This window comes from Poromitra crassiceps (assembly GCF_964638095.1).
Source record: "Poromitra crassiceps genome assembly, chromosome: 28".
NCBI classification, from domain to species: Eukaryota; Metazoa; Chordata; class Actinopteri; order Beryciformes; family Melamphaidae; genus Poromitra; species Poromitra crassiceps.
In genome coordinates, this window is record NC_139651.1 from 19,649,887 (window position 1) to 19,790,103 (window position 140,217).

General features: G+C 43.7%; 2 protein-coding genes across 2 annotated transcripts; one reads left to right on the top strand and one right to left on the bottom strand.

Annotated features, from left to right (window-relative positions):
• Window positions 1–3,639: 3,639 nt before the first annotated feature.
• mybpc3 (myosin binding protein C3) lies at window positions 3,640–53,707 on the top strand (the record flags this gene model as incomplete). The annotated part of the gene is made up of 32 exons (XM_083662191.1): window positions 3,640–3,664; window positions 7,396–7,665; window positions 8,747–8,826; window positions 9,226–9,381; window positions 9,575–9,644; window positions 11,862–12,010; window positions 12,485–12,602; window positions 14,363–14,414; window positions 17,406–17,465; window positions 18,949–18,975; window positions 19,493–19,656; window positions 22,572–22,704; window positions 23,433–23,557; window positions 23,677–23,782; window positions 25,504–25,670; window positions 29,894–30,059; window positions 30,179–30,285; window positions 30,384–30,413; window positions 30,531–30,667; window positions 32,153–32,224; window positions 35,220–35,379; window positions 35,990–36,094; window positions 36,213–36,401; window positions 41,951–42,085; window positions 43,447–43,614; window positions 44,188–44,276; window positions 44,466–44,661; window positions 44,865–45,004; window positions 49,490–49,649; window positions 49,839–49,975; window positions 50,674–50,860; window positions 53,642–53,707. 32 exons carry the CDS (start codon window positions 3,640–3,642, stop codon window positions 53,698–53,700), a joined length of 3,939 nt encoding a protein of 1,312 aa, XP_083518317.1. The 3' UTR covers window positions 53,701–53,707.
• A 7,581-nt stretch (window positions 53,708–61,288) lies between these two features.
• On the bottom strand, window positions 61,289–120,210 carry lgr4 (leucine-rich repeat containing G protein-coupled receptor 4). The gene is made up of 18 exons (XM_083662320.1): window positions 119,506–120,210; window positions 106,838–106,909; window positions 97,067–97,138; window positions 94,117–94,188; window positions 88,512–88,727; window positions 85,271–85,342; window positions 78,442–78,510; window positions 75,682–75,753; window positions 75,333–75,404; window positions 74,956–75,024; window positions 74,164–74,235; window positions 66,184–66,249; window positions 65,508–65,579; window positions 65,297–65,368; window positions 64,948–65,073; window positions 63,747–63,844; window positions 63,342–63,395; window positions 61,289–63,159 (listed from the first exon to the last, which is right to left on the bottom strand). Exons 1-18 carry the CDS (start codon window positions 119,697–119,699, stop codon window positions 61,748–61,750), a joined length of 2,952 nt encoding a protein of 983 aa, XP_083518446.1. The 5' UTR covers window positions 119,700–120,210; the 3' UTR covers window positions 61,289–61,747.
• Between the last annotated feature and the right edge of the window lie 20,007 nt (window positions 120,211–140,217).

Here is a 140,217-nt window from a genome sequence, read left to right on the forward strand (position 1 = left end):
TGTACGCAATGTTCACCAGCACCACAACAAGTTGATTTTCAGAATCATTTAACCGACAGATAAACCTGTACATTACATTTCTCAAGACAGCTTGCAGTGTGTTCACTCCAGCACTCACAAACATCTCACTCGCACTAGTCCACCTGGGCCTTTTTAGCAGTATTCTCAGAGCATCATTATATGCCACTTGCAGTCTCTGAAGGCTGGCTTTTTTATAGTTCAACCACAGATGTGCAGTGTACAAAGGTGAACAATACGCTGTAAACAGAGTCAGCTTCACTCCATCAGTGCAACAACTAAATTTACGTGACAATACATTTGCTCGCACATACAACATACGACACTGACGATAAATGTCCTTGTCATCTGTCAGTTGGTCTGTGATCACGTGACCAAGATATTTCACTTCACTGCAGACATTCAGAACATTACCAGACAGTTTAAAGTCAGGAAAGGTCATACGTCTATCTTCCACGGTTCTGCAAATCATAATAGCACTTTTTGAATCGTTATATTTTACATCCTGTTGTTCCCCAAACACAGAGCACACATTAAGGAGCTGCTGCAGACCGGCTGAGCTCGGGCTAAAAATGACACAATCATCCGCGTACATAAGCTGGTTCATCACTGTACTGCCGACCATACAGCCAGTTTTACATAAGCTGACATACTGTTGTCCCATTTAACCTGCATGGTCTGTTGGGCATACCAATAGGACAGGATTCTAACTATATATTTAGGGACACCAGCTGCACTCAATTTTTTAAATAATTTCCCATGATTCACCCGATCAAATGCCTTAGACGCATCTAAAAAACACATAAAAACAGATGCATTTTTTTTCTCTTATAGTTACTCAGCAATTCCTTTAACACATATATGCACATATCTGTACCATGTCTCGGTTTAAACCCAAAATGATTATCCGTAGAAATAATCAATTATTCGATCCTCTCCAGGATAATTCGTTCAACCACTTTCGATAATATATTCGCAAGAGCGATATGTCTATAGTTATCTGAGCAACCCACTTTTCCTGCTTTATCCTTAACTCATTGAGTGCCAGCCACTTTTGGAGAACGGACGCTCCCAGTGCCAGAGTTTCAGAGCTTTTTTCAGTGATTTCTCGAGGCCCACAGAATATTGTGTGATATTACTATGTAAACAATGAACACGCAAAAAGAACGATGAGACTCTTTTCTATCATCAGCAAAAACAGGTTTATTGATATCATTTTCCGTTCTTTCGTTATCAGCCGGAGAAGATAGCTTGATTTAACAAAAAAGAGCAGTTTTTTTCTAGAAGCTGAGATAATGGCCCTTTTGTTAAATTAAACATTTCAAACACATCACTGACTCTGAAGCTAATTTTCTGATGTAGTCACACCTCAAAAATAATTTCCTTCAATAAAACAGTGAAGGCCAGGGAATTTTGTTTTGCAGAATAATATTTTTAGCTGCAACCAGCAGCGCTGGCCCCTGCGTGCGCTGCTGGTTGCAGCTTCTTGCTGGTCTTTGCTGCTGGTGGGCATCGGATATTCTGGCTTGCGTTTGCCAATCCTGTCCTGCTGCCTGGGTCTGTCTGGGTCAGTGTTGTGCGCTGCTCTGCGTGCCCCCCCCCCCCCCCCCCCCCCGCCCCGCCCCGCCCCGCCTCAACTGCACACTCCTCCTTATGGGAGGTGGCTCTCTGCTGAGTTTGCTCTGCACTGTGAAGGGTGCGCGACCATCTATGCGCGACATCCAGCTTTTTTACAGCGTTTCCGCGTGTGTTTGTCACCGGCTCCTATGCTTCCAGTTGAGAATAATAAACAACTCCACGGCTGATCATGCGAATGGGCTGTCGCAGCGGGCATGGAGGAGCTCAATTGTGGGAGCAGATTGGCTGCTGCAGGCGCATCTAACGTTAAAACGCTTCATGCATATCGATGCATACGGATGCGATGCGATTTCCGTTTCCCCAACGACTTATTCTCTGTTTTTCTCTGCCTTTCTGTTAACCTGGAGAGCACTGTCGCCACCTAAGGGTTCTGTAAAATAGGTTATAGACCTCCAATAGCTACAATAGTTGTACCAGAGATGTATCAGGGATTGATCCACGTCCCACCGTCAAAAAACGCAATTGACGACAATCGTCGTCTTTGGCACTCTACGTCAGTATTTGAATTGACGACAGCTGTCGTCATTGGCACTCAATGAGTTAACCACAGGAACCAGCAGCACAGTCATCATAGAGTCTGGAAGGAAGCCATGGAGTATGAGGGCAGTGAGGCAAAGGGCAAGAAGTGGAGCTAACCTTGGGCTTGCAAGTTTAAGATGTTCAGCGGAGACAGAATCCATACCTGTTGATTTATTAACTGATAGGTTTTTAATAGCTTGAAAAACCTCATGAGAAAACCCCATAAAACAATTCATCACAATTCTCACAAAATCTGATCCAAAGGTTCACAATGTAAAATGCAATGTACTGTCTAGGCTGGTAGAGGCTGCCAATCCTGTTGGTATCATTTGTGTGTGGTAATAAAACTATTTAAATTAACACTGTAATGATTTATTGATGTTAAAATGCTGCATGTAGCACCTTTAATTCATCTGGTTAAAATCATGTCCTGAATAACCTACATAAATATGGGACACAGAGGCTCCAACACACCAGTATTCAACCAACATGCAAACTGACAGTAGGGACAAAGGGATTGAGATCAACATCATCATTTTGGTACATCTCTTTTGGATGATTATATTACCGGTTGACCACACATAATTGTCATATATTACAAAATGTGAAGCCTGTTATAGTAGTTTTCCTTATCAAGTGAAACAGCCAATGAGATGCAAGGTGAAAAGTGAAAGTATAACTGGAGCACGACTGTGGAAGGATTCCTGGTAGGCTTAAATCCCGGGAGGAATATCTCTCTCTTCCTTGCCAACAACATAAAAGGAATACTCCGACCACCTATTCTGAATCACCACATGGCTGTTGGGTCCCTTATACATGCTTTTACTGGAATTCTGTTGCTAGGGAACCGTTTGGACCCAAACACATTATGACTCTCAGCTATTGTATTAGCAAACAGCACAGCAGAAACATTTTAGAATATTGATGTTGTCAAGTTGAAAGTGTCTTTTCCATTCCTTTCTTTCCAGACTGGGTGACAGCAGGGCTGCAGCTCAGAGACGCACTTCAAGTGGTTTCAGATTCTAAATTTAACCCCCCGCCTGCCATCACATCGGCCCTCTCCAGGCCTGTCAGTCTGCGGAGGTGTTGGGAGGAAGGATGGTTGACATATTGCTGCTGAGGTCAGGTTGCTGCTGAGATGAGATGAGATGGGGTGGGGACACGGGGAGTGTGTGTGTGTGTGTGTGTGTGTGTGTGTGTATGTGTGTGTGTTTGTGTGTGTGTGTGTGTGTGTGTAAGTGTATGTGTGTGTGTGTATGTGTGTGTGTGTGTGTGTGTGTGTGTGGGGGGGAGGGGGGGGGGGTATTGTTTGGACATGGTACCGGGCATAAAGAAGTAGGAGGAGGGGAGGGTCTGTGGATGAAAGGAGGGGAGGCTCCCCCACTATTAAAGGCAAAGGGCCGAGGAGGACAGGAGTCTGCAGGAGCAGTGAGTCACGCTGTGGAGCGGAAGAGATCGTTCAGGATGCCAGAGCCAACCAAAAAAGCAGGTAAGTCCGAGCTTGATCACAATCTGTGTGCTGGTTTTGAAATGTACACGAGTATAACTTCCCTCTAGCATTAATGAAACAGAACTCCTTACATTCTCTAAAAGCCCAAACTCTTGATATTAATAACAAAGTCCTGACCTTCATGACATTGTTTATTGTCTTCAGTATTGCAATCCACTTACAGTATACGTGTATGATCGGTTCTAGCCATGTAATGGTGTTCTAATAGAGAATCTATAGGGAAAAAAACAGCATTACCATATAGTGAGAAAACTTTCAACTTAACTTAAGCCAAAGTATCCAGGGCCACTTTAAACCAGACGTGTACGTTGTTGCCATATTGTTGCTTGTGTACAGAATACTCACATTTTCACCTTTTAGATTCCAGAAAATGGAAGGGTTGCTATGACAGTCATGTGACCAAAGTGTTTGGGTGTGCCTGTCTTTCTGTCAGGGCATAACAATTCTAACAATTTTACATACAGGTGAATTATTTCTGTAACTTCTGTCAATTAAATTTGAAATTTTTAAGCAACAGAGCTCGATAAGTAATTTCTACAGTAGCCATAGTTTGCGACCCACCCCATCACTTCCACCATCCATGGCATCTGAGCGCAGCTTCTGTAGGCTACTGAGCTGCTGTGATTGGCTGGTAGGCACGAGGCTGCACGACAGCAACACCTCTCACGTGTGCTCTTACAAGCAACGAAATGCCTTCATCAAGTAAGTTAATGGTCATTTTGGTCAACAGATGATTTTTGTAACATTATGTTTTTTGCCTCCCAACAAAAACAGTTCCTTCAGGATTCCACTACTTAAGTGTTGCTAAGCAACAGGTAAACTGTTTCCCAACTGCAAGCTAACGTTAGCTAAGCTAGCCACTTTTATCTTAGCTTCCCAATCTTCGGCCTCGGCCGTTCATAATCACAATTGGTCAAATATTTGCATTGTCGCTACTGGTGCGAATTAAGTTAGAGTTTTGTGTGGAGGTGTACTGGGGATATCTGGTGAGCATTTGTTTGTTGCACACGTGCTAACCAGCTAATGTTACTCGGCTAAGGTCAGATGATGTTGTGGTGATCCGCTTTTGAGAAGCAAAGAAAAGACAAATAAACGCTATGTGTGAACCTGAACGTCAAGGTTACGTAGAACACCTGTGAAGTGTGATAGATAGCCTACATACTGTTAGCGTCCCAATGGAATATGCTTCTTGTCCAATCGAATTGCTTGACCCGGAACAAACTGAAATAGAATTATCCTTCCTAAGTTCCAAGTGCTGTCCAGGGTTAGCAATAAACCGGGGTGCTTAATTTAAACCCTGTTTCGCGCGTGATTAATCGAGATGCTAAGGCGCTAATAAATCAGCTCAGGAACTCAATGAGGTCCAGGTGGGATGAAACTGACACTGCAACATTTCCAGCATCACAAAGCAAACATCACTCATTCTGCAGCACGCATCCCAAAAACGCCCGACAGGATTCCAACTTGACAAATGGCTTTTCTGTCGTTGTTTTTCTTCAATGGGAAAATGCATTGCTGTTAGTAGGGAGAGAGAGAGAGAGCGCTCCGTATCAGATTACAGAATGCACGCCAAATAGTCCACTTGTGCTGCTAAGACCTTTAGCTTTCAGGATTTGTCAATCAATAACAATATGATTTGCTTGAGCCTGTTTGATATGATCATCATGATACTTTGCTATCAACAAGATGTTTCTCTGTATAGGATTTTATTTTAAGTGTTTGCTTCACATCTAGCAATAAACACATGATTTGAAACAGGATTATGGTGTTATCAACCCAGTAAAAAAGAAAAACAAGTATGTCTTAAGAAATGATTATACTATATTATATATATATATATGTGTATATACACACACACACACACACACACACACACACACACACACACACACACACACACTACTACACTACTGTATGCTCTACAGGCAGGTTTTACAAAGTCATCAAATCAAATTAAATGATTTACTTTGCCGTTTTTATTTCGCTAATGGACAAAACAGTCTGGCCAGAAGAGCTCAGGTTGTGTTTAGTTCAGAGATTTTCTCTTATAGATGGAATTCTGTTGCTATAGGGAACAGTTTTGGACCCAGACATACTTCCTGACAGCTATTAGTATTAGCAAACACTGCAACAGGAAATCAACTTTGGTCCATTAAGAATATTTATGTTTTCATTTTATATTGGCTCAAATTGTGAGAGGGATTTGGATTATGAAAAGTCATTTTTACTTTCAATGCGGGAGAGAGAGAGGGATGCAGATGGGAAGGAAAAGGAATGGATGAGATGATTGCGATGAGGACAGTGGACGTAACAGAAGAGCACACAGACTGCAGGGATCTCATTCTTTCTGAGCCTCCATAGTCACAGAAATAGAGCTAAGCTAATCCCTCTACTATGATACCTGTCCTGCGTCGGCTGCAGCTGCAGCGTGCTCGTGCTGCTGCCCTCATGGGCAACACTTGCCTTCTATTTTTAGAGGCATCTTGCGTTACACGGAGGTTATTTCTTTAATGTGGTTTTGTAATGAAGAAGTTGAACTCTTTGGAACTCAAGCCATCTTCACACCTGACACTAACATGTGTCTTGTTGTATTTGAATTGTTCCTAAATACATGCATAGCTACAAGCATACATAGCATACAAATGCTATGTATGCTTGAGTCATTGCATTAGCCGGCATAGTGGGCATACATTAATTACGTAGGTTACATCTGGCATTATAACATGCATGTCCGGTGCCTATATTTTTAGGTCCCTTTGAAAGTGTTTGCGAATATTGCTAAGAGAACATTTGTTACTTTTCAAAACAGAAACATATATATATATATATATATATATATATATATATATATATATATATATATATATATATATATACAGTTCACAGTTATCTTAGACAACAGCATGTATGTTATAGGCAACCAGCCTCAGCAACAGCTGAGGAAAAGACAGTAGACGGTTGTTGATGTGTAAAACTGACTATTAATAGTTTGTCAGTCTGAGATGTATTGTCTTGCTGTCAGCTGCTGTCAATAGCCTGCTCGTAAATAGTCACCTACTTTACATGTGATTCCTAACTTAATCCATAGCCTACAAACATCTATTTCAATTGAGTGAGGATTGGTTGGTAAATAAAATGTCCGTGAGTGAGTGAGCGAGCTCTCTCTCTCTCTCTCTCTCTCTCTCTCTCTCTCTCTCTCTCTCTCTCTCTCTCTCTCTCTCTCTCTCTCTCTCTCTCTCTCTCTCTCTCTCTCTCTCTCTCTCTCTCTCTCTCTCTCACCATTGTTCTCTGCTCAGCTTCCAGTGGTCAACTATATGAATCACAGCATAGGGTTATTCAAGTCCTGCTGATTCAGACAAGACATAGTCAAGAGGATAACGATGAAATTACTCAGGATAAATCAGAAATATTCGAGTGTAGTGGACACAGCACTTTGAAGTTCTTTGTAGGTTTGAGCAAGTGTTGTCTGTGTTTCACGTCGTAAAAAAAAATATTTTAGATATTAAACAGTTAGCTTGAAGCTGTGCTCTCATTTGATGTTCTTGCAATGTTGTAAAATCCCTGTCAGTTAACAGTCAGCAGGTCAATGATACTGTAGGAGGCCTCTCTTTGCTTTCACCCCAGGATGACATGATCAACGGCAAAAACAAATCAAAGTGTCATTTCAAAGGAATGATTTCTTTGATTTGGACCCATCCCTCCCACTTCAGTTTCAGCATTTACCAAGAAGCCAAAGACGCAGGAAGCAGACGAGGGTTCCTCTGTGCTCTTTGAAGCAGAGACCGAGAAGCCTGACGCTAAAGTCAAATGGCAGTGCGACACAAAGGAGATTGTCGGCGGCAACAAATATGCCGTCACCGCCGCTGCAAAGAAGCACTCCCTCACCATCAAAGCCGTCACCATGGGAGATGCCAATGTCTACGCCGTGATTGCTGGGGGGTCGAAGGTCAAGTTCGAGCTGAAGGTTTTGCCAAAGCAAGGTGGGAGGCTTTGATGCTGCAGCCGTGCGTTAGAGGCTTCCACTCACTACGAGCTACGTAGCCAAAACACAGCACAAAGGAGCACGGAGCACTCAATGTAGAGACCCATTGAGGGAGTCAACACTGTACGGCACTGTATGCATTTGATGTATCTACACACTAGTGAACTCACGTCTGCACTGTCTGATGATGAGCACCATCACTCTGGAGCGGCTTTGTGTGATCTGTCCTTGTGACCACAGTTCACTATCACTGCACTAACACACAATCACAATCATATTGTCAGGTACTTATTTGTGAACAAACTGTATGTTAGCATGACTGTGTGATAAGTGCACAGAGCACTGATGTTAGCATGGCTGTGTGCTACGTGTTTCTTAGGCCATGTTCACATTACAGGCAAATCCGATTTGCTGATAAAGTCATTAATCATCATTATCTTGATTGGTTTCCCAAATCTGATTTAGGAGTGTGTCCGCACTGCCACAAATCTGATTCTCAAGTCGGATCTGTGTGTCCAGACCTAAACAGCCTATCTGCATGGGTTGCTATGGGAACGACGTGGGCGGCAGTAAATATGTACGGTGACGTGGTTTTCCTGCGCAGAAGCATTTGACGACGAGTTGTGAGTGACGTTCAAATCAGATTTGGTGGATCTGCGCGTCCGCACTCAAGTCACATCAGTCAAAAGCAGATTTGAAGCAGATTGGAAACTACCTCCATATGTGGTTTGGGACAAGTGACACAAATCAGACTTGGAGCGTCCAGACTCATAAACCCAATCTAGATAAAGTCATTAATAGGTCACTAAAGGTCACAAATCAGATTTGGCCTCCTAGTCTGAACATGGCCTTACACAACACTTGTGCTATTGAGCTGCCAATGTGGTGAGGTCGTGTGTTTTGAATTTGATAAGGCGGAAGAGACAGAACAGCACCACTGGTGGATGTAGTGCGCTACTACAGTACAAGTGACGGCCCACAGCTGTCTGTCTGTGGCTCGTGTCGCGCCGCGCTTCCTGCGTCTGTACGGCGACCTTGACCCTCACACTGACCTTGACCCTTGACCCTCACACTGGCAGTGCATTTCCTCATGAGGGACCGGCACTTGGCTGCGGCTCAGGACCGGCATGACAAGCAGCTGATAACACACGGAAAATTGGTCAGCCTCTTAAAGATGATAAGGCAGAAATATTTGGGTGATAGTCTAAACGTGTTTAAAAGAAACTCAAATGGTTCCAATGTCAGTGTCTACTCTGCATGCCTTCTTGGCCCACTACAAACATGGCCATCTTTGCAACTCATTTACAGTGAATCAAGTTGCTATTAAGTCCTAAAGTGATACTTCTTCAAAGCAAGTGAAAAATACATTCCAATCTTTTCCGAAGCAAATGGACTTTTTACAATAATATTTGTGAAAGTGGCCGTATCTTTTCATTTGCTTTGAAGAACTATACGCTACTTGACGTCTTGTTGAGAGATGTTTGCAGTGTGTGGACACCATCTTTGCCGTTGTACGTGTCTCACTTGTGCCTTGGTGTCTTTGTTATCTGTCATCCAGCAGAGTCAGCGACTCCAGCTGATGCTGCCCCTGCTGGTGGAACAGGGAACAGCGCTGTGCCAGTGGAACAAGGCCCTGCTGCCGCTCCACCTGCAGATGAACCCCAGACCGCTGCCCCAGCAGCAGCACAGGATGCTCCTCCAGCTCCTCCAGCTGGTGTGTGGCTCACACAGAACACATAGCATTCATTCCTTCATTCAAGCTCACACATGTACTATGGTTTAACAAGTCTGCTGTCCACGGTGTCAGAGCTCTATTGAATGAACATAGCCTGCTTTCTAACATGCTTCTGAATTTTAACTTCTATTCGATTCGATTCTATAAAGCTGTTGCAGTTCCAGGTGGACAGCCTGCAGACACCAGGCAGGACCTGACTGGCCTCTTCACAGAGAAACCGCAGACTGGAGAAGTCGTTGTGGGTGAGCAGCTCCAAATATACTGAATAAACAAACACATTTCTCTTGAAAAACACAAATAATCTATTCTATACCCTGCCTTGGATAATTCTGTTATTGGCCATTCACACCATATGCCGAAGCAACGCTCAACCTACGCTGAACCTACAAGTTTCATTTAACAGGCGAAGCCGTTCACAAAGGGTTAGCCTTTGTTCACACAGGACGCCTAACGTAAGCAGAGCTGAAGCTTGAGGCAGGCTCAAGCTGAGCTGATGCTTAACCATTCACACAAGAAGCCTTCTCTTTTCCTCTCAGCGCCTCCTCGGCGCGACTTGAACCCGCCCACAACTCCCATTGACTTCATGCCTGGCAGCTTCAAGCTTCACGCATCACGCTTGGAAAATAGGACTGAATCGGATCCTGAACGATCGCCTGAGCAAGGCTTGAGCGTGGCTTCAGCGTGACACGTGCGTGGGTGGTGTGAACGGCCTCGCCTGTTAAATGAAACTTGTGGGTTCAGCGTAGGTTGAGCTTAGGTTGAGCGTTGCTTCAGCGTATGGTGTGAACGGCCACTAAGACTAGCAGAATATCTGTGCAGTGTATCGGGCTGTGCGTTGCGCAGCATCGCAGGTTCTGCCATTAATCTGCCCTAATTACCTGTTGGTGGAATATGGGTGAAAATGTCGGGTACATTCGCCTCATCGAAATTGCAGTGTATTGTGGGTATTTTATGGTGGACTATATAGTGAATCAAAATAACAGCTGAGAATTCGGACACTAGTACCAAATGGCCAAGAACATATGTATATAGTCCACTATTTGTGTAATAGGGAGTGGTTTTGAACAGAGCTATAGTCAAGAGGAAGCAGGGTTTTACTGATCAAAGGAGACAGGTGTTTCCAGAAGCACTGGAGACTTTGAGGCAGGAACGGAGCAGCAGAGGAGGAGGCAGGCAGGCTGAAGACACGGCTGGGCGGTAGCCAGGTGTTGATGGCTAGTTATGAACCAGGGTCCAGGCAGTAGTAGGAAGGCAGGCGGGCTGGAGGCGCGGCTGGACTGTAGACAGGTGCTGTCTGCAGGAGGAGGAGGAGGAGGAGGAGGATAGGACGCAGTCAGGTGAGCAAAGCACACCGCAATGGTGTCCTGGAAGTCAGGCTTGTTAGAACTGGGCTTGAAAGTAACAAAATAACCTGACTTGTTCTAGAAATAACACAATACCAGGATACTTGCTTCTATGGACTGAGAGACATGCTAGTGGACAAGAGTTGCCCACTAGCAGTTTAACGATGTGACAATGGTTTCAGCTCCCAGCCATGTCTCCAGCTCCTCCCTGCCAATCAGCTCTGATTTAGAGAGTAGATCGGAGGGAAAGCAGCAGCCATGATCCTGATAACTGGTGGCTTTGTGATGTTGTTGTGATGAAATGCTGCAAACCAATGTCTCCACAGGGACAAATACAGTACTGCTCCACTCAGGTGTGCTCAATCAGTAGCTAACAAATTGAGCTCTCCATGGTGCTGAACCTGTGTTGACTTATTTTGGCCACTAATTCGCCATTGTTGCCCATTTAGTCGGCCCAAATGATCTAATTCACAAATCTGCTTCCATTAGGTTCCATTAGGGGTGCTCTTTACACTTCATGAAAGGTTCGGCGCGATCGCACATAAAATGGCAGAGCTGTGGCCGAACACAATTTCTGCACACTAACTAACTCACTCACTCACTCACTCACTCACAGAGACTTCACATTCTTGTTATAGGATTTAAGGAAAAAGATAAAAGTATTTGAAAAAGCTGTGTTTAGCTGTAGCTTTTATATTAGCTTTTACCTTTTTATCATTACATAATTTCATCAGCCTAATATTAAACACTGAGCCATCCAAGGTGGGAGGCACTGTGTGAGGAGGTTTTCAAAATTCTTTATCATGAGAAACATATAATATTTCCATATCTGTATATCAAAATGAAAAAATACTCAATTCTGTAGCTAATTCTATGATTGTCTCACCACATACAAATCACAAAATATAAAAAGTTGTTAAATTTGTATTTGTAAAAACAGCATAAAGCTACCAGAATATTATGACGAAAAACTAACAAAAATAACCCTAACAGGAAGAAAAGAGCACAAAGCAATTAATAATCTATGCAGAGATTAAATTAACAAACAAACAAACAAATAAATAAATAAATGTCACTATTCAAACATAATGGTATGTAATGTATTGTGCTGTGCAGGTGAAAACATCATATTTGTGGCTAAAGTTTGTGCTGAATCCCTGCTGAAGAAACCCACCGTCAAATGGATCAAAGGGAAGTGGATGGACTTGGGCAGCAAGTGTGGAAAGCACCTGCAGCTGAAGGAGACGTACGAGCGCAACACCAAGGTAAGACTAATGCACACAATACAGTGCCAAAGTCACGCCCTCTTCCGGGTTAGGCATACGAACCATGGGATTTCAACCACCATTTATTTTCCCATAGATATTTTGTAAAATGCTTATAAAAATATAGTCTATAAATAGTCAAAGCAATATAGCAATACTGTAATACAATATAGCAAGCGATTCAGCTCTATAATCAGGAGAGACAATATAATTTCACTCGGACCAATTCTAAAGAAAAAAGAAAGAAAAGAAGTGAAATGTTCTATTGTCTCTCGTGATTCCATATATCGCTAAATCGCTTGGTTTGACAAAGTAAAAGTATGTCTTTATAAGCATTTTAAGAAATGTTTATGGAAAAATAAATGGTGGATGAAATTCCTTGGTTCATATTCCTAACCCAGAAGTGGGCGTGACTTCTATATAAAACAGAGACAGATTCATATCTGTCTCATCTCTCTCCTCCTGCATTTACAGTGCTACACCTTTGAGATGCACGTGATCGCAGCCAAGGCTAACTTTGCTGGAGGGTACAGATGTGAGGTGTCATCCAAGGACAAGTTTGACAGCTGTAATTTTGAGTTGACTGTACATGGTGGGTTGGACTATTTTGTTTTGTCAGCTTATCCCCCCCCCCCCAATATTTTAATTTAGCCAATAATATGGTTCAGACTTTGTAGCTGTTTTTGAAGAATTCCTCAAATCAATGGCTACTGGTGGTCCTGTACATAGTCTCTCAAGCCAGAACGTCTCTTCTACATTCAGCGAATGCATCATATACAGTCTGTACTTCACTGGTCAGTGAGGAAGAGTCTAACCCTAACCCACAGAGCCTGGTCAGTGAGGAAGAGTCTAACCCTAACCCTAACCCACAGAGCCTGGTCAGTGAGGAAGAGTCTAACCCTAACCCACAGAGCCTGGTCAGTGAGGAAGAGTCTAACCCTAACCCACAGAGCCTGGTCAGTGAGGAAGAGTCTAACCCTAACCCACAGAGCCTGGTCAGTGAGGAAGAGTCTAACCCTAACCCTAACCCACAGAGCCTGGTCAGTGAGGAAGAGTCTAACCCTAACCCTAACCCACAGAGCCTGGTCAGTGAGGAAGAGTCTAACCCTAACCCACAGAGCCTGGTCAGTGAGGAAGAGTCTAACCCTAACCCACAGAGCCTGGTCAGTGAGGAAGAGTCTAACCCTAACCCACAGAGCCTGGTCAGTGAGGAAGAGTCTAACCCTAACCCTAACCCACAGAGCCTGGTCAGTGAGGAAGAGTCTAACCCTAACCCACAGAGCCTGGTCAGTGAGGAAGAGTCTAACCCTAACCCACAGAGCCTGGTCAGTGAGGAAGAGTCTAACCCTAACCCACAGAGCCTGCTCAAAGGAAGTTGGGGGGGCACTTCAGACCGGAAGAAGTTCAAACCGATGCAGGTGATTGGAGAAACACGAGCGGATGTTTAGGCGGGACATCCACTCATATTTCTCCAATCACCTGCCTTTAGGCGGGACACCCCTGGGTATAGACTGTCATGAAATGGGCCATTTTCACGCTGCCATTTTGGAGAAATTGATAGTCAAAGTCTCAATTCTGACCTTGAAAAAGGTGTTTTTTCCGACTTTCTAAGTACTATCATCGCCCATTATTTTCCCTGAGTTCCGTTTCCGCTTTGACCAAGTTTTCCCAGCTCGAAGTACAGACGTGTAGGCAGAAGCATTTGAAAATTGCGGGAGCCAACTCGTGTGTTTTAAAGCAGCTACGAGCAAGATTTTCTATTGTTATTAAACAGTCTAAATTTAATATCAATGCATCACATCTTACCTCTAATAGTAGACGAGACCAACGCAGAGTAGTCTCGCTTGAACCCCGAGTTAATCGGCCAGTGTTAGTCTGTCTGTGGCCAGGGAAGATCAGGAAGTGAAATGAAACTGTTTGCAGCAGCCACTTCGGCCGAAACCACAAAATAACTTCCAAAAAACCTGTTAGAATATAACGAGAGATGTTCGCGAGAGTATGCATGGCGTTCTCCTTGTTTATGGTATGTTGCTAGGCAGCGCGAACGGGGGAAGGCAGGCAGCTGCGTTTCACTTCCGGGTTTCACTTCCGGGTTTATCCGGTCCGCCGGTAGGCAGAGAGAGAGAGAGCCCCCTGGTGACGCGAGCTTAGACACAGACTTAATAATCATCAAGAGAGCAATCTCCGATTCACACGGCTTTGGTCTCAGCTACTATTATAGGTAAGATGTGATGCATCAATATTGTAATTATACTGTTTAATAACAATCGAAAATCTTGCTCGTAGCTGCTTTAAGAGACTATACTGTACATCTTTTTGTCATCAATGATTGATTCTTGTATTGCATTCCAGAGGCTCGCGCTGTTGAAGCAGGTTTCGACATAAGGGCAGCTTTTAGGCGCACGTAAGTTCTTTTTAATTTATTGAATCATCACATTTGGTTCATTCATGGTTTTATTGTTGCCTCATATCTTTACTAATATCCCACAGATATGAAAGTGGACCAACATGTTCCCACTTCATAAGGGCGCTGACCTATCCTTTGAACTTAGATATCAGAATCCTTGATCAATTTCTAACTAAATTCATTTTTTGTATATGCATTTAGGCCGGCTGTTACTATCATCTTTAATGGGATGTCAGGGGTACATACTGTACAGTTTAGTGTTACAGACCGTACAAAGTTTGTTTTAATTACTCTGCCCTAAATTTGTTATCTTGAGTACAGAAAACAATGTTCCCAAAGGGAATCCCACAAGGTTCCATTCAAGGCCCGTGCTATTTTGTAAGTGTGGAAGGTTCTATCTGAGTTAGTGGGCATCAAAAATCCCAGAAGACAAAACAGTGTACACACACACACACACACACACACACACACACACACACATATACCGTATATATATATATATATATATATATATATATAGACCTGAGACCACAAAGACACAAACAAAAAACGAACAAATAACAACTTTTAGTTGTTTTGATGCCACAATTGATCAGGTATATTGCAGCCATTGTCATCCTGTCATCTTACATATGCTTCTAATTTTTTATGATGTGTTTAGACATGAATCATATTGGATGATCAGGACATTAGCAGATTGAATAAGGAAGTAATATGGTTTGTTGCTTCTACATTGGAGTAATGATCGTGCTGTGTCAGGAGTAACTGTGGAAATGCTACTTATTAGGAGTGAAGCTGGTCAGAAGAGGAAAACCAGAAGAGAATCAACAAGGTAGAGAGGTGGTTTGTTGCAACAGTGGAAGCTCATATTCAAACTCTGTGGACTGGGATTGGAAAAGCAAAGAGAACTCAGGACAAGGATCAGAGGCCTTCTCTTTCCTGTCACCTGCTGCTTCTCTTCTTTTGAGTCCAACAGAACCAGTGTTTTTGGATCATGCAGCCTCCATCTGCTGGCTTTTGAGAAATCGACCACAGGAGAAAGATCAAGAGAGGACTAAATGTGTGCACTGCCAGTCAAAAGTTTGGACACATGCATCTGTCTTTCTTTATTTTATGTTACTCTTTTTCACATGTTAGAGAGCCAAAGTCATGCCCACTTCCGGTTTAGGCATACGCACCAAGAGATTTTATCCGCCATTCCTTTTTCCATAGACATCTATCTATCTATCTATCTATCTATCTATCTATCTATCTATCTATCTATCTATCTATCTATCTATCTATCTATCTAAAAGGGAGCAAATTACTCAATGTTTGTCTGTCTGTTTCAATTTTTGTCCCACTGATGATGTCATAGGCATTGTTACATCACTGATGATGTCATAGGCATTGTGAAATCATCAGTGATGTCATGAGAGCAATAGTGATGTCATCCGTGATGCGAAGTTGAACAATTGTGCGCATGCCAATAGAGCAGGCCAGGCCACGGAGCAGTCGAGCTGCGTGCGATGTCCATTGTCTGTTGCACTTACGTCGTCCCCGCCCCTTTAGTGTTTCTTTTTTGTAAAGCGTCTTTGAGTCCTAGAAAAGCGCTATATAAAACCCATGTTTATTATATATATATATATATATATATATATATATATATATATATATATATATACACAGTACATAATATATTTGGAATCACAAGAGACCATAGAACATTTCACTCAGACCAAAACTTACAAAGAAAACGTCTAAAATGAATGGAGGATTAAATCTCTTGGTGCGTATGTCTAAAATGGAAGTGGGCGTGACTTTGGCTCTCTATAGTAAAGACATAAAAATTCTGAAATAATTCAACTGGACTTAAAAATCTAAACTATGTTCTATTTTAGATACTTTAAACTTACAAGTATAGCGGCCCTTTGCCTTGATATAGGAAGGCAATAATTTGGAAAGAAATTCATACCTGTACATATCCATGAACTTCACTAGTCTAAGAAACAAATTTCATTGCATAAGCTCAAATCAAAAATGGTAATTAAAAACATAATACATTCAATCAGGTGTGTCCAAACTGACTGAGGCAGACTCAGAGACATCAGGTGTGTCCAAACTGACTGAGGCAGACTCAGAGACATTTGGAGATTGGATGAACTGCTCAGTAGCACCACCTCTCTCTGATCTGCTACTGGGTCTCAAAAGAGCAGAGCCAGCTGCACAAACAGCTACCCAGCAGAGTGAGCTTTGGCCCCGGTTTGAAGAGTGCAGGATGTGTTAAGACACGCGGGCTTCTCGCTGGTCTGGCCCTCCCATCCTTCTCCCACACGGAGGAAGTGCAGTCGTGTGCTGTAACTTTAGCACATAAACCAGAGACTCACCATCTAATCCTGCTCAGAGATCAGAGGCAGGAGGCAGACAAACACACGGCTAGATCTATGCCCTTGCTGCCTCCATCTTTCATCCTGTTGATCAGGAGGGGAGTAGACCAGGTGGTTTCTCTAACCTGGAGTGTTTTCTTTTGTTCTTGTTACTTTGGAGGATGGCACTGTTGCTCATGGCTGGAACATGGCAACCTCTGTCTCTCCAACAAGACGTCTCCCTCTGCATTCACTTCTTTCATCCACATATTCACCCATTTCATCTGGCTCCTTTTTACATCACGTTTATTTCTATCCACATTATTTGTGTTGAATCATTTTTTATTCTTGCTTCTCTCTTTGCATGTGAGAGCGACAAGAAACAAGAAAATGATTCAACAAATCATAGTTGACACTGTGATATTGCCAAAGCCTCGGAATATAGAATTGTATTATTCAAAACAAATTATGCATGTGGGGAAGGGGGGGGGGGGTGGATTAACATACGTCTATTCTTTTGACAATTATAGCAATGTTGATATACTCAGTGATGAGAAATATCCCAGTATACAAAAAATAATAACACTAATAATAACCCACGCTGTTGCTGATGTATTGTTGCTGGTTGGTGATGTTTCTACAGTAGCGTAGATGGAAAAGAGGACTCAGGAGAGCTAGACTTCAGTGGCTTGTTAAAGAAGAGGTAAGTCGTTGCAAAACACTTTCTATAGTCTGCAGACCTTGAGCAAACTGAAACAAAAACTATTTATTGGTAGGTTACCCTAAATGTGTTTTTCTCTCTCTCTCTCTCTCTCTCTCTCTCTCTCTCTCTCTCTCTCTCTCTCTCTCTCTCTCTCTCTCAGAGAGTAAGCTACTTCTACAGTTATGGATTGGAATGTTTCCCCTCTTAACCTGATAAGCCTGAACGTCACCTCACAGCACGTCATGACTTGGGGTGACATCCCTTGCATGTGAAAAAGGATGTGATTATATTGCACATTAGCATATCCAAACAAATCGAATATTTCTACAAATGCATCCATACAAGACCCACCGTCCCTCCATGTTGCAGCCACCATTCTGAAAATCTGCTCACCCCAGCTCACTTTTAACATAACACTGATCCCACTCCAGACTAATCCTGCAATGGACCGTATCACCCCTGTTGCCTCGAGGACCTTCCCCCCAGTTCCCCTCCCTCTGAACAGGTGTGCTGACCGACCAGAGGAGGCGCTAGTGCAGCAACCAGGACACAGACTATATCCTGCTTCCCACCCACAGACACGGCCAATTGTGCCTGTATCCACCCGCGTCCGCCCAACCAAGCCAGAGGCAACATGGGGCACGAACCTGTAACCTTTGTGTTGGTAGGAAGGGTATCTACCACTGCACTACCCGGGCACCTCCAATCCTTTGTTATAAATGCTTTTTTCTTTTTCTTTTCTTTTTTCAATTTTAACAAATATGAGCAAAAATGAACAAGCTCAGACACAGTAATGGAAATATCAACAGTTATCATAATGTGGTGCTACCATCCATATAAGGTGCTTATATACTTGTAAGAGATGTCGCGCATGGGGTCCCACGCAAGGCGTCCAACAGAAACCAGCCGGGCAAGTCACCCACCGCCCCTAACCTCGTCGAGGTAGGCTAGAAATGGCCCCCAAATAGTTAGAAACTTTTTAAGTGAGTTGGTTCTCAAGGATCTGAGCCTCTCCATCCTTATAACGGAGAGCATGTCCATCAACCACAGTTGGAAAGAAGGTGAAGAGGGGGACTTCCATTCTTTCAGAATTAGTTTTTTGGCATAAATGGTTTTCTCTGACACTTGAATCATTCACAGTCTTTGATACAAAGTCACCATGCCAACTTATCAAAATCACTTTTATACAGCACGCCCTATTATAAGAATGACCCCACACCCCATGTCATAACCCAACATAGCATAATGTACATTTGGTTGACTGACGTCATTGATATTTAAGCCTAATTTGTAACAAGGTTATGCAGTTTTACAGCCATTACGATACTAATTAAAATATTAATTGTGTTACAAAATTCTAATTTTTAATCTGATGATTGACGTATTGGTGTTGCTTCTGAGATGCTCTGGATTTGTGTAGTGTGTTTTAATCCGTCTGGTTTGTTTTACCATACTTGCCTCTTGGGTTCAACCTCTGAATGAGCAGCAGTTTTCTAAAATCCTCCACGCGGTAAGAAACTGCTGATGTTGTTGTGCTATCTGCATGTGCTGTGGAAGCCATTTGTTTCTACTGTGTGCAACTTTGAGTGACATCTGACCAGCTTTCAATTCATTAAATAAAGAAATGAGTAACACTTTTCAATAAACAGTTAAAAGTTGTAAAAAAAAAAAACATTTCATAATTATTGTTTGATGATTAAGTAAAAACACAATTATGATTAGGATGTTTTCGATAACGTATATTTTATATAGTAAGGCCTCAGATAATGTTCATTTAACCATATTACTAAGCACTCATTAGGAAATAAACTGATCAATTAGTAGTTATTTTGCCATTAAATAATAATTACTAATACATTTTCAATGATTAATTCACAGTTCATTCATCTGTTAGTGATTATTGTAAAGTGTTACCAAAATGTGTTCCTTGCAGTATAAATCGTAATGTCTCTACCAATGATCACATTGTAAAGTGTCTATTGAGCCAATAGTTAACTGACGTCCTCTTGGCTGGTTTACCTGATCAGAGCCTCACATATGAGCACAGAGCCGGAGGTGGATGTGTGGGACATTCTCCAGAAAGCCCCGGTTTCAGAATATGAGAAGATCGCCTTCCAGTATGGCATCACAGACCTGCGAGGCATGCTGAAAAGACTGAAGAAAATGAAGAAAGAGGAGAAGAAAAGTGAAGGTTGGTGCAGAATTCCTAACAGGATTCTAATAATTACAACAGCAACTAGAGACCATCTTGAGATGGGATCACACCAGCCAGACTTCAAACCAATGTGGTTCAGGGGCCCCTTCCCTGCTTCCAGCCCCTTGCTCAGACCACACCCATCTTCAAACTCGTGATTTCAACTAGGGATGGGGCCGATCCGATCCAATATCGGTATCAGTTGCCGATTTGGCACTAATTCACGAATCGGATCGGATTTTTTTTATTTTTTTATTTTTTATTTTTAATTCCAGCGCGGCCGTAATTTGCCCATGTATAATAGTATCCTTCTTTGCCTTGTATATTTTCTTAATTTTGTCTGCTTTTTGCAAGGTATATTTAAAAAAAAATCTTTAATTGGCCAAATCTTTGCCTATACTGCATATTCAAGAAAAATATTGGTATCGGCATAATATCGGTATCGGCAGATATCCAAATTCAGGTATCGGAATCGGATCGGAAGTGAAAAAAGTGGATCGGTGCATCCCTAATTTGAACTACACCTGTACAGTTTTGTGATTGGTTGTGATGCTATCACATCGACAACATTTGTCCACGGACATGCATATAAACACCTGACAAAGTAGTCAAAACTGCTTCTGTGGTAGTTCCTTCCTGCTACAATAGGTGTCTCCAGGAGCACATTTTCCCATGATGACACACACTTACACACACATGTTATAATAAGGTATAAGGTATAATATCAACTGATGATTGTACTCTGCTGTGTGAGGAGTAACTGTGGAAATGCTAACTTGTTAGGAGTGAATCTGCGAGGAAGAGAAGAAGACCAGCAACCATCAGGTAGAGAGAGAGGTGGTTTGTTGCAACAGTGGAAGCTCATATTCAAACTCTGGACTGGGATTGGAAAAGCAAAGAGAACTCAGGACAAGGATCAGAGGCCTTCTCTCTCCTGTCACCTGCTGCTTCTCTTCTTTTGAGTCCAACAGAACCAGTGTTTTTGGATCATGCAGCCTCCATCTGCTGGCTTTTGAGAAATCGACCAAGATCAAGAGAGGACTGATGTGCACTACCAGTCAAAAGTTTGGACACATGCATTTTCCTTTCGTTTTACTCTTTTCTACATGTTAGATTAATAGTAAAGACATAAAAAACTATGAAATAATACAAATGGACTTCAAAATCAAAACGATCTTATATTTAGATACTTAAAAGTAGCCGCTCTTAATATGTTGATGAACAAACACCCAATAAATAAATAAAATAAAATAAAACCCGTTGCCTTGATGGGAAGCCAAAGGCTTTGGAAAGAAATTCATAGCTGTAGCCTATATAGGCATGAACTTGAATATGTATTTGAAACACATTTCAAGTATTTAGATTTAAGCCAAAATCAAAATGGCTTAAAGATATTGAAAAACATACAGTACTGTATTACATTCACTCAGGTGTGTCCAAACTTTGACTGGCAATGTAGATTTTTAAAGAGCACTTAACATGTGGTAGCTAAACAGTAGGCTAGCTGTCATTTGGTTAACCTTTGACTGAGGCAAACTCAGATAGGCACTTGTATAATTTGGTCCAGTTGAATGAACTGCTCAGTAGCACGTTCGGCCGTCACCTCTCTGATCTACCACGAGGTCTCAAAACAGCAGAGCCAGCTGCACAAACAGCGACCCAACAGAGTGATGAAGAGTGCAGGATGTGCTAAGACACACACGGGCTTCTCGCTGGTCTGGCCCTCCCGTAGTTATATTTCTCACCAGCTCCGCCTAGTGGCTCCTATTGCCTATTACGTTCCTTGGGAGAGGAATGGCACACTGAATTCGCGTGCGCGTCAGCCGCTCTCATTCCATTTCTGCGCCATGATGACAACACAGCCTTGGATGGCTTCATCGTCCTTTAGCATGAGCCACCGATCTTCACGTCTTGTTCCAGTGTCTCAGTCATGACCATTGTCATTGTCATTGTCACTGAGCCTACCTCGCGGAGGCGTCGTCCATTATTTTCTGATAATGGACACCTCTGCGTGCATTAACCCTTCCTTGGTACACTATAGCATCCAATCTTGCTTGGCAGTAGTGTTGTCATAATGCTGTTGCCATGGCAGGGGTGTATTGTTTGGCGAGCCCCTAGGCAGGGGCTGGTGAGAAATATAACAAGGGTTACGTATTGTAACCCGAGTTAAATGATCACCAGTGGAGCCTAGTGGCCTGCACACCTGCCGTTCCAAGGTTGCTGACAGTGACCGGAATGAGAGCTGGGGCATCAGAGCTGCCTTTTTATGCGCTGGGCTGACGTACATGCAAATTCAGTGCGCCGTTCCTCTCCCAAGGTAACAGGCAATAGGAGCCACTGGGCTCCAATGGGGATCATATAACTAGTGTTACAATACGTAACCATCGCTCCTCCACATGGAGGAAGTAAAGTGCCTACATCTGTTGATCAGGAGTGGAGTAGACCAGGTGGTTTGTCTAACCTGGAGTGTGGATCAGGAGTGGAGTAGACCAGGTGGTTTCTCTAACCTGGAGTGTTTTGTTTTGTTCTTGTTTGGAGGATTGTCGTTGTTGCTCATGGCTCGAACATGGCAACCTCTGTCTCTCCAACAAGACATCTCCCTCTGCATTCATTTCTTTCATCCACATATTCACCCATTTCATCTGGCAGTCTTTTGATGTTTACATACATTTGTTATTATTATTTCTATCCACCTTATTTGTTTTGAACCATTTATTAAGCTTGCTCTCGCATCTGAGAGCTACAATAAGCAAGAAAATGATTAAATAAATCACATTTGACACCGTAATATTGCCAAAGCCTAGGAATAATAGAATTGTATTATTCAAAATCAATCATGCCTGTGGACAAAATTAACATACATCTTTTCTTTAGCAACTGATTATTGTACATCTCATTATTGTACAACGTAGCTTTCCTCAGAAAGCTGGATCCTGCCTACCAGGTGCAGAAGGGCCATAAGATTAAACTGGCCGTCGAGGTGGCCAATGCAGATGTTGAGGTGAAGTGGCTGAAGAACGGACAGCCAATTCAGCCGACTGGAAGGTTGGAATTTGGACAGAATCTGGCTCCTATTCACATAATTTCATAAAACATACCTGTAGCCTACAACATGGAGTCTTAAACAGATACAATTGCATCTCTTAATTGTGCTAATTCCATCTCTTCATTTCTCTTACTTTCCTTATCTCCTCTTCTATCCCTCAATATGCGGATGGACTCACGACCTCGTCATTTCATTACATTACTAGCAAGTAAGTTTCCTAATGAAGGTCAAATAAATAACAATAATAAAATGTTGTGTATAGAGTCTATACTATAGACCTGTGTATAGAGTCTATACTATAGACCTGTGTATAGAGTCTATACTATAGACCTGTGTATAGAGTCTATACTATAGACCTGTGTATAGAGTCTATACTATAGACCGTTTCAAGATGACAACATAAATATTCTAAAATGACTCTAGCTCATCTCCGATTGCAGTGTCTGATACAGAATACAATACCTGACAGGAAATAAACTAGGGCCCAAACTGTTGCCTAGCAACATAATTACCATCGATAAGCCCTTTCCCCCCATTGTATTTTCTGTAATTTTACCAACTTCATGTTTTCCCCGGTTCAAACCCTGAGAAGTAAGTTGTCTGAAAAACAACACATTTTATAAAGCTGCGAATATCACAATAAAAACATGACTTACAGAAGAAACAATCTAAAGATTTATGAAAGGGTTACAATTTCTGACAAGCACCCTGTTCTTTAATTGTCAAGGTACCTCTTTGAGAGTGTGGGCAACATGCGCTACCTCACCATCACCCACTGCTCGTTGTCAGATGACGCAGCTTATACCTGCCTAGTGGGAGACGAGAAGAGCACCACGGAGCTCTTTGTCCAAGGTGTGTATGACTCACAACATGTAGCTCACAGCAGCATCGACACACTGTAGATGAAGAAGAAGATCCACAGTGTTAATTGAATGAGTCACTCCTTCTGATCTGTGATCTGTTTTCTTCAGAGCCTCCTGTCTTGATCCTGAAGAATCTAGAGGACCAGATGGTCATGAAGGGGGAGCGGGTGGAGCTGGAGTGTGAGGTGTCAGAGGAAGGAGCCCATGTAAAATGGTTAGACATTTGACTTTAAACTCAATAATAATAATAATAATCAATAAAGCAAGCGCCTGCTAGTAGTTTAACTTTCACAAATCATGCTCCTGGATCATAGTTCCCAAAAATAAACCTCAAAATTGTAACATCAGCCCCAAAGTTTAGGGCCCAAGTGAACCTCCCTCCAGCCACATCTACCAACCCATGAGGTTATTGGAGGTTACGCACGGACAGGGTCTCACAAAAGAAGTGCTGAAGTTTAGCCATAGCTTTTTATTTCATGTATACACTCAGCTCAGTGGCCTTGTGGTTTGAGTGTGCGCCCTGAGACTGGGAGGTTGCGAGTTCGATCCCCGGCCGAGTCATACCAAAGACTATAGAAATGGGACCCGCTTGGCACTCAGCATCAAAGGGTTGGAATTGGGGGGTTAGATCACCATGTGATTCCCGAGCGCGGCGCTGCTGCTGCTCACCGCTCCCCCAGGGGATGGGTCAACAAATTTCGCACACTCAGGTGTGTGACAATCAGTGGGACTTTACTTTTACACTTGATATTAGTTAATGTTTTGATTTCATCACTGCAGACAATGCTCCAAGTTATACAATGTGTCACTAACACCAAATTGTGGTTTCAATTGAACACTTTTGGCACAATTCATACATTATATCAATTGAAAGCAGTTAGTGTTCCATAGTGCGCATTGCTCAGACACCCAGTAGATGGCATTTGAGCTCGTCATGGAAGACCCACATGGCGCCTCTGACTGACAGGCAGATGCCAACACCGTCTCTGTGGGGACATGTTGTATCACTCACTGCTCGCAGTTAATTATCACCCCAGTGAAAAGGTCACGTTGGCATTTTACTATGTCCCATGTGACCTTTATCTGAAGGAGAAAGTCATTGCAAATATATATCCGCGTATCAAATCATTTTCTTGGAATAGTAAAGCCAAAGATCTCTGTGACGACGACACGCTGAATTGTGGGGAATTACAGGAATGCAGTCGAGTAATTATGAGAAAGGGAAATTGAAGTCAGAAATACTGCGTGGCTGTCCCAATTAAAAAGCTAATAAAAATCAGTGCAATTGACAAATCTGTAGGGTATTTGTTAGAAAGGTTTTGAGGGGGATCAGGAAATGAACACCACCATGCTACAATGATCAGATTGTATTAAAGGAAGCATGTCCAATTCAATCTGGTGCATTTATTACACTGATGAATTCCAACATATGTGTGTGGTTTTCCTGTCACATACGCGCGCGCGCGCGCACACACATCACATCACGTCACGTCACGTCACGTCACGGCTATGCTCTCTGGTGCTCCAGCACTCCACAAACAATGGAACATTGAACTCTTTTAAGCAGTAGGATGGCTGCTGGTGATTAGTGCTGATTACCAAGTACCTGCAGGTGTAACTGAGGTGCAGGTGTGTGATTGAGGTGATGAGGTGAAGTGGGGTAAAGTTCAATGGGAATGTGGAGGATTATGGGAAATTGAGTCCAGGAAGTAACAGTCCAGAATGAACTCTTTTGTACAGTATTAATCCTGTCTACATCTATCTTGCTTTATTTTTAAGCTCTTCATAACTTTCTAAGATGTCTTAAAGATGTATGATGTGTTTTTAATATTTGCCAAATGATCACTAAGTAAGTACCAACCGGCACTGATCAGAGCGACCTAATAAGTTTAGTTGAGGTCATTTTGCTATATTGGTATTTGAATATCTGTGCAGGGAGAAAGATGGTGTGGAGCTGACAAGAGACGAATCCTTAAAGTATCGCTTCAAGAAAGACGGCTGCAAACATATCCTGATCATTAATGAGGCCACGAAGGACGACTCTGGCCACTACAAGGTTAAAACGAACGGGGGCGAGTCGATGGCTGAGCTCATGGTGCAGGGTAAGTCCCGTCGTAAAAGATAAGTCGCAGTATTTGGCTGCGTGTCTGTGAAGAAGCGAAACAATCCAAAACACATTCTCTTCTTGCCCCACCAACAGTCAGTGTGGCCTTGTCGCTATTGGTCACTGTTGGCCCGTTGCCTAGCCTTGGGATGTGGAGGCTCTGGCCGTTACACCACATCAGTCTGCCAAGGTTACCGAGCAGACACAAGTCCAAATACCCCAAATACCAGCTAAACTTAGAAGACATGGAGCATTTTTACCTGAAGGGCACCGGTCCACAGTGACCCTGTTTTCTCTTGTCTCTGTCTGCCCTTCTTTTTCTGTCTATTGTTTTGTTGTACTGTAGATTTACTGTTGTTTACAACAGATAAGACAAGACAAGACAAGACAAAACAAGACATTGTTAAATGCAACATTTTCACAACATTGAGTAACAATTTAATATCAATTATCGCTCAAATCTGACATATTCCAGAGGTGTGTCCCATGACAGAGGGAACAAAAGTTGATCTTAGTAATAGTTCCTCTTTTTATTATGCCTCTGCCGGCGGTAGCCAGGCCGGAGGCATTATGGATTCGGGTTGTCCGTCCGTCCGTTCGTACGACCGTATGTCCGTCCGATGTTCGTTAACACAATATCTCAGGAATGCCTTGACGGAATTTCATCAAATTTGCCTCAAACGTCGACTTGCACTCAAGAATGAACTGATTCAATTTTGCTGGTCAAAGGTCAAAGTTTAAGGTCACTGTGACCTCACGAACGCCATTTCTAAGTTCGATATCTCAGGAATGCCTTGACTGAATTTCTTCCAATTAGGCTCAAACGTTTTTTTTATTTTATTATTATTTTACCTTTATTTAACCAGGTTAGTCTCATTGAGATTGAAAATCTCTTTTTCAAGAGAGACCTGGCCAAGAAAGCAGCATAAAGTTACAGACACATTTTAACATAAACAATACAAACAAAACATCTAAAACATAAGAAAATACACATCCATTTACTCAGCAACAGGGTTGTATACAATTACAAGTTCATTATGGATCAAAACATTTGCAGACCTGGATTTCAGCTTCCTCCATATTTTTTACCCTGGTTTTAAAAAGACTCATAGGGACTATGAGCACCTGGAGGTTTAGTGAGCATAGGGACTATGAGCACCTGGAGGTTTAGTGAGCATAGGGACTAGCACCTGGAGGTTTAGTGAGCGTTATAGGGACTAACACCTGGAGGTTTAGTGAGCATAGGGACTAACACCTGGAGGTTTAGTGAGCATAGGGACTATGAGCACCTGGAGGTTTAGTGAGCATAGGGACTATGAGCACCTGGAGGTTTAGTGAGCATAGGGACTATGAGCACCTGGAGGTTTAGTGAGCATAGGGACTAGCACCTGGAGGTTTAGTGAGCATAGGGACTAGCACCTGGAGGTTTAGTGAGCATAGGGACTAGCACCTGGAGGTTTAGTGAGCATAGGGACTAACACCTGGAGGTTTAGTGAGCATAGGGACTAACACCTGGAGGTTTAGTGAGCATAGGGACTATGAGCACCTGGAGGTTTAGTGAGCATAGGGACTATGAGCACCTGGAGGTTTAGTGAGCATAGGGACTATGAGCACCTGGAGGTTTAGTGAGCATAGGGACTAGCACCTGGAGGTTTAGTGAGCATAGGGACTAGCACCTGGAGGTTTAGTGAGCATAGGGACTAGCACCTGGAGGTTTAGTGAGCATAGGGACTAGCACCTGGAGGTTTAGTGAGCATAGGGACTAGCACCTGGAGGTTTAGTGAGCATAGGGACTAGCACCTGGAGGTTTAGTGAGCATAGGGACTAGCACCTGGAGGTTTAGTGAGCATAGGGACTAGCACCTGGAGGTTTAGTGAGCATAGGGACTAGCACCTGGAGGTTTAGTGAGCATAGGGACTAGCACCTGGAGGTTTAGTGAGCATAGGGACTATGAGCACCTGGAGGTTTAGTGAGCATAGGGACTAGCACCTGGAGGTTTAGTGAGCATAGGGACTAGCACCTGGAGGTTTAGTGAGCATAGGGACTAGCACCTGGAGGTTTAGTGAGCATAGGGACTAGCACCTGGAGGTTTAGTGAGCATAGGGACTAGCACCTGGAGGTTTAGTGAGCATAGGGACTAGCACCTGGAGGTTTAGTGAGCATAGGGACTAGCACCTGGAGGTTTAGTGAGCATAGGGACTAGCACCTGGAGGTTTAGTGAGCATAGGGACTAGCACCTGGAGGTTTAGTGAGCATAGGGACTAGCACCTGGAGGTTTAGTGAGCGTTATAGGGACTAGCACCTGGAGGTTTAGTGAGCATAGGGACTAGCACCTGGAGGTTTAGTGAGCATAGGGACTAGCACCTGGAGGTTTAGTGAGCATAGGGACTAGCACCTGGAGGTTTAGTGAGCATAGGGACTAGCACCTGGAGGTTTAGTGAGCATAGGGACTAGCACCTGGAGGTTTAGTGAGCATAGGGACTAGCACCTGGAGGTTTAGTGAGCATAGGGTCTAGCACCTGGAGGTTTAGTGAGCATAGGGACTAGCACCTGGAGGTTTAGTGAGCATAGGGTCTAGCACCTGGAGGTTTAGTGAGCATAGGGTCTAGCACCTGGAGGTTTAGTGAGCATAGGGTCTAGCACCTGGAGGTTTAGTGACCATAGGGACTAGCACCTGGAGGTTTAGTGAGCATAGGGACTAGCACCTGGAGGTTTAGTGAGCGTTGGAGTTCATTCCAGGCCAGAGGGGCAGACACCTGGAAAGCTTTCTTGCCAAACTCAGTCTTGTCTTAGGTGCAGTCAGCAGGATGCAGTTTTGAGACCTAAGCTGATAAGAACTATTTTCTTGTATATTAATGCAGGAGCATAGATAAGATGGTAGTTGTCTCATGATGGCCTTATAAATGAAAATGAACCAATGAGACATCCTCCGTAACGTTAAGGAGGGCCAGCCTACGCTCATGTAGAAGGTACAGTGATGTGTCCGGGACTTCAAATTAGTCACAAACCTAAGTGCACCATGATATGCTGTGTCCGGCTTTCACAACGCTGTCGCAGGTGCAGACATATAAAGAATGTCACCATAATCTAATATTGGCTTGGACGCAAGGATGAACTGATTAGATTTTGGTCATCAAAGGTCAAAGGTCACGGTCACTGTGACCTCACGACCGCTCCTTTCATGCTCGTTAACGCGACATCTCAGGAACGTCTTGATGGAATTTCTTTGAATTTCAGTTCAAACTAGTCCCTACATGGACTGAGGAAAACATCTAAGAAACGTTCAGCTATTCTCACCCTCTTTGTGACTACCATGTTATCTCATGGTATTCACAATGTACTCATTATGGTACACACACACACACAAAGCACTTTCGATCATCATACATCCACCATCCAACTTTGGCTACAATTTGACTTTTATATATTCTCATGTCATTTAGTCCTGGCTAAATTTGAATATATAGTACACACTTGTATGTTTGTATATATTCATGTGCTCCATATGCCTGTGTATTGTACGTGTGCGTGCGTGCGTGTGTGTGTGTGTGTGTGTGTGTGTGTGTGTGTGTGTGCGTGTGCGTGCGTGCGAGCGTGTGCGTTGTGTGTAGACCACCATTTTAAACCTGACCATTCCTGATCTGAGCCTGGTTAAGTTTATCTGCTGCACTAATCAAACGCAGAGCCTGCCAAGAGTTCCCAGCTGCCGACGTGCAGCAGGTGATCAACACCTCGCTCCGCTGCAGAACCTCCATTATAATACCATTCAGCTCATGCCATTTCTTTGCCTCCCTCTGGCAGCGGGCTGACATAACACTCCTTTAACCTTTACTAGGAGTGAGAGAGGTGTGAGTCACCTCGTCCAGATATCGCTTTCTCTGCCGTAACTTTAATAACTCCCATGTACATTATTTCCCATGATTTAATAGCCTCAGCCTCCCACATCTGCTGTTGATATCCTCCGACTTTATTTTCTGCCACAAATCAAATTAACTATTCCCCCTGTATCTGTTGCTAAGATACAACACACAAAGGCTTCAGTCAAGATAATGAACACCTCTCGCTCTAACACATTATTACCATATTATCCTCGCACACAGTAGTTGCATCTTATTTCATCTTCTCATCACCTCCTGGAGAGCACGAGGCCTCCGCCATGCAGTATGAGAGAGCCTCGTTTGCATGAGGTGTATTTAAATCGGTGTTTTTGTGACGATGTAGAGAAGCAACTCGAGGTGTACCAGAACATCGCCGACCTCACGGTCAAGGCAAAGGACGAGGCGGTCTTCAAGTGTGAGGTGTCAGATGAGACCGTGAAGGGCAAATGGTACAGGAACGGAGTGGAAGTCTGTACTGGTGCCAGAACCCATATCTCACATGTTGGCAGGTGAGAATGGTATTATGTATGTGTCTCCTGAATGCCTGTGTAGATACACAGTAGGTACACTGTACTGTGTACTGTGTACTGTGTATGCCACATTTGAGTGACCATTTTGGATCTTTCAGGATCCACAAACTGACCATTGATGACGTCAAACCTGAGGATGAGGGAGACTACACTTTTGTGCCGGAGGGCCACGCTTTCAACCTTTCTGCCAAACTTAATTTCTTGGGTAATAATAATAATAATAATCATTTATAGTCCCAGAAGGTGATTTTTATTTGGATGAATGTCCTCACTTTTATTTTCTTCTTCTTCTCATTTTCCAAGAGGTGAAGATTGACTTTGTGCCACGTCAAGGTACAGGATACAACTCCAACTTTCCTTTTCCTTTATTGCATAATACTAAACCATATTATGAAGATTACAACAACTTCAATGCAAGCTTTTTTTTAACTCTTTATTTAATGTCCGAAGATCCTCCGAAGATCCACCTGGACTGTATGAGTCCACACGATTCCACCATCATTGTGGTGGCTGGCAACAAAGTGCGTCTGGACGTCCCAATCACTGGAGACCCTGCTCCCACCGTGGTGTGGACCAAAGGAGAGAAGGTAAAACCTGGTGGTATTCATCAGTTACACACCTATTGCCTTTCATCTGACATCTGTCCAGAGTACAGTAGGTAAGGCCTGTGGAGAAAATATAGATGCTTGCTGAGAAAACGAAAACGAAAAAAAAACATGTCATGACCTTTCTAATTCGAGGCTGTTTACATCCTTATATATAATATGTAATGCAAGGCAATATAATACAGGCTGAGTAGTGAGTACACTAAACTATTTTTGATTCAATATGAAAATAACCATAAAGTGTTGGGATTTCTCATTGCTAATAACATTGGCTGGAATAATAATAGTTGATTAATATAGCAGCACTTTTTCAAGAACTTAAAGTGCTTCACTTATCAACCACCTGGGTGATGCACAACAGCCAGTTTGCGCAAAGACCGCTCAGCACACATCAGCTACCTCAAAGAGGGATGATTAGGTGGCCATGGTGGAAGGAAGGCCTGAGTGAGAATTGATCCAGGGTACCGGGGTTACACTCCCCAGGGCACCGGGGTTACACTCCCCAGGGCACCAGGGTTACACTCCCCAGGGCACCGGGGTTACACTCCCCAGGGCACCAGGGTTACACTCCCCAGGGCTACACTCCCCACGGCACCTGGGTTACACTCCCCAGGGCTACACTCCCCACGGCACCTGGGTTACACTCCCCAGGGCACCAGGGTTACACTCCCCAGGGCACCAGGGTTACACTCCCCAGGGCTACACTCCCCAGGGCACCGGGGTTACACTCCCCAGGGCACCGGGAGTTACACTCCCCAGGGCTACACTCCCCAGGGCACCGGGGTTACACTCCGCAGGGCACCGGGGTTACACTCCCCAGGGCACCGGGGTTACACTCCCCAGGGCTACACTCCCCAGGGCACCGGGAGTTACACTCCCCAGGGCTACACTCCCCAGGGCACCGGGAGTTACACTCCCCAGGGCTACACTCCCCAGGGCACCGGGGTTACACTCCCCAGGGCACCGGGGTTACACTCCCCAGGGCACCGGGGTTACACTCCCCAGGGCACCGGTGGTTACACCCCTACTCTTGCGATAAGTGCCGATCGGATCTTTAATGACCACAGAGAGTCAGGACCTCGGTTTAACGTCTCATCCGAAGGACGGACAGAGTCCCTGTCTCTGCCCCGGGGCATTGGGGAAATTGAGACCAGAGGGAAGAGCACCTCCTACTGGTCCTCCAACACCACTTCCAGCACCAGGTGGTCTCCCATCCATGAACTAACCACAGCCAAACGTGCTTAGCTTCCCAGGCAAGCTAGCGATGTGATGCAGGAGCTTTAGTGCTGTATGCTTAGGTCTTTTCAATGGTCTGAGTATTGTGACTCTTCTCGCCCAGCTGAACAGGTAGGATGCCACTAACATGTGAATTGCCTTCAGGTGCCTGCTAGTGCGCTGCTCTTTTAGCTGAGGAGAAGCCTTCTCTGTTCTCTTCTTCTTCTGCTGCTTTGCTTTGCTCAACTGTAGGCTAGTTCTGTAAAGCCGGAGGGAAAACTGAAGGAACAGCCAGGAACCTCTTGGACGTTGAAGGATAAGGAAGTGAGTGTAGACCTCCTAAGTATATATAGTTATCACGGCCTTGTGCATGTCTACATCTCTTCTGTGTTTTGTGTGTCTGTCTGCAGCATCTAGAAATTCACCAACTGCCCACTGAATTCTGCAATTGCCTGCCTTTGTTTTCTTCTGTCCCTGTTTTTCAGGCATGATGGTCTTTGTCTTTCTGCATCCATCTGTCCATCTGTCCCATGTACTGGGAACATGTACTACATTACAGTACATGTTCCCATACAGTACATGTTCCCATACATGTCCCCATACAGTACATGTTCCCATACATGTTCCCATACAGTACATGTTCCCATACATGTTCCCATACAGTACATGTTCCCATACATGTTCCCATACATGTTCCCATACAGTACATGTTCCCATACAGTACATGTTCCCATACATGTTCCCATACATGTTCCCATACAGTACATGTTCCCATACAGTACATGTTCCCATACATGTTCCCATACATGTTCCCATACATGTTCCCATACATGTTCCCATACAGTACATGTTCCCATACAGTACATGTTCCCATACATGTTCCCATACATGTTCCCATACAGTACATGTTCCCATACAGTACATGTTCCCATACATGTTCCCATACATGTTCCCATACATGTTCCCATACATGTTCCCATACAGTACATGTTCCCATACATGTTCCCATACATGTTCCCATACATGTTCCCATACAGTACATGTTCCCATACATGTTCCCATACATGTTCCCATACAGTACATGTTCCCATACAGTACATGTTCCCATACATGTTCCCATACAGTACATGTTCCCATACAGTACATGTTCCCATACATGTTCCCATACATGTTCCCATACAGTACATGTTCCCATACATGTTCCCATACATGTTCCCATACATGTTCCCATACAGTACATGTTCCCATACATGTTCCCATACAGTACATGTTCCCATACAGTACATGTTCCCATACATGTTCCCATACATGTTCCCATACAGTACATGTTCCCATACATGTTCCCATACATGTTCCCATACAGTACATGTTCCCATACAGTACATGTTCCCATACATGTCCCCATACAGTACATGTCCCCATACATGTTCCCATACAGTACATGTTCCAATACAGTACATGTTCCCATACATGTTCCCATACATGTTCCCATACAGTACATGTTCCAATACAGTACATGTTCCCATACATGTTCCCATACATGTTCCCATACAGTACATGTTCCCATACAGTACATGTTCCCATACATGTTCCAATACAGTACATGTTCCCATACATGTTCCCATACATGTTCCAATACAGTACATGTTCCCATACATGTTCCAATACAGTACATGTTCCCATACATGTTCCCATACATGTTCCAATACAGTACATGTTCCCATACATGTTCCCATACATGTTCCCATACAGTACATGTTCCAATACAGTACATGTTCCCATACAGTACATGTTCCCATACATGTTCCCATACAGTACATGTTCCCATACATGTTCCAATACAGTACATGTTCCCATACATGTCCCCATACAGTACATGTTCCCATACATGTTCCCATACAGTACATGTTCCCATACATGTTCCCATACAGTACATGTTCCCATACATGTTCCAATACAGTACATGTTCCCATACATGTCCCCATACAGTACATGTTCCCATACATGTTCCCATACAGTACATGTTCCCATACAGTACATGTTCCAATACAGTACATGTTCCCATACAGTACATGTTCCCATACATGTTCTCATACAGTACATGTTCCCATACATGTTCTCATACAGTACATATTCCCATGGTAGAAAGCACGGAGCTATTAAGATACAATATTCCCATTGGTCGTCTGTTTTACATGACTGGAGAATGAAGAAGATGCAGCAGTATTAATGGAGGATAGATTGCAGACAGATGCATGAAAGGCAGCTTCTACATCCAAACACATCATGTGTGTTTTGCTTTGCTTTGCTGTGTCTTTATGGCCTCCATCTTTAAAATGACACACAGCACTCAGTGCAAGGTTGCTGCATGCGTCATCAGGTTCATGCCCATGAGGTAAGAGCATGCTCTGAATCTTCCTTTAGACACAAACATCTCATAGGAAACTCAGAGCTGGACAGTAAGTATGCCCTACTACACACTTTTGTGTAGTAACTGTATACTGTATATGCAGTGTCTGGATTACATCATTCCTGGATTATCTACTCAAATTGAACAATGAAAGTAACAATATGATTCACAATTTGCGTCTAATTATTGATGAATTTTAGAATGTTGAAATGAAACAGGCACACACAGTACACACACACAATGTACACAGTGTACATACACAGTACTAGCACAGCTTCCTTTTGTCTGAAAGAAACAAAATAAAGTAACGTGCAATTGACTAAAAAAAAAAAAAAGATACTGGTATTTTGTTTTTGTCGTATTTTGTTTGTCATTCTGAGGATTACTCTTTGAAGGGCAGTGCTGCATATCATGGAAAAGCTGTGTGAGATTATTTTAGTGGTCAATGACTGTCAACCATTATTATCATGTAAACAGACAAAACAGAGTGACTTCAAATGATAAGCAATCAGCATATGGACAGAAAAGGCACTTCAGGCCAAATGTTGGAAGTGGAAGTCATTGAAAACACTGTCCAGCACACTGCTCCACACTGCTCCTGCATCTGTCCAGCACTGCTCCTGCATCTGCATGGTGACATCTGGAGTTTGTCTTTTCAAAGGAACATGTGTGGTTGGCTTTGAAAAGCACGATCTGTTCAACTCAGAACGTTTGTGTTGGAAAGAGGAATGTTCTGCTGTGAATCTTCTGTGCAAATGTAGATACAAACTGACAGTGGCATGATGTGAATATGCACAACACAGTAAGTATTGTTCTCAATAGACGGTATGAGCAGCAAGAAGACTCATCTATTGATCTGTTGTGTTGCACTGTGGAGTGAACGTCTCACACCCCGTTCTGATGCTCTAGATGGTTACAGAGGGAGATGGTCGGGTCCACGTGGAGAGCAGCATGGGCCACTGTGTCTTCACCATCGAGGGGGCCGAGAGGCAGGACGAGGGGGTCTACTCTGTTGTGGTGCGCAACCCTGCTGGTGAAGATGCTGCCGATATCCAGGTGAAAGTCGTTGGTAAGATCGAGCTAGCTCATTCATTATATATATATATATATATATATATATATATATATATATATATATATATATATATATACGGTATACACATATACAGATCCTTTCCAAAAAATAATAATATCATGGAAATACCATGGATGACCGTGGGCTTCAGCAGATTGTCAAGCAAAGACGATTCAATAATTTGGCAGAGATTCAGAAGGAGTGGACTGAGGCTGGAGTCCGTCATAACTGAGAAGTAACTGCTGATTTTCTTCACACTATTCTAATTTCTTGACTGTTTTGAGGGGTTTCTGGAGCTGTAGGCCAAAATTAAGAAAAATGAAACAATAAAGGCTAGAAATATTTCACTTTGTGTGTAATGAATCTATAATCTATGAAAGTTTCACTTTTTGAAAGGAATTATGGGAAAAAACTAACTTTTCCATGATATTCAATTTTTTTGGAAAGGATCTGTATGTGTGTGTGTGTGTGTGTGTGTGTGTGTGTGTGTGTGTGTGTGTGTGTGTGTGTGTGTGTGTGTGTGTGTGTGTGTGGGACATCTCAACATGTCCAATTACCACAGAGAGAGAGATTTTCTGATCATATTGACAATGATTTCCACCAGACGTTCCAGATCCTCCCCAGTGTCCTAGGATCCTCAGTGTAGGAGAGGACTCCTGTATTGTCCAGTGGGATCCCCCACTGTTTGACGGCGGACAGCCAATCATTGGTAAAAATCATATTATTATACGTAGGTTTATTTGCTAAGATTACCAGGTAAAAATAGATTGCAACACTGGAGAATCATCAGCCAAAAGCACAGAAAGTGCTTCTGTTTCCCCTCTCAGGCTATGTGCTGGAGAGAAAGAAGACGCGGAGCTACAGGTGGATGAGACTGAACTTTGACCCTTACCCTGAGACGACCTTTGAAGCCAAGAAGATGATTGAGGGCGTGCCGTACGAGATGCGAGTCTATGCTGTCAACAGCATCGGCATGTCCCATCACAGTCCTGCCTCGCAACCTTTTATCCCAGTGGGTGAGTCTTTTCCACTGGCTTTAACCCATTGATACCTGATGCAGCATTTGTGTGTGTATCCCTTTAAGACCGCGGTTCCCGGTCTTAAAGGGATACACACACAAATGAGGGATATACACGCAAATGCTGCATCAGGTATCAATGCGTTAACTGACCCCCACCCTATTTGCTGTTTTCAATCAGTCAACCATTTTCTGTCAAGCAGATATTCAACACAATACGTTGTTGAATAATAATAATAGATAATAGAGATTCAGAATTCTTCAAAAGGTAACACTGAGGGACAACGATAAAAATATGTGATTGATGGCGAGTGGCTTGAGGGTGATGTGGTTGATATATTTGACGTCTGGTCACTCTGGGGTAGGGTCAGCTCCACTGGGTCAGTGTAGAGTTTCACTGGGGTGTGATCATGTCTGCACAGCCTGTTGTATTCCAGGATGTCTGCGGCTCTCCCCTCCTTATACATTGATTGAGTGTGTGTGTGCGTGTCTGTGTGTGCATCTTATGGGGGTTATCTTGTACAGTACATACACTATGGACTTGTTCTGGTGCATATATATATATATATATATATATATATATACAGTATATATATTTATTTATTCATTTATTTATTTATTTATGTATATAATATACATAAATAAATAACATATATAATATATATATAATATTATATATATATATATAATATTATATATATATATATATATATATATATATATATATATATATATATATATATATACAGTGTATATATATATTTATTTATTTATTTATGTATTTATTTATTTATTTATTTATTCATTTATTTATTTATTTATTTTTACAGCTACAGTAGGACATTTATGTATATGTGATAAGGTAGTTTACTGCTTGGTTTAAAAATGGGCTGTACATCCTGGGCTATATGAGAGCTAAAGCACAGACGCACTGTCAAATGAAGAGACAGTTGATTTAGCTACAGGAATTATCCACAGATCACCAAGTAAGGTCTGCTATGCACCACCTGTAACTAAAGCACAGCACATCCTGAGCAAGACAAATATGGATGGCTAGACATTACATTACATTACATTACATTACATTACATTACATTACATTATATTACATGGCTAGACAATATAAATGGATGTATTCAAAACAGCCCCTGTGACTCAGGAAGTCAGCTTTGCTTTTGTCTTTCACTGTTTCTCCCACTCGGATGTGAGAGTGTGTCCAGATGGCCCATCGCTAGTAAGACAGCTGATTAGGAAACTATCCATGGCATCCTCCTCTATAAATAATGGCCTGTAAGTGTGCAGCTCTGCTGGGAGCAGCTGCTTACAGGAACACACAGGGGCACACAGCCGCTACTGTGGAGGCTGCAGACAATAGAAGGAGACAGAGAGAGTGAAAGACAATGAGAGCATAGGGTAAAGCAAGGCATTTTGGCAGGACGTCTGGATAAGGTCAACCACCCAACTTCAACGTCAGCCTGCAGCAGGAACACTATACATCCAAATAAGAAGGAACGATGACAAAACCAATGCTCCCAAAGACCGCTGAGAAGAAGCCAGTGGCAGAAGAGATACCGGCAGACGCCGCCGCAGCTGTAGGGGAAGCCAAGGAGTCTGTGACAGAGGCAGAACCGGAACCAGGGGCCAGTGGGGAAGCAGCCCCCGCAGAGGCACCCGCCGCTGGGGAGGAGGGAGCCCCAGCTGAGGATGGGCCACCACCAGCTGAGGATGGGGCACCACCAGCTGAGGAGGGCGCTGTGCCCCCTGCGGAGCCCGTTCCCGAGCCCGAGCCAGAGCCAGAGCCAGAGCCGGAACCTGTTGGCAGTAGGCTTTATTGCTTTTAAGACCTAGGATTAACAAGTAGGATGGCTATGGCTTCAAATAGAAATGAGCATGAGTGCATTTTGTTGACATGGCATTAAGATAGGAGGGGGAGATTGACTGCATTCTCCTTGGTACTATATTAATTTTCTCCCTTTAATCCAAATTGTTTGCCTTTTCCCGTGGTGTACTACAATATGTTTCAGAGGGTTAAGTATAGTTTGTATTCACGTTTGCTAGTGCTCAGTCTTGTGAGATGATTTCTGTAAGTTGTTGCGTCGCTGAAACGATGCTCGTCATACAGTAGGAATACAACATGTTTTACACAATACTTAATTCATACATAATACTTTTTGAAAATCATAATGAAAAAATATTCTCCTTCTGTTGCTTTAACAATCTGAAAGAGACATTTGCTCTGCACCTTTTGTCTGTGCTCTGAGGTGCCCCGTGACTATCTACACACATGGAAACCCTTGACCGCCATTATTTGCTTATATGCGTAACCCATGACACAGAGCCATGGCCTGAAATGCTCAAGGCCACAGCTGAAATCCAAGACCTGATTTCAGGCTGTCATTGGTGATGTGTTGGAACAAACCAGGTACTCTACAGAACATACCTGGTGAAAAGCAGTACTTGGTGAAATATAATTGACCCAAGTATGGTGGTCTGAGTGGTCTCTCTTCTCATCTGGACCATCTTTGACTTGCACTAGTATATAAATGGAAGAGCAAGACCTGACCTTTGGTTTAACTAGGAGCAAAGTGGGACTCCAGGCTAACAAGTCTATGTGTGTCTAGTCAGTGGTGGCTGGGCCAGTGGGCCGTGCTGGTGCTATGGTGAATGGATTATGTTTTATTTTGCAAAATGCTATCAACACATTTTCCCTTGCTTTACTCATTTAAAGTCAAACAGGTCATCTGGTAACTCACTCACCACAGCTACAGATATTAGCTACATGCTACATGTCTGGTTATCGCAAATACAGTTAAAATGGATGAATGTGCTTGTTGGTGGAGTTCACGGCTCCAGATGTGCCCAAATTGCAAATTTGCCTCAGAATTCAAAATGAGCGCTACTTCCGGACTCATTCCTGCGGTGCTCTATGGTCCAGAGTCTGATGACATCACTGATGACATCACATTTGCTCCCATAGACAGAGTGACATCACTCAGCTCGAGCCAGAGAAACTCTGGTTGAGCTTGCGAAGCTAATCCTGCATTTGTTTATGGTCGGAGGTGGGAAATGGCAACTAACGCATTATCTCCGACTTACGTGCGTTTGAGCTTCAAGTCGCAAAACCATGATGGATGCTAATAGCATCAGCTATTAAACAGCGAACAGCTAATTACAACAGTCATGTTTAATTATATGGGTTTAATCAACTACTGTATTGGTATGCTGATTGTTCTGAAAGCATAAGCATGGTAATGGAACACCTAAATGGAATGGAGCCGTCATTAATGGTATTGGTTACATCTGCTATACTTCCTGCTTTACCACCTCAAAACGCTTGCTGTGAAAAGGGTCTATCAAACACATCTTAATATTATCCAGTACTAAATGTCTTGTTTCAGTGGTTCCATGTCATTTTGCAGGCTCAACACCAACAATGTCCAATCACACATAGCCTACTGTATATACAGGAAGTGACTCATTCTTGATGTGGCTGTTGTGGTAAATACCACATAAAGCACTGCGGATGCCGGTGACATGTCACAGTAAATTCACAATAAAATGTAAAAAAATACCTTTAATAGCTAATAGCTTTTCACATTCATTCAAGTGGCAGATTGTTCGGTGATGTTGAGAAAATATTAACACCACCCTCCTGGAATGTTGGTATTTTATTAGGATACAGCCAGCGCAAGCGAGACCAAGATACAACTGAAACCTTAAGATAATACAGAAGATTTCAGTTTTGTTATGGGTGACACCCATTGGCGATGGGTGGTAATTGCAGGTGAGATCCAAACAGTGTTATTATTATGTGACATTAGTCAGTTTGTTCGGCCATAGTAAACACCCGTAATGCTATATAGCAGAGACCGGAAAAAAGTAACTTGTTATCCTACAGTAACCTATCAGAGTGAGTCTATTGTGTTAGCTCCGCCCACCCTGTGAACCTACAGTAATCTGCAGAGTGAGTCTATTGTGTTAGCTCCGCCCACCCTGTGAACCTACAGTAACCTACAGAGTGAGTCTATTGTGTTAGCTCCGCCCACCCTGTGAACCTACAGTAACCTACAGAGTGAGTGTATTGTGTTAGCTCCGCCCACCCTGTGAACCTACAGTAACCTGCAGAGTGAGTCTATTGTGTTAGCTCCGCCCACCCTGTGAACCTACAGTAACCTACAGAGTGAGTCTATTGTGTTAGCTCCGCCCACCCTGTGAACCTACAGTAACCTACAGAGTGAGTGTATTGTGTTAGCTCCGCCCACCCTGTGAACCTACAGTAACCTACAGAGTGAGTCTGTTGTGTTAGCTCCGCCCACCCTGTGAACCTACAGTAACCTACAGAGTGAGTGTATTGTGTTAGCTCCGCCCACCCTGTGAACCTACAGTAACCTACGGAGTGAGTCTATTGTGTTAGCTCCGCCCACCCTGTGAACCTACAGTAACCTACAGAGTGAGTCTATTGTGTTAGCTCCGCCCACCCTGTGAACCTACAGTAACCTACAGAGTGAGTCTATTGTGTTAGCTCCGCCCACCCTGTGAACCTACAGTAACCTACAGAGTGAGTGTATTGTGTTAGCTCCACCCACCCTGTGAACCTACAGTAACCTACAGAGTGAGTCTATTGTGTTAGCTCCGCCCACCCTGTGAACCTACAGTAACCTACAGAGTGAGTCTATTGTGTTAGCTCCGCCCACCCTGTGAACCTACAGTAACCTACAGAGTGAGTGTATTGTGTTAGCTCCGCCCACCCTGTGAACCTACAGTAACCTACAGAGTGAGTCTATTGTGTTAGCTCCGCCCACCCTGTGAACCTACAGTAACCTACAGAGTGAGTCTGTTGTGTTAGCTCCGCCCACCCTGTGAACCTACAGTAACCTACAGAGTGAGTGTATTGTGTTAGCTCCGCCCACCCTGTGAACCTACAGTAACCTACAGAGTGAGTCTATTGTGTTAGCTCCGCCCACCCTGTGAACCTACAGTAACCTACAGAGTGAGTGTATTGTGTTAGCTCCGCCCACCCTGTGAACCTACAGTAACCTACAGAGTGAGTCTGTTGTGTTAGCTCCGCCCACCCTGTGAACCTACAGTAACCTACAGAGTGAGTGTATTGTGTTAGCTCCGCCCACCCTGTGAACCTACAGTAACCTACAGAGTGAGTCTATTGTGTTAGCTCCGCCCACCCTGTGTCGCCACAGACACCAAGTTTATAAATGCTGCAATACTGAAAATGCAAAGGCTTCCATCAATGGCCCATACGCCCAATCACAATTTGGTTAAGTCACTATCAGATAAATAGTGACTTAACAGACATTTATTTAGATGAAAATCATCCGTATGATCACTTTAAGTGAATATCATTCATATCAAATGAGTGCTGTTGCAGTACTTGGATGTGACTGCGATGGATAATTGATCCTATTTGTTGTTAGCTTTGTCAGTTTATAGTTTCCTGATTCATATCTTGCACGTATTTATCTATCATTCTACATGAATGCCTGTAATACACTCTATCTCCACTTGACTTGTCCTCCTCTGTGTCTCTCTCAGCACCGACCAGCGAGCCTCGTGGACTGTGCGTGGACGACATCAGCGACACGTCCATCTCGCTGAAGTGGAAGCCTCCTGAGAGGACCGGCAGCGCTGAGCTGGAGGGATATACTGTGGAGTACTGCAAGGAGGGCAGTAAGTGGCTGCTACTCCACCACAGGGTTTTAATGGGGACGCTCGGAGGCATATCTTATGTGAGGAAAATGTATTCTATAGCCTATAGGAGCAAAACAGTTATTCCAAATAGGAGTCATTTATCTCTCTGAATTTCCATTCTGACATTTCCTTTCATTTGATACAAATAAAACACTTGTATGCTGAATGATGGATTCTTACTTCTATAATAGTCCCTATTTATCCAAACAGCCCAGGGAAGGATTTCATTCAGAGCAGCAAAATCTAATGTTGTCAGATGGTAAAATCTTGCGAAATGCCTTGAAATAGCCAATCAAAGATTCTTCCAAATGTCATGTAAAATGCAAAGGTGAGCAGTTAACAACAAATAGTCACAACATGATCAGATCAAATGTAAGAGTTTCTTCTGATTGTTTCAAGTCAGTTCACAACAAGCTCCTGACTCAACACGCTCCACAGTACATGGCTATATAATACCATATTTAAATAGGCTATTATTAAGATTTTGTTACATTTCAGTACAATGTCAAAAGCACAACCAAGGTTTTTGCAACAGCAATGAGTGCAGGTAGCAAAAGGCGATTTTAGGAAATTCGCGTGACAAGATTACATACAAAGTCAATGCAAACGCGTGAGTAGATGTGATTTCACCCCGGGCATCGCGAATCGCGCAGATTTTCGCAGGGCGAATGACACCTCATCGCTCGTTCGCAAATTCAACTCGCTTTTTTTGCTGCCTTGGTGTGACTGTGAACGTACAGAGGCTACATACACACGTCCTCCTCACTGTCGTCCGCCGTCAGGTATCCCAGCCTCCTTGGAAGGCGATGAGTGGCGCACAACAGCGACAAGAGGAGGGGCCAAATTCAACTCCACCGATTAAAAGCGGTGCAAGAAAGCCAACCAAGCTGTAGCACCAAGCGACCAGCGACACGACTAAAAGCGTCTACATGCGATACACGCAGCTGGTGTGTACGTACCGTTAGCCTGGAGCTTCTTTTAGTGGGCTATTAACTGCTCTGCTAATACCTCAGGAGGACACTCATGGACATTAGCACAGTGATTATATGATTAGAACAACTTCCAGAGGGGCTAAATGTCTATTCATGACCCCTAACTGGAAACAGCGCTGCCGCCTGCTGGTTATATGTGAATTATGTTGTCATCATGATGTCATCAGTGTCTTACTGTCATTGTTCTTGTTTAGCAAACAAATCGATCAGCTCTAAGATATGAAATATCTGAAAATGAAACTGATTGAAGTTAAGAAGAAGATGAAGTTTTGAGGCAAACTTTGAAGTGAATTGAATTTGATTGGCCCCTCAATTTGATTGGCCCTCTGTGTAATGTTGTGACCACAGTGGATGAGTGGCTGCCGGCCATGGAGGGGATGACAGACCGGACGTCTGTGCACATCAGTGACCTGCTGACCGGAGACAAGCTGCTGTTCCGTGTGCGCGCGCACAACGTGGCCGGGGCGAGCACGCCGGCCCTGCTGCCACAGGCCGTCACCATCAGGGAGATCATGCGTGAGACTTTATGGATTTTGTCTTTTGTTTCTCTGTTCCTCTGATGTTCCTTGTGGATTATGGAGCTTTTCAATATGAATGTTCCATTCAGAGGAAACATGTCCTACATCTGGAGTAGCTAACTGTAAACCATCTGCGAACCTACACCTTGAAGCACTAAAGTGCCGTGATGAAGGGAACCCACGAGGGCCAAAATGAGAGACATGATGATAACCAATTGGCCTTTTTCACTTCCCACCCAATTCACCCATTTGTGTCTAAAAGGCAGGAAGTAACACAGGTGCAAGCAAAACATTGAGGGTTTCCAACTTCCAATCCATTTAGGTGATCCAGTGCCGGGGCCCTCGTTAATGTTTTTCCTCGCACCTGTGTGTTACTTCCTTCCTTTTAGACACAAATTGATTGAATTGGGTGGGAAGTGAAAAGGGCTAATAGTGTTACTGTATATAAGCAAACCCTTCACTTCCCAATGTTTAAACTCAGCCTATTTTGTTTCCACGTATTTAGCTTCCTGTCATTATTAACAGTAGCCTTTCTGTTTGTGTGTATCTGTGTTTTGTTTTTCTTGCACAGAGCGCCCTAAAATCTGGATCCCCAGAAATCTCCGCCAGACTCTGGTCAAGATAGTTGGGGAGACGGTCAATATTGTGATTCCATTCCAGGTGCAGTATACTTTGGGCTTAATCATTAGGCCCGCCAGAAGGTTTCCCAAGATCAGCACATGAACACACCAAGATACTAGACTTACTTTGAAGCATTGATGTGGAGAACAAGTATGAGAGGATGGAATGATAAGCAGGGGCACATAATAAGCACGATGTGTTAGTTTCATATGTTCCCTCCTGATGCAGGGGAAGCCCAGGCCTAAGGTCACCTGGAGTAAAGACGGGGAGCCACTCGACGCCACGCTGGCCAACACTCGGAGCGGCGAGACGGATACGATCCTGTTCATCCGCAGGACAGACAGGAGGCACTCTGGGAAGTACGAGCTTACAGTGCAGATTGAGAATGTGGAAGATACAGCAAGTGTCACAATACAGATTGTCGGTAAGGAGGACTATTAGGCTTGCAAGTAATTCTGAGAATAGCTGTATGTATTGCCTGTAATTAATCATTCATTACAAGCAATAGGTACATGCTAACCACACAATTATTGTGATTTCTTTTTAATGTAATAATTTGTTTAAGTTAGCAAAAAAGCATTTAGTGGTGATGGAGATTTTATGATAATTCATACGTGGTCTCTGTAGACCTCCCAGGTCCTCCTGAGAAACTGAAGATCCTGGAGGTCTGGGGCTTCAATGTGGCTCTAGAGTGGAAGCCTCCTAAAGACGATGGCAACTCTGAAATCATTGGTTACAACATTCAGAAAGCTGACAAGAAGACCATGGTGAGTCTATATATAGTACATAGACCATGGTGAGTCTATATATAGTACATATACCATGGTGAGTCTATATATAGTACATATACCAGGGTGAGCCCCAGTAACACAACTGACATATGTCATTGTAGTATAAAAAGAAGCCGAAAACAAGCATCTGATATTGGTAGCAGGCACCTTAAAAGCGCAGGATCTCATTTGCCACATTTGCGACTACAAGGAGGAAAACATTCATAATTGATGTTCAAATGACATCCAGAGGGCATCCAGAGGGCTACGGTCTCCATCCCATAATAGCTCCCAGTGACCAGGCCTTTTGTTTTACTAACAACTGAAGCACTGCTAAGCCCAGTAATGTATGTACACTATGTGAGAGGAGGAATGCTACATGGACGCAGAGGATATTCTTTTAGCCTCCCTGTGCCTTGTGACACATACTGTACTGTAATCAGCCAGTGTCTTGTGACACATACTGTACTGTAATCAGCCAGTGTCTTGTGACACATACTGTACTGTAATCAGCCAGTGCCTTGTGACACATACTGTACTGTAATCAGCCAGTGTCTTGTGACACATACTGTACTGTAATCAGCCAGTGTCTTGTGACACATACTGTACTGTAATCAGCCAGTGCCTTGTGACACATACTGTACTGTAATCAGCCAGTGTCTTGTGACACATACTGTACTGTAATCAGCCAGTGCCTTGTGACACATACTGTACTGTACTGTACTGTACTGTAATCAGCCAGTGTCTTGTGACACATACTGTACTGTAATCAGCCAGTGCCTTGTGACACATACTGTACTGTAATCAACCAGTGCCTTGTGACACATACTGTACTGTAATCAGCCAGTGCTGGGCACAGAGTCTCCTTTGTGGGCCAGGAGTGTTACATTATGGGCCTGTTCACCAGTGCTCCAACTGCCACCATCCACCACCTCTACAGTAGCTGCCAGGGACTGTGCTGGCCAAGATTGCCCTAATGTTAGCCGAATAACCCTGGACTAATGTCAGCCGAGTAGCCCTGGACTAATGTCAGCCGAATAACCCTGGACTAATGTCAGCCGAGTAGCCCTGGACTAATGTTAGCCGAATAACCCTGGACTAATGTCAGCCGAGTAGCCCTGGACTAATGTTAGCCGAGTAGCCCTGGACTAATGTTAGCCGAGTAGCCCTGGACTAATGTTAGCCGAGTAGCCCTGGAATAATGTCAGCCGAGTAGCCCTGGACTAATGTCAGCCGAGTAGCCCTGGACTAATGTCAGCCGAGTAGCCCTGGACTAATGTCAGCCGAGTAGCCCTGGACTAATGTTAGCCGAGTAGCCCTGGACTAATGTCAGCCGAGTAGCCCTGGACTAATGTCAGCCGAGTAGCCCTGGACTAATGTCAGCCGAGTAGCCCTGGACTAATGTCAGCCGAGTAGCCCTGGACTAATGTTAGCCGAGTAGCCCTGGACTAATGTTAGCCGAGTAGCCCTGGACTAATGTTAGCCGAGTAGCCCTGGACTAATGTTAGCCGAGTAGCCCTGGACTAATGTCAGCCGAGTAGCCCTGGACTAATGTCAGCCGAGTAGCCCTGGACTAATGTCAGCCGAGTAGCCCTGGACTAAGGTTAGCCGAGTAGCCCTGGACTAATGTTAGCCGAGTAGCCCTGGACTAATGTCAGCCGAGTAGCCCTGGACTAATGTCAGCCGAGTAGCCCTGGACTAATGTTAGCCGAGTAGCCCTGGACTAATGTTAGCCGAGTAGCCCTGGACTAATGTTAGCCGAGTAGCCCTGGACTAATTTTAGCCGAGTAGCCCTGGACTAATGTTAGCCGAGTAGCCCTGGACTAATGTTAGCTGAGTAGCCCTGGACTAATGTTAGCTGAGTAGCCCTGGACTAATGTTAGCCGAGTAGCCCTGGACTAATGTTAGCCGAGTAGCCCTGGACTAATGTTAGCCGAGTAGCCCTGGACTAATGTTAGCTGAGTAGCCCTGGACTAAGGTTAGCCGAGTAGCCCTGGACTAATGTTAGCCGAGTAGCCCTGGACTAATGTTAGCCGAGTAGCCCTGGACTAATGTCAGCCGAGTAGCCCTGGACTAATGTTAGCCGAGTAGCCCTGGACTAATGTTAGCCGAGTAGCCCTGGACTAATGTCAGCCGAGTAGCCCTGGACTAATGTTAGCCGAGTAGCCCTGGACTAATGTTAGCTGAGTAGCCCTGGCCTGATAAGGATTGTGCCTTCAGTCACGCAGGAACAATATTGTTCTGGACGGCACGGCTCTCATGCCGTTCGTGTTTCACTGTCGTCATTATTAGATTCAATTAATTTCTGGTGCATCTGATTATAGCAATAAGCCCGGGGATGTTTGATCATGTTACCAGTGATAATGCATCTGCTGGACGTCAGATATGCCCCTATGTCTAAATATAAGTGCTGGGCTCGTGCGTCATTGGCGCCAATTCATAAACTTTCAAGTACTTTTGAGTCCATACTCTTGTGCCAAACTAACCCAAACATATTTACTGCATATGTCTAAAATCTCTCATCTATTGCACAGTTTGTGTGAGAATGTAACCAGCAATGTTTCTTTCTGAACTGGTTCTGAACTGTTAAAGGGGCTATGTGCGACTTTTTTTGTCCACTAGATTTCGCCATTTCAAACCAAAACAAAGGGGTGTTACCCAAACAATCTTGACTCCTCCCCCCAGTGTGTGTGTGTGTGTGTGTGTGTGTGTGTGTGTGTGTGTGTGTGTGTGCGTGCGTGCGTATATAGCTATATATAGAAAGAGAGATAGATATAGATATATGCCCCCCTATATGGCGATAATTCCACTCATGTATGAATACAGGGGTGTGTGGATCACTGCACAAACCCGATTGTTGGGTACAAGTTGGGTAGCAGCATAATTACTAAAATAAATAAAACAGGCTATTGGTTGCATGGTCGAGGGTATTGATCCAATGAGGGGTTTTTATTGCAACAAACAGCTCATAGCTCAGCAGGATGAGTTGCTGTGTCAGTGTTGCTACCTGACAGGTGGACTATTGGTTTGATTCCCGATGGAGGAGATATATTACAGCACTGCCCTCTAATAAGTGTAATAAAAACTAAAAAAAGTTTGTTACGCCTATTTCCACTTTTACTCAAATACAAATAACTTTGCTGCCTCAAAAAATACAGAGTTCACTCTGTGTACATCCCAGGTTAGAAATCACAACCTCTCCCTCTAAAGGCAGCTGACATAAGCAGTGAACCACAATGGCATTGCCAGTAATGCTGTATTTCTCTCTGTATGACTGCATTTCTCTCTGACTTTTGAAGTGCCTGGCTATAGGTCAAAATCTGGAAAAGGCTACTGTATATTTTAGCTTTCAGTCAATTTAGAAATAGTTAAGTAGACTCGGTTATGGCAAGAGATTAATTTCTGGACTTCCAAACATCAATTAGACTCTATATCACCTTTCTAAATTGATTAAAAGCAACAATACAGTATAACAATTTCCTGGTTTCAGCTTCACTATTTATATAATTCATTCCACTGAAAGATGATAAAAGATAATATTGAATGATTGCGCAGCTCTAGCTTTAGGTAAGTAAAACAGCAGTTAGGTTTGGCAACAACAGCAACTTGGTTGCAGTTAGGGTCATTCAAATAAAAATAAAAACTTAAAAGAGCCACGCCTTTTTTGGAAAGATGACATAATGAGTATGAAAGACAATGAGTTTTGGCCTGTCAGATGTGACTGGGGAGGGCATTCCAGAGGGAGGGAGCGGCTGCAGGCAAGGCCCTGTCAGAGCCCCCCTGTCACAGCTTTAGCAGAGATACCTGTGATTCTTGTCAAAGTGGATATAAATTGTATGATCATATTCAGCCAGACAGTCAGATGGAGATTTAAAATGCTGAGCAATTTTTTTTTTTTTTACTACTGGGGGAACCTGGCCCCCCCCATTAAGTCTGCCCATGCTAGCTAATTTTTCTCTCTCGTTCTCACTCTCTGTCATGTCTCTCACCCAGAGGAGACCCACGTTGCATTCAGGTACAGTCAGTTAGATTCAGCTTGGGTGGTGGTGGTGGTGGTGGTTGCTTAAACCTGCGCTAAACCTCTGGTGTCACTCCACATTTACTCTTTAGGCTTTTTTTTAGGCAGAGAGACATAAAAAATACAGGCATCTGGCCAGACAGACCAAGCTGACAAAAGCAGACAGAAAAGGGCAGCTAGGAACAAGCTAAGCACATCAGACAATCCAGCAAGTCACTGCTGAACAGAGCTAATGAGAGATCAGGATCAGCTGGAGTGAAGTGTGGCTCCACAGGTGGGTGGTGATTGCCTAGATCACACACACACACACACACACACACACACACACACACACACACACACACACACACACACACACACACAGCACTGGCAATGTATGAACTGGGCCTGGTATGAACATAAGACATAAACAATATAAAGACAGTACATAGTAAACCTGAAAGTATGAAATAAATCCCATGCAGGAGTGGTACACGGTGTTAGAGCAGTACCGGAGGACCAACTGCGTTGTGTCGGACCTCATCATGGGCAACGAGTATGTCTTCCGCGTCTTTGCCATGAACCAGGTGGGCCTCAGCGAAGAGCCATGCGACACAAAAGACAGCGCCTTCATCCAGAAATCAGGTGGGCTTGGACTGCACATGCCATATATCACGGAGTACAATACAGTTATTATCATTTTATTTTATAATATACAATCCATATGCACATATACACTACATTACATTCAGAAAAGCCATGATTGAGCCATAATTAATAATCTGAGGAATGTGTTGCCAAAACAAACCCAAAATGAGCCTTCTCTGTCCTCAGCTATTGCATACAAGGCACCGAGCTACAAGGAGCACGACTTCTCAGAAGCGCCCAAGTTCACACACCCCCTAGTGAGCCGCTCTGTCATCGCAGGATACAACGCCACCCTCAGCTGCTCCGTCAGAGGCTGGCCCAAGGTCAGTCGCAATTACATTATAGTATGGAAAATACTGGGCTTCACCATTGTCATTTTTTGTGATTTTAGTTTTTAGTTTAGTTTAGTTTCTTTATTCGCACAGTAAAAAACAAGACAATAAAATATACACTGCAATGACAACTGTAGGCTACAATACAAAGGTATACTGTGCAGGGAGAGGTAAAAAAAAAAGCCCAGGGGGCTTGTGTGTGTGTGTGTGTGTGTGTGTGTGTGTGTGTGTGTGTGTGTGTGTGTGTGTGTGTGTGTGTGTGTGTGTGTGTGTGTGTGTGTGCGTGCGTGCGTGCGTGCGTGCGTGCGTGCGTGCGTGCGTGCGTGCGTGCGTGCGTGCGTGTGTGTGTGCGGGAGAGAGAGTGTAAAAGCTTGAGAGTACAGGTTAAAATACCAAACACTGATTACAGAAGATACATTATAATACAGGATTTTACAATGTAATTATCAAATGTTCCTTCAAACTTTTTTTGTAATTTTTTAGAGAAAACATATTTGCCAGATGGATGAAATTATTCCATAGTTGCATGATCTCTTATTTATACTTATAAACATTATGCTAATTTAGTTGATAGACTCCTCCTACCCTCGAACCCGCCCCACCAACAAGTACCAATCACCATCATCAATAAAAGTGCAGATTGGATGAAATAAAATCACCTGAAATGACACAATATCCTGCCCTGTTAGCCCAAAGTGACCTGGTACAGAAACAAGATGGACATCTCAGATGAAGCCAAGTACCGCATGTTCAGCAAGCAAGGCGTCCTGACGCTGGAGATCCGAAAGCCCTGCACTTTTGATGGAGGAGTGTACATGTGCAAAGCAGTCAACCCCTCTGGAGAAGACGTGGTGGAGTGTAAACTGGAGGTTCGCTGTAAGTACGACACAGGGAGAAGCACTGAAACGCATGCTGCCTCTGCTGCATGGACCCTGCACGTACACTCTTCCTGCCCAGGCCACAGTGATTCTTAACACATCGCTAAAGAAGGCTCTTAAGAAGCATCTTAACTGGAGCTGTCCACTATCTCGATGTGAGAGGTCCTCTGCGGCCCACTAGATGGCACTCTGAGCCCACCAGTGGGCCATGACCCAGTGGTTGAGAAACACTGTTGTAGAATAACCTAATCGTGGTCATGTTAAACAAGAACTTCTTCTATTAAACATTATTTATTTCAGACATGAACTGCAGTTCAAATTGCTTTATATTCACAGCATACCACAAAATTGCGAGAAACACTACAGAAAGGTGCTATATAAATCCAAAACATTCTTATTATAAAAGGAATCCATTCTGATTAGAGGAATATATAGCCTACGGTAAAACATTTAAAACACAAGTAACCATACATACAGGGGAGGTTTTCAAGTGTTCCCCAATTTTAAACACTAAAGGGTGCATGAAAGAAAGGAAAAAGGGAAAAACACAAGAGGAACAGTGGACACAAGTATCTCCTTTTGCCTGACGCGGCTGGATCTGCCAGTGTTTTGTCATTAAGAAGGTGTTAAGAATGCCCCAGACCCTTCTTACAAAACCTTCTTAACGAAAGATCATCTTAGCGCTAAGAAGCTTATGGGGAAACGCAGCCTTCTTAACGGAAGATCATTTTAGGCTAAGAAGCAATCGGGAAACGCATTGGCTTCGTTGGCTTCTTACGGGAGCCTTAAGAAGGGTCAAATAAGCTTCTTAGCGCTAAGAAGCTTTTGGGAAATGCATGCCTTTTGTTATGAAAGATCATCTTAGGCTAAGAAGCAATTGGGAAACGCGTGTGCTTCTTAAGGGGGCCTTAAGAAGGGTTAAAGAAGCTTCTTAGCGCTAAGAAGCTTTTGGGAAACCCAGCCAATAACACAAAGGCAAGCCACACTCAAATATGAAGGAATAAGAATTGATCTAGAAATGTTTCCAAGGTCAAAATATAATATATACTAATATATAATAAATATATATTATAAAATAAATATATAATAATACTTACTGTTACTCTGTGTGACATTCTAAAATCTATGACAAATTACAACTACAATGTAATGACCGTCTTTTGTAAGATTAAATGTTGTGCCCAAATATATTGCTTTGATTGAGTAGTTTCTTAGAAATGATTTGTCTTATTCTTTCAACCCCAGATTGCATCTTCATATTGAATACAAACCAGATTATTAGAGCTGGATGTCTTCATAAGAAAAGCACTTACCTTAGAAGCCATTGAGATATATGGATATTAATGCCATGTGTGTTTCCTTGTCTCTGTAACCTCCACCCATGGTAGGTTTAACAAGATACTTTATTTAGCAAATGGCATGCATGGAAAGTACTTTGGCGTATGACTCCATTGTAAGATGGCGCTCCTCTTGAGGCGAGAGGAGGGTTTCTGTATGAGCTAGGATTACACAGCTGTGTCCTGTCAACCTACCTCCACAAGCTGTGTTTGCTCAGACCCAACCCCACCTTACTCCACCCTGAGATCAATGTTTTGGATGGAGTTGTCAAATGATCTAGAGGATGCTTGGAACAAACTTGCTGTAGACCTTTAGTGGTTCCCAAAGCCTCACACTCACCTGTCACAGGCTGCAGTGATGAGCAGTAACAAATAAAATACAAATCAGGTTGTGTCTTTTGATTGTCAGAGGAGGCCTAGATAATGAACAGGAAAATCTGAAATAAACAGACATAAGTATAGTATAGTATAGTATAGTATAGTATAGTATAGTAGGGTGTTTATCGGAAAACTTGGCATTTTGCATTCTTGATGTTTGATTTTCAAAGTACTGTTTTAAAAGTATTTAAGCCCCTTTTTGGATTAAGTGGATCCTTACCTCTGAGGAAAATGTGCCGTGCCATCTCAGGCGATCTTATTTTTTTATTTTTTCACATATAAACAACATGCATATCTGTGTTTTGTCAACCCTGTTACCGACATAATTACTGTTTGAAAAGGTTTTAAATCCATATTTAGAACAAATCTGATATATTATGAAATATAAAGTCTCCCTTGTTACACTAAGTGTGTTTGTAAAGTGAGAATATTGAGGAGTTTACTTTTTCCCATGGATGCGTATGCCCATTTACATTTGGCACTTTCACAGCATCTTCTGTTTAAGAAAAAGTTATGTAAACAAACTAATAATACCCAAATTTCTTTGAGTGGATTACTGGTACTTTTTACTTAACACATAAAATTTGTTTATTTTACATGTGTCTTTTCATTTTTTAAATTATATTAGAATATTATACAAGTAACAGGGCTGACAACAGTTAGCATATTGGTTATACTGCCTGTTTAAGTTATAGTTATGGATGTAATAGGGTTAAGAGACATATCTGGGGAAGTAAATTATAAAATGTTGTATTGCTTATTTGTTGTTTATTCAGATATACAGAGGAATGTTGTTCCCGTTGTAACCCGTTTTAACTGTAACAAATGATTATATGCCTTCACTGATTATATTCATTTAACAGAATATGATCATATTAAAGAGATTAAATACTAATTAACAATTAGTATCCACACATTGTGAGACACTGCTGACTCTAATCAATATTCAGTTAGGATTGGTTTGTGATGTGAATTGAAAAGTAACACTATGGAATTTGTCAATATTTCAGTAGTCTATGATAAACACAACTACGAGTATTATAATCTATATTTCTGGCTTGCAGCTCAAATCATTAGGGAGAAGAAGAAGGGAGATGAAGAGAGAAGAGAATCTGTGATTTGAGCTCAACGGGACAAGAGAAGACATTGTGTTCATCGTCCTCTTTGTGTGTGCATCACTTCCTGCTTGTGAAATCATCTCATAAGTAGCATCCATGCTGTTCTAATTGTACGTGTAGAGCACTGGCTTATTTCATTGACTGTGGCTCATGCTTGATTTTGGCAATTTTGTTTTATTAGATGTGGAAATGTCTGTATTATTTATGAAATTAATTTATGGTTTGGCATCCTATTCCTCTCATTTCAATCACTATAAACCTGAGAATGATTAGAAACAACTGGATTAAATATTGTTTTCTTTTGTTGAGTGCAAAGCCAATTAAAAAGCAAATCGCTTTACAAAACAGCACTGTGAATGATTGCATCCAGTCATATTATTATTGCAGTCATATTATGATGATGTGCTAAGCTAAGTTGTAAGTGCACAGGGGAGAGCAGCAGTTGCATGCTAGCTAAAGCACACAGGGGCATACCAGCCATGCACTGACACTCAGGAGACATGTGGAGTGGAGCAAGGCCCTGTCAAGGGCCAGGCAGTAATGTACTAAAGCCCAGCTAAAGCCAGAGGTGTGAGGTATGTGCTTAACGTGCACCACAGAGGGATGAGGGGGAAGGCTTGGAATAGTCCGGATGTCCTTTTGCCACTGAGGACGCGTGTCAGGGAAGTGGAAACATGTGGTCTGTTTCATCTAGGGAAGGGGGGCTGCCGGAGGTAGGCTACAACCGTCTATTACCATCAGTCATTAACAGCATCTCTTTTGATTCCTTGAAAGTTAATATTTTCAGTTTCTAACCGCAACAGATCCAATTAAGCTCGTATGTGTCTTTTGACGAGGGTTTTTCTCTTCATCAAAATGCACTAATAAACAGGAAATCTAGTCTGCAGCTACAATAGACATCTGGAATGTCATGTCCGTTCCTGTTCCAGTATTTCATCCTGGAGGTTATTCCTCACTCATCAGCCAGTTTACAGCTCAGTGCACATGAGCAAAGAGAGCCAGCAGCCAAGGCCAACAACATGAGCAAAGTCAAGGGGGAGCAGCAGGTGAGACGAAACACCTGTGACTGAATGGCGATATATGAGCATTGAGACAGAAAGCGACACCAAAGGCAGTCTTGACACATGCAGACCTGCTTGAAAAGGCATATATAGTCCTAAGATATCACACCTGACTCTACTGTCAAGTTAAGTTAAGTTATCCTTTATTTATCCCCGTGGGGAAATTCATCCTCTGCATTTGAGCCATCCTCTACTAGGAACCTTCCTAGATCTAGGAGCAGTGGGCAGCCACAGTGCAGCGCCCGGGGACCAACTCCAGTTCTTTTGCCAGTGCCTTGCTCAGGGTCACTGACAGGAGTATCAACAATAACATAACATACATGTCTTTGATGGTGGGAGGAAACCCACACGAACACGGGGAGAACATGCAAACTCCACACAGAAAGGACCTGGGACGGACTGGGGTTCGAACCCGGGACCTTCTATAAATAAAGGGTGTGTGCATGTGTGACTTTATAGAAAATTATTTCAAAATGTTTTTATTCTGTGATTTACGTGTTTTTGAATGACTGTATTTTGTATTGGCTGTAAAATGGTGTTTGGAGCATTTTTCTATGAAAAAAAGCTTCTTCACTGCATCTTAAGGAATTTGCATTGCAGAACTGAAGGAAAATGCATCTTCACTGTGTTTTTATGCTGGAGATCGGGATTCAGTGTTATGTTTGCTCAATGGCACTTCAAAAGGGTGAAAACTTGTTGACATAGGGTTTTCCAGTTAAAGCAAGGACAGTCTTACCATGAGAACACTTTTAGTGCCACGCATAAATATTAACGTCGACGGGAGATTGATAAGGTTAATGCATGCTTTAATTTGCACAGGAACACTGTCCCCAAAAGCAGTCTGTGTATTGGTGGCAAGAAAGGTGTGATATATAGACGGTTTTCACCAGCTGCAACCCCACAGCACTTCCTTTTTCTCAGCTTCTTCTTCTGTGTTTTATGGCCGTTGGCATCCTTAAATGTTGCATTACCGCCACCTGAATTGTATCAGCTTCACAGTGCTAACTATTGACAGTGTCCACTTTCTCAGCTATTCAGGGGAAAACACTGACATAGCCTACTTCTATTTCTATTTTTTTTATTTTTGCTATGTAAACGTTTAAATGTTAAGATAGGCCTATGCGTGCAATAACGTACTGATAGTCAGCTTACTCTGTAACATAGCTTTTATTAGCCTCTCGGCATAACACCGGGACGCGATCTTTTTTTCCCATGATGGCGAAGGCATGACCCGCCCCTCCCTGCCTCTGAATTGGCTGACTGTACTCGGCTGCTATGTAAATAGTGTCCGCTGTTTATCTCCCTTTCTGCTGCAGCATGTTGAAGAAATAAATGTTCAGTTTGAACAACACCCATTCTGGTCATTATAGAGCAAGATGATCGCTTCCACTACCAGGGCCGCCCAAAGAGATGGCAGTGCCCCTGGAAGGGTCCAGCCACTATGCCCTTCCCTCCCCCGTACGCGCTTTACTCATCAACGCTGCAGCTTTCGGAGCTGACTAAAAAAAGTTTGTTAACAGATTATTATTTGGGTCTAAAGCCCTTGCCTGCTCCCGCTTTTTTTTGCCTTGCGATTTTGGCATCCTGAATTTTGTTTTGCTCCTGGCATTTTGCCATCACCGGTCTTGTTTTGTATCACCTGTCTGTGTTGTGTGTTACACCATAAATGGTCCCTCTAGCTGCTGCTGCCCCAAGCAAAATGGCCCACCCCAAGCCTGCCTTGTTGTTGTTCCTCTCCTCTCCCCTCCCCCTCTCCTCCCCTCCCCTCTCGCCCTCTCCTCTCCTCTCCTCTCCTCTCCTCTCCTCTCCTCTCCTCTCCTCTCCTCTCCTCTCCTCTCCTCTCCTCTCCTCTCCTCTCCTCTCCTCTCCCCTCTTCTCCTCTCCTTTTATACACGTTCTCAAACAGTGCAGGACAACGTGATTGGCTGGCTCAGATTTGAACAGATCTGAGCCAGCCAATCGCGTTAATGACGTTAATGACGTAATGTCCTGTGCCCCATGACCGGATGGACTTCCTCCCCCCGAGGCTAACGGCTAACATTCGCTAGTTAGCCAACCAACCAGCAGCTAACATTGGTGCCATGGCACGAGTCCGATACCTCACGAGTCCGACACCTCACGAGTCCGAAAAAAGAGGCTAACTTCCCCCAGACCCTAACCCAAAACCTAACCTCTCCCACCCCCACGCCTAAACCTAACCTCCCCCAGACCCTAACCCAAAACCTAACCTCTCCCACCCCCACGCCTAAACCTAACCTCCCCCAGACCCTAACCCAAAACCATGAGGTGTCGGACTCGTGAGGTATCGGACTCGTGAGGTATCGGACTAGGGGGCAGTCCCCACTTAACATTAGCTAGCTAGCTAGCTTACCGGAAGCAATATTTTTTTCGGATGATGGCGAAGGCATAACCCGCCCCTGGCCCTCTCTGCCTCTGATTAGTGCCAGCGTTATAAACCATAGATATGACTATATTAAAAACATAAACACACTGGCGTCTTTCATGCAGGCTAGCAAGCGTAACTGCTGTCTGTCTGAGTCTGACCCACTGAGTCTGACGGTCTGACCACAGACTGTAACAGAGATGTAATGCAGGATAGCCAAGCTAATGTGTTTGGATGGAAGTTTGACGCTAGGCCAATCAGAGGCAGAGAGGGGCGGGTTATGCCTTCGCCATCATCCAAAAAAATATCGCCTCCGGGACAACAACGCTTCCTACCCAGCGTGTGCACGTCTTTCCGACAGGGGTGGTTGTTATGGCAACTATCAACAACAACAACTACTACAAGACATAAAGACCGAATAGGCTACCTTGTTAATGTGTCTGTCGGAGACACGGCCTAACGTTAACATTTAATATGAGCCGAATATCAGCCTGCGCTCAGCTATGTATACAGGAAGTAAACCGGATATTCAGGTGGGTTGTGACGGTTGTTATTGTTGTCAAGTTAAAACTGTCTTGGAGAGATCTCACATGAAAACCTACAAATAAGATTGGTATTTGGACTGAAATGAAGTGAGATACTTTATATTCTGTATTGCAATGCAAAACACACACACACACAAGATAATTTCATAGTTTATAGTTTGGTGGAAAAAAATCACAGTATACAGTACATAAATTCCTCCCACAATTTGTACTTAACTAAAACAATGATGTACAACCAGATGTACAGTATCAACATAAAGCCAAGAATGCAAACAGAGTAATAATATAGGAAAACAAACTTTCTTTTGCAAAGCACTGCTGGTACCCGGTAGCCACTACAGGTGAGGAGTTAGCTTCCTTAGTTAGCATCCCATTCTCGATTATTTGTTTTCTTTTAAAATAATTTACACATACAAAAACTGACAACTACACTACTCTTTTTTTCTTTTCTTTTTTTTTTACATTTTCATCAGATGGGACTTCGAACATCTCAAACAATCAATGGACATTTGGTTGGTGCTATAAATTACACACCCAGTCAAAAGTGTGTGTACAAAATCCATCAAATGGCAATAGAAAATCTACCCAAAGAAATAAACAAAACAAAATGACAACACAACGCATTATAAGGATACAAGAATGCCTTGTTGATGGAAGAAAGTTTCCCTACATTGCTTAAATTCCTGAGCACACTCACATGATGCGCACATGTGGATACATGCTCTGAGGGTGTATCCACCTAATGTGTACAGTCATGCTCCAGCACACCAAACAGAGAGCCACCAGACATCAGTCAGAGAGCAACCCTAACCCTCCAACAGTCACACACCAGACATCAGTCAGAGAGCCACCAGACCTCAGTCAGAGAGCCACCAGACATCAGTCAGAGAGCCACCAGACCTCAGTCAGAGAGCCACCAGACATCAGTCATCACCAGACCTCAGTCAGAGAGCCACCAGACATCAGTCATCACCAGACCTCAGTCAGAGAGCCACCAGACATCAGTCATCACCAGACACCAGACCTCAGTCAGAGAGCCACCAGACATCAGTCATCACCAGACACCAGACCTCAGTCAGAGAGCCACCAGACATCAGTCAGAGAGCCACCAGACCTCAGTCAGAGAGCCACCAGACCTCAGTCATCACCAGACACCAAACATCAGTCAGAGAGCAGAGAGCAATCCTCCAACAGTCACACACCATCTCATTCAGCTCAATCCTTTGGGTCAAACATGATCTACGGTATATAAAAATATGATATATGTGTATATATATATATATATATATATATATATATATATATATATATATATATACAATTATATATATATACATAACTATATATACCTTTTTATATATATATATATAAAATATATTTATATATATATATAATATATATATATATATATACATACATATAATTCAAATATTATCAGACCCCTCCCTATACACTAAAACTGGACTATAAAGACCGAGTTGAAAATAACTTGTGAGTCACTCACTGACTTCTGGATTGCAAGGATACTGTAAGCACCAATATGTGCACCTTTCCTGCCATTTTCAATCTGGGTCTTATTTTCAATTGTGCCGATCAATTCCGTTCAAACTTTTGTCACTTACTGAGTTCTCCTCTGGAGTTCTACACACCTCTCAATTTGCAGGGAACAATGTTCTCGAATACAGCACAAGAAGAGACCAAAAGATACTCAATCGAGCCCAAAAAAGTACTCAAGACATGTCCCATTCCAATAGCACAAACTCACTGCAGCTACACGTCTTTAAATAGCTGTGACTGAACAAGCATCACACAGCATTTCAACTCGAAGTCTATTTGGTGCTTTTTGGCATTGCTCACCTCACATACATGTTTACTCTGCTGAATGCCAAGTCAACAGGATGACATTTTGTTGCTGCATCTGTGTTTAACACATTGGAGCGCCCATTTCCAAAATGACATTTGCAGATATTGCTTGCTTTTTGTTGGGTTCATTGTTATTACCAGTAATCGCAATATAACTGAAGATTTCGCATTTTATTACCTTGGACTACTGACATCAGTTTACCACTTGTGTTGAAAGAATTACGCAGTTCAAGAAACCAAGTGGGAGCCCACCAAAACCTCCAACATTCTACTTGTCATTACCACTAGGATGTTAACATTAAAGTTTTGTCCGCCCCCTCAGTCAGTAGTTCATATTTACAGTAAATGAAACAGGATGTGAAGTACTGTTAGCAAGTACATTCTACTTGCTAACGAGCTTATGCAGGCTAGAATCTATCTGACACAGCAGAATATGAACGTTTCAGGCCAGAGACTCGTAGGCAGGTCTCATTACAGTGTGTTATTGTGATGGAACAGGACATGATGTGGGAGTCTTTGAGTTTCCCTTGTACTCCTTGCAAACTCAGAGGTACATGGAGCTCTAAGTAACTGACCAACTGTTTTGATCTGAATCAATGAGCATGATGGTAAAGACGGTGACAATACGGCTCAGGTTGAAAATAAATTAAGACGAATGAAAATAATAAACTAACAGTGAACTCTTACAATACAATACAATGCAAGAAGTAATTTGTTAAGGATTGACCACAAGAGGTGCTGTTGTCTTGGTGAGTGCTTGGGTTCTGCATTCATCATTCAAAGGCCACCTTTCATATACCTGAAATTACCTTCACCCAGACATTCCTACTGCTCCAAACAATAAATTAGAACAACACACAAAAGCACCCAGCATAGTTGTTGCTAAAAAACAGTGATATCTGCTACTTTTATCACATTCGTAACTCACTTGAAGTGAAGAAGAGTTTCTTATAAAACAGCATGATAGCATCATCATGCTAGCATGATGATAGCATCATCATGCTAGCATGATGATAGCATCATCATGCTAGCAGGATGATAGCATCATCATGCTAGCATGATAGCATCATCATGCTAGCATGATGATAGCATCATGCTAGCATCATCATGCTAGCATGATGATAGCATCATGCTAGCATCATGATGATAGCATCATGCTAGCATCATCATGATAGCATCATCATGCTAGCATCATGATAGCATCATCATGCTAGCACCATGATAGCATCATGCTAGCATCATGCTAGCATGATGATAGCATCATCATGCTAGCATGATGATAGCATCATGCTAGCATCATGATATCATCATGCTAGCATCATGATAGCATCATCATGCTAGCATCATGATAGCATCATCATGATAGCATCATGATAGCATCATCACGCTCTCACAGAGTGAATTCAGGGCCATCGATTATGACCATGTGGATTCTGGTCACATTGGGAGGGCAGGTAGGGAAGAAGATGAAGTTATTGTTGAACATTAGAACATTTTTCCCCCTCCTTTAGTTGAAGACCACCAATCATTCTCCTGAAAGTTAGGTTACATTCACACAGAAAATTATAGAATGTTGATTACATTTGCTACATTTTCTTCTTTAAAAAAAAATCAATAAAATACAAAAAAATCAACAGTTAATCAACAGTTACTGTAGAGAAGCTAAAATTGACAAGTTGTATGACAATTCCAACAAAATGAAAAAGCTTATAAGTACAGGTCAAACAAAGATGTCACAAAGTCCTTTAGAACAGAAGTGACAGATGATTTGAGGCCTGCGACATGGAAAGCCAGAGGCAGGCACCGGTGGCAAGCTTTTCCTTTGTAACATCCTTTGTTAACCCGCTTGTGTCACATGACACACTCAGGTGTCACATGACGCACTCAGTTCACCAGCCTGTGTCACATGACGCGCTCTTTGTTAACCAGCTTGTGTCGTGACGCGCTCAGTTCCGCTCAGTTGCACCACCGGCAGGCAAAACCTGCGCTTACAAATAGTCTCCAAGTTCCCTTTAAGTGATTGGTTGAGTCTCTGTTTACACAGTAATTGTAATTACAAAAATAAGTGCTTCTTGAATAGTCTGTTAGCAGGGCCGTTGGCACATCTTGCTGTCTGATATAACAAAATGTATATTCTTGTAGCATCAGAATTCACATGACAGAGAGATCTGTGCAGGCAGATGTAGCTCTTGAGGGTTTCTCAGTCTTTGACGCGAGGTATGTTGTATGAGTAGTGTACCAGAGGGAGGCCTCGGCTCTGACAGAAGCAGGCTCTGCCGCAGGCCTGCACCTGGTCTGAGCTATCTGACACAAAGGAGTCTCCTTCGTCCGCGTACTCGGACTGAGCCGAGGGTGTGCCGCTGTCGGCCCAGTACCCGTCCGCACGCTGGCACACCGCCGCTCCGGCCAGCAGTGTGGGACAGCTGTGAGACTTCACCAAGTGTCTGCAGACTGTGGAGGATGAGGAGGGGGAGGAACAGGTCCTGGCATGCAGCGCTGCCTCGCACTGCTCGCATACGACCGTCTCTCCACACAGCTGTGAGTACACCCCGCAGTCAAAGCCCAGCTGCGTGGAGGAGCCTCCGTCCAGGACCGCCGACCCTCCTCCGCCGCCATCGTCTCCCTGACCTTCGGCACCGGCCTTGACCTCCCCGCTCGCAGCTCCGCGACCGCGCAGTCTCAGCCAGTCCTCCCTGAAGGCCGGGCTGAAGAACACGTAAAGGACCGGGTTTAGACAGGCAGGTAAGGGGAAGAAGATGAGGGTGACTGACTTGGCGATCTCTGGGCCACCGGCGGTGGAGCCTGAGCCGGTCAGGAGAGGGGCGAAGGAGAACGCTGCCACGGGGCAGAAGAAGATGCAATTGGTGAAGATGAGCCAAGCGACGTGCCGCAGAGCTCCGGTCTGCTCCGGGTCGGCCAGCTCCACCCTGCCCAGGTGGCAGTACAGCTGCGTGTACACGGCTGCGGTGAACAGGTACGCCAGCGCATTGAGCAGGACCAGAACGACTGTAATACTCAAAGCTGGACTCTCTCCACCAGCAAAGGGCAGGCAGAGAGGAGAGGCAGACTGCTCACTGGAACCTATGAGAGGCAGGCAGGCTGCAGCAGCAGCTAGGAGCCCGAGGAGTCCTGCCGCCAGGCCGAAGCGTCGATCTCCTCTCCAGCACCCCTGGTGGCTGCCGGCGCTCCTCCTGGGCGACACCATGACCTTCCCCAGAAGAGCCTGCACTGCCACGCTCCGCTCCACCGCTGCCAGCGCGAGTAACAAAACCGCCCACTCGGACGAGAAGACGGCCAGAGCTCCTGTGGTCTGGCAGCCAGCACCCATCTCCCACCACACGCCAAACTCAGCGAAGGAGCCCCAGGTGGCCACGTCGAGCACGGTCAGCACACCGACGTACAGGCCTGTGAGGAGGTTGGCCAGCGCCAGCAGGCCCATCAGCAGCCTGGCTGGTGAGAGGGATGGAGTGGAGGAGTGGGCCAGGCCTGGTGTGGGGCAGAAGGTGGCGACCAGCACCAGGCTGTTAAAGACCAGGGACACCAGGCAGATGAACCAGACTGTCAGACGAATCATCCAGTTGCCCAGGAGATGCTCACAAGGCTTGAATGCGCCTGAAGATGGAAACAGGTGTGGCTGGTTTTAATAATTAATACAGTAGGAGACATTTTGTGAGTCAACTTATCCATTCTAGGTCCGTTTATTTCACACTTCCTGAATATCCATTGGTAAAAGTAAACACCAAAATTGTTACACTAAATAAATAAATAAATAAATAATGTAAAAAGATGCTTACCTGGTGATGGAGAGCAATGCATAATCATTGAGATCCTTTCTACACCGTCCCCAGCTAAAATGAAAAATGATATATGTAAACTATGCACATTTTCAAAGGTCCAGCCCGACTGCATGTTGACATTCTCAACTGTCACTTTGTTCTCGTTTGAAACCACAGATTAAGGAGCAAGACTCTGTTCTCTTGCTTCTGGTAATGTTGTATGTTCACTTTTACAGACTGAACTGAGCCAAGGAATAAAGATACAAGATAAATACATACATAAATACAAGATCAAATCAATACATACATAAATAAATACAAGATCAAATCAATACATACATAAATACAAGATCAAATAAATAAATAAATGACAGACCAAAGCAGCATCATTCATGTATCCAGCTTTGACTGTAGCTTTCTCACCTGGAGATTGCTTCATGTTATTTTCCTCAGAAGAACTTATCATGGTGTCACATCCAAGAAATGCACAGCACTGGTAGGCATAGGGGACAGAGATGGACCTGCGAACAAACAATTATCATTCAGAAAAAGTATCCAGACTACTTGTTAATCAAATTTGCCTAATTTCAGTGTGTTATGACATTTGTACCATTTTGGACTCAAAATGATTGCGCTTCTATGCTGCAACATTCTGACAGTTTCACCTGGAGGGATTTCAAAACGTACCCCGACCGCAACGGTGGGGGCCCTGCGAACAGGTTAGCTAAAAGTTTAGCGCTGGCGACGCTAAACTTTTAGCTAACCTGTTCGCATCTATGTTGGCAATGGCATCCCAAGTACAGTATCATCATACTATTATGGGATGCCATGCGAACAGTTGTATTATGGGTAGGGATGCACGATATATCGGCAATCATATCGGTATCGGCCGATGTTGGTCATTTTTTAACATATCGGTCATATCGGTATCGGTCAGATGTTGCAATGTTAATATCGGTTATCATTATCAGCCAAATTCTTCACATTGATATGAAATAATGCAGTAAATCTATGATTTATGGGCTTTTCCAAAGGCTTTGCAAATAAAGAAATGCATAACTTTTTTAAATTCAGTGTTAACATGTGTTTTTCAGTATGTACAAAATGTGATGATCATAAAAATGTGGTTTTATACAGATCATATCGACATCGGTAAATATCGGTTATCGGCCATAACAGCAATGTTAATATCGGTTATCGGGATCGGCCAAAATTTTCATATCGGTGCATCCCTAATTATGGGATGTGTGTTTCCCAGGCTACGACACACGTTGACACGTTTTGGAACAGCGCTGCACGCTGGCACGATGCTCCTAAAAGCAAAATGTTTATTGCTTTGAATGATTTGGCATCTTCTATTACTGTCAACAACACTGTCAACACCAGTATTGTTGTATTGTAATAGTATGCCATAAAGGTTTATTGAAATTTTGGGGAGAGCAGGAAAAACAGAAAAAAAGACAGAAAAAAAAAGAATCTGGCCTGGCGGGGGCGCCGTTGGCCTGGCGCTCCCGCCAGGCCTGTAGAATGGTAGGGGAAACACTGATGTACGTATGTATGTCTGTCTGTATGTATTAGATCAGATAATGGGACTCTACTGCAGAACATTGAAATTCTTTCTCACCTGAGTTTGGGTAAGTTTTTGGCAGTCAGCACATTTTTCATCTGCTGGTTCCCCGAGAGTTTCAGCTGACTGAGGGCACTCAGTCCATTTGTTGGAATCACAGTCAGAGAGTTCATACTCAAATCTCTGAAATGGAAAAGGAAATACTGTATACAACACAATCAGGGAAATATATATACACACGCACACACTGTAAATATATACATGCACACATGCACACGCACAGTCCACACTGTAAATATATATACACACACACACACATGCACACATGCACACACACACACACACAGTGTAAATGCATTATGTAATGTATTTTGAAATGAGGTGGAAGGTCATAGGTCGTACTCACAGGTTGGTAAGTGCAGTCAGGGTGAGGAAAGCATCTCTGTGAATGAGTCTGATTTCATTTCTACTCAGGTCTCTGTCAAAACAAAATGGAAACGCACTCATAATCCAGCCACAAAATACTTCTTCCTTCTGTTTGGACAGTGACCACTGGCTTGTGTGTGTGTATGACAGTGACCACTGGCTTGTGTGTGTGTGTGTATGTGGAGACTTACAGCAAACGTAGAGCAGAGAGACCTTGGAAAGTGTCCCTGTCAATCTGTTGAATATGGTTGTGTTGCAGGCTTCTGTTGAGTTGAAACCGGAATGAAATAGATTTGATTAAAGCTTTGTTTTAAAAAGACGCATTCCATAAATTGTCCTTGTCTGAATTGCAGTGTGATCTCACTTGTATTTTCTTTTCTTTTTTCCCCCGATTTTTATCCCATTTTTTTATCCCCCATTAGTGCTAACTTAATTTATTTATCCTGATTGCTACTCCACCCTCTGCTGATCTGGGGAGAGCCGAAACTGGCTCCATGCTTCCTCCGAGACATGGGCAGTTAGCCAGCCGCTTCTTTTCACCTGACAGAGGAAGCTTCGCCGGTAGGACATAGCACGTGGGAGGATCACGCTATTCCAACCAGTTCCCCTCCCTCTGAACAGGCGCCCTTAACGACCAGAGGAGGAACCACATTAGCAACCAGGATATTGCATGTTTTGGTGAAGGGGGTTCCTATATGAAGGAAACCCCCACTCGAGGACATGCGGACGGGCACGCATTCCTTCAGCGTTCACAGCGTCCCAGGTGGGAATCGAACCCAGGACCTTCGAGCTGTGAGGCGACAGCGCTTACCACTGCACCACCGTACCTCCCCTCACTTGTATTTTCAACACTTGTTGAACACTCACATCTCCTGCAGTTGAAGACAGCCCTGGAAGGACGGCAGCTCCTCAATCTCATTGTAGGAAAGGTCTCTGATGGAGGAAAACAAACAACCTCAATAATTATACAGGTATCTTCCGACTCTCCTGGGTAGACACTTTATATACACACCATACATACATACATACATATATATATATACACACACACCTGGGTAGACACTTTATATACACACCATACATACATACATACATATTGTAGGAGCCATTTTGCTTGTTTTATAAAAGAACTACAAGGCGCTTAGTTGGGGGCGCGTGATGATGCAATCACTGTGCGTCGGACAGCAAGACTGATTTTTGATTTGAGACACCTGCGGCTGGCTGGGTTTGAGATGCCAGACAGATAATGTTTTTCAACCGCAAGTACCAAGTAAACCGCACGCAAACGCTTTAGTATTTTTGTTTGGAACTAAAGTTGTTTTTTGTTGAACGTTTAAGAAATCCACATCATGTTTTAGATGCATGCATTGAGCCTTATTTTTGTTAATGTAGCTAATAGCATGCAGTTCCACACTCATACACCTTGCCAAGACCTATCTACAGACCTTCAATCAAGCCATCTCATCAAGTAAGTGAACCAGAGGATTAGCGTGTTGGAAACAAGTCCGTCTTAAAACGTCTCTCTGTTGAAAGTCCTAACACATACTGTATATATAGACACACAGGGCGGGCGAAGCCGGGCAGCGTATGCAAGCTGCAGGGTCAGCTCGGCGAGCTGCAGGGCGGGCGTGCCTAGAATGGAGCGCGCTCGTATATATATATATATATATATATATAGATCCTTTCCAAAAAAAGATTAATATCATGGAAATACCATGGATGACCGTGGGCTTCAGCGGATTGTCAAGCAAAGACGATTCAATTTTTTTTGCAGAGATTCAGAGGGAGTGGACTGAGGCTGGAGTCCGTCATAACTGAGAAGTAACTGCTGATTTTCTTCACACTATTCTAATTTCTTGAAATACTGTTTTGGGGGTTTTCTGGGACAAAATTAGGAAAAATGAAACAATAAAGGCTAGAAATATTTCACTTTGTGTGTAATGAATCTATAATCTATGAAAGTTTCACTTTTTGATTAAAGGAATTATGGAAAAAAACGAACTTTTCCATGATATTCTAATTTTTTGGAAAGGATCTGTATATATTGTAGCGTATCGGGTAATTACGTGTATTGGGGTGTTTCCGTGCTTGGCTAGGAACTGATATGTGTGGGTGTGTTCCTAGGGGGAAGGGGATATATGTGACCAGCGGCCGGGGCGGAGGCCAGTCAGGCTATGTGAGGGAGCTGACCGGGTGGTTGCAGAGCTAGCAGCGAAGCTAGTTGCTAGGAGCTATATTGTGAAGACAAGAATAAAAAGCCTGTACCAACTTCAAGTCTCCAGTTCCTTGGACAAATACCCACTTTGTTACATTGGTGTCAGACAGTAAAGCGGTAACGCCTCTGATTCGGTCGTGAGGGGAGAGGGTGAGAAGGAACGGCAAAAGAGACGGGTGGTGCGGCTTTTTGGCTCTAGATCTAGCGCTAGTAAGTTAGCTACCAGGGGTGCTAACTGCTAACTGCTAGCTGCTAAAACCACGTGCGATGGTGCGCGGAGAATGGCCATCGGTGAATGGGAGGAAAGGAGAGCTGACGGCGGGGATCAGCTCGATGCTGGCGGGCATGGAGGCCCGGGTGTTGAGAGAGGTCGGACGGCTGGTGGAAGAGACTCCTGCCTGGGCAGTAGAGGTGATGCGGGCGCTGCGAGAAGTCATGCAGCGGGTGGACTTGATGAGCGCGGAGGTAATGCAGCGGGGAGAGCGGCCGGAAGAGCCACGGAAGAGACTGTGTTGGACCTGCAGAGAGCCGGGCCACGTGGCGAGGTGGTGCCGAGGCGGTTCCGGGAGACGGACCGGGTATGCGGGACAACGACATGGACAGCAGGGAGCCTGCTGGGCATGTAGCGCGATCGGACATCTAGCCAGAGAGTGTCCAGAGGCTGTCGGAGATCGGGGGGCAGCGGGAGAAGAGAGACGTGCAGGCGGCGGACAGGTGAGACTCTGCTGGACTTGCCAGTCACGGGAGCACTTGGCCAGGGACTGCACTGAGAGTGTGGAGGCCGGAGGTGAGACGCAGGCTGGGAAGAGCGTGAGCAGCCGGGGAGAAGAGAACGTGGTGACGGATAGGAGAACGGTGCTGCAGGGGAACAGCCAGAGGGAAGAGAGGGACATCGTCTGCAGCGTTGTTACAGTCGGGAGAGCGACGCTCGTGTCTCCGAGTGAGCGAGAGGGGTTACCGCCGGGGGAACCGGCCCAGCCTAACCGCTATACACCCCCTAACGTTGCACTGCGGAGAGCCGAGGGGAAGATCGACGCCGGTGGTGTTCGCTCTGCTGTCCTCAACCCTGGAGGAGGGGGACGGAAAAACGAGCGGAGAGCCGAGGGGAAGATCGACGCCGGTGGTGTTCGCTCTGCTGTCCTCAACCCTGGAGGAGAGGGACGGAAAAACGAGCGAGTGCGAGGCCGGGAGGACGACGCCAGGGTCAGCTAGAGAGTCGACGGGCGCGAGTGGAGACCGGAGGACGAGGATGTCGATCCGGTGCTCGTTCGTGCATTTGGCTACTGGAACAAACAAAAAGGGGGGACCGAAAAGAGTGCTTCAGGCGGGACAGAAGCTGGGAAAAGGGGGGATGGAAATGGGGTTTAAAAGAAAAGCTAAGGGAAATGTGGGGGCTTGTGTTTGAATTTAAATGTGTGAAAAAGAAAGGAAATAATGAAAAACTAGACATTATGGAGTGCCTAATGGGAAACTAGACATTATGGGGGTACCTAATGGAAAACTAGACATTACGGAGTACCTAATGGAAACTGGACATTATGGTGGGTGCTGAAAAGAAAAGACTGTTGTTGGGGAATTAGAATTTGATGTGGTGATGGGAAAAATATTGTGTTGGGTGTGTTTTGGTACAGGGGGATGTGTGTGGGTTGTGCATGTCGCGTGGAAGCGACATTAAATTTGTGTGGGGGAAATGTAGCGTATCGGGTAATTACGTGTATTGGGGTGTTTCCGTGCTTGGCTAGGAACTGATATGTGTGGGTGTGTTCCTAGGGGGAAGGGGATATATGTGACCAGCGGCCGGGGCGGAGGCCAGTCAGGCTATGTGAGGGAGCTGACCGGGTGGTTGCAGAGCTAGCAGCGAAGCTAGTTGCTAGGAGCTATATTGTGAAGACAAGAATAAAAAGCCTGTACCAACTTCAAGTCTCCAGTTCCTTGGACAAATACCCACTTTGTTACAATATATATATACAGATCCGCTCCCTCCTCCTGCTGCCTCAGTGAAAACAACAACGCTAACGAGCTAGCAAGCTAACGGCAGAAACCTACACGCAAGCTCGTTGCTACACGCTGAAAACGGCAAGTTGGATTGTTTGAAACTATTTTCCAAGGGCACTGCCGCTAAGCACCGCCCATCGCAATCCCACTATGGAGACCTGCGGCGCCAGACTCCTCGGACGGAAGGGAGAGGAGGCTGGCCAGCGAGACTATGTGTGTGGTGACAGGAGAGAAACTAGTCACTTACAGTCTTTTCTAAGTACTGTGTGTGGTGACAGGAGAGAAACTAGTCACTTACAGAGTCTTTTCTAAGTACTGTGTGTGGTGACAGGAGAGAAACTACCGTAAATTCCGGACTATAAGCCGCACCGGTGTATAAGCCGCACCTGCAAAGTTGACTATTTTTTTCTTATATAAGCCGCACCGGACTATAAGCCGCGGGTGTTTTAATGGTATTTTTTTTATTTTTTATTGTGTTTTAATGTTTAATTACCATATGTAAGGGTTCATGCACAGAGTGGATTGTCGGGAAAGAGATGGCTGTTTGAGGAAGCTCCCATTTATTAACATTTCAACAAAACAACATAACACAACACCACCTGTGTTGTTTTTTACAGTGCACACAGTGTCATACAGTGTCATACAGTGTGGTGAAAAGAGGGCAAGAGAGGAAATTAAAACTTATTATAGTTATATAGGATTTATAGTTAGAAAGAGTGCTAAAAAAGAGAGATTTTTTTTTTTTTTTTTTTGAAAAAATCCATAGATAAGCCGCACCGGGTTAACCCTACCTTATATAAGCCGCAGGGGCCAAAAAAGGCCAAAAAACGGGAAAAAAGGTGCGGCTTATAGTCCGGAATTTACGGTAGTCACTTACAGTCTTTTCTAAGTACTGTGTGTGGTGACAGGAGAGAAACTAGTAACTTACAGTCTTTTCTAAGTACTGTGTGTGGTGACAGGAGAGAAACTAGTCACTTACAGTCTTTTCTAAGTACTGTGTGTGGTGACAGGAGAGAAACTAGTCACTTACAGAGTCTTTTCTAAGTACTGTGTGTGTGGTGACAGGAGAGAAACTAGTCACTTACAGAGTCTTTTCTAAGTACTGTGTGTGGTGACAGGAGAGAAACTAGTCACTTACATAGTCTTTTCTAAGTACTGTGTGTGGTGACAGGAGAGAAACTACCGTAAATTCCGCACTATAAGCCGCACCGGAGTATAAGCCGCACCTGCAAAATTGCCTGTTTGTTACATATATAAGCCGCACCGGACTATAAGCCGCGGGTGTTTTAATGGTATTTATTTTTATTTTTATTGTGTTTTAATGTTTAATTACCATATGTAAGGGTTCATGCACAGAGGGGATTGTCGGGAAAGAGATGGCTGTTTGAGGAAGCTCCCATTTATTAACATTTCAACAAAACAACATAACACAACACCACCTGTGTTTTTTTTACAGTGCACACAGTGTCCGCGGTGTGGTGAAAAGAGGGCAAGAGAGGAAATTAAAACAGAAGTGGATTTATAGTTAGAAAGAGTGCTAAAAAAAGAGAGAATTCCGGGGTTTTTTTCCCCCGAAAAAATCCATAGATAAGCCGCACCGTTATATAAGCCGCAGGGCCAAAAAACGGGGAAAAAGCCGCGCTTATAGTCCGAAATTTACGGTACTGTGTGTGGCGACAGGAGATAAACTAGTCACTTACAGTCTTTTCTAAGTACTGTGTGTGGTGACAGGAGATAAACTAGTCACTTACAGAGTCTTTTCTAAGTACTGTGTGTGGTGACAGGAGAGAAACTAGTCACTTACAGAGTCTTTTCTAAGTTCTGTGTGTGGTGACAGGAGAGAAACTAGTTACTTACAGTCTTTTCTAAGTACTGTGTGTGGTGACAGGAGAGAAACTAGTTACTTACAGTCTTTTCTAAGTACTGTGTGTGGTGACAGGAGAGAAACTAGTAACTTACAGTCTTTTCTAAGTACTGTGTGTGGTGACAGGAGAGAAACTACCGTAAATTCCGGACTATAAGCCGCGGCTTTTTTCCCGTTTTTTGGCCCCTGCGGCTTATATAACGGTGCGTCTTATCTATGGATTTTTTCAGAAAAAAAAAAAAAAAAAAAAAAAAATCTCTCTTTTTTAGCACTCTTTCTAACTATAAATCCACTTCTGTTTTAATTTCCTCTCTTGCCCTCTTTTCACCACACCGCGGACACTGTGTGCACTGTAAAAATAAACAACGGTGGTGTTGTGTTATGTTGTTTTGTTGAAATGTTACGGTAATACGGTAAATGGGAGCTTCCTCAAACAGCCATCTCAATCCCCTCTGTGCGTGACCACTTACATATGGTAATTACGGTAAGCAAACGGCCACAAGCCCATCAACTCCCTCCCCCGACTACCAGGAGAAAATCACAAACTTCGGCGAATTCACACAAAGGAAGATCAAGGAATATTCCATCGAACCGGAGCAGATCATAAATATGGATGAAGTGCCTTTGACGTTCGACCTGCCACTCACTCGGACTGTTAACAAGAAGCGCCCTGGAGGATTCTTTCACCAAAAAAAAGCTTTGCTCGTTCTCGACAGCATGAGAACGAGCAGTAGATGATCATGAGGTGGTTTTTCAGACGTGTCGATATAGCAGTTTATCGCAAAAGTGTAATGGAAACACATTTTTCGCATTTGCACGTCATGTGACCCATATTATCCCTTGGAAAAGGAGCGGAAAATAAGTTTGGTAAGTAAGGTTCGATAGCCGTGTCAAAACCTCCGCAGCAAGTGGAAAACTTTGAAGCAACGCTACCTAGCAGAAAGACGAGTGTTGTGCAAAAGCGTAGCCGGGCAAATTAGATAATGTTTAATGGCAGAAATCGGTCCATGGTGACAGCAGGCTGCCTGTGTGCGCGCATTTGGCACAGCGGCGAGATGAGAGGATGAAAAGCACACACTGGTGCGGTGGTGCTGTCTGAAGTGAATACAGTGACTGTGAGTAGGCTAATACATTGCACACGTTTCAGGTGCAATTATAGAACCAAATCAGCCTTTTCCCCCCTCCATCTCTAAATCGGACCAGTTGTAGGCTATTAGGCTACCTTTTTTCCTCTGCCTGTCGCGCTGACTGCATTCACGCAGCCAGCAACATTTTGCGACTCATTTTCTTTTGAATTGATAATCAGGCTCGTTTATATGCATTGTAACTTCATGTTGGGATTTCCATTGACCATTGGTTGGATTTGAGCATGCAGGGGACGGGATATGGGGCAGATCCCCGTGCGTAATCACTGTGGCAGCTGCTGCAACGGGGAATCACTCAAACGCAACTTCAATGGAAACGCCTACAAGTCGCAATTGTACATTGTCGAAGTTGTAGAAATATTGCAATTCTTTTGCGAAAAACTGTAATGGAAACACAGCTATAGATGAAGAGGAGTTCGTTGGTTTTGAGTGACAATGAAGGAGAGAGGAGAGTGGTTGACGAAGCCACCCTGAACCTGTTCGTTTCCGACACTGAAGATGAGGACTTTGGTGGTTTCAGTACGCAGGAAGAAGAGGAAGACGAGCATTAGTGACTTGACTTCTCTGGTTACAGGTTTGCTGCACATATAGCCTATTGTTGTGTGATTTTGTCTGGGGATTAGTGACCTGACTTTTGTTTTGTTTTGTTGAAATGTTAATAAATGGGAGCTTCCCCAAACAGCCATCGCTTTCCCGACATTCCTCTCTGTGCACGAACCCTTTCATATGGTAATTAAACATCAAAACACCCGCGGCTTATAGACCGGTGCGGCTTATAGAAGAAAAAAATAGTCAATTTTGGTCCCGCGGCTTATACACCGGTGCGTCTTATAGTCCGGAATTTACGGTAGTTACTTACAGTCTTTTCTAAGTACTGTGTGTGGTGACAGGAGAGAAACTAGTAACTTACAGTCTTTTCTAAGTACTGTGTGTGGTGACAGGAGAGAAACTAGTTACTTACAGTCTTTTCTAAGTACTGTGTGTGGTGACAGGAGAGAAACTAGTAACTTACAGTCTTTTCTAAGTACTGTGTGTGGTGACAGGAGAGAAACTAGTTACTTACAGTCTTTTCTAAGTACTGTGTGTGGTGACAGGAGAGAAACTAGTAACTTACAGTCTTTTCTAAGTACTGTGTGTGGTGACAGGAGAGAAACTAGTTACTTACAGTCTTTTCTAAGTACTGTGTGTCGTGACAGGAGAGAAACTAGTAACTTACAGTCTTTTCTAAGTACTGTGTGTGGTGACAGGAGAGAAACTAGTTACTTACAGTCTTTTCTAAGTACTGTGTGTGGTGACAGGAGAGAAACTAGTTACTTACAGTCTTTTCTAAGTACTGTGTGTCGTGACAGGAGAGAAACTAGTCACTTACAGAGTCTTTTCTAAGTACTGTGTGTCGTGACAGGAGATAAACTAGTTACTTACAGTCTTTTCTAAGTACTGTGTGTCGTGACAGGAGAGAAACTAGTCACTTACAGAGTCTTTTCTAAGTACTGTGTGTCGTGACAGGAGAGAAACTAGTTACTTACAGTCTTTTCTAAGTACTGTGTGTGGTGACAGGAGAGAAACTAGTTACTTACAGTCTTTTCTAAGTACTGTGTGTCGTGACAGGAGAGAAACTAGTCACTTACAGAGTCCGAACCAACTTCAGATCCTCACACAGATCAGTGGGGATGGATGCTATCTTGGTTCCTGATAGGGTCCTGAAAATGAAAAACCCAAATCAGTCACCACTAGGGGTTTCACAGACTAGTCGACTATCCAAATCACTAGTCGAATAATCGTTCATCTGTGGTTTTAGGAATAAAGAATAAATACATAAATAAGTAATAAATAAACATAGATTTGTTTGAACAATCATTTTCTACATGACGCCATGTTAAATCAACAGAATTGAAGGTATTTCTAGACAGAAAGACTCATCTATGTTGTTACTGTAGTCAAACAGTCGCTATCTCCAATTCAGACAAGTAGCTGGGGTTTAAACAGCCTCTCAGAGCCAATCAGAACTCTGCTATTTCACATAGCAACACGTTGGTCCCGCCTACATTAGTTAACCCTTTACTGGCTGTTTTTTGATGAGAATTGATTGTATTTGGTGACTACTAAAATGCAGTAGTCGTGAATGCCCTAGTCACCACGTACACGCACCACAGAGATGCATGAAAACAAGACTGTGGAGAAACTGAAGTCCAACAATACAATGTAACGTGTTGGATGTTGTATGGAAGTGCACTGACTCAATGTAACGTGTTGGATGTTGTATGGAAGTGCACTGACTCAATGTAACGTGTTGGATGTTGTATGGAAGTGCACTGACTCACAGTACAATGTAACGTGTTGGATGTTGTATGGAAGTGCACTGACTCACAGTACAATGTAACGTGTTGGATGTTGTATGGAAGTGAAGTGCACTGACTCACAGGCTCTCAAGGTTGTTGGTCCACGTCAGGATGGGGAAGTCCCGCATCATACTGGCCCCGCGCAACATCCTGAAAGACACATTGTAACAATAATCAAAACAATATCATGTGACATGATGATGAAGTCACATTCAATATGGAGAGTAGAGACATTTAGAGAAATGTATTTATTTGCAGGATAAAACCCCTTGAGATGTACCCTCTCATTTTCGAAGGGGTCCTGACAGAGGACATAAAATACAACACAGTATGTGTTGCTGCACAGTATGCAGTAATACAACAATATTTCATATACTAGCATTAAAAAGAAAGAAACTTCAATAGCTATTTTAAAAACACTTGAATAATCAGTGAGCACACCAACACCCTGGACTTACAAGGAGTGAAGGTCAGACAGATTCTGGAAAGCTGAAGCTCCGACGGAGGACAGAGGGTTGTCATAGAGATGGCTGGAAGAGAAGAGGGACACCATTCAGACCAACATCATTGACTATGCGAGAATGGCACCATCTTCTGGACATACATCTTCCAAAGCTTCACGATCACATCCCATAATATCAGTGTCAAAACGTGGGTGTTGGCAGTGGGGGAGGGGCAGTGGGGGAGGGGAGGGGCGCGGGGGTGTGCATACAAGCCTCTGTCAATATTTGCGCAGGTTTCAGCCATTTCTGTGCAATGTCTATTTGACGGTAGTGCCAGTGGAACATGTGTGGAGTTTGACCTTACATGGTTCGCAGTAGGGGGTTATTACGGAAGGCTCCTTCAGGTATGGAGGCGATATCGTTGCTGTGGAAGCCGCTGCGTAAAGAGGAAAGATTGAAGGCATTTAGTCAGAAAAACATGATATTCTTTCAATCGCAAACTTGAGGTTTTGTAGCAAATGATGATAGAAAACTTGACTGATAACTAAGACCTCATTTATCCCAACCATGTACTACATATTTAGAGCCAATCATATATATATATATTTAGTTACATTGAAAATTTGAAATGCAAAAGGGAAATCAATTCTTCAAGAGTTTTATTTGATAAGTTTTATTTTCTATGATTTGAGAACTTGAAATGAAGGTGGAAGCTCAGCTATGAAGCTTTGTGGCACTTGAGTGTAGAACTTCCCGTGTTTGAGCTTCTGTGGTTGTACGAAATATTTTGCACTTTCAAAACATTATTTTATTGCAATTCCAGTTTGAGTTCTTTGAATGCTTAAAATGGTATGTCTCTATTAGTTTAGTTTATTTTAGTTTGTATTAAAAACACCAAATGAAATCACAAAACATGTAAGACACTCTCTTCAGCAGGGAATTTCTCAGAGCTACAAAACCTAGAATTTGTGTCAGTGTCTCTTGGAGGAAGAGTTTGTGATTGTTTTGGCATTTGCATACTTTTAACTGAATGACAGCAAGTCCAGCCAGTGACAGGTGGCATATGATTGGTCAGTGACAGGTGGCGTATGATTGGTCAGTGACAGGTGGCATATGATTGGCTTGGATTTCAACAAAGGACAGATGATTAGTCAAGAGCACATGGCCCTGCCTCCAGGCCCCACTAGTTGACAGTATGTCATGTACTGATCCCCCACACTGACACAAATCCCACCATGTACAGCTGTGCTCTGACTGATACTGTAGGAACATTATATTACACACATTCAACTCTTTTCTCTCTCTCTCTCCAAGTATTCAAACTGAAATGAAAAGATGGATTGTTTTTTTGACATCAGGTGTGCAAACCGTTCTTAAGACAACAGAACTACAACACATTCATTCCCACAAAGACTCCAAAACAAAGCTCCAAGCCTTCAGTGGACAGTGCACTCTTAGTTAGAGAATTTTAGCAAAATGCTTGGACCTGTGAAAAAATTTACTACCAATAGCTTTCTTCACCAATGTGTTCTTATAGGTGTCTAGAATCACCTCTCAATTAGTGCAAACCCAAATCCTCGTGGAAAATCCTGAAGAGCCAATCAAAGTTAAGGTGCCCCGAGGGCTTGGGTGAAAAATATGATAAAAATTAAAAGTCTAAAATGAACTTGTGGGGTGTCTAACTAGGGGTTTTCAGGGGTGCTCAATCCATTCCAAACATTATTTTTGAGTAAAAATGTCTCCCTGACCATATGATATTGGTATATTGGTTATTGTTATGTAAAGCACAGTGTATAATCATCATCATTTTCCACGAGGATTTGAGAGGTGATTCTAGACACCTATAAGAACACATTGGTGAAGAAAGCTATTGGTAGTAAATTTTTTCACAGATGGTCCAAGCATTTTGCTAAAATTCTCTAACTATCTCTCAATAGACACCAACCTAGAATGGGAGGTTCTAGTGGGGTTAACCGTTAACTAGTGAACTTTAACTAGTGGGGTTAACCGTTAACTAGTGAACTTTAACTAGTGGGGTTAACCCACCTTTTGAATGAAAGAATCAATCAATCAACCCCTGAAAATAAAGAGCTCCAAGAGGGGCTGAAGACACATGTCGTTTGTGTCTGTCATTGTGACTGAACTCTGTGTGGAAGGAGTGGCCTGCAGGAGGAGACTAAAACCACACGGCAGCGAGTGAAAACGCTGGAAGTGGACGCTGTTCTTCAGGGCACCATCTGGAACGCCTTCATCAATCTCTCTCTGTCTCTGCCACAGCAGAGCTCCACTGAGAGATCCATCTCTCTCTGTCTCTGCCACAGCAGAGCTCCACTGATAGCGCTTTCAGACAGACACGGTTCTGGTTCTGGCTCCGTTCTGGAGTCTCAGAACCTTGGTGCTTTCTGGCGAACCAGCCCGTGTTCACACCAGTTTAAGCGGAACCAAAGTGGGAGGACATTATTCGGTAGTCCTTCTTCAGTTTATTTTTATTTTTTTAAGTTTATTAATTATTTGGTCTGGCGTTCGAGTGAACCCAGCCTTGGCCCTCTCTTCTGCAAGTTCGGCATATGACTTGTTCTTTCTTGTACTGCTTTCTAGCTTTTCTTGAGATTTGGTAGATGCCCAAATCGCCACTAAACATTTGGTTTCCTCAGGAGACCACTGCAAATTATTTTTCTCTGTGTTGTCACTGCCTTCTTCTCCTTCCTGCTCGTTTTCACAGCCTAGAATGAGACACGCCCACTGATGTCACGGTTCTCAAGGAAAACCAACTATTTTTTGGTTCCGCTGAGAACCAACTTTTCAGGTTCCGAACCAATTATTTTTTCGGTCTGAACGCGCCGGCCAGTTCAGATTAGGGTTCTGGAACCGGAACCGGCACGGAGCCCTGCCGGTGTGAAACCCCTATGAGAGATCCATCTCTCTCTGTCTCTGCCACAGCACAGCTCCACTGAGAGATCGATCACCAGGAAAACACAGAACCTGCCAGAACTGTCCATAAGTTGAAGAATGGTCTTAGTGGCTCCCCATCTTCTTCACGCCCTGATGAATGATCTGACATGAGCTATATCAAAACAAAATGTTTCCCTCTGGGAGGAAGAGAGAAATGAGACAATATACTCACAGCTCCTTGAGTTTGGGAAGAGCCTCTATTGCTCTGGGGAAAACCATGAGGTTGTTGAAGTTCAGATCACTGAGAAGAGAAGGAGAAACATCTAACACATGTATCACACTAAAAGGCATGCTGGGTAAATACACTCAAATGACAGTGTCAGGAAAGAAGCATTGTTCATAGGGGTGTAACCATTATCTGATTCCAACCAGGGAGATTGTTCCAGCTGTGTTATACCAGCTGTGCATCATAGTGTAGCAGTACTGATGTCAAGATATGGGACCAGGTGAGTGTGTGTGTGTGTGTGTGTGTGTGTGTGTGTGTGGGGGGGGGGGGGGGGGGGGGGGAGGGGAGGGGGGGGGGGGGGGTTCAAAACCATGAAAACAGATTTCTCTTTTACTGTCGGTGAAACCTGGCTTGACACAGGTTCTGCATCTTTCCTTATCTCTCCCCGACACTCTATGGGGTCTTTTTCACAGCCGCCATTTTGTGTCTAAAAGGCAGGGCAAGAACAGGTGCAACCAACTCTCTAATTAGGGCCCCAGCACTGGAACTAGAGGTGTTCATCGAAAATCGATAATTGATCGTTAAGGAATCAATTCGATCATGTGGAATTTTGATCGATTATTATTATTATTTATTTCTTTTTTCTTTTTTGCAGACTAGGTTTGGGTGGAATTCTTTCCTCCTCTCCCCACTCCATTGCACAGCCGACTAAGGTGAGGTGGAGCTTCGTATTAGTGTCTAGTTTTCTGGCTGGGCGGGGCCCTTTGTGCCAACAAAACTGTTTTTAACATGGGGAATTCACACTGGCATGCGCCGGGGACACAAACAAATGCACCCAGCGGTCTGCGGACCTCAGTGAGGCCGTTAAAATATGAAACTTTGTACACATCTCTCCTAATTTTCAACCAAGTGTGAGGAACGGTACACGTGTTTAAGTGAATTCAAGTCGTTTTGTTTATAACGTTATGAACTATGAAGCAGCAGCAGTCAGCATGGACTCAGCTAGCCTTTAGCTTCTAAGCGTCCTGCTAAGGCTTAACAGGTACGATAACGCCCAGCTCAATCAATTCACACACATCTCGTGGCAAATAATAATATCCAGGCGTCAGACTGAGAGCAGCTGGATGGAACTCGACCATCAGGACAGATGAGGAGGTTTTTGTCACAAGTTTATAATCCTGGAAGCCGCAGCCGGTGAGCTGAGTCCTACTTTCAAAATGTGAGTGCACTAGCCTAGCTAGGTTACTTTTCTTTAGCTGTTAGTCACAGGCCACAGCGCTAGTGTCTGATATTCTTACTACACAGCAGCATCGCCATTATAGCCGGCCGAGAATGCGCAACATTATTACCAGAGTTTAAAAATAATAATAATAATAATAATAATTATGTTATCGATAATCGATAATTGATGGTTAATTTTCCCGAATTTCGATTATGGAAATTTATTCAAAATGCCCATCCCTAACTGGAACATCTAAATGGACTGGAAGTTGGAAACCTTATTGTTTTGGTGCACCTGTGCTACTTCCTGCCTTTTAGACACACAATGGCTGGTGTGAAAAAGGCCTATTATGACTATCCCTCTCCCTTTTGTGAATGAAGCTGTAGTTGATCTATGCTGTGTTCATGTGTTGTGGGAATATTTATTGGAGTGACTGCTGAGCACTTGGGTGTCCAAGAATTCAACCTCTTGTGAAATGGACAAAAGGCATGATTCAAGTTTTCTGTAGACTGATTGCTCGTGATAATGATGCTTTTTCACCGTGAACACACACGCGCCTACTAGTGAGTGATACATTTGAATTAATGTTTTACAGCAAACCAAACATTGTAATGCAACCACCAACCAAAAACCAAGTAGTTGAGTTCTGTCATTGCAATTTAATCTATTATTGCCATCTGTCACATTCTGTTTACAGTAAGGACTGACTAGCTGTGTCCTTTGTTTCTCTGCCGGGGTGGGGTGCAATGGGAGATTTTCATATATATTTTCCCATTCCTTAAAGAATGTAAAATGTATGGGACACAGAGAGGTTTGTTTATGTTGTCAAGCTCCAGAGAAATACACAGGGTCATTATATATTTCACATTAAAAATGTACAAATTCTCAGACATTTCAGTGATTTGACACAGATGCCTTGCTGCTAATCTAATGACATTTGGTATCATGTTGATTAGCAGCTGAGCTGATGATGTGTCTTAACGAGCTATTTAACATCAGCTGCCGCTAATCAAGGATATATCCATATATCCATACCAAATCATTTATATATATATATATCCATACCAAATCATTTATATATACGGTATATATATCCATACCAAATCATTTATATATATACCGTAAATTCCGGACTATAAGCCGCGGCTTTTTTCCCGTTTTTTGGCCCCTGCGGCTTATATAACGGTGCGTCTTATCTATGGATTTTTTCAGGAAAAAAAAAAAAAAAAAAAAAATCTCTCTTTTTTAGCACTCTTTCTAACTATAAATCCACTTCTGTTTTAATTTCCTCTCTTGCCCTCTTTTCACCACACCGCGGACACTGTGTGCACTGTAAAAATAAACAACGGTGGTGTTGTGTTATGTTGTTTTGTTGAAATGTTACGGTAATACGGTAAATGGGAGCTTCCTCAAACAGCCATCTCTTTCCCGACAATCCCCTCTGTGCGTGACCACTTACATATGGTAATTACGGTAAGCAAACGGCCACAAGCCCATCAACTCCCTCCCCCGACTACCAGGAGAAAATCACAAACTTCGGCGAATTCACACAAAGGAAGATCAAGGAATATTCCATCGAACCGGAGCAGATCATAAATATGGATGAAGTGCCTTTGACGTTCGACCTGCCACTCACTCGGACTGTTAACAAGAAGCGCCCTGGAGGATTCTTTCACCAAAAAAAAGCTTTGCTCGTTCTCGACAGCATGAGAACGAGCAGTAGATGATCATGAGGTGGTTTTTCAGACGTGTCGATATAGCAGTTTATCGCAAAAGTGTAATGGAAACACATTTTTCGCATTTGCACGTCATGTGACCCATATTATCCCTTGGAAAAGGAGCGGAAAATAAGTTTGGTAAGTAAGGTTCGATAGCCGTGTCAAAACCTCCGCAGCAAGTGGAAAACTTTGAAGCAACGCTACCTAGCAGAAAGACGAGTGTTGTGCAAAAGCGTAGCCGGGCAAATTAGATAATGTTTAATGGCAGAAATCGGTCCATGGTGACAGCAGGCTGCCTGTGTGCGCGCATTTGGCACAGCGGCGAGATGAGAGGATGAAAAGCACACACTGGTGCGGTGGTGCTGTCTGAAGTGAATACAGTGACTGTGAGTAGGCTAATACATTGCACACGTTTCAGGTGCAATTATAGAACCAAATCAGCCTTTTCCCCCCTCCATCTCTAAATCGGACCAGTTGTAGGCTATTAGGCTACCTTTTTTCCTCTGCCTGTCGCGCTGACTGCATTCACGCAGCCAGCAACATTTTGCGACTCATTTTCTTTTGAATTGATAATCAGGCTCGTTTATATGCATTGTAACTTCATGTTGGGATTTCCATTGACCATTGGTTGGATTTGAGCATGCAGGGGACGGGATATGGGGCAGATCCCCGTGCGTAATCACTGTGGCAGCTGCTGCAACGGGGAATCACTCAAACGCAACTTCAATGGAAACGCCTACAAGTCGCAATTGTACATTGTCGAAGTTGTAGAAATATCGCAATTCTTTTGCGAAAAACTGTAATGGAAACACAGCTATAGATGAAGAGGAGTTCGTTGGTTTTGAGTGACAATGAAGGAGAGAGGAGAGTGGTTGACGAAGCCACCCTGAACCTGTTCGTTTCCGACACTGAAGATGAGGACTTTGGTGGTTTCAGTACGCAGGAAGAAGAGGAAGACGAGCATTAGTGACTTGACTTCTCTGGTTACAGGTTTGCTGCACATATAGCCTATTGTTGTGTGATTTTGTCTGGGGATTAGTGACCTGACTTTTGTTTTGTTTTGTTGAAATGTTAATAAATGGGAGCTTCCCCAAACAGCCATCGCTTTCCCGACATTCCTCTCTGTGCACGAACCCTTTCATATGGTAATTAAACATCAAAACACCCGCGGCTTATAGACCGGTGCGGCTTATAGAAGAAAAAAATAGTCAATTTTGGTCCCGCGGCTTATACACCGGTGCGTCTTATAGTCCGGAATTTACGGTATATATCCATACCAAATCATTTATATATATATATATATCCATACCAAATCATTTATATATATATATATATATATATCCATACCAAATCATTTATATATATATATATATCCATACCAAATCATTTGTAGGAGAGATAATGGATCCAGGGAAGATAAGAGCATCTGTTACTACAGTATGTACATACTACTACAGTATGTACATACTACTACAGTATGTACATAATACTACAGTATGTACATAATAGTACAGTATATACATAATACAGTATGTATATATACTACAGTATGTAAATACTACAGTATGTACATAATAGTAGAGTATGTACATAATACTACAGTATGTATTTTCATTTGTATGGAATCAGCCTCATATTGACACTGAAAGATTCACATTCCAGGCAGGACATTCAGCAGAGGAAAAGTTGAGGTCACAGAGATACCAGCCCAACGGCATATTTTTTACATTACTGGGTTATTAGATTAGATTACTATTAGATGACTGCACCCAAAATAAACACTGTAACTGTCATAAACTGTAACACTGTGATATAATAACTGTAATAAACACTACAAGTTTTCTGTTAGCGTGTCAGTATCTTCAGAAATGTCGACTTAAAATACCTGGCTATCAGCACTTAATTAATTAATTAATAATTATTTTAGATTTCACAGCTGTTATTCAGCAGCAGTGATAACCAACATGCTTGTGTTCCAATTTAGGCTAAACATACTAACAAGTCAACTGAAGCACAAAGTCAGTGCTTTATTTAGTTACACCAACGGAGGAAGAGGAAGAAGAAGAAGAAGAAGAAGAAGAAGAAGAAATGCATATTGACATTAATTAGTATAATGTACATGGCTTCTGCAGTTTTCCACCTGTGCAGTAGCTGTTAGCTATTAGCTAGGTAAGTCTGTGTCATGGCTGTGTGGCGATAGCGAGCTATTAGCTAGGTAAGTCTGTGTCATGGCTGTGTGGTGATAGCTGTTAGCTATTAGCTAGGTAAGTCTGTGTCATGGCTGTGTGGTGATAGATGTTAGCTATTAGCTAGGTAAGTCTGTGTCATGGCTGTGTGGTGATAGCTGTTAGCTATTAGCTAGGTAAGTCTGTGTCATGGCTGTGTGGCGATAGCTGTTAGCTATTAGCTAGGTAAGTCTGTGTCATGGCTGTGTGGTGATAGCTGTTAGCTATTAGCTAGGTAAGTCTGTGTCATGGCTGTGTGGCGATAGCTGTTAGCTATTAGCTAGGTAAGTCTGTGTCATGACTGTGTGGCGATAGCGAGCTATTAGCTAGGTAAGTCTGTGTCATGGCTGTGTGGCGATAGCGAGCTATTAGCTAGGTAAGTCTGTGTCATGGCTGTGTGGTGATAGCGAGCTATTAGCTAGGTAAGTCTGTGTCATGGCTGTGTGGCGATAGCTGTTAGCTATTAGCTAGGTAAGTCTGTGTCATGGCTGTGTGGTGATAGCGAGCTATTAGCTAGGTAAGTCTGTGTCATGGCTGTGTGGCGATAGCTGTTAGCTATTAGCTAGGTAAGTCTGTGTCATGACTGTGTGGCGATAGCGAGCTATTAGCTAGGTAAGTCTGTGTCATGGCTGTGTGGTGATAGCTGTTAGCTATTAGCTAGGTAAGTCTGTGTCATGGCTGTGTGGTGATAGCTGTTAGCTATTAGCTAGGTAAGTCTGTGTCATGGCTGTGTGGTGATAGCGAGCTATTAGCTAGGTAAGTCTGTGTCATGGCTGTGTGGCGATAGCTGTTAGCTATTAGCTAGGTAAGTCTGTGTCATGACTGTGTGGCGATAGCGAGCTATTAGCTAGGTAAGTCTGTGTCATGGCTGTGTGGCGATAGCTGTTAGCTATTAGCTAGGTAAGTCTGTGTCATGGCTGTGTGGTGATAGCTGTTAGCTATTAGATAGGTAAGTCTGTGTCATGGCTGTGTGGTGATAGCTGTTAGCTATTAGCTAGGTAAGTCTGTGTCATGGCTGTGTGGCGATAGCTGTTAGCTATTAGCTAGGTAAGTCTGTGTCATGGCTGTGTGGTGATAGCTGTTAGCTATTAGCTAGGTAAGTCTGTGTCGTGGCTGTGTGGTGATAGCTGTTAGCTAGGTAAGTCTGTGTCATGGCTGTGTGGCGATAGCTGTTAGCTATTAGCTAGGTAAGTCTGTGTCATGGCTGTGTGGCGACAGCTGTTAGCTATTAGCTAGGTAAGTCTGTGTCATGGCTGTGTGGCGACAGCTGTTAGCTATTAGCTAGGTAAGTCTGTGTCATGGCTGTGTGGTGATAGCTGTTAGCTATTAGCTAGGTAAGTCTGTGTCATGGCTGTGTGGCGATAGCTGTTAGCTATTAGCTAGGTAAGTCTGTGTCATGGCTGTGTGGTGATAGCTGTTAGCTATTAGCTAGGTAAGTCTGTGTCATGGCTGTGTGGTGATAGCAGCAGCAGGAAGTGAACAGTGGGAGGGCAGAGTTGATAAGCATCATGGACTCTGCTCTATTTATCCTAGAGCAATTAAAGGAGGAAGTGGACACAATGACGTCCGGAGCACTGCAGCCGAGGTGGGTGGGGAGCAGTTCACATACACGCACACGCACGCACGCGCACACACACGCACACACACACTAAGCATGACTGTGCACTTACAGTGTCTCGAGGTTCATTAGTCCACTGAAACAGTTGTCCCCTATCTCCTTAATTCTGTTATTATGAAGATGCCTGAAAAATAAAGGACAATAACACTTGAATCGTCACAAATATGTGAGAGTTCTATCAAATTTTCATACCAAGAGAAAACTGACAACAACCGTTCACATTTGCCAACAACAATCTTTAATGCAGTCTTGCTGCATTCATTCTACACAAGACACAGGTGATTTTGTATGGTGCTGGTGCAGTGTGCGCCATACACTGCGCAGTGTGCGTTTATTCGGATCTGTTTATACTAGCCCTGCAGCAACATCATTCAACGTGTGTGTGTGTGTGTGTGTGTGTGTGTGTGTGTGTGTGTGTGTGTTAAACCAGTGATGAAAAAAATTGACGCGTTTTCACAATATTTGAAACTATTTTTAAACTCTCACAGAAGGTTTTATACTTTTCCACTATGCATAAAGCAATACAACTTTTGTGTCATTAACATTCAAATCCAAAAGCCAATGGAAATGTTCACTGCAAAATGCCAGCATGCAAAAACAAACAACAAAACAAGCAGGTCATGAGCAGCACTGGAGTCATATAGCTGATGGCTTCTGAACAAATCAAGCATTCTATCTGTGTGGCAATTTGATCGAACATGTCATATTGTAACAGCCAGGCCAGCTCTGTGATCAGTCTTCCTTATTCTGTAGAGTGAATGACACGCAGGTCTTACAGTGTATCTGCTTTATCATGTTAACACATTTCTGATGTGCTAACAGTAGCTCTGTCTCTTTGACAGACGTTCATTTGGGCCAGTTATCTGTGATTAAAGTCGACGTGAACCGGAACGGAATGCGCTAGCGCGAGCGTCGGAGACTGAAAACGAATTGAGAGGCGGACCATATACGGTGTCGATGATTTGATTTGACAATTCCTGTTGACTGGCATTGGCATTGGTCAATCATGGCGTGGTCCACCGCCAAATCGAGTGGGATTCAGCGTGTTGTCGTGCTACGCGAGTGGGATCCGCAGAGTACCAGGCAGCCAGCTGCTTCGTGCGGAGCGAGCGGACAATCCGATGCATGGGTGCTGCCCGCCCGCCTGGAATCTCCGAGGGGAGACCCCTGACTACCACGCTCTCAAGCGCGCGCCATTCACGCTATTTCTGTAAATACAATATTCCTGGAATGCGCGTTTTAACGAGCCAGTTACATTTCTCTGCATTCTTAGAGATTATAGTTTTTGTTTTTTGTTCATGTTTCATACAATTGGCCAAGTTGGTAGTTAGTTTATGGGATAGGAATTCTGCCAGATGACAGGCACTAGGCACCATTTTCTACTTCATTTGGAAGAGAAAATTATCCTGAAATGAAGATTTGATTGACAGCTGCATGTCGCGATATGATTGGTTGAAATGGGGTAGAAATATGATAGTACAAGGTGACGTCAGCAAACTGTAGATTGCTGTTATCAATGAAATCTTGAAAAATGAACTTTTGATGTGAAAAAGTGCGAAAAACGAAATAAATTAGATTTTTGTGATTTTTTTGGCATACATTATTAAATAGGTGCACTGCATACCCAGGTATTTGAACTAAAAGAAAAGAAAAGTCATTCTTGGGTTCAGCTCGACTTTAAGTGTATTGGCGTAAATGCCATTCATAGGTCCCTCCTTGTAACATCCAGTGTGTAGTTTGAAAGGGATAAAGTTCTTTCTTGTCTGTAGATTCCTGCCCCACCTGTTGCCTATGTGCCCTCGTTAGTCTGCCCTGCCACCTGAGTTCTTCCACCAATCAGTTCAAGAAAATCAACTAGGGATTTTTGAATCTTGAAATAACTGAAAGATAGAAAGAAAAAGAAAATACTGGGGCCAGAATAAATAAATAAATAAATAAATAAATAAATAAATAAATAAATAAATAAATAAATAAATAAATACAATTAAAATTCCAGAGATATTTTCGTATAAGAAATGTAGAAAGAGGAAAAATAACACTGCTTGGCTTCAGGAATCTGTTATAAAACTTATAGATATTTTCCTATGTTGGTTGCTGATTAAAATCCCTGGACGGGTTGAAAAATCTGGGTGGGGGAAGTGAATGCTCCCCTTCCGTGATAACTACTAGTGAAGTGAGAAAAACTGAAGAAGCCTCACTCTTGCTTCAGCTACTCCACCAGCTCAGTTGTGTCAATGTGGATCATTCTCCCTTTCACGGTGGCAATGTTGTGTACTGTACGTTCTATATAAGGTCTATTGCACTTTGACTCAAGATTCTTGATCAATGAAAGGGTTGAATCTGAACAACCATGGCATGTAATAATACTGTAGTAGGGATGGGCATTTCTGTGAGCAGGGTCTGAGAGCAGGTCACGTGGGGGCTGGGTTTACCCAGGCTAGGGCATTTCTAGCAAAAATACTATTCAAAATTAGTGTTAATTTTGTCGGCTATTTTTTAATTTAGTCTTAGTCTTAGTCCCATGTTAAATGTCCTTGTTAGTCTGTATCATAGTCAACCTCATCCTGTTTTTGTTTAGTCAAGTTTTAGTTGACTAAAGGTTTGAGCATTTTAGTCTCAGCTTAGTCAAATAAAACCACAAGTATTTTAGTCTAGTTTTAGTCAACGAAAACTGTTCACATTTTAGTCTAGTTTTAGTCAATGAAAACTGTTGAATCTGCTGATGCGCTTGCACTAGTAATTGTAATTCGAAGCAGTGTTGGCAACTCTTTCCCAGGGAAAGTAGCCAATGGTGACTCTGCCCACCCGGGTCAGTGTCGGCGTGCGGCGGTAGCAACGACAAGTGGACCGTATTTACAGTCCCTGCTCAGCCCGCAGCTGAGGGGAGAATGGAGGGAGGCTGGCTGTGCTGTGTGGAAAGTGCTCAGACCTCTCTGGATATAACGACGTAGACAAGCAAGTAGCTGTACATTTTGGGAACACAATGCCTCATACACATATAGATAAGACCCTTAGCTAAGACTGGGTGGGTTCTGTTGTAACTACTGTAAATGTTTTAAGACAGTTACATGTCAGCTACATCTATGATGTAAAAAGTAAAAAGTTTGGATTAATGAATCAGTGTCTACACATTTCACAGAGACAAAGGTCCGATTGGACAGAAATGCTTAGTGAAATAATACAAAATGTGTCTTATATTGCAAGAGCTGTGTTATTTATTTTATTTATTTTGATGTATTATGCATGCATGTTCATTCTGCTCACATGTAAATGAGACTGGAAACAGAACTTACAGCACCACTAGACTGGTGAGGTTGGCAAAGGCATTGTCGGGTATGTAGGAGATGCGGTTGAGCGCCAGCGTTAGGGCCTGTAGGTTGGCCTGGTGTCTCAGAGGACCAATGGGGACCTCTGACAGGTTGTTATCGTCCAACCAGAGGTGGCGTAGCTGCTGAAGGCCTTCAAAACTGTCCTCTGGAACTGTGGTGATGTGGTTCGCATCCAGACGACTGCAGAACAAACACATGTGGGGGGAAAGCAGACTCACTGAATTAATATCAATAATGGGACACTGTGCTTCAACTACGACATTACAGACAATATTGTGGGTTTGAATTAGCCTTTTTTTCCCACTCGGCTCCACAGTAATACTCCAATAATTATTGCACAATTTGATTTTCTAATCAACTTTTGGCAGCTGTATTGTCTTTTTTCAAAACAACATATATATTCCCTCAATATTTGCCACTAATTTCTGAAAAATAAAACTCATTCATTAAGAGACATTATTAATAACAAATGAATATGTAAATGTTGCCACATGAAAACATTGCATGTCCATGCTACTTCTCTAGGTCAGGCTCACGGTAGCATCAGAGCTAGCAGAGCTGTCCGTGGCTTAAATGTCCTTTTCACCAGAGCCCGTATGAGGCAGCCCAAAGGTTGTTCTGTTCTCCACGGCTGGGATTTGACTTTCTATAGAACAGGGCTGAAGGTGTGTCTTTAATGACGTGCTTGTTGAGTCGCAAAGCAGCGCTGTGTCAAAAGTCACAGCTGAAACGGTGGATAAACATTGCATTTCCTTTGTAAGTCTTCAAAATAAAATGAAAAAATCAAATGAATGCCTTCCGTTAGTTTGTCAGTGGCAATTTAGATTTTAGTACGAAGGAGTCACAGCAAGGAATTCATCCGCTCGGCAGTAACTTGACACGGCAGGTGAGAGCGAGGAGGAAACGTAAAATAAAGCAGATATCCGCTACAAAGCGAATCACAGAAGATAAACTAAAGCTCAAACCACAGAGATTCATTTAGAATGTAGAAAGTTCTCTCTGTTCTCTCTAGCACAGACGTGAGTTTAGCATCGCTCTGCTCACAGCGCAGCTAAGAGAAGAGGGGTCGGCACGGCTTGCCTGTGGTTGGGCAGCCCGCTTGGAGGCGGGTCTGACACGCTTTGGCCCCACTTCGGAGGTAGTCCATCTCGAGCACGGCTCGGCACAGCACATAGAAAAATTGAATGGAAACTGGAATCGGCGTGGTATGGTATGGCTTGGCATGGCCAAGGGTGTCAATGGAAAAGCTGCAGTGAAGAACGTTGCAGTATTCAAGGCGGGAGATGACCAGTGCCTGGACCAGGAGTTGTGTCGCTTCCGTTGTAAGAAAGGGACGGATTTTGCGGATGTTGTACAGGAGCAGAACCTACAGGAGCAGAACCTACAGGAGCAGAACCTGCAGGAGCAGAACCTACAGGACAGAACCTAGACCAGCAGAACCTACAGGAGGAGCAGAACCTACAGAGCAGAACCTACAGGACAGAACCTACAGGAGCAGAACCTACAGCAGCAGAACCTACAGGAGCAGAACCTACAGGACAGAACCTACAGGAGCAGAACCTACAGGAGCAGAACCTACAGGAGGAGTAGAACTTACAGGAGCAGGACCTACAGGAACAGAACCTACAGGAGCAGAACCTACAGGAGGAGCAGAACCTACAGAAGCAGAACCTACAGGAGCAGAATCTGCAGAACCTACAGGAGCAGAACCTACAGGGAGAACCTACAGGACAGAACCTACAGGACAAGAACCTGCAGAACCTACAGGGAGAACCTACAGGACAGAACCTACAGGAGCAGAACCTACAGGAGCAGAACCTACAGGAGCAGAACCTACAGCAGCAGGTAGTTGGTGCCATGTAGGCAGAACTTTTGGAGCTGTTGGATCTTATTGGAGAGCAGCGCTCCCTGCAAACTAAGGACAAACTGTATGCAGATCTCTACAGTGAAGTCATTCACAAAATTCTCATCAGAAATTATTGTCATGATGGCAAAAAAGAAAAAACGATGAAAATAAGGCCCTGGTTTGTGATGAGGCCCCGATCCGATCCAATATCGGTATCGGGTGCCGATACTGACATAATTCACGGATCGGAATCGAATTTCTTTTTTTTTGCAATTCCAGTGCGGGCCGCACAGGGGCGCTGGCCGTAATTTGCCCATGTATAATAGTATCTTTCTTTGTCTTGTATATTTTCTTAATTTTGTCTGCTTTTTGCAAGGTATATATATATATTTTTATCTTTAATTGGCCAAATCTTTGTCTATAAAAAATATTGGTATCGGTAGATATCCAAATTCAGGTATCGGAATCGGATCGGAAGTGAAAAAATGTGGATCGGTGCATCCCTAATTACAACATCCCTAACTTACAACCTTTCATAATATGGTTCCCTCTTGCCTCTGTCTCTCTCTCCACAAGTTCTCCTGTTTGTTGTCTCTTTCTCTCTCTCTCTCTCTCTCTCTCTCTCTGTCTCTCTCTGTCTCTCTCTCTCTCTCTGTCTCTCTCTCTCTCTCTGTCTCTCTCTCTCTCTCTCTCTGTCTCTCTCTCACTCTCCCTCAAAATTCCTGAAGTGTCTGTGCTGGAAGCAAAACAGTCTTGATTGACACTTAGCTCTCCAAGGCTTTATACAAACCCGGGCCCGGCTCTGCCAAAGCATATTAGTTCAGTTACAGACCTTAAAACCCTCACAGAGAAAAGACATCTGCTAAAAGGAAAGAAGAGAGCAGAATAAACGAGGGGGGAAGCGAGGGACAAGGGGGACGGATACGGAGGGGTGATAATAGCTGAAAGCTGGATTTTCACCACGTTTTTCCAGCTGGATCCATTCCTCCATTAGTCCCTGTCAACTCACCAGCACAGAGGCAGAGCGGGGGGGGATGGGGGGTGGACCACCACAAATTGGGTCATGTACACAGTTCTGGTCGCGACGACACTGACATCCAGTCGTCACTGTAATCTGCAACTGCACGTGTGGAAGGAAGTATGTGCTAGTCTACAACTCTCCCCAGATCAGCAGAGGGGGTGGAGCAAAGACCGAAACCGCAGCGGAATTGGCCAAGTACAATTGAGGAGAAAATAGGAAAAGAGGGGGGGGGGGGGGCGGGTCTAAAAAACATAATCAAAATAAATAAACAAACAAACAAATAAATAAATAATTCCGTCATCAGATGTTGACGGAACAATTTTTTTTTGTTTGCACAAATGACTAGTTTGGCTAGCTAGTAGAAATACAGTAGCTAGATGCCTTTTGATTTGCTTCAGCTGTGTGTTAAAAATGAGTTCCACATAGCTGACGCTTAGCAAGACTGTCTTTTAGGTGTTTAGTTCCACATAGCTGACGCTTAGCAAGACTGTCTTTTAGGTGCAAGGCTTTTGTCAGGCTTCAATAATGACATAATTGCTACCAACTGCAGCTACGAGGGGTGAATAGAAAACAACAGCAGAGAGAGACAGTGTGAAAAGTGTTGATCTTAAATACCGCCTGCAGCCATCTAGTGGCTGCTCTACAGCCATAGCTCTTACTCAGTTGTTTGAGCAATACATGAAGTATTGCTTATAACACTACTCCAGAAAAACTTGAAATGTCCAAACCCAACAGATTGGAATGGGCAAAATAGTTCACTAAATTGTTTGGTTCAATATAAAAAAAACAGTTGGGGGGGGGAGACAATATACAGGGCCTTCAAAATTACACACGTTAACAAGTCGATTGAAAAAGTATTGTGAAATAAAGATGAAGGGGTAACAAATATAGACATATTCGAAAAGGAGTGAGAAGAAGTCCAACTTATTAACTCCCACCCCTTTTCCACAATACTAAATTATTATATTTATACTTGTATAACAACACATACTATAGAAATATCCACATATATACATATATATATACACATGTATATATACATGTATATGTACATACATACACATACATACATAAAACACTAGCCATATAGTAATACATAACAATTGTGTATATATATGACAATAATTGTTGTCATATATACACTATCCCATACATAGTATTCAATAATGTAACTATATAGTTATCAAAAAGATTTTTTTTTATGTAGTATGTAGTTATTCATACATACAAACATACAGTCAGACAGACATACATACGTACATACATACATAAAACATGTAATCTAACACCACCATGTTATAATCATGCTATTATCAGGTTGTTGAGTTGTACACTTGACAGCTAGATGCTTCTTTCTCTTCCAAAGTTCAAACCAGACCAAATATTTTCAACTTACAAATATAACCAATTGAATGGCCATGATCGGTCTCATACACTAGACAGGCCCCCAGGGGTGCAGCCCTGATCCTGATCATACCAATACTATCAGTGCACCTTTCCTATTGCAAAGCTCTTGTGCAGTGTGCATTACCTCACGCTGACGCAGCCTGACTGTTTCCTCCACACTCTTTTTGCATACATTTGTTTAGCTAAGAATCATAGCACCGATAGTTTAGACTGTTGCACAGAGCCATGCACCAGCAGAGACTTGCAAACAGTTGCTATTCTAACCCAGTTACTTTCAAATGATGTGTGTATGTTAACTGTCCAGAATGTGGCGCTGCCCTTGGTGCACTTTGGACAGCAGGCTGTACAAATACACCCTACCTTTGACGATTGCAACAGATCTGTTTGTCCAGGAAATTAGCGGGTAACATACAGTACCTTTCCCATGTATCTCTATATAACAACAAAAACAAAAAGAGGCATTATTCATAAAACTAACTACCATAACTATGTTAGCGTGACATTATCATATTAGACTGTTTTCTTACACATAAACATGAATGGCTGGGTCAGTTTGACCATTTGCGATACCGCCCCTTTTGATCAATTACATGTTCTGTAAGCAAGTCATGAAGGAGCACTGCAGTTAAAAAGAAAAAGGTCAGTCAACGCGTATATTAAGACTGACCATGTTTACTTTGTGTTTATGAATATGGAAATATACCATGCAAAAAAAATAAAAATAATAATAATCCTGTGATGTCTTCTTAGCCCATTATATCATGCTAACCCTGCCATTGCGCTTTGTGAATAAACAAACACTTTTGCAATATTATAGACCACTACCGCTTCTCTTAAAATGTCTTTCTGCAAGGAACATTTGGCTTTCTCTGACATCATGAGATATATATATACCGTATATATATATGATGTAACTACTGAGATTTACTGTGTACGTAACATTGGCATCACATGTATTTATTTACCTTGTAGTTACCTTTGTATTTGAACTTGTGTACAATAAAGAAACAAAAAAAAACATTGGTATCACAACTTATGTTACAAACACCAAAGAAATAGCAATTAAATGCCCATTAAATGCATTCAACAATCAACTCAAAATTCAAAGGCTAATTGATCAAACACAGTTCAGGGTGTGTGTGTGTGTGTGTGTGTGTGTGTGTGTGTGTGTGTGTGTGTGTGTGTGTGTGTGTGTGTGTGTGTGTGTGTGTGTGTGTGTGTGTGTGTGTGTGTGTGTGTGAGAGAGAGTGTGTTTGTGTTTTGTACACTGCAGTGCATTGTGGGCGATGACTTACAGAGACTGTAGAGAATGGAGATTCTTCAGCGCTGCACTGGGCACAGTCATCAATTGATTATTCTGAAGCATCCTGGAAGAAAAGTATGAATTGATTATTTTAAGTCCACTCAACACGTCTATTTGCACCATGACCCAGTATCTCCAAAGAACATAAATCCAGAGACAGTATGGCAATGAGTTTCCTTTAAAGCACAAATAGAACCATCCAGGTATTTTCCATCACTTTATATGAGTTTTTCATAGGTGTTTGTGTTGTTTGTTTCTCATGGAACTGAATGTTCTCACGCCAATAAATGTTCTTCACTGTGGAAGTCACAATACACAATGTCAATGAAGCAGCTGATTTCAGAAGAGCTGCAACGCCGGCCTCAGTGTTTGTGTGTTTAGTGTTGTATCTCAGCAGGACAGCAACGCCTCAGTGTTGGTGTGTTCTAGGGGGCACTTTACACGAGGACGGTTTCCTATGGTGACGGGGAATTATTGTATTGTTAGTGCCTCCCTTTTAGACGGCGACGGTGAATTTGGGCTTAGGAAACGACACATTTTGAAACCACCTTCCAGAGTGAAATTCTTGGTGACGCTTCCCGCTGATCGCTCCATGTAATCGCTTTGAGACGGCACATTTCAGAAACTCTGACGTGCCTGCACACACGACACACGTGATTACGCCATAGCCGTGCGCGAGTTGGCAACTATTTTCAAAATAAAACGTCAGTATGAATGAAGTTTGGCTCATTCAGAATTAAGCTACACTGCGGCCAACTTCAGTTACATGTTCATAACGTTACTGCTGCGAGGAGCCGATGGCTGTACCCGGTCGGTATTTAACGTTAGTTACAAAAGCACGTCGACAGTGTTTTCTCACTGCCAGTAGCCTAACTACAGTAGGGTTTGACAGATAGCACACTCAGCGCTCCCGGTCCTCGCTGCTCGTTAAAGATTTCCAATAGGCGTTATTCTGATAAACTGGTCACATATATGTTACATTCTCTCCAGACAAATATTAAAACTTTAAAACAGTTTTTATTTATTTTTTAGGCTTGAAAAAAGCTTTTTGGCAAGTCTAAATGACTGCGGTAGACATACTCTACTTCCGCGTTTAAAACCGGAAAGACAATTACGAAATGACGTCATGCAGAAGCGTCCTTGTATGGGCAAAGAATAAGGTGATCACACTGCCACCTAGCGACCTGGCATGTACATTACGGCGTTTTAAAAATTCAACAGCGCTCATGTAAACAGGGAGAAGGTGTGAAGGAAACGCTGTTGTGTCGTTTCTTCCAGAAACTGTCCTCGTGTAAAGGGCCCCTCAGTGTTTGTGTGTTTAGTGTTGTATCTCAGCAGGACAGCAACGGGACTTTGAGCTTTTGGCTCAGCACAAAATCTAAAGGTGTGGTGCTTTAGCTGTTTTTCTACATGTCCATTTGGGTATGAATAGGATTGAGTTTGTGCAAGCATTAGGGGTGTCAAAAATAATCGATTATAAGATGCATCGCGATGCGGACGTGGACGATTCTGCATCCATTCACAAATGTCAAAAATCGATTATTACATTATTTACATTTTCTGGGAAACAGAAGGTCAGATCGCGATGCCTATAAAGGACTATTATGTATTTTTCCACCCCGAGTCTCTACAAGTTACGGTTACGGAGATACGTCCGCCCTGCATGCAGGGCTACAAGAGAGAGACTGCAGACAGAGTAGTGTCAAGCCGTTCGTCGGCTAGCAGCTAGCTTTAGCCCTTTTACTTATCAAGTGTTGAACTTAACTCCGGTGGAATCAATGGTGTCCAGCCTGTTATTTTGTCCTGTCGCATCATCAAGGTTCCGCTTCTGGCACCATGTTTATATGATGGATGCCTGGTCAGGTGATATGTTTTGATTTGTTCTTTATTGCAACTTAACGTCAGTAAAGCTTAAGAGCAGGATAAAGCTAGCAACAATTTTGAGGTGCGGTTGTTTCAGGTTGTTTTATGGTCAGGGTTAGGGTCAGGGTTAAAGTTGCTAAACCGGAAGTCAAATTGTGGGAGATTGTTGCTCACCTCACGGAGTTCCTGCATGCTTGGAACCCTGACTGCCACCTGGTGGCTAACTCTTGTAACAGCATTTGTATTAATAAAAGATAATGGAAGTACCGGTACATGCATTTGTTTATTTTAATTATGGATCATAATACAATACAATTCCAAATGCACTTTATTTTAAAAGTAGCCACACAGTGAGAAAAAAGAAAGTGAGAAAAAATAAATCATGTGTTGGGGGAAAAAAAGTGATGCATCGATTTAAGATGCATCGAGATGCATCGATAATCATTTTATAATCGAATCGTAGCCCTCTGAATCTGAATCTAATCGTGAGGCCAGTGAAGATTCACAGCCCTAGCAAGCATGCAAAGGTGTGCTGCGTGATGTCAATGCATGACCCGAGTAATACTAATACATACACCCCATTTTTTACATTGCCTGCTTTTGTCCAGATAAACACTACAATGAGCTAACGTCTCGCCTACTGTGTGTCGTGTAGTCAAATAACAAATAAAAATGACAGTTATGTTTTTATCACCATACTGTATGCCATGCTCTGTTGTTGCAAGTACTCAAGTTGCAGTGACACACACTCGTGGATAGGGATGTAACGATAACTGGTTTTAATGATAACCGTGATACAATTCCTTACGATAACCGTACCGTTTCAAATTTTCATTATCATTAAAACCGTGATTACTGTGTTACCGTGATTACAGTCGTTTGAAAAACATGGTAAATACTGTCCATCATCAACCAAAGTTGGCAACCGTCTCCCAGATGCAAATGTGCAGCCTTGGAGAAATGAGTTCAGTGAGTGTATCAATCCTTTTTGGGTCTGAGTTTTCAATATAAAAAGTTGTGTGTGTGTGTGTGTGTGTGTGTGTGTGTGTGTGTGTGTGTGAGGGCGTGAGTATGCTTACAGGACTTTGAGTTGATGCAGTCCAGACAGAGCTTCAGGGTGGATGAATGACAGGTCATTTCCCGCAAGTCGTCTGAGTGAGAAAGAGTCAAATATATAGTTATTATTATCAAGAAATGTCTCTTATTATCCACTGGGGGGAAAAACACACAACAACCACCCCAGAGTGAATATTTATACATTTATCTATCTATCTATCTATCTATCTATCTATCTATCTATCTATCTATCTATCTATAAATTTGAGTATGTGGGCAATGTTTGTTTCAAGTTCTGTGTTCGGCCACAGCTATGCCCTTGTGATGTCATAAGGGCGCACACATGCACGCACACGCACACACACACAAGGAGGCGAGGCTTTGGATAAAATCCAAAAATACTGGAGCACACGGATCAAGTGTATAGAAACTTTTTTATTGAACTAACGTTTCGACGCAGGGTGCGTCTTCATCAGAGTCCTGATGAAGACGCATAGAAACGTTAGTTCATTAAAAACGTTTCTATACACTTGATCCGTGCTCCAGTATTTTTGGACTTTATCCAAAGCCTCGCCTCCAAGATTGCCCTCTGGTCCGGTGCCTAACTTCATCCTGCAAGTAACACACAAGGAGGCATTGTGACAAGACTGATCAGTGATGTCATAGGGGGGCACACACACTGATGATGTCATCAGTGATATCATAATGGGACGCACACCGACACACGCACACACACAGAGGCATTGTGACATCACTGATGCAGTAACATTTAGTGAGCAACACACACACACACCCGCATGCGCCAATAGGGCAGGCGAGGCCATGCAGCAGCTGAGCTGCGGGCGAGGCCACGCAGCAGCCGAGCCTAGGCATCGAGTGCACGAGATGTCTAGTTTAACAAATAAGGAATTGCATAGTGAGGAGAGGCAACCCTTTTCACATCCAGCACCCGGTGGCTTAAGTTCCAGCTATCAGGCAAAACATGACGCCCGGGGTGTCAAAGACATGTGTCTGTGCCATGGCCTGTTGTCACTTCGTCCGTCACCCACGACAGATTAGAACTGGTTCTGGGTATCCCTACTTACATACCTCCCTGGGCCTCCCAACCACCACTGTTTGGTGTTCCTCACAGGTCTCATAAAAATAATAAAAACACAAGCTCACCTCTCCAAGGATGACAGAGCAGGGTAGATACAAGCTAACCTGACGCTGACAGAGCAGGGTAGATACAAGCTAACCTGACGCTGACAGAGCAGGTTAGATACAAGCTAACCTGACACTGAGCAGGGTAGATACAAGCTAACCTGACGCTGACAGAGCAGGGTAGATACAAGCTAACCTGACGCTGACAGAGCAGGGTAGATACAAGCTAACCTGACGCTGACAGAGCAGGGTAGATACAAGCTAACCTGAAGCTGACAGAGCAGGGTAGATACAAGCTAACCTGACGCTGACAGAGCAGGGTAGATACAAGCTAACCTGACACTGACAGAGCAGGGTAGATACAAGCTAACCTGAGGCTGACAGAGCAGGGTAGATACAAGCTAACCTGACGCTGACAGAGCAGGGTAGATACAAGCTAACCTGACACTGAGCAGGGTAGATACAAGCTAACCTGACGCTGACAGAGCAGGGTAGATACAAGCTAACCTGACGCTGACAGAGCAGGGTAGATACAAGCTAACCTGACGCTGACAGAGCAGGGTAGATACAAGCTAACCTGACGCTGACAGAGCAGGGTAGATACAAGCTAACCTGAGGCTGACAGAGCAGGGTAGATACAAGCTAACCTGAGGCTGACAGAGCAGGGTAGATACAAGCTAACCTGAGGCTGACAGAGCAGGGTAGATACAAGCTAACCTGAGGCTGACAGAGCAGGGTAGATACAAGCTAACCTGACGCTGACAGAGCAGGGTAGATACAAGCTAACCTGAGGCTGACAGAGCAGGGTAGATACAAGCTAACCTGACACTGACAGAGCAGGGTAGATACAAGCTAACCTGACACTGACAGAGCAGGGTAGATACAAGCTAACCTGACGCTGACAGAGCAGGGTAGATACAAGCTAACCTGAGGCTGACAGAGCAGGGTAGATACAAGCTAACCTGAGGCTGACAGAGCAGGGTAGATACAAGCTAACCTGAGGCTGACAAAGCAGGGTAGATACAAGCTAACCTGAGGCTGACAGAGCAGGGTAGATACAAGCTAACCTGACGCTGACAGAGCAGGGTAGATACAAGCTAACCTGACGCTGACAGAGCAGGGTAGATACAAGCTAACCTGACGCTGACAGAGCAGGGTAGATACAAGCTAACCTGACGCTGACAGAGCAGGGTAGATACAAGCTAACCTGACGCTGACAGAGCAGGGTAGATACAAGCTAACCTGACGCTGACAGAGCAGGGTAGATACAAGCTAACCTGACGCTGACAGAGCAGGGTAGATACAAGCTAACCTGACGCTGACAGAGCAGGGTAGATACAAGCTAACCTGACGCTGACAGAGCAGGGTAGATACAAGCTAACCTGACACTGACAGAGCAGGGTAGATACAAGCTAACCTGAGGCTGACAGAGCAGGGTAGATACAAGCTAACCTGAGGCTGACAGAGCAGGGTAGATACAAGCTAACCTGAGGCTGACAGAGCAGGGTAGATACAAGCTAACCTGAGGCTGACAGAGCAGGGTAGATACAAGCTAACCTGACACTGACAGAGCAGGGTAGATACAAGCTAACCTGACACTGACAGAGCAGGGTAGATACAAGCTAACCTGACACTGACAGAGCAGGGTAGATACAAGCTAACCTGAGGCTGACAGAGCAGGGTAGATACAAGCTAACCTGACACTGACAGAGCAGGGTAGATACAAGCTAACCTGGCGCTGACAGAGCAGGGTAGATACAAGCTAACCTGAAGCTGACAGAGCAGGTTAGATACAAGCTAACCTGACACTGAGCAGGGTAGATACAAGCTAACCTGACGCTGAGCAGGGTAGATACAAGCTAACCTGACGCTGACAGAGCAGGGTAGATACAAGCTAACCTGACACTGACAGAGCAGGGTAGATACAAGCTAACCTGAGGCTGACAGAGCAGGGTAGATACAAGCTAACCTGAGGCTGACAGAGCAGGGTAGATACAAGCTAACCTGAGGCTGACAGAGCAGGGTAGATACAAGCTAACCTGACACTGACAGAGCAGGGTAGATACAAGCTAACCTGACACTGACAGAGCAGGGTAGATACAAGCTAACCTGAGGCTGACAGAGCAGGGTAGATACAAGCTAACCTGACACTGACAGAGCAGGGTAGATACAAGCTAACCTGGCGCTGACAGAGCAGGGTAGATACAAGCTAACCTGAAGCTGACAGAGCAGGTTAGATACAAGCTAACCTGAGGCTGACAGAGCAGGGTAGATACAAGCTAACCTGACACTGACAGAGCAGGGTAGATACAAGCTAACCTGACACTGACAGAGCAGGGTAGATACAAGCTAACCTGAGGCTGACAGAGCAGGGTAGATACAAGCTAACCTGAGGCTGACAGAGCAGGGTAGATACAAGCTAACCTGAGGCTGACAGAGCAGGGTAGATACAAGCTAACCTGACACTGACAGAGCAGGGTAGATACAAGCTAACCTGACACTGACAGAGCAGGGTAGATACAAGCTAACCTGACACTGACAGAGCAGGGTAGATACAAGCTAACCTGACACTGACAGAGCAGGGTAGATACAAGCTAACCTGAGGCTGACAGAGCAGGGTAGATACAAGCTAACCTGAGGCTGACAGAGCAGGGTAGATACAAGCTAACCTGAGGCTGACAGAGCAGGGTAGATACAAGCTAACCTGACACTGACAGAGCAGGGTAGATACAAGCTAACCTGACACTGACAGAGCAGGGTAGATACAAGCTAACCTGACACTGACAGAGCAGGGTAGATACAAGCTAACCTGAGGCTGACAGAGCAGGGTAGATACAAGCTAACCTGACACTGACAGAGCAGGGTAGATACAAGCTAACCTGGCGCTGACAGAGCAGGGTAGATACAAGCTAACCTGAAGCTGACAGAGCAGGTTAGATACAAGCTAACCTGACACTGAGCAGGGTAGATACAAGCTAACCTGATGCTGAGCAGGGTAGATACAAGCTAACCTGACGCTGACAGAGCAGGGTAGATACAAGCAACACAGGCCTACAACCACAGTTTGCCCTCTAATAGTCTTGGCAGAATGTTTTATCTTCTTGCATAACCTGTCGAGTAGCTTCAGTTCTCATGTGAAAGACTTTGGGGACAGGGTACAGCTCCCTTTCCTGTTGGGAGCAGGAAGTGTGTAGGAAATAGGGGTGTAAATAAGCGCATGGGACAGGCCGACTGGGACGCACAGCCCCACTCTACTATCTGACCTTAGAGATTAGCCACAGATTTATCACTCTGCAACTTGAGTCCGGACAGGCTGGATTCCCCTCGCCTGCAACCAGAGCTGCTGGGTGTGAGCCTGAGAGAGTCAAGGCTGTCTGCTGCTGGAAGCCAACATGCCCTTCAAGTAGAGTTCAGGCAGACTTTGGTCGAGAGGTATGTCGTAAATTTAACACAACTAGAGAGAGTGCTTGTACACTGCAATGCACTTTTGTAGCGAAAACATGAGTTGATGATATCAATACTAGTGCTATAATGTTTCTCCTGTGACATTGAGCTGCAAAGTTAATCTCAAGTTATTGAAGGTATTTCTGTGGATTAAGAAAAGTATCAAGCCGATACAAGTTGTCTCCATTAAGTGGTGTTTTCTCCATTTGGCTTGAATCTTTAGGAGTTATTCTGTGGCCAGCCTCTGGGAGCAATTCTCAATCTGAAAATGTTCCATTAGTACATTAAACTGCACATTGAACACATTTAGTCGTCAGGGGCATTTTCAGGACAATTCCAATGAGATTGGAGGTTTTCATCGTTTCCTGAATTCCCTTACAGCAATTTGGAAATAAATAAATAAAACAGATTTCATATTACGGCCCTACAAACCCTCTCCTTTGTTAGGTCTCTGCATGCCTGGAGACAAGTAATGTTAACTCCAAGCCAACACAACAAGCATTATTAGCCCAGTTGCCTTAGCATTAGCGGTTTGTACAAACGCTGGACGTTTCATTTGGGGTAAAGCATGAGCGGTTTATATGGTTTACGCCAGCTCAGGGGGGCTTGAAGTCCTTTAAATCATACTGATCAGAACAAGCAGTTTGCTTGCCAAGCGTGGAGTGCTGTTACGTTACACGCCTGAGCTACACTACGTTAGCTGCGCTAGGCCGCAACCCCGACGTCATGAGCACGACAATAACATGCAGCGCTGCCAAGGCAAAACAAACCAAAGTTGGCTTGTATTATCGGTCTCTATTCATTGGCTAAAATGTCATTATCGGAATAATAACCGAATAATAACGTAAAATGACCCATATCGGCCGATACTTACCGGTAATCGGATCGCTATATCATGCATCCCTAATCAAAAACATGCTCATAGTGACACAGGAAAATAAGTCTCTGGATTAGTTGTAACTTTTTACACTCGTAAATGGCTAGTATAACAGATGCTAAAATCATACAAGACCAAGCTGAGGCAGTTATGGGTTACAGTAACTTACTGTACTACAATGCTGTATAGGCTTTGCCAAGCTGAAAAGGTTCCTACTGAGCCAGACAGAGCCGGGCCCGGGAGCACAGTCATTTCATCGTAAGAGTCCTCCAACAGCAGCAAGTCAATCCAACGGATCCAAACTCAGAATATGAGTGCAAACCTTCCCCATCACAAACCTTCAGTCAGGCCCTGCTGGCTTTTATTGACTGTGGTTGACCAGAGCTGTCAAATGAAGATGTGGAATTCTCCCCAGCTTTACAAAAAGGCTGTCACTCCGTCTCGACTTGGCTGCAAGACAAACCTCACGAGTAGCTTCCAACGCTGGATTCCACACGACCGACTCTGCCATCAAAACATCCCATTTATGAAAGCGCTCGTGTGTCTCCTTTCACTCATCATTTGTTATGATCTCTTTTTGGAAGTGTTTTGATAATCAAGACCTCAAACTGCAACGACAGTCACTCAAGAAGACACATTTTTGCCACATTTGATGATTCTCAAACTCTCCAGGTTCAAGTTACAGATTGAAAATATCCATCGTGGATTCATTCTCGTTGATGACTTTGTTTTCAATAGATTACGACCAATGTGGCTAATCCAGCATGACAAAACCAAAAGACTGAACGATGTCACACAAGCCACAATCTTTAGCCAATGTATTAAGCCACTAACCACCAAAAGCAAACAACAAATTGCTCAGATACGCTTCAAGTTCAACAACATGAAATGTCTCTCAGTACATCTGCCCCCAGGCTTTGAGGAGGACAGAAGAATGTTGTGGAAAGGCTAAGTTGTCTCCTCAGAACACCACTCCCACATCAGAACACCACTCCCACATCAGAACACCACTCCCACATCAGAACACCACTCCCACAAGTGTGCTTTTTTCAAAACCAAAATTCATCAAGAGCTCTGTCGTCTGCATAGTCCTGTCCTCAACATGACACTACAATACATCCTCACAAAAAGAAAAGGGAAAAATAGTCAAAGCCTAGAAATAAAATGACTAAAAATAAACAGTCTCAGTGATGTTGATTAATGTGCACTGTCCCTGAAATAAATAAATAATTAAATACAAATTAAAATTGAAATTAAACATATTACATCTGACCATACATACAGCAAAACTGTTCGTATGAAAGGAAGTCACCTGTGCCATCTAGTATATCATTTATGAAAATGACTCCATTTCTCAGAAGTGTTTCCCACAAAAATGGCTTTTCATCTATTAACACTTATGAGTTCATCCATGTGATGTGATTTTTGACATCTTCTGGGGTATCTGGAGGGTAATACTGGACACAACCAAGCCTTCAATACATCTTCTGGGGTATCTGGAGGGTAATACTGGACACAACCAAGCCTTCAATACATCCTTGAAGAAGGGCGATATATTTGATAGTATTCCTTCAAATAGACAGTGTTTAGGTTTTAAAAAGGGGTTTAAAAAGTTAAACAGTTTACTGTCAAAGACAGTGTTTCTGACAGTGTCCTGGACAATTTCAGTTTAATGGACAGATGGGATAAATTCTGGGCAAATATTAGATCTGGGTTTATTGATCTTAAAAAACTATTTATAGCAGGCTATATAGCCTATGCCATATAATCTGACATTGTCGTAAATTCCTTGCGCCAACATGCTTCTATTGACCAGTCAATCAAACAGATTTTGCGTGCTTATTTTTCATGTTGGCAGTGAAAATGCAGCGAGGAGATACAGAAAAATAAGAAGAAATTTACATTTTGGATTATTTGGAGGACCTTCTTCTTCTTCTTCTTCCTTTACTGTAAAATTAGCTAGTGCATTCTGACAAGAGGAAAACACCTAATGGTCAGATTACAGATTACTGCTCTCCAGCAAGGAGGATAAATAATGATGGGCTATAGATCACAGACCCAGAAGTAGGGCTGGGAAATATGGTTGAAATCAATGATAAGTATGAGGATTTTTCTCGATATTGAATCGATATATATCATGATATGGTGCAAAATAACGTTACATAATCAAATTACTGTTAATCTCATTGAACCAAATGGTAATGTTAGGTGTGATGTCAAACAAAACAGAAACATTAAAATAATATCTCACAATACCTCACTTTGAGAATTTTACTGACATTTTTTGTAAGTAAAATGTGCTTGTCATCATCAATTCAGACAGCATAATAAAATAAAATATACAATAAACACAATAAAATATCTTCATATCATCACGACATTATTCCAATTCCACTGAAAGACGATAAACAATAATATTGAATTATCGCCCGCCCCTACCCAGAAGTCATTACCATAATTCACTGTAAAATATATTGAGAGTTAATCCAACCCAGGTTACTTTTAAGAATGTAAACAGACTACAGAAGAGGACTGAGAATATCTGCTTTTTTTTGCGCCTTTGGCAGGAGAGGAGGAGAATGAAGGAGAGTTGCATGACTATGAGAGGAGGGAATGTTCCTTCCTCATCTCCTCAACCCGTCCTGTTTGTGTATGTCTCTCTCTCTTTTCTCCCACTTGTCTATCTTACTCTCTCTCTCTCTCTCTCCCTCGATCTGCCCTCAGGGCCCTTGCTCTGGTTCACTGACATTGCTGCGGCCCTCCAGCTAAAAAGTCCCCCACTCAACTTCCCTCAGACAAAAGGCAAAAAAGGTTAAACACACACATGAACTAAGGATATATGTCAATCAAAACGCCTTTCTTCAAAACAGGTACCCAAAATGACAGTCCATACATTTAAATGATCGATGTAGGCTATAACCTGGAGTATAGGTTTTGCAGTATAACAGACATGACAGATCTTCAACAACGTGTACTCCCGAGGCCCACTGCCCCCTGTACAGCGCTAACAGGTAACACAGAGTGGTAAGTCAAAAAGAAAACCAAGTAGCAGCAGCAAAGACCCGGGCGCGTTTTTTTTTTTGCCTCTGTTGTCATGGAAACCATTGTTTTGCCTTCTTCCTTCCTGCCTCGCATTCCTGCGCACAATGCGATGAAAAGTAAATTGGCCTTCAACAAAAGCAGATTGAAGTTGTGTTTGGAGAAGAAGGTAGAAGAGCGAACATGCCCACAGAGGAGAAGAAGGGGGTGAAGAGCGAACATGCCCACAGAGACAAGCGGGGCTGGAACCACTGGAGTACGTTGTTCACTTTGCTGCTGGTCATTTTGCATTCTCAGGGCTGCATGTTACCTGATATCAGGTAGACAGATTTTATCGCAGACTTGCAGCTCAAAGCCAGACAGAGGGGTATTTAAAGAGTGAAGAAATAACAAACACCCACTAAGATTAGATATAACGCAACTCGCCGAAGCCCCGGCGCTCAGAGGTGCTGTTGCTGTTGCCACCCTGATAATCCCGTAAAAGAAAAGAAAAAAAACCCTACCTGAGAATGCAATATGATTTTGCAGCTGAAAAACATGCTGTCCCACCTCAAGCCTATTAGGCCATGTTCAGAGTAGGAGGCCAAATCTGATTTGTGAACTTTAGTGACCTATTGATGACTTTATCCAGATTGGGTTTATGAGTCTGGACGCTCCAAGTCTGATTTGTGTCACTTGTCCCCAAACCACATATGGAGGTAGTTTCCAATCTGCTTCAAATGTGCTTTTGACTGATGTGACTTGAGTGCGGACGCGCAGATCCACCAAATCTGATTTGAACGTCACTCACAACTCGTCGTCAAATGCTTCTGCGCAGGAAAACCACGTCACCAACGTACGTATTTACTGCCGCCCACGTCGTTCCCATAGCAACCCATGCAGATAGGCTGTTTAGGTCTGGACACACAGATCCGACTTGAGAATCAGATTTGTGGCAGTGCGGACACACTCCCAAATCGGATTTGGGAAACCAATCAAGATAATGATGATTAATGACTTTAGCAGCAAATCAGATTTGCCTGTAATGTGAACATGGCCTTAGATCACTGTGCTGTTCAGTGTTCATTTCAATGGGAGGCAAGTGATTGGTAATAGTACATAATGTCACACCTCTGGTCCCAGCTGGCTAATAGTTCACAGTCTGTGATAAAAACAGCTGACAGAGGAAGGACACGTTCTGCACCTTTTACATTTTGTTCAGTCCTTTCTCAAACAGTCGGGTGCATTTCAACAGCCCAGCCCATGTGTCAATACTGTGCAGAATCAATACAAAATAATAACGTGTACTCACAGTTCCTCCAGATAGGGGAAGTTTTTGAATACGAATGCTGGAAGCTCAGTGATGTTGTTCATGCTGAAGTCACTGTGGAAACATGAAAAATCAACATTAAACAGTGTACAGTAGAATCTACATTAAACAATGTACAGTAGAATCTACATTACACACTAGAACTGTAGATTCTTGACATATTTGGAAGGCTTTTGTTTGTGAAGATATTTCAGTAGCACTAGGGGAGTCATAGTGTGATAATAAAGAATAATAAGGGGTGTCCGGTAGGGGTGTCAAAAATAATCGATTATAAGATGCATCGCGATGCGGACGTGCACGATTCTGCATCGATTCACAAATGTCAAAAATCGACTATAAAAAACAAAAACAAAAAAAGAAAATAATTTTTGTTTTGTTTTTTGTTTTTAATAATCGAATAAAATATAATGGAAGTACATGCATTTGTTTATTTTAATTATGGATCATAATACAATGCAATTCCAAATGCACTTTTATTTTAAAAGTAGCCACACAGTGAGAAAAAATAAAGTGAGAAAAAATAAATCATGTATTGCGGAAAAAAGTGATGCATCGATTTAAGATGCATCGAGATGCATCGATAATCATTTTATAATTGAATCGTAGCCCTCTGAATCGTAATCGAACCGAATCATGAGGCCAGTGAAGATTCACAGCCCTAGTGTCCGGGTAGTGTAGCGGGAGACACGATGTCACGATTGGCTGTGCCTGTGGGTGGGAAGCCGGATTGGGGGTATGTGTCCTGGTCGCTGCACTAGCGCCTCCTCTGGTCGGTCAGGGTGCCTGGTCAGGGTGGAAGGGAACTGGTGGGAATAGCGTGATCCTCCCATGTGCTACATCCTACCGGTGAAGCTCCCCCTGTCAGGTGAAAAAGAACCAGCTGGCTACTACGCATGTGTCGGAGGAAGCATGGAGCTAGTCTCGGCTCTCCCCAGATCAGCAGAGGGTTCCACTGTGCAATCTTGGAGAAATTGATAGTCAAAGTCTCAATTTCTGACATTGAAAATGTTGTTTTTTCGATTTTCTAAGTAGGCTACTGTAAAATCACATAGCTTCATAGGCCCAGACCATGACTGACATATTTGTGTACACTACACCCCTGGGTATACATTGTCATGAAATGGGCCATTTTCACTGTGCCATTTTGGAGAAATTGATAGTCAAAGTCTCAATTCTGACATAACCGGGGCAGCCAATAGGGCAGCATGGGGATAAATTGGCCAAGTATAATCAGGAGGCAATAAGAAGAAACAAGAAAAATTATAATAAAAAATACATAAATAAATAAAGAATAATAAGGTAATACCAATGTAATTCAAAATAATTTGGTGAACACTGGCGGGCCCTAACCCTATCGGGGGCAGCAGATTGCTAGCTGGGAAGTGTTTCCAGGAAAGACCTACATCTCTAGATGTTTGGTTTAATCTAATATGACCATCTTTGCCATCTTTAAGCAAAAGACTGCAGCAACGCCTACAAGTGAAGATTTTCTGGTTTTGTGTGTGTTTGTTATTTTCATTGTGTGTGGGTCCTTATCAAATAACACATACAACTATGTCAAGTAAATATACCACTCACATTAGAATGATGGGCCTTTTGATTGTAATTGTAAATGACGGTATAGCAACACGTACGTCAGCCCTGCCTGATGGTACGGCTGATTATCTAACATGGCCTGCGTGACTGAAAGCTCCACCAAACAAAAAGAAGAAGCCTTGAAGAAGCCCTTCTCTTTGGCCCCGGGGATCTTCACTTTTCAAACCAACATGTAGGCATGTAGCAGCATGAAAGATATGCACTCACGACTTGATTTCCCTCCCTACCAAGCTAATATATGACTATACTAGATAGCCTACTGCTAATATTAAAAAGGTACAGCGAGATCATTCAGAAACACCCTGATTTGTGCATTTCATACATTGTATAAAAGTATATTCTTATATTAAGTTCAGGAAAGCATTGCCGTGTTTAGATGAGCAAAGTAAGGGATTGTCACAGCCTGGGGAAATGCTGCCTCAGGTCTGCTGAGTCTAAACATACTGAACTCTGGATCCACAACCCTGGTTCAAAGACCAGCCTCTAGACCAGTGGATCTACAACCCTGGTTCAAAGACAAGCCTCTAGACCAGCCTCTGGATCCCAACTGCTCTAGCCTCATGACCCACATTTTTCCTTAGTCATTAAGTCGCGACCCATTTTTTTTTAGGCCTATATGCTTTTTAAAGACCCAGACTGGGCGGCCTGCGGTCTGACGCTTTACCCAGAGCCCAACGCTTTAAAGACCCAGACTGGGCGGCCTGCGGTCTGACGCTTTACCCAGAGCCCAACGCTTTAAAGACCCAGACTGGGCGGCCTGCGGTCTGACGCTTTACCCAGAGCCCAACGCTTTAAAGACCCAGACTGGGCGGCCTCCGGTCTGACGCTTTACCCAGAGTTGAACGCTTTAAAGACCCAGACTGGGCGGCCTGTGGTCTGATGCTTTACCCAGAGCCGAACGCTTTAAAGACCCAGACTGGGCGGCCTGCGGTCTGACGCTTTACCCAGAGTTGAACGCTTTAAAGACCCAGACTGGGCGGCCTGTGGTCTGACGCTTTACCCAGAGCCCAACGCTTTAAAGACCCAGACTGGGCGGCCTGCGGTTAGTTTAGTCTAGACGTCATACGTAGGTTTAGTCTAGACGTCATACGTAGGTTTAGTCCAGACGTCATACGTAGGTTTAGTCTAGACGTCATACCTAGACGTCATACGTAGGTTTAGTCTAGACGTCATACGTAGGTTTAGTCTAGACGTCATACGTAGGTTTAGTCTAGACGTCATACGTAGGTTTAGTCTAGACGTCATACGTAGGTTTAGTCTAGACGTCATACCTAGACGTCATACGTAGGTTTAGTCTAGACGTCATACGTAGGTTTAGTCTAGACGTCATACGTAGGGAGACGGCACACAACAAGACTGAATGAAAAAAACATACGCCATTCACAAATGAAGCAACCCGCTCCGCCCCTTCCTCCCCTTTCGCTCCCCAACCGGCCATCTTGGATTTCACTGCCAGAACCTTGTGTGTGTGTGTGTGTGTGTGTGTGTGTGTGGGCCCCTGGATCCTAAACGGATCATATTGCCCTTCCTCTGCAGTCCCTCACTACACACACACACACACACACACACACACACACACACACACACACACACACACACACACACACACTCGAGCCTTAAAAGGTGGGCTCTGACAGAAGCCCTCATCATCCCTGCCACCTCTATCCCATCTCCACTTACCTGCTTATCCAATTACCATACTGACTCTGCACAATGAAGCCTCCATCAATATCCACCCACTCCTCATCTTTGTTCTTTCCCTGCCAACTCCTTTTGGTGGTGTTCTGCAACCACGCCTGGTGTTCTGCAACCACGCCTGCAGATGTGCCAGTGGTCAGATGGAGACATGTCTCAGATGTGCCAGTGGTCAGATCAGTGTAGGGGTTTATCCAGGGAAAAGTGCAACAATGCCACCAAGAAATCTGAGAATGCCCCTAAAAACCATGATCCAGGGGCAAAAACTGCCCCAAAGATTGTGATCATTTTCACTGAATTAATTTCATTTCCATCTCTAACACACTCAGCACCTGCAAGCTGATTGCCAGAAGAAGACGAAAAACAACACACTCACACAAACAGTGCTGTTGTTCACACTATGCTTCAGCAACATTATGCACTAATGACTATTTTAAAGTGCCCCCAACATGTTGTAAATGTCGCCAGTTTTTAGACAGTGGAGGCAAAAGTTGCCCCCAAAATATATATTTTTATTTCCTACACTCGGTCAGATAGAGACATCTCTCAGATGTCTAAATCATCTCTACCTGCATTTTAAAAGCGGAGTCTAAATCTTCCACAGACTGTTGGCTGGTTGGGAAGCACATGCAGGGCAGGCCGACATGCCTCTGTCACACTGCCTCACTCCCTCTGTTCCTGGCTGCTTTACTCATCAAGCTCCTGGCCTGTCGCCATTCACATGGATTTGAAGAAGATGCAACAAAAATGCAGCTGTGATAAATGGTAAAAAAGCATAATTGCTTCTACAAGCAGTTATCAATAAATGTCTATTCCATGTGCCTTTTAGCTGCATTTTATCCATCTATTCCATGTGCCTTTTAGCTGCATTCTAACCAAAGAGGAAGCAGACAATTTTAAAATGCGACAATCTGAGAAAAATAGAAGACCTGCTGCTTTAAGAAAATGAAAATATGAGTGAAAAGGTGATGAACACAGCCTGCAAGTCTGCATCCCGGAGGAGAATTGACGGATTCACGTTCATTTATGGATGATATTATGAGGATATGAGCTGCTACGTTGCAGAAACTACGTTATTTTACAGTGTGTACTTCCCCGTTTTCGCCCGTTTTGGCCAGTTTGGACTATTCACCTTATTCACCACGCCCACTTTTTCTCTCTTCCGCGTTCAACACAAACGTATTTGTTCTTCCGGTTCAGTGCTAGTTGCCTTCTGTGGCTAATTATTAGCTGCTAGTTAGTTATGTTATATGGCAGTAAAATGCCACTGAATGACCAAATTGATATAACTTTTAACCATTTCGAGTAACACTGTTTCCATACGGATCACCAGCGTTAGTTTGTTGTTTATAACGTGGCTATATATTCGTAACGTTTCTATCTCGGATGCGTTATTTCGAATCGCACATAGGTTACGCCTAACGCAATCTATGTGGGTTTCAGGACGCAACAGCCTCGACTCCACTAACGTCATCTTAAGAGCACAATATTCCTGGAATGCAAGTTTAACTAAACAGTTACATGTCCTCTGCAGTCTACATAAAATTAAGATATTACGGGTTGTTTTATTTTGTATGTTACATACGTATTGGCCAAGATATGTTACTTTATGGGGGAGCAATTCTGCCAGTTTAGATGCGGAGTGTGCGCAGCCATCTTGCCTGCGGAGTTTTTGGCAAGTCAAAACGGAAATACTATTACAATATGACGTAATGCGGAAGCGTCCATGTGTGGGCAAAGAATAAGGTGAATACTCGGACCTGAATATCTTCTATGGGGATCCGAATGAAACCAAAGTTATCTGGGTGAGTAAAACATCATATTTTAAGCTGGAAATAAGGTCTGGGTTGTAAAAAAACTGCAATTCTCCTTTAACTGTGCCAGACACACACGGGTCTGTGACCTCCACCGGGCGAGGTCCAACTCGCCGCCGCACAAATGTCTTGAATGATGCACAGTTGATGTAGACGCTCCACGAGTAGAGTGAGCACGGAGCCCTGGTGGAGGCTGTGTGTCATGACACGTGACTCGTACTGCGTCTACAGGCCAGTATAGTATAGATAATGAGTAAAGACCGCTCGGTGGTGTTCAACAGAATCAGGCTGTAGCTTTTATTTGACGTAAGAAATGAGGTCAGGGTTCAGCTCAGCCTGGGAGCCCCGGGAGGTGGATGCCGGTGGAACCTCGGCGTGGGAGACGACTTCCTGGTCTGAGTTAGCCGGACGGGCGAAGAGAGGGCTCTCCGTCTCTGATAGCGCTGGCTTAATTCGTCTGCGGAGCGCTGCGTCCGCCAGCCCCCTTATATAGGGCGGGGCTAGTGTTCCTAGCGGGAGGATAAACCGTTATTACTCCGACCCCAAAATATGGATATTTGGTGTAGAAATAATAAAAATGTGCTTCCGTCTAGGGCCCAGAGAGGATCTGGTCCCATAGTGAGTCATCTCTCACCATCATGATTATTATAAATAAACCCATCTGTTAAACACAGTGCTATGTTGGAAGTTGACTATATATGCTTTCTGTGCACTTTTACATTATGCGCCTTTGTTTAAAAAGTCTTCAGTTGGCACTGGACTCAAAAAACAGTTGAGTGCGTCACTACTGGAAAGCTTCCAGCCAGCAGGTTTATCTCATTTGATTTAGAGGAGGTTGTGTCGTCTGCCATTACAGACTGGTATTGTCACTGCCTGTCAGGACTTTTAACTAAACATCTAACTGCAAAACAACATGAAGATAGAACATCATTCTCATCTTGAGCCACAGCATATTTGAAAATAAAATCATGAAAACGGAATACACGGCTGTGAAAACAAACGTCGCGGAAATGTCTGTCCGCAACCACACGGATCGGCCGTGCAGAGAACGCAACACTCGATACACTGCACGGGACGGTTATTTCCGCTAGTCGGACAAATCGTCGATGTAACGAAAAAGGTGAACTATGATGTCGGAGATTTTATTTCATAACACTTTCAGCCAAAGACAAAACTCTCTAGCAAAATAAACTCAAATATTCAAACGAGTCAAATATTTACCCAATGAGAATATATTTCAATACTTGGCACAAGACTCATAGAAGTGAAAATCAACAGCAGTTAGAAGTGGTGTGAAGGTATGTGTGTGTGTGTGTGTGTGTGTGTGTGTGTGAGGGGGCTGGGGATAGGTATATATGTGTGTGTGTGCGTGCGTGTGTGTGTGTGTGTGTGTGTGTGTGTGAGGGGGCTGGGGATAGGTATATATGTGTGTGTGTGTGCGTGCGTGTGTGTGTGTGTGTGTGTGAGGGGGCTGGGGATATTATAGGTATATGAGAGAGGAGGATGTGGGCGTGGTGGGCGGAGCTAAAACATTCTCCCATCCACAAGTCATGGTGTTTGGAAGCAGGAACCACTGACTGCCTCCTTTCACCTCTGCTGACCACGAACAAAAGTATCATTCAGTCACAAATGGATTGAGGGTGAGCGAGCTCCACAAGACGCTCCTCCCCTCCTCCTCCTTCCATTAGTCTCAACCTGTGCTTGTTCACATTATGAAAGGACATCGCCTGACGGAGGCGTAAGCTGTAATAAGCCACCTCTTGGCGACCCCATCATCCACTACACACAACCTAACCCTAACAAGAGATCCACTACACACACACAACCTAACCCTAACAAGAGATCCACTACACACACACAACCTAACCCTAACAAGAGATCCACTACACACAACCTAACCCTAACAAGAGATCCACTACACACAACCTAACCCTAACAAGATATCCACTACACACACACAACCTAACCCTAACCAGAGAGCCACTACACACAACCTAACCCTAACAAGAGATCCACTACACACAACCTAACCCTAACAAGAGATCCACTACACACACACAACCTAACCCTAACCAGAGAGCCACTACACACAACCTAACCCTAACCAGAGAGCCACTACACACAACCTAACCCTAACAAGAGATCCACTACACACAACCTAACCCTAACAAGAGATCCACTACACACAACCTAACCCTAACAAGAGATCCACTACACACAACCTAACCCTAACAAGAGATCCACTACACACACACAACCTAACCCTAACAAGAGATCCACTACACACAACCTAACCCTAACCAGAGAGCCACTACACACAACCTAACCCTAACAAGAGATCCACTACACACAACCTAACCCTAACAAGAGATCCACTACACACAACCTAACCCTAACAAGAGATCCACTACACACAACCTAACCCTAACAAGAGATCCACTACACACACACAACCTAACCCTAACAAGAGAGCACACAGACAGACAGCTTCATCATGAACGTGTGTAGATTCAGTAGCAGGTCAACTAAATAGTCACAAGACTAGAATTTCTACTTCGATACCGATACCCAGGAAAATAGAGATACTCGATGATACCATTTTCGATACCACGGACAACACATCAAGAAGCATGAAAAATAAACAAAGACAGATGGACGAACAGACGTACGCTTCTCCATCATCTAGGCCCGATAAAACTCATTAAAAACGTTGCACTTGGCAGCAGATTAGCCATGCTCTAGCCGTCAGCCTATCAGAACACAGCAGATTAGCCCTGCTCTAGTCGTCAGCCTATCACAACACTTTGAGCTTGTTGAAGCAACAGATACCCACCAATGAGAGGGAGGGAGAAATCAGTATTATGTTTGATGTTTCATTAAGAGAAAGCACTGCTGGTAACCACTGTTGCAAATGACTATTGTATCCGTTTCAAATTTTTTGTACTGATACTTATCGATACTATCGATACCTGTTGCAAATGAGTATTGTATCCATTTCACATTTTTTGTATTGATTTTTTATCAATACTATCGATACTTTTGACAACCCTACTAAATAGGAAAAGGTGCGTTTGCTTTGTGATTCAGTAGCAGGTAAAGTAAATAGGAAAAGGTGCGTTTGCTTTAGTCAGCACATGCGATTACATAACCGCAAAAGTGTGCGATTATTATTATTCTTTCACGTCTTTGTGTGTGTGTGTGCCTCCTCTAACTAATGTTACACGTGACACAGCAAACACACGTTCCTCTGCCATCACACTGGGCGCACAAATCGCTTGAGGGACAGTTTCTTCCCGCAGGCGGCAGCCACGAGACTCCTTAACATACACAAATAGTGTAGTAGCTGTACTGTTCCGTACTGTAGCTGCTACCATTACGTATGTCTAATGTTTAATTGTATGTTTAATTAGGTACATGCTATTTGCACCTGTGCAAACAGAACGTCAACTATGTTTAAGTATGTCTAAAGTATGCACATGCCATGTGCACCTATGTGCAGTGAATATGCCGCTGTCTCTGACTTGTCTTATCACTCTACTGCCTTATTGCTTGTTGTGTCTCTTGCTGTTTTCCTGCACTCATCTGCCCTGTTATTTTTTGTACTATGTTGTAAACGGAGTTCACAGCACAAGAATTTCACACGTGATACTTGTACTATGGAGTGACAATAAAAATCTTGAATCTTGAATCAACACTAGCGGGAGACTTCTCCCATGCACTCCCGCAAATAAGTAATGTTATGGGCAGCAAGGTTCACAAACATAACATTTTACCGAGAGGGAGAGAGAGAACATCCATGAACAGCGAGCTATGCTAATAACTAGCTGTTCAGAAACGCATGTAAACAGCCGTGTGATTAGTGAGAAACTCAGTAAAATAAGGAGAGAGCTGCAGGTGCTTATACAGAACTAGTGCACGATTAAGTGCACAGTGGGTAATGACCCGCTGTGATGAAGAATATAGCGAGATTAACAAGGTTGATATCAGAGAAAACACTGTTACAGCTGCCAGCACCAGGCCAGCACTGGCAGCAGAAGCTCCAGGCTTCTAACGCTAACTAGTCTGTCACATGATGCCTTCATGGTCCCTCGATAAAGTCTGCAGATGCACGTTACCTCGCCTCTCTCTCAAGAAGCATCACGTGAGTGTGCCGTTTAAGGCCATCTGTCACTACAAAATAAATAAACGGGGTGTATCATTGTATTACTGGACAGACATGTAACTAACTTTGCAGTCTGAGCCATCTTCTATGTGCTGTAACACAGTGCAGTTTCTATTTTTCTGGTGTTTCTTTTTTACATGTTTGGGACAGGCAAATGTCTCAATTTTTTTTTTTTTTTAAAGATAATTTAATTTCAAATTGTTTTATTTATTTAGTTTTAATATATTTTAAATTGTAATATATTTCATGTATTTTAGTCTGTGATACGTGAAACTGGTATTTTTGTCCAAGGTTATCATACCGTCAAAAACTCATGCCGGCACATCCCTAGATACCATTTGTTTATTATATCGCAATCACAATCGCAAATCACAATATTGTCCACCATAATCGCTAATCGCACCTTTCCCCAAATCGTGCAGCGCTAGTTTACTTTGTGATTCAGTAGCAGGTAAAGTAAATAGGAAAAGGTGCTTGAGGAGGCCTCTTCTCTCTCTTCCTCATGTGTTTTTCTGTGACAGGGCTGTTTCCATTACAGATGCCAGGAATGAAACCCCTGTGGGCTGGAGGCAAGAGTCCACTCCAATGTTGTCATCTGATTTACTATTAATTGTGTGGTCTTCCATGAGCACATCTGTGTCCTCACATGTTTCGACGGTAAAAGTGCACAAATTGCACAAATAAGACACAAATAGGCAAAGCTAGAGCGTCATTAGGCTCAAACAGGCATCCTTCTAAGAAATAATTCCCTGACCTCTGGGAATAGTAAAGCTAACAGTAGACCTGAAGCTGTTGGCTGCCTTCAACTGATCTGTTTCTGCCATTATCTGTGTGTGTGTGTGTGTGTGTGTGTGTGTGTGTGTGTGCGTGCGTGCATGCGTGTGTGTGTGTGTGTGTGCGTATCCATGTGTCCATATCTTTTCATTGAGCCACCTTCCGTCCTCCTGTCTGCATCAACGACAGACTGGATCAGCGTCTCTCACGGCATCTTGCTCATCGTCAATGCAGTTCAAATGACTTCTTGGAAATATTGTGTATATGATATATAAATGAGGGTATGTTTTGGTGACACGTCGAGACATTGTTGTAGGTGTCTTAGCCGTGAGAGGAAAGAGACATTGTTGTAGGTGTCTTAGCCGTGAGAGGAAAGAGACATTGTTGTAGGTGTCTCTTAGCCGTGAGAGGAAAGAGACATTGTTGTAGGTGTCTCTTAGCCGTGAGAGGAAAGAGACATTGTTGTAGGTGTCTTAGCCGTGAGAGGAAAGAGACATTGTTGTAGGTGTCTTAGCCGTGAGAGGAAAGAGACATTGTTGTAGGTGTCTTAGCCGTGAGAGGAAAGAGACATTGTTGTAGGTGTCTCTTAGCCGTGAGAGGAAAGAGACGTTGTTGTAGGTGTCTTAGCCGTGAGAGGAAAGAGACATTGTTGTAGGTGTCTTAGCCGTGAGAGGAAAGAGACATTGTTGTAGGTGTCTCTTAGCCATGAGAGGAAAGCAGCCGTACAGCTGCGATATGTCTCACTAATCCATCATGAGCCTTAACCCTCAGTGCTTCAGCGTACAAAAGACAGAGGGAGTGGAAGAGGACAAGGAAAGTTCAAGAGAGCGAGCGAACACACGAGAGAAAGACAGAAAGGCAGAGAAACAACCTTTCACACACTTTGAGCCTGTTTGACCTGGATATATGACATAGCTTAGTGTTTAAAATCTGTCACACAGCTTTTAGCTAACTATGCACAGAACGGACTGCAAAGACAAGAAGAGTGCACATGCTTGAAAACATACCGCTTTCAATTTGAGCTTAGGGCAGGCAGGCAGGCAACGTGAGAGAGGCAGTAAAGACTATGATATTTTCTGAAAACAATGTTTCATGTTGTGATTGAAATGTCAGACTGTCCATAATAAATGGGCAGTGTTTTTCCAAAGGGAAAAGTTGTGTTCCAGCAGCAGACCTAGTGTGGCATGTCTTGACGGGACATGAATTCACTTCCTCTGTTGTCTTTACCTAGCCTTGCTTAACAATGGTGATTTCAGAGGTGGCACAATATTAGTTCTGCAGTTTAGTCTTTGGGCTCGGGGCTCCTTTTGGGAGAGAGAAAAAGTCTGCAAAAACAAGGACAAGCCCTGAAAACGTTGGACAAGGTGTGATGGACATTATATATTTTTTGAATCAAATGACAAATATCAAATAGACTGTTATCAGAGTCATCTGAATCGAGGTCATGTTTCTTTCACCTTCCCTTTTGAGGGAGCACAGTGACAATCAAGCTGCAATAAATCCACCGCATGCTTTAACACCACCACTCAGGTGGTTACTCAGTTCATGATTAACCAGCAATTGTGAAACATTTGAGCCAAACTGAGGAGTTTGTGTTTCTCCCAACTTTATGGAGTAATCATCAACTAAACCCACTCCATGAAGTGCCAACCAACATTGTCCATTTGCTCCACTCTGTAGTACAAATTGGCGGTCTTTGTTCAAGTATTGCTGGTGAAAGGCTCAATAAGACTGGTGTTGAGAATGTAGTATCATCATTTTATAATAATGCGCTCAACGTTTATAGCATTATTATACATACTTGGGAGAGCAATGCACGGAATCCTGGCTACCCTCATTGCTTGTTGTTTACCATTTTCAAATCAGTTTTGTTCACAAACTGGGAGGGAAACACTATAGCATGAGGTTGAAGATGTAACTGCATGCTCATATAGCCTATGCTTGGAAGTTCATGTGAAGTTATGAAGCGAGTGTGTGTGTGGTTTGCTACGTGTGAAGGTCCGGTTGAGAGATATGACTGTAGTAACAGTGTGTTTATTAGCCTCAGGCTAAAAGCTAGAAGCCCTAAACAGGAGAGACTTAATAACATGGCCATTACTCATTTCCTCTGGTGAGCCATTAGTGGAAAAATAGCGCCAGTGATGCAGGACATGGGGTTTGTGATATCAACACTCATCCATACGGCCATATATACATACATACATACATACATACATACATACACACATACACACATACACACATACATACATACATACATACATACATACATACATACATACATACACAGGGCCTGGGTGAGGGGCGATGTCAAAGTGCACAGTACAGGCATGTTGTTGACTTGTTTACGTGGGTTGATACTCACAGGTAGTAAGTAAGTAAGGGTTGATACTCACAGGTAGTAAGTGAAAGCAGTTTACGTGGGTTGATACTCACAGGTAGTAAGTAAGTAAGGGTTGATACTCACAGGTAGTAAGTGAAAGCAGTTTACGTGGGTTGATACTCACAGGTAGTAAGTAAGTAAGGGTTGATACTCACAGGTAGTAAGTGAAAGCAGTTTACGTGGGTTGATACTTACAGGTAGTAAGTAAGTAAGGGTTGATACTCACAGGTAGTAAGTGAAAGCACTCAGGCCGGTCGGGATAGTGGTCAGTCCTCTGCCGGAGCAGTCTGCACCTCCGTCTTCATCGCAGCTGCATGAGGGCGAGCACACGGCCGGGGTCGACTGTCCCTGACCAGCGGCACCGAGACGAAGCAGCAAACAGCACCCAAAGATCCACAAGACAAGCAGGCGATACATCATGTTCCCCTCGCCTCGGTTCAGGTGGAGAAGAGGGATGCAACCAAAAAAAAGGCCTTTATAGTTGATCCCGACGTCGACTTTTCATGTGGTCGCTTTGGTTGTGGGCATGAGATGAAGCCTTTTCAAAACAAAATAAAAACGTCTGAATAGTTACTATGTGAATACATTCACGCCTCCGACAACAGCACACTATCTGCGTCTCTGCTTCACTGCTGTTAAATAGCAAACATGGCCCCGTAAACAATAGTGCTTTACCTTTTGCATAGGAGCATTTCTCAACCCGTGTGTCGTATTATATCAGCCCCATGAAAAGAAAGTCACGATAGCAGCTTTGGCGACAGGCAGCGAGCAGCGTACCTTGCGTCTTTTGCCTTTTCGTTGTCCCATTAAAAAATCACACCGAGCGTCGTCTCTTGGTGATTATTCAGCGATTCGGATTCAGCGACAGTTTAGATGTATGAATCCTCTGGATATTGCAATGATTTCCCGGTCCTAGTTTGTGTTTTGCTATAGAAGCTCACCGTCAGTTTGCAGCCATTCCTCACGCTCCCCTCCTTCGCTCCTGACATCAACAGCATGCTGCTTGTAGCTCGCGCTCGGCAGCAGGCACCCTACTGGACAACCTGCAGCACGAGCCTAGGCCTAACCTCGCGTCACCAGGCTCTTCTAGCCTAGGCCTAACCTCGCGTCACCAGGCTCTTCTAGTTAGGCCTAACCTCGCGTCACCAGGCTCTTCTAGAATAGGGCCTAACCTCGCGTCACCAGGCTCTTCTAGCCTAGGCCCTAACCTCGCGTCACCAGGCTCTTCTAGCCTAGGCCTAACCTCGCGTCACCAGGCTCTTCTAGCCTAGGCCCTAACCTCGCGTCACCAGGCTCTTCTAGCCTAGGACCAGCCTGTGCAACAGTCAAACCTGCACGGCAACGTCACAATTATTTGGCAACGATAATTATGGCATAATAACGTTACAGTGAATATTACAGGTCTGTAATAATAACTGGTTTAATCTGCCGTTACCAGTATTTCAAAAATAGCATAGTGGCGTTTTATTTTAAATTACTTTTCTTCGTGCACGGATTCTTATGAATTGTGCTCGTGCCTGCATGCCATTGCCTGGACAGAGTGGACCGAGGGCTCGGAAAGATTCATCAATTGCATCATGTGAGTGAATTTGTCATTGAATTGTAAATGTCGCCTCTCATACAACTTTGCATAGACTATCTTCAATATCAATAGCTAGTCGGCTACACTGAGCCTAACCTATCTGATGGGGTGGTGGGTAGGCTATGCCTATGGCCTACTCGGGTGAAATGCACAATGTAGGCTACATTATTCAGACCCACGTTAAATAGTAATCAGCGCGCGAAACCTGAAAACCATAAACACAGAGTCAGAGGCGCGCGCGACAGTAGAAAACGGGAAGATGGGAGCGAGGCGAGGCGACTTGTGTAAACTATCAAATAAAACGTAAAGAAAATGAGTGGTGCCGACCAGGAACACGAAGAAGACGGGGAGAGCCGGGAGGGGAGCCGCCTGGACAGCCAAAAAGTAAGCACAGAAAACAAATGTACCGGACTGAATGGGAAAGCGACGCTTTATTCACTGGCTTGGTTAGCCTAGAGGGTAGCTAGCATAGCTAGCCGAAAGAGTTCCAACGCCGACGGGGTTCCGACGACAGGGCTATGGCTGTTGCAGCAGGCTGTGACTATGTTGTGTAACAGAACGTTGCTGTATTTGGGTTTAATACAATTATGTAATTGGATATTACAAAATAAACTTCACAAACAAAGTGAATATTGTTTCTCTATCACAAGGGAGTAGACTTGCTATGCTCACTCCCTAACAGTAGGTGGCAGCGCAAAAGGGTGGGACGGACATACTCCACGCGGTGCTTCCAACCGGGAGGGCCGTGCGGCCAATATGACGTCATCGCGGTGGGGCACCATTGCTTTCTTTTAGGCTGAGATGTTCTGCATTGGCTGTGTACTTCCTGTACACCTGTGGAGGCTTCACAGGTTTGAGCCAGAGGCTAGATACCATTTCAAGGTAGACAGCTCATCAAGATGAGTGGCAGGTGTTGCTGCCCAACTGAGGGGGAGGAGGGTGGGACTAACAATAGGCTACACTTCCTGCCTCAAGGCGAAAAGTTGCACATTGTGTGTTTAAGGCTTAAAGCTTTTTTTTTACTTTGCAAATTTAAACCACAACACACACACACACACACACACACACACACACACACACACACACACACACACACATACACACACACACACACACACACACACACACACACACACACACACACACACACACACACACACACACACACAGCGGGAACACATGAGCACAGCAGGGTTTTCCCTGTTGAGAGAATTTTCTGACAGCTTCCAGTCTGAACAAAAAAATATAAATGAATTAATTAATATTAATCAATTAAAATACTTTTCAAATGTTTTGTAATTTGCTGTTAGGTCAGGTAGAGTAACTAGTTACAGCGATATGCATAAAAATGCATAGATTTGTCTAAAAGTATGCACAAATCTATACAAACCCCCTGGTTGCAGGCCTTTACCGCTGCTGGTTCTCAAAGACCCAGGAACCCCTGCATTGAACATAACGTGATAGAGGCAAAGGCCCTGAATAACTAGTATCAAAAACCCTTGAGCAAGGCACCACACCCCAAAGTGTTCCAGCTGTTAACAGTCGCCTACAGCAGTGGTTCCCAACCTTTTTGGTCTTATGTACCCATTGAGCTGTTCTGCCATGCCAAAGTACCCCCTCACTCATGTGTGTCGATGATTTTCTGAAATTTGTTTTATTAAAATGATATTAAACTTTTAGTAGGCCTATCTAACACATCTTATTAAATTAACATCATTTGAATTACCCCCTTTAATACAATTCTAACTGTTTTCAATTGGAAAAAGTCATCAGTTTTACTAAGCTGGGCCTATGAAATTACTTGGAATGATGTTTTAATCATTTTGTAAATAAATTGTAATCCCCAATCTTTCCAAGTACCCCCTGCAAGCTGCTCAAGTACCCCTAGGGGTACACGTACCCCTGGTTGGGAAACACTGGCCTACAGGACTGTGCCAGTAGCCTATTTGGATGCTCCCGGTTGTGTGTGTGCGTGTGTGTGTGTGTGTAACCTTCCCTCACCCTGCAACATTTACTCCCCCAGTCCGTTGCTGTAAATAAATAATAAAGTATTTTTAGTCAACTTGCTTGGTTAAATAAGGGTTAGGGAGGGTCAAACTATGAATATGACCAAGGGCTAACTAGGCTACAAAGGCTAGACTGCACTGTTTCCCTGCAGTGTCTATAGACCAGGGTCCATCATTCTCTGTCTCTACATCCCCAACCACCTCCATCATTTTTCTTTAGCGGCACCTGTTTTCAACGATTTGGCCGTGACCTTGGCTGCACCTAAGTGGGGAGAGAGGTGCAGCTGGGGGGGGGGGGGGGGGGGGGGGGGGGGGTAATCCACGCAGCACAGTGGATTACAGATATGTGCGGTTGCATCGCCCGTCTGCTCAGGCCAAGTCAAAAGCACACAGTGTTTGTTTGCTATTTTCATGACTTCACCAAGCAATTCACACATAAGAAGAAGACAAAAGCTTAGCCACCCTTGTTGTGGATGATATGTTGACTTTGACATCCTGTAAATCCCTCAAGAAGGAACACAATAAGATATCACATGTTTCATACTGTACATGGCTGTGGTGTGTATACAAGATACCAGATCATTTTAATAGCCACAGTGAGTAATCCTATCCTATCATAAAATTGCCTAGGCGGGCGGGCGGTGTCTGTCAGTCACGTTTTGCGCCCGACCGATACCACACCACAGACACCCCCCCCCCCACACACACACACACACATTAACCCCTGAGGCACCAGATCATATGACATTAACCGCCAAGGCGCCAGGTCATTATGACATTAACCCCCAATGGCATACATTTGATCATTGGTGCAAGGGTATGGATATGATCCCTTCTTATGTTTATATTAACCCATTGATACCTGATGCAGCCTGATGCAGCATCCCTTTAAGACCGCGAACCGCGTGACGCGGTTCGCGGTCTTAAAGGGATATACACACACAAATGAGGGATATACAAGCAAATGCTGCATCAGGTATCAATGGGTTAATAATATTATTGATATACTAACCTCTTGTTGTTACTCATTTTCAGTTCTCATGTACAACTGGCTATCGGCAGCATAGCACGGGAAAGAGTGGGCAGGAAGAGGGGGAGGAGCATGACGGCTACACGTGAGTATTTTTATTTGTACTTTACTTGACCTTTATTTAACCAGGTAATCCATTGAGATAAAGTCTCTCTTTTTATTTATCATTCAGTATGATGACAGATCCATGATGGGGGGCACATATGATTAGGTGCACAGAACCCTAACCAGTAAACAAGATACACAGTGTGGGTCCTCTTTAACCTTTCCATTTGGTTTGGTCAGTTTTATTGTCATGGGCACTATAACTATAACGACATTCAACAACTCAAATGAAGTGTAGACCTGTAAACACTGATGAAAAAGATAGATGTCAATTATAGAGAATATATATATATATTTTTTAGCTGGACCTAATCAGAGGTGCAATTCCAGAAGAAAATAATCATCACTACATCAAGGTACTGGTTGTGGTTAAATTGTTTCAGGTGTAATTATGTTACTGCTGAGCAGGCTGTTTCATTCAAGACATTTAATTAGCTGATTATTGTTGAGATTGAGGGTGAGATTTGAAATGAGAGGGTGAGATGTGTGCTAACAAACTGCAGGTGCAAAATCAAAGTAGTGTAAGTGTTAGATACTGTGTGTGTGGAGTGCTAACAAGTCGACTTAAGGCCTAAACATGGTAGCCCGTCAGAGCCTCGCCCCGCCCTCCCCGTATGACGGCGGGTGGAGCGCCGTCATACGGGGAGGGGGCGCCGTCGGCTGACGGGGGCTGCTCGAAAATGTGACTCAGCGCCGACGATACGTGCGTGACGTCAGCTGCAGGAGAGTTGTGACTGGCCGTTGCCTTGGCTCATCGTCGTAAAGTCGCCTTTCAAAGCATGACGTTAGATTATAACGAACTAGTTGTGTGGCTTAGCCTTCCCAAATGTTGAGGGTCGTTTTTTAGAATTTAATACATAGAATTGGGAACGTTACATTCAATTTCATTCAGACTGCCTGGCACACAATCTCCGCCATTTTCACACGGAGCTTCCACAGGAGGTGGGAGGAGGGATGGCGTAGTGGTGTCCGAGCATGTAGGGCTCGCTGGCGCCGCCAGACGGCGAGACGGCTCGAATTCGAGGCGGACGGACGACCATGTTTAGGCCTTTAGACTCAAGGATGATCTGATTAGATTTTGGTGGTCAAAGGTCACTGTGACCTCTCGAACGCCATTTCAAGCTTGTTAGCGCAACATCTCAGAAATGCCTTGACGGAGTTTCATCAAATTTGCCTCAAACATCGACTTGGACTCAAGGATGAACTGATTAAGCTGTGTTCACACCGAGATATTTATTTTTCGCTCTGTCGCTCAAGTCAACCCTTTGGAATCGCTCTGTCGCTCTGTTTAAATCGCTCATCAACAGGCACACGAAATGACGGACATGTGGGGGATATAACGTTACGCAATGTCATGCTGTTTGTCCACTACGAGCCACCGTCATTGTTTACAAGCTAAGCCTATCAGCGTGCTCCTAATGCGAGCTGCATACCGGTAGTACAGACTTCACTTCATGTCAGCTGTCAGCCTGTCAATGAGCTGTCAATGCGGTTTGTTGCAACACAATAAACCAGCGGTTTGTTCCAAGCCAGAGTGATCCTTGACTCGCTCTCACACGGCAGCCAATCAGCGTTGAACAGCGAGCGACTGATGCCAGCGTATTTTCGCTCGAGTTGGAATATTTCATCTTGAGCGACGAGCGTATTTTCTCCCTAGCGCTCTGTCTCTGCCGCTCGGACGCCCAGCGATTATTCTCCCAGGCGAATATATGCTCAATCGCTCGTTTGCATTGACTTTGTATGTAAACTCCACGCCAGCGACAAACATTAATAGGTCGGTGTGAACGCACCTTTAGATTTTCGTGGTCAAAGGTCAAGGTCACTGTGACCTCACGAATGCCATTCCCAAGTTCGTTAAAGCGATATCTCAAGAACGGCTTGATGGAATTTCTGCCAATTTGGCTCAAACGTCGACTTGGGCGCAAGGATGAATGAATTACATTTTGGTGATCAAAGGTCAAGGTCACTGTGACCTCTCCAACACCATTTTCAAGCTTGTTAATGCCATATCTCAGGAATGCCTTGACGGAATTTCATCAAATTTGCCTCAAACATTAACTTGGCCTCAAGGATGAACTGATTACATTTTGGTGGTCAAACTTCAAGGTCACTGTGACCTCACAAACGCCATTCCCAAGCTCTGTAACGCAACACCACAGGAGCGCTTTGACGGAATTTCTTCCAATTTGCCTCAAATGGCGATTTGGACTCAAGAATGAACTAATGGCGGAGGCATAAGTCGTTGCGGTCGTTCTAGTTTATTTTATGAAATCAAAATAATTATCATGACGTTTGACCTTAAAACCTGCAGGGATGTAGGGATGGGATGATCGGAAAATCTGAAAATGTGACATAATTGTGGGCCAAAATAATAATAAAAAGAATAAACAATATTTCGTCCATAGGGGGCGCTACGGCAATGTTTTAGATTTGAAAAGGCCATAACTTGCACACCATTGCTCCGATCGTCTCCAAACTTGGGGAGTGCACTTAGTAGGATCTGACAGAGAGTAGTGCCGGAATTTGGGCACATGCATAGTCATAGCGCCACCTACTGGCAACACAATAGTGGATCTCGAGAACTGTTCATCTGATCCACTTCAAACTTGGGGATTGCGCTGCTGAGTAGCCGACAGAGTGCAGCGCCAAATTCACTGCAACTCGGACACGTGCATAGTCATAGCGCCAACTACTGGCAACACAAAACATGGTTTATCTCGAGAACCGTTCGTCCGAACGACTTCGAACTTTGATTGATTGATTGAATACTTTATTGACATAAGGTAAATACATGCAAATACATACAAGCAAAATGCCTCACGGTTTGTCAAATGGATAAAACACAAGAAAGCCAAAGGCTTGTTTCCATTGTGGTCCACAAACTGCTGCTAGGGATCCAAGAAAGTGCAGTCTCGACCAGTTTCGTACAATTCAACCAATCAGAACATGACAATCTTGTGGGGAGTGCAGGGGGGACCCAACAGAGTGCAATGAATTTGGTCACACCCAAAAAAAAGTGTGCCCATGGCGCATCGTCTCCAGAGTCTCCACCCCATTTGTAGTAAACATAATTTTGCACCGTCCGACTTTGTTGTCACTTATGGTAACCTTAATTTGCCGTATCATGGTTGTGTTGAATTGTGACTCACATATCGAATCGTATTGTGAGATTGATTTAAAAAAAATATTGCTATCAAAATTGGTGACACATATAGAATAAGTGGGGTATTGTTATTTTTATGCCTCCGCCGGCGATACGATAGCCAGGCCAGAGGCATAAACCAAAACTGAACTGTATTTCAAGTCTCTGACTCACAGAAAAACAACATTCTCTGGCAGGAGCGAGAGGCAGAGTTTGAATGCTTTTTTCTTCTTTTTTCTTTCAAACTTTTCACAATACTAATCTACCAAAACATTGTGTGTATTTTGCTCCTTGGTTATAGAACTCACTGGTAATACACACAACCTGTCGATGCTTTGATTAGTCGAGATTGACTGTATAGGTGTGTTTCCTGATTCTGGATACCTGTTAATGGACAACTGCACTTGTAAACACTTCTGTGGCTAATGTAGCTTTTACCTTTCAAGTGATTCACACTGACCAATTACAGGTAAACCAGAGCTTGTATACAAAAGTCACATGACTCACAAGTAGCTCATTACATCACCACGAGTTAAGAACACATGAATAAATATGTAAGAATAATATGCCAACATCCATCTCCTTATTACCAATGAACCTTTTCATTGTGGTGTTGTTTCCTGTAGTTGGTTAGCTCTCACTGTTTGTCTCTAACAGACCACATCAGAGTAAATGTACTGGTGTTGGGTTAGGGTTAGGGCACTGATCTCTGTTTGTCTGCAGGTTCCCGGAGAGACTCAAGGAGAGGCAGCACCAGCCGGCAAGAAGACCATCGAGACGGTCAAAGCTGTGAGTTCTGACTAGTGTGATCCTGTGTGATCTTCTCCCTGTGTGATCCCATGTGATCTTCTCCCTGTGTGATCCCGTGTGATTTTCTCCCTGTGTGATCCCGTGTGATCTTCTCCCTGTATGATCCCGTGTGATCTTCTCCCTGTGTGATCCCGTGTGATCTTCTCCCTGTGTGATCCCGTGTGATCTTCTCCCTGTATGATCCCGTGTGATCTTCTCCCTGTGTGATCCCGTGTGATCTTCTCCCTGTGTGATCCCGTGTGATCTTCTCCCTGTGTGATCCCGTGTGATCTTCTCCCTGTATGATCCCATGTGATCTTCTCCCTGTGTGATCCTGTGTGATCTTCTCCCTGTGTGATCCCGTGTGATCTTCTCCCTGTATGATCCCATGTGATCTTCTCCCTGTGTGATCCCATGTGATCTTCTCCCTGTGTGATCCTGTGTGATCTTCTCCCTGTGTGATCCCATGTGATCTTCTCCCTGTGTGATCCTGTGTGATCTTCTCCCTGTGTGATCCTGTGTGATCTTCTCCCTGTATGATCCCATGTGATCTTCTCCCTGTGTGAAAAGAAAGAGCCCATTATATAGGACATTGTCAGCCAGCAGTGGCTAACTACAGAGGTGTTTGAGGAAACAACTGCACACAAAGTTGTCTACTCTTAGCACAAAACTCAAGTACACTTGAGATAAGTGCAGCCACTGTAGAGTGTAACTGCTTTGGGGAAGGGTGGTTTTCTCACTGACAATTAGCGGATGTCTATAAAACTGCCAGAACCTTTGCTACTTTTGAATATTAATTCTGAGTGGAAAGTCAAAGGAACTTACAAGTTTGTCGTTAGGCTTGGCAGCCAATAGACATCTTAGCAGGAACCCAGCTTTTCCTTTCCTTCCCCCCCTCTGACACTCAAATCGAGGCTCGCATCTCTGCATGCCTCAAAGACATTGGTGACTGGATGTCTGCCCACCACCTCAAGCTCAATCTTGGTAAAACAGAGCTACTCTTCCTCCCAGGGAAGGCCTGCCCTCTCGCAGATCTCTCCATCTCCATTGACAATACCACTGTGCTCCCCTCCCAAACGGCTAAGAACCTTGGGGTGATCCTTGACAACCAGCTGTCTTGCTCGGCCAACATAGCTGCGACAGCACGCTCCTGTAGGTTCTCCCTCTACAACATCCGCAATATCCATCCCTTTCTCACAAGGGAAGCGACTCAACTCCTGGTCCAGTCACTTATCATCTCCCGCCTGGACTACTGCAACGTGCTCCTGGCTGGCCTACCTGCCACCGACATCCGACCGCTTCAGCTCATTCAGAACGCTGCAGCCCGTCTGGTATTCAACCAACCCAAATTCTCTCATGTCACTCCCCTCTTCAGGGACCTTCACTGGCTTCCCATCTCGGCACGCATCAAATTCAAGACACTGGTTCTGGCCTACAGGGCAGTACACCAGTCAGCTCCTCTGTACCTGCAATCTATGGTCAGGTTCCAAACCTCTCACCGCTCCCTTCGCTCCTCCACTAGTGCAGGACGCCTCGCCCCTCCTTCGCTACGGGGGCTCAAAAGTCGCTCATCCCGATTGCGACTCTTCTCGTCCCTGGCACCTCAATGGTGGAATGAGCTTCCACCTTCGGTCAGGACAGCTGAATCACTGCCGATCTTTCGGAAAAGACTAAAGACTCACCTTTTCATGCTCCATCTGGGCCCTTCTTGAACTAACTTCTTTCTCTCTCTTGAAAAAAAAAAAAAAAAAAAAATTACTAACTTAACTTTACCACACTATTCCTTCAGATGTTGTAGTTGTCATAGACTGTGTTGCATAGTTGATTGCAATATTGCTGACAAAAATGTGTTATTGTAACTTAAGTCGCTTTGGATAAAAGCGTCTGCCAAATTACGTAATGTAATGTAATGTAACCCTATCTGAAAAAAACCATTGCAAGGCTCGAAAGAGCAAGTGGGTTGAGTAAAGAAGACAAGTATTTAGAGGGCAAAATAAAGCGAAGCAGAAATGAGAAGCATAACGTTTGAAGACATGCTGAAAAAAAGCAGAGGCTCTGAGTGATGAAGTCACAAAGACCGGTAAATGCCAGAAAGTAAAAGAAGCGAACAATGCCATTATTGCTCAATGACAAAAGGACAATTTGCTTCCAACTCCATTGCTCATCGGCACATGGGCGTACATAGCAACTCCATTGCTCATGGGCACATGGCAATATGTAAATATGTATACTAAGCATATGGGCAAACATCTATAATCACTCTATTGATTAGAATATGGGCTGTCCTGTAAATATCAATATCAGTGATGTCACCAGTGATGTCACCAGTGATGTCAGCCGAGCGATTGTGCGTTGCAGACCGGGAGTGGAACCAGGCCGCCTTATTATAGTAGTAGTCATGTCTCTATATGAATGCATTTGAATGGGTGGAAATCCAGTTATTATACTTGACAAAAAGTCATAGATTTCAGACGGTCCCCAGTTATGAAATCACAGCTGAATGTGGACATACAATGAACAACTGATTAAATTCTCCCAATCAGCTCAGTTTTCAGTATTTGACTTGACACTCAGTGGAATGCATCTCTATCAGATTGGCATTTGGATTGGGGGGCTGGACAGAATCATGTATTTTGCATAGAACACATTTCTCAATTCAGGAAAAGTAACTAAACGACCTACTTGGAAGATCACATGACGCACAGATCCTGAGACATAACCGCTTGAAAAGACATTCACAGTGAATAAGTGAATTAAGAAAACGACATGTTGACATTGTTTTGGTATGGCATGTAAAGATAGAGTAGCCTATGTCATCATGGTCCACTCTGAGTTGACATCATGTTCCTGCCTGCAGGTGTCAGGTGTGCTGCTTGTTTGTTCAACAACAGCACAGTCAATTATAGTCCACATTATTTCATGTAGTTATTTCTTTCTTCTTAACATAGTTGTTCCCAGTAAGTTCTTATGAAGAGAAACAGTACCCCTCAGTGGCTGTCAGGAGTTTCTCACTGCTCCAAACTATTTTCCATTGACACTTACTGGTCGTGAATGTTGGTCCCTGGAAGTAGTAAGCTACACCCTACTGAAACATCAACTTGTTTGATTTTGATTTTGATCTCTTTTAGCTCATTGGCTAATCATCCAAGAGTCCACAACAATACAACATTACATTACAATATGACTTGGTATATATTATATGTTGTAGTCAATTAAATGAAAACCGTGAATATATGTGTGTATATATATATATATGTATGTATATATATATATATATATATATATATGTATGTATGTATGTATATATATATATTAGGGCTGCACGATATTGGAAAAAACTGACATTGCGATATTCCCCGCCCATGCGATATATATTGCGATATGAAAAAATACAGATTTTCACCAGATTAGCTCTATTTGAAAGAAAATAATATTTCTAGAATGATTGGGATGATTTTGTAGAGGAGTCCATCTGATTTTGAAGGGGAAATTAGGTATTTTAATGTTTCTCAACCACTGGGCTGTGACCTACTGGTAGGCCTCAGAGCGTCATCTATCAGGGTGCATACACATTTTGACCAATGGATTTCCATGACTTACATACATGAAAAAGTGAGTTATGACATTCTACTTTAAAATGTCACTAGCCTATACTTCACTTAGTGTAATGCAGCCTTTAAAACCAGGGAAAGACAACATGTATGCTGTATCACCATATTACCATCCAACATCTAAGACCATTATAGTCTCAAATCACAATACAATATGGATATAAATTTGATATATTGCCCACCCCTAATATTGAGTGCCAGAATCTACCTCCCAATGATGCTATTTGCAGAAAAACATTAGATTTAATTGATTATAATCACTGCTTTCAACTTCTTTCGTTCTTCTAACGTTTCAATAAATCAACAATGAAACACCGCTGCCACTTCACACATGGTTACTTCACACACTTGGTCTGACCCCCCTCCAGAAACTACCAAGTGGTACGCTCCGCATTTGGGGAGTTCCGGTTTTTGAGCGCACGCAGGGCAGTACAGAGACGAGGATTCACATGCAGCCGACCGGTGACAAACAATTCATTCGTGAAAAGTAATAAATATATATTTAATTGCCCAGCTATGTCTATTGTCTTTTTATTTTCACCGACATGTTTTGTGTAAATGAGTCGCTATGTATGATTACCTCTACCGTAACGTTACTGCTATCATCTGATGCATCATCAGACTGAGGGGGAGAGAGCTGCGGTGATACACGGACAACTTCTCAGTAATCACTTTAGCCTTCGTGTCATAAGTTGCGGTCTTGCTTTTTGGTGTTTCAAGAGTAAATATCTCCACTCCACGGACATGTTGAGTTACAGCAGCCAGCCTGCTGTATACTAGTGCGCTGCAAGCTGTGGACAAGTCCGCCTCGCAATCACATCGTTTACAGACAGGCTACTGTCAGCAACGCAACATAAGCAAAAACAATTCAATTTTGCTCTCTGTGCATGTTTGTTGTGTTGAAGCTAAGCATTAAATGAGTGAGTACAGTAGCGGGGCGTCTCTCTCCTTTGAGAGAGCCTGCATTTCACTCAGTAGGCTACCCCTAAAGTGAGAGTTTATCAAGCAACATGACGAGTTAATTTGCTTTTGACATCGCACGTCCTGCGATGTGACTATCGCGCATGCGCACATCGCAATGTCGATGTGTAAACGATATATCGTGCAGCCCTAATATATATATATATATATATATATATATAGACGGTTTTATCTTGACAACAAAAACATTCAAAATTGAACCCCAGTGTTTGCTATTGACAGAAAAAGGGGGGGATACATTAAAGTGGAGGACTGACCATTCTGTGAAAACCATCTATATATATATATATATATAGCGCGCAATATTTTGTTCAGTAAGATAAAAACAGATTTTGATTTTCTTAATAATGATGATGCACATAATTTGAGTTGGTTGTTTACGTATGAAACTTTTTGACTGGCTTGTTACTTGGAAAAAGCTTGGGACATGAGAAAAAAAGCTCTTTATCAGGAAAAGGCAATGTAAGAAAAAAAGAAAAAGAAAATGGATTTTTTTTTAATGTCTGTACAGTAAGTGTGTATGTGTATGTACATACGTATGTGTATATATTATATACTTTGTTTTTGTTTGTATATTGAGGCGCCAGCTAATACAACATTAACCCCCGAGGCGCCAGCTAATACAACATTAACCCCTGAGGCGCCAGCTAATACAACATTAACCCCCGAGGCGCCAACATTAACCCCCGAGGTGCCAGCTAATACAACATTAACCCCCGAGGCACCAGCTAATACAACATTAACCCCCGAGGCGCCAACATTAACCCCCGAGGTGCCAGCTAATACAACATTAACCCCCGAGGCACCAGCTAATACAACATTAACCCCCGAGGCGCCAGCTAATACAACATTAACCCCCGAGGCGCCAGCTAATACGACATTAACCCCCGAGGCACCAGCTAATACAACATTAACCCCCGAGGCACCAGCTAATATGACATTAACCCCCGAGGCACCAGCTAATATAACATTAACCCCCGAGCACCAGCTAATACAACATTAACCCCCGAGGCACCAGCTAATACAACATTAACCCCCGAGGCGCCAACATTAACCCCCGAGGCGCCAGCTAATACAACATTAACCCCCGAGGCACCAGCTAATACAACATTAACCCCCGAGGCGCCAGCTAATACGACATTAACCCCCGAGGCACCAGCTCATATGACATTAACCCCTGAGGCGCCAGCTAATACAACATTAACCCCTGAGGCGCCAGCTAATACAACATTAACCCCTGAGGCGCCAGCTCGTACAAAATTAACCCAGAGGCACCAGCTCATACGACATTAACCCCCGAGGCACCAGCTCATACGACATTAACCCCCGAGGCACCAGCTCATATGACATTAACCCCAGAGGCACCAGCTCATATGACATTAACCCCCGAGGCCCTAGCTCATATGACATTAACCCCCGAGGCGCCAGCTAATACAACATTAACCCCCGAGGCGCCAGTTCATACAACATTAACCCCCGAGGCACCAGCTCATATGACATTAACCCCCGAGGCACCAGCTCATATGACATTAACCCCCGAGGTGCCAGCTCATATGACATTAACCCCCGAGGCACCAGCTCATACGACATTAACCCCCGAGGCACCAGCTCATATGACATTAACCCCCGAGGCACCAGCTCATACGACATTAACCCCCGAGGCACCAGCTCATATGACATTAACCCCCGAGGTGCCAGCTCATATGACATTAACCCCCGAGGCACCAGCTCATACGACATTAACCCCCGAGGCACCAGCTCATATGACATTAACCCCCGAGGCACCAGTTCATACAACATTAACACGTTCAGTGCCAGCGACGCCATATGGCGTCATTAGAAATTTACCGTACAGTGCCAGCGACGCCAAATGGCGTCATAACTCCAAATTGTTTTTTTTGGCGGGGGGGTGTCGATCTAAGCTTCTTACGTCGCCTCTAACAATATTGTAGCTATTGGAGGTCGATAACCTATTTTACAAACCCATTAGGTGGCGACAGCACTCTCCTGATCAGAGAAAAAGGAGCCAAACACACAGAAATAGTCACTGGGGAAAATGAGGAAATCGCATCGCATCCGTCCGTATGCATCGACGTGCCTCCATAAACGAGCACAACGCCAGCTGTGCCTCCAGCAGCAGCATCCGCTGTCACAACTGAGCACCTCCATGTACGCTGCAACAGCACATTCACATAATCAGCCTTATTATTCCGAACTGGAAGCATGCCAGCCCGTGACAAACACACGCGGAACCAAAAAGCTGAATGTCGCGCACCATTCACTGTGTGTGCGCAGCAAACTCAGCAGAGACTGAGAGCCACCAGACACATAAGACACACCCAGGAGGCGTGTGCAGTTGAGGGGGGGGGGGGGGGAGCACGCAGAGCAGCCTACATCCATGAGAGCAGCATACACTTCACCCAGACAGACCCAGACATCAGAAAATTAGCTTCAGAGTCAGTGATGTGCTTGAAATGTTTAATTTCACAAAAGGCTCATTATCTCAGCTCGTAGAAAAAAAGGGATGTTTTTGCTTCAATCAAGCTATCTTCTCCGGCTCATAACTAAAGAACGGAAAATGGGATCAATAAACTTTTTTTTGCAGGTGATAGAAGAGAGTCTCATCGTTATTTGTGCGTGTTCAGTGTTTACATAGTAATTATTAAAAAAATTATATGACTGTTTTAAAATGCATTGCGGCCTATGTGGCACAGCAAGCAACCTTTTGCTCAAGGGCCGTGGCACTCAAAGTGTTAACCCCCGAGGCACCAGCTCATACGACATTAACCCTGAGGCGCCCAGCTCATACGACATTAGCCCCCGAGGTGCCAGCTCATATGACATTAACCCCCGAGGTGCCAGCTCATATGACATTAACCCCCGAGGCACCAGCTAATACAACATTAACCCCCGAGGCGGTAGCTGTCAGCTCTCAAGTTGGCATCGGGATGTTGAACTGAAGTCATCTACTGATGGACAGTAGGAATGATGTCATTGATGACTAGCAACATATTACATATGTCATCAGTGACTGGGCCTTTGCTCACAGATGCCCTTTGACTGCCCTCACTTTGATCATCCAGCAGATCAGTCTGAGTGCTGACACACACACACACACACACACACACACAGCTCTCTCACACACACACACACACACACACACACACACACACACACACACACACACACACACAGCTCACACACACACACACACACACACACACAGCTCACATCCAGCAGATCAGTCTGAGTGCTGACATGCTCCTTGTTGCTGCTGCTTTGACTTTCTTCCAGTTCTTGACAGGCCCTCCATCAACTCCCTGCATGCTTCTCGGGAGGGAGGGGGGGGGGGGGGGGGGTGGCTGCTGTAGAATAACATACTTATTCAAAGATAATTTTATCAAAGGATAATCATCACTCTGTACAAAAGAGCTGTTGAAAGTGTTCACTGTGCGTCACTGGGAGTGTGGAAAATGTATTGTAGTCACCAACACACATCCAAGCAGCCTATGCTATTCCTGAAGTCAAAGAAAATAGCGTTTACACCATGAGGCAATGATGAATGCAGCAGGTGAAGAATCCCTGGTCGTGTCTGGTGGTGATTCAAGGTATGACAGCCCGAGTCACAACACATCATATGACACCTACTCACTGATTGACACAAAGTCAGAGCTGGTGGTAGCTCAGGAGACTGAAGTGAAAAACAAAAAAACAGTGACAGGTTAGAGGTTGAAGGTCTGGAGAGATGCCTTGACAAGCTGGAAGAACATACCATCTCCATCTCTGTGCTAGCAACTGATTGCCAGCCATCTGTCCAGAGAGAAGTATTGCGACATCAAGCATGAATATGATCTGTGGCATAATGTCAAAAATATGAAAAGGGGAGTGTTGAAGTGCCACAATGAGGAATTATAAGATATGATAATATAATTGGATTACTAAATGTGACTTTGCTTACATGAACCATATTGTGTGATATATATATTGTTATGTATCGAAACTGACCCCTGTGACTATCGTGATATTGATTTGAACTGTATCGTCCGGCCTCAGTAGCCAACACCCTGGAGTTTTCCTCTCTTTTCTTACCTTTAAAATAATCATTCCTTTGATGGCTACCGGCTGATGACAATGATGTCAGACAGTGAGGTCCTACTGACTCCCTTCACAACACCCACCTGCCTGTTGTTGCTGCCTTTGCCCAAGAAGCGGCTTAACCCATTGATACCTGATGCAGCATTTGCGTGTATATCCCTCATTTGTGTGTGTATCCCTTTAAGACCGTGAACCGCGTGACGCCATTCGTGGTCTTAAAGGGATACACACACAAATGCTGCATCCTCTGGCATCAAGTCAACCTATGGATATCATGCTGTTAAATCATTTGGCTACGAGGGCCAATCAGCTACGAGGGCCAACAGGCTGGTAGCCAATCAAATGAGAGAAATGCTGTCTTACCAGGCTGAGTTGGTGCCTGATGTGGAGGCCACAGAAAACCACAGCTGGACAATGGTAGGCTCTAGATACGGTAGATGAGTTGTGGCAGTGGTGGCCTAAAGGTTAGAGAAGCGAGCTTGTGTGACCGGATCAATCTGAGTGGGATTAATGTACGTTTAAGTGGTGAGCAAAATAATGAATCTAGTTTGTATAGCCCCAGTCTGCAGAAAGGACGTGCTAGTTGATCATCGGCTGTAGTCTTTGTGGCGTGTTGAGGTACATTTCTTTGCTCCGGCAAAGGCGAGGCAGCAGTTTGCCTTCGTTGCTGCTGGTTCTTTGCCGTTGTCCCGGTGTGTCGCCCCCTTTAGGAATCTGTGGAACTGCAGCCCCTGAATTTGATGGTTTAAGGAAAGAACCTTTGAAGTAATTTAGTGGCTCAGTCGATGAACAGGGCATACTGTTTAAACCTGTTGTTACCTCTAAGGGCCTGTCCTTGTTTCTAAATGCATTATGTATCACCCTGTTTGAGCTCCAGCACTCAGTGTGCCTACATACTGTCTTTTGTTCTACAAGCCTGCCCCACTTATGGCCCTCCAATCAGCCAAGAGGGTCTAGGTGAGTAACCATCCTGTACTATACTAAATTGAGTATACGAAATTGAGTGTTCATCTAGAGTCTTAACTATCGTTGCTTGTTATGACTATACTTCCTGCCATTTGTTTAAAGTAGTCTAGGTGTGATATATATATATATATATATATATATATATATATACACACACACACAGTATATACACAATATATATATACACAGTATTTATATGCGTATATATATATATATATATATATATATATATATATATATATATATATATGCGCAAGGTTAAGAGAATGACACAGAGGGAGGAAAATTTAATCGGGCTGAAAAATATGAATGAAATAGGAGTAAAAGACAGCGTTAAGGTCCTCACTGAGAGGACATATTTCTTACAAAAACCAGTGAGGCAGCAGCCTCCAAGTCCCAGATGGTTAGCTGTGACTGTGATAAAGCTAACGTTACATGGGGAGAAGCTAGCCACCAGACGGATTGTTGTAGCCCATTTCATCGTGAGAGGCGAAGATGATGATTCAGCGACGCAGGAGGGTAAGCGTAGCTATCACGTTTGCATCTGGGGAGCACAGTTAAACTTATCAAAGAACTAGCTTAGCGACTTGCATGTCCCACGAGAGACTGTGTGGGCTGCCATCCTCTCAATCAAAAAGGACACTTTAACCAAATTGGATTAATTACACAAACATGATTTCTGAGTTGCAAGGAAAGCCAGGATCATCATTCTGCTGCTCTTATTTGATGAGCAACATCCAGATTCATGTCAATAATACCATGTGATTATTCAAGGTATCAGGATTATACGATATCACTGCTTTATACATCATGAATCCTAACATAAAACATAGTTGTAAGCCCCCGTTCCTTGCCCCCCTCCCCCCACCCATATCCCCCTAGCCACTAACCATGCCTAACCCTCGAATCCCAACTCTCTACGGCCTTCCTATCCCTAGCTATAGCCCCTATTCCCACTTAACTCACTAAACGTCCATGAGTGACTGACTGACTGACTGACTGAGTGTCCTGACTTTGCCATCCCCTGCCCCCGGCAGTGCCTGCTGGACCAGCACCGTGGGAAAAAGTTGTGCACGGGTATATAGGGCATCATTATAAAAGACTTCACACAGGGCTTTGCATATCTCCCAGACACCCGTAGAGTGTGTACCATCTCATCATCTCATCATCTCTACTGTACTATATAATAAAGCAAAATGCAAAAACTAATAAGTTACTGCATTTATACATTTATTTATAATATCATTTTTAAGAGGTGGGCAACATTTTCTGACCACTGGAGGGTGACAGAAACTGCAAGACATTTGTAAATAAAACACAGCAAAGGCCTACTAAGGACACACCAGCAGCACCTGCTGGAGGGCAGCCATTCAAGGGGACAGCACAGCAGAGTACATGGGATGTATCGTTGAGAATAGAATGGGGTTTATTTATGGTCAGTTGTTGGTGGGGGGAGGAGAGACCACTTGCGCCTGGCGGACTGCATCATAAAGCAGGCGTTAAGGCACGCAAACAGGTGCATAAAGCAGGCGTTGAGGCACGCAAACAGGTGCATAAAGCAGGCGTTAAGGCACGCAAACAGGTGCATCAAGCAGGCATTAAGGCACACAAAAAGGTGCGCAAGCACAAAAAGGGGATAGGGCCCCTGAGCCTTAAAACTAATAGTCTAATCATTCTGTGTAATGATGGTTCTTCTCTGAGGGTTTATGGCTTGACTCTCAGCTTACATTCAAGCCTCACATTGATCACGTTCTCCACAAAACACATTTTGGAACCAGTGTTTTATTTCCATCTAGAAACTGTTTTATACTGCAGTAAGTGTCCGAAAGAAACTTGCCTCACTATTACCATTTTCTTTACGATGCTAGAGATGGGGACTTGAACTTACGTGTCATTCTGTCCATGGTTGGTCATTTCTTGCCTGTCACGCAATTTGTTTTGGTCTTAGGGGGCGGTCTTTAACTACTTTTCAGGAGTTGAGCACCAGACGTACTGCAGATATCTATCTACGGCTGGCTACTTTCCATGTCAGGTGGTACAACCAATGTAAAACTAGGAAAATGCTATTTTCGATTGTAAACACAAAGCACAACCACAAAATAATATGTTTGGAACTGTATGATATTTGCCAAATATTTCACACACATACACGCATGCACGCACATACACACACATTTTCTTTTCTTTTTTTACTTTATTATTTTAACGCCTAGACAACCGCTAGTCTTCCTGGGGTCAAAGACAACAATACACATTACATGAAACACAAAGAATAATACAAAATGACAAAACGGAACACACTGCGCACGGTTGCGCAGTGGTAGGTAGCGCTGTCGCCTCACAGCTAGAAGGTCCTGGGTTCAATCCCCACCTGGGAGTCCCGAAGGGTGGGGTCGTCAAAAGGGCCTTTCTGTGTGGAGTTTGACACAGTGAGACACTGAGACCATAAATGCCAGATGACTCTGTCTGTCTGTCTGTCTGTCTGTCTGTCCTCTGAGAAGCGTCAGTACAATGATTACCCTCTTATTCACCTTATGTAGCCACGCCCATTTGACCTGGTTGTGTGGTCGTGTGACGACTTCCGGCTAAAAAAAAGAAAAAGAAAATGGCTGGCTGCTCCAATATCATCTA

Bases quoted from the DNA above. Each gene is read 5' to 3' on its own strand.
- lgr4 (XM_083662320.1), bottom strand. From the start codon at position 119,699: ATGATGTATCGCCTGCTTGTCTTGTGGATCTTTGGGTGCTGTTTGCTG. The intron at 78,511-85,270 runs GTAAGTGCACAG...TTCTCTTCTCAG, and splicing joins CTAATGAACCTCGAGACACT to TGATCTGAACTTCAACAACC. The intron at 75,754-78,441 runs GTGAGTATATTG...CTCTTTACGCAG, and splicing joins CTTCCCAAACTCAAGGAGCT to CGGCTTCCACAGCAACGATA.